This window comes from Lates calcarifer, unplaced genomic scaffold (assembly GCF_001640805.2).
Source record: "Lates calcarifer isolate ASB-BC8 unplaced genomic scaffold, TLL_Latcal_v3 _unitig_5673_quiver_385, whole genome shotgun sequence".
NCBI classification, from domain to species: Eukaryota; Metazoa; Chordata; class Actinopteri; family Centropomidae; genus Lates; species Lates calcarifer.
In genome coordinates this window covers 554,242-698,420 of record NW_026117659.1, presented here as the reverse complement: position 1 = coordinate 698,420, position 144,179 = coordinate 554,242, and the positions used below count along the sequence as shown (strand labels likewise).

General features: G+C 40.6%; 5 protein-coding genes, 1 non-coding gene and 1 pseudogene across 13 annotated transcripts; 5 read left to right on the top strand and 2 right to left on the bottom strand.

Moving 5' to 3' along the window:
* The first annotated feature begins 11,124 nt into the window (after positions 1 to 11,124).
* hspa9 (heat shock protein 9) lies at positions 11,125 to 26,657 on the top strand. Its single transcript, XM_018664489.2, has 16 exons — positions 11,125 to 11,438; positions 12,311 to 12,369; positions 12,861 to 12,948; positions 14,544 to 14,725; positions 15,591 to 15,715; positions 15,822 to 15,895; positions 18,732 to 18,838; positions 18,991 to 19,153; positions 19,266 to 19,358; positions 21,094 to 21,303; positions 22,668 to 22,895; positions 22,978 to 23,200; positions 23,650 to 23,744; positions 23,867 to 23,959; positions 24,199 to 24,339; positions 24,842 to 26,657. Exons 1-16 carry the CDS (start codon positions 11,358 to 11,360, stop codon positions 24,905 to 24,907), a joined length of 2,028 nt encoding a protein of 675 aa, XP_018520005.1. The 5' UTR covers positions 11,125 to 11,357; the 3' UTR covers positions 24,908 to 26,657.
* A 5,858-nt stretch (positions 26,658 to 32,515) lies between these two features.
* mgst2 (microsomal glutathione S-transferase 2) lies at positions 32,516 to 35,226 on the top strand. The gene is given in 4 exon segments (XM_018664495.2): positions 32,516 to 32,773; positions 33,104 to 33,203; positions 34,500 to 34,652; positions 34,768 to 35,226. Coding segments are annotated over 4 exon segments (423 nt in total). The 5' UTR covers positions 32,516 to 32,712; the 3' UTR covers positions 34,877 to 35,226.
* Positions 35,227 to 36,088: 862 nt separating this feature from the next.
* On the top strand, positions 36,089 to 41,388 carry LOC108875507 (short coiled-coil protein B). 8 transcript variants are annotated; one of them, XM_051069011.1, is made up of 6 exons: positions 36,089 to 36,163; positions 36,926 to 36,994; positions 37,086 to 37,166; positions 39,490 to 39,628; positions 40,080 to 40,173; positions 40,666 to 41,388. In XM_051069011.1, the coding sequence occupies exons 2-5, from the start codon at positions 36,979 to 36,981 to the stop codon at positions 40,147 to 40,149; spliced, it is 306 nt and encodes a 101-aa protein (XP_050924968.1). In that variant the 5' UTR covers positions 36,089 to 36,163; positions 36,926 to 36,978; the 3' UTR covers positions 40,150 to 40,173; positions 40,666 to 41,388. The 8 variants fall into 8 exon arrangements, with proteins under 8 accessions (XP_050924968.1, XP_018520012.1, XP_050924970.1 ...); XM_018664496.2 differs by having other exon boundaries at positions 36,100 to 36,243; XM_051069013.1 differs by having other exon boundaries at positions 36,100 to 36,243; positions 40,067 to 40,173.
* Positions 41,389 to 42,592: 1,204 nt separating this feature from the next.
* zgc:154054 (Alpha-1,3-mannosyl-glycoprotein 4-beta-N-acetylglucosaminyltransferase B-like) lies at positions 42,593 to 75,408 on the bottom strand. Its single transcript, XM_051069010.1, has 15 exons — positions 75,236 to 75,408; positions 68,205 to 68,387; positions 67,307 to 67,444; positions 67,068 to 67,201; positions 65,860 to 65,906; positions 63,977 to 64,090; positions 63,785 to 63,860; positions 63,246 to 63,360; positions 60,567 to 60,697; positions 59,938 to 60,045; positions 58,604 to 58,797; positions 56,688 to 56,766; positions 45,454 to 45,529; positions 44,771 to 44,883; positions 42,593 to 43,009 (listed from the first exon to the last, which is right to left on the bottom strand). The coding sequence occupies exons 1-15, from the start codon at positions 75,324 to 75,326 to the stop codon at positions 42,992 to 42,994; spliced, it is 1,617 nt and encodes a 538-aa protein (XP_050924967.1). The 5' UTR covers positions 75,327 to 75,408; the 3' UTR covers positions 42,593 to 42,991.
* A 575-nt stretch (positions 75,409 to 75,983) lies between these two features.
* On the top strand, positions 75,984 to 76,055 carry trnaa-ugc (transfer RNA alanine (anticodon UGC)). The gene has a single exon. It is a non-coding gene; the product is annotated as a tRNA-Ala (tRNA).
* A 14,017-nt stretch (positions 76,056 to 90,072) lies between these two features.
* Positions 90,073 to 103,104, top strand: mmp17b (matrix metallopeptidase 17b). Its single transcript, XM_018664464.2, has 11 exons — positions 90,073 to 90,299; positions 91,213 to 91,345; positions 91,458 to 91,611; positions 91,816 to 91,924; positions 92,098 to 92,275; positions 94,322 to 94,498; positions 98,976 to 99,072; positions 100,052 to 100,125; positions 100,215 to 100,364; positions 100,563 to 100,835; positions 102,021 to 103,104. Exons 1-11 carry the CDS (start codon positions 90,171 to 90,173, stop codon positions 102,419 to 102,421), a joined length of 1,875 nt encoding a protein of 624 aa, XP_018519980.1. The 5' UTR covers positions 90,073 to 90,170; the 3' UTR covers positions 102,422 to 103,104.
* A 21,766-nt stretch (positions 103,105 to 124,870) lies between these two features.
* On the bottom strand, positions 124,871 to 126,459 carry LOC127141589 (putative nuclease HARBI1; annotated as a pseudogene).
* Positions 126,460 to 144,179: the final 17,720 nt, after the last annotated feature.

Sequence of the window (144,179 nt, the reverse complement as noted above, 5' to 3'; positions counted from 1 at the left end):
ACGTCCTCCATCGGAGGACACCCTTCTGGTACCGCTTACGCTCTCCGGCCTACTAGGCGTGCTATCCATTATAGGATGTAGTGCAGTGGGTCCACACCTGAGTCTGCACAGCAATGGTATTCTTGTTCCTCTAGTCGTTCGATCGCTGCTTAGGATAGTGGGTCTTGCACCCTAACCTATCCAGACTCCGGGGACACAGTAGAGATCCGACAGAACACCAGTTGGCAGGGCCACATACTCATTTATACGACCCCAGATCAGGCGAGACTGATCAAGTAGGATTAGCACGGTTTCGGTGCCAGTTAGTGACTTGCCTGGTACCCGGTTGGGATCCGGCAAGCACCGAGATTGATGCGTTGCAAGAGGAAGGAACCAGACAAACAGCCACCGGTCACCGCCAGCACAACCCTGGACCCCATCGGCACCCACCATGCGACCCGACAACGGTGCGCAACTGACCAACCAACGACACATGATAGCATCGCAGGCAAGGGCCACACACCAAGCCTGGATCGCGCTTAAGGCAACGACGCGGGGGGGTCAGCAAGACAACAACCAGCAAGCCCACGCTAGCCCAACCTTACCCACATCAACTCAACTGATACCCTTCGAGACTAGTTACAACATTGAGGTGCCAGCTAGTGACAAGTCGGCCTCCATTAGAAACCCAACAAGCACAGAGATTGGCGAGCTACCAGGGGAAGGAACCAGACGAGCCCCCCCAGACCACCACCAGTACAACCCTGGATCCCAACATCACCACCAACCGACCTGACATCGGCGCACAGCCAACCAACCAGCAACGCACGTAGCGTCGCAAGGGGGGCCATGCGCCAAGCCTGGATCAAGCCAGCGGCGACGAGGCGGAAGGGGCAGCAAGATGGCGGTCAACAGATGCAGGCCAGCCCAACTCCATCCACACCCAACTCAACTGACACCATTCAGAGGCAGATTACAATAGCTGACCTATCATGGCACAGTACCATGAGGTCAACTATCAAGGTAAAGTGTGATGACAACCTAGGCTATGTCATGGCAGCAGGCCAGGACCCCTAGTCAGGACCAGACCAGTACCGTGGTTGGGGCTTCGATGATGGGAATGAAACTCAGGGCCATGGACCACCAATTTCTTAGCAGACAATGCTTCATTGATGGGGGGGTGTTAAGCTACCATCACACCTTCCGGTAAGTGCTTCCTTGGATGTGGTAGCCGTTTCTCAGGCTCCCTCTCCAGAATCGAACCCTGATTCCCTGTTACCCGTGGTCACCATGGTATGCACAGAAAGTACCATCGACAGTTGATAGGGCAGACATTCGAATGAGAATGTCTCTCTGTTTAAGAGGCTGTTTTTGAGAAACACTGTGTTCTCCGGAGACCGCAGCGCAACTTAGCGGGGAGGGGGTTACACCGGCATAACCGACACAGCACCAGGCTCGGTCGTAGGACGGCTGAGGCAGACAGGGCGTCTCGCTACAGATCGTTCAAACCTGGGGGAAGTGCGTGGGGCCGGGGGCCCCCGGGGATGGGGGCATCCCTGTTAACCACTGTCCGCCCGAACACCGGCAATGAGGCTGGCCGGTGGGAGCCATCCAATGGTGAGCCACGGATGCCAATTGGTCAGGCAGAGAACCACAGTTTGGAGGGGACAACCGGGCAACAGAAGGCCGTTCTGAGCTTCATTCGGGGCAGGCAACAATCCCTGGGCATGTCCGGGGATGTTGGAAGTACTTTATACCTTGATAACTTGTAGCACCTACAAGGATGGGATCATGTTTGATTGAAAGCAGGCGGCATGTGGCTCCATTGTCCCCACACCCGGCTCTCTATCACCCATCCCTGGGCTTATTCTCTGTCCACCGCCTGCCCAACCCTAGCCCCTGGCCCTAACCCTCAACCCTAGAAACCCAGCAAGCTCAAAACTTGTAAATCATATGGGAACCATCACAGAGAATACCTGCACCACACAGGAGTATTTATATCTTATAAGATTCTTAAGATATTGATGATTAGCGACGATCGATCGTGGTAATAATCCCCTTACCCTTACCTTAACTCACCACTGCAGATGACTGGGAGTCCTGTCACTGAGTCAAACCTGCTGTCATTCTGCATCATCCAACTGCTGATGACTCACTTCTCAGAGACCCTGGAGGAGTTGGTCCTTTTTGCAGGTGTGAGTTACGTTTTTTGTTTTTTCTCAATACACCACACACATAATGCATTCAGCAAATACTCATCAATTCAAATCAGTCCATGATCAATGTAATATTAAAAGGACCTTTCCTATTTTGAAACAACAGGGCTTGTCTGTCAATCAGTTTCCTGGGCATGGTATCATTTCTAGTGTGACAACAGTGGTGTCAATGCTGAAATGGGTTTTTCTTCATCCAGTCAGCTTTTCTGTCCAGGCTTACTGCTGTCTTTTCTACTACTACACCTTCAGTCTTCACTATCGAGATGACGCTGCATGTTCACTGGAATTAATTCAGAGGTTAGATGTTCACATCTTTCTGTTGGTACTATGCTCACAGCAGCTTTGAAGACCTTGTGTCCTCATCTCACAGGTCACACACAAGCTGCCCAAAATATCTAATCACTGGGGCATGTTAAGAAAGCTTTTCTGACACTATTCAAAATAAACTCTCTCTTCTCATTATGGAGAAAATTATCATTGAATTTATAAACTGTATTGATTGGCAATGTGTAATTCCTAAAAAAAGATTAGAAAATGTAACATCACTTACAGCTAAGGTAGTAAAGAACAATGTTGTTGATAGGAGAAAATATTTGCTATATAAGAGTTGTGTTATTATTATCTCAATTAGTATTTTTTTTCACACCAACTCTTGTTTTTCAGGTGGTTCAATGGGATAAATCCAGAGAGAGGCTCTAAGAATGGACGTGGCAAAGTCACCCAGAAAAAGATCATCAGTCTGGACTTTGAGTGGGACTTTATATGTCAGTGAACACACACTCACACACTCTCTTAGTCTCTTAACTACACTCTAATGCAAGTCTAAATTATTCACTCTGTTTTTCCTGTTTATTTGTCCTACATGTTCTTGAATATTTTTTTTTTTATTTTCACAAGCTCAATAAATAGTGTAATGGTCCAAAAAGATACTTTAAAGCTGTGTTATTTGTCTTAAAAGTTGAAATTTACTCAATATATTAAAACATGGTGTTTTATAGTAGGACTACTAAGGCATATTTTATCAAATTACAAGGTTTAGAAAAAATATCTCTGAAGTCGTTTTTGCTAGCAGTTAATTAATGTATAGAATATTATGTATTACATATGTGCTGCAGTTCACAGTAGAAATCTGTAAATATACATTGCATCTTGTTAAGTGCAAATAACAGTAATTAACTGCTAATCCTTTCATCAGTATTTTACTGTGAAAGGAAAAAATAACAATTTTTACAAAAACAATAGCAAACTGTACATTTTAGCAACAGCAGGATACTGTTAGATTTGCCATCAGGCTACTGTAAATTTAACTGCCAGTGTTGTACTGTTATTTTACGGGAATATTTTTACAGTAATTAACTGTTGTTGTAGATTACAGTAGGGATACTGGATAATAACAGTAGCCTGCTGGCAAATGTAGCTGCCAGTATTTAACTGTTTATTTAATGGGGACATTTGTTACAGTGTACTCTAGGTCAAAGTTTCTATGAGAGACCAGTGTAGTCTTGTCCTCTCTGTTTCACTTCCCCTTTCCAGATCCTGTCAAAAGATATCAAAAGATGAGGCAGGAGGCCTTTATCTTGGATGACATTCATGGTTTAACATGTGAAATCAGCACAGTCCAGTCTTGTTTTGAATTTTGGTGGTGATGCTATCACTAAAGTTTGCATGTGTATTGCAGAGTGTGCCTTATTTATAATTACACAATTGCAATACATGAATATAAAGAAATCATTAACAGTTTGTTTTTATTTATTTCATTTTCACCCAGTTATAAGATAGTAATATTAATGGTATAATTTTTTTTTTTTTTTTGGCTGCAAGGATCTCTTGGGCTCAGCCAGAGTGACCACTACTACTGTGATCTTTATAGCCCTCTATGCAGCAGAAACATTTAGTAGCCTTCTCCATATCTGTGCCTCAAAACAATCCTGTTTGGTTTTTGCATTGATATACTTTGTCAACTGTCAGATCTTATATAGACAGGTGTGTGCCTTTCCAAATCATGTCCAATCAACTGAATTTACCACAGGTGGGCTCCAGTCAAGGTGTAGAAACGGCTCAAAGATGATGAGGACAAATTGGAAGAACCAGAACTAAATTTCAAGTGTCATGGCAAAACGTCTGAAAACTTAGAAGTAATAATACTAAGATGTGATACTTCTGTTTTTCACATTTTTAATAAATTTGCAACATTTTCTAAAATTCTGTTTTGCATTATTATTATGGGGTACTGAGTGTGGATTGGGATTTTTATTTTTATTTTAGCGTAAGGCTGCAACAATACAAAATGTGAAAAAAGCTGTGACGCTGTGATGCTACCTGTACCGTACGTACGCCGTAATACTGTGAGGCCGACACTTAATCGCTGCTCTGCTTGCTCTCTTCACTTTCTGTCCTAAAGTCTTCTGTTACACATTATCTGCTGCTGCTTTGTACCAATCTATCTTATTTTTTGATCGCCACCTTTTTATTGCTATTTTCTCTGACTTTAGCCTGTTTGCTGTTGGTTTAATTTAGCTTAGCCATTTGTAGCCATTTGTAGCAAGCAACTGGTTTGTTTGGCCTGGTCTGCAGTCGCCTCTCCCGACTGCATACTGGTTTTCAACTCATGCTAGCCCCGTTGGTAGTCCTGTTCGCCTGCGTGTCTCCCCCGCTCCCGCTGACAGGGCTAAACAATGCACTCTAGTCATATGGGACTCCATCACTCACAATGTCAGATTAGCTTCACCAGCCAATGTTTACTTCCTACCTGGGGCCAGAGCTTCCGACATTGAGGATAATCTTAGGGTGCTGGCATCACACAGGGAGAAACAGGGGGCTCAGGCACATTCCACACCTAGCTATAGCAACATTGTGATTCATGTCGGCACCAATAACATTAATAGAATAATGAAGCAGTCTGAGGTCACCAAAGCTAGTTTAGCTAGGACGTTTGAGTTTGCTAGAAAGATGTGTCGGCATCGATTAGTTGTCTCTGGTCCTTTACCCATGCGGGGTAATGATGAGGTGTACAGTAGATTAACATCTCTGAACCGCTGGCTGGCTCGTCACTGTAGTGAGCAGGGGTATAGTTTTGTGGATAACTGGCCTTCTTTCTGGGGCAGTCCTTACCTGCTGAAGGCGGATGGCCTGCATCCTACTGGAGCAGGCGCTGCTATTTTATCTAGGAATATAGACAGGTGTTTACGTCGGGTTTGACAGTAGGGCCCTAGTGATCGGCAGGTCGCAGGTGATTAGAGAACCTGCTAGGTCTTTAAGTGGTGCAGTTTTGGAGTCCACTAGCTTAGATGATGAATCTAACCAGGAAAATTTGCAGACTTTAGATGCTCAGACTGATAGCCTGATCTGCTGCATTGAGACTGTCTCCATTCCCCGCCGTACTATTCACAAGCTTCCTAAGTTTCTAAACCACCATGTACAAATCACCACTCCTGCCACTGGTGACAGTGCTAGGTCACATAAAGTACTGAATAAAAGGCCACTAAAATTTCCTAACAGAAACACTAGATGCCTCATTCCTATTAATACTTCGTCTATAGGTACCTTGACACACCAGGGTGCTACCAGCAGCGCCAGGCTCAATATGTTCCTCAAATTTGGCTTCATAAATATTAGATCACTTTCTACTAAGGCATTATTGATAAATGACTTGATTCTTGAACAATTGGTCTATGTGAAACATGGCTTAAACCAGATATGTTCCTGCCTTTAAATGAAGCTTCCCCATCTGAGTATGCCTACGCATATGTTGCTCGGGCTACGAAAAAAGGTGGGGGCGTCGCTTTAATTTATAAATCTTTCCTTGGTCTAACCTCAGCTCTTAATGTCACTTCTAACTCTTTTGAGGCTGTAGTATTGAAACCTTCCCCAGTAGCCTCAGATCCCCATGACCAGGGAAATAGACTCCGACCACGCCACCCTGTGGTACTTTACAGACCACCTGGCCCCTACTCACAGTTTTTAGATGAATTTGGAAAATTTTTATCATGTCTTGTCACATATAGTGATGATATCCTAATTATGGGTGACTTTAACATTCACCTAAATAAGGCCTCTGATTCTTTAAACATAGCTTTTTTGGCACTTATTGATACTTTTGGGTTCACACAGTCTGTACATGAACCTACTCACTGTGGTGGTAACACTCTAGACCTGATTCTTTCCCGTGGGATAGAGGTGTCTAATCTGACTATCTCTCCTGTCACATTGGTTATCTCCGATCATTTTCTTATCAAATTTGATGCAACTTTAGCCTGTCTCCCTAAAATTGTTTCAGATGTATCTTCCACCAGACACATAGGTCCCACAACTTTAACTGTTCTTAGTGAGCAATTACCAGAGGTCCTAGCCCCTTTTACTGCAGCAACAAGTTCTGTTGAAAACTGTACCAGGGATTTAAATACAACCTTATCTAGTCTCCTTGATTCAGTTGCACCTCTCACCACTAAAGTTAAACAGCCAAAGAGGCCTACGCCTTGGTTCACAGATGACACGTGCTCTGAAGCAGGCCTGCTGGAAATTAGAGCGCATATGGCGTAAATCCAAATCAGAAGCTCTGTATCTCCAGTGGCACCAGGGTGTTCTGTTATATAAGCATGCACTGTCTACTGCCAGAGCAGCATATTTTTCAAATTTAATTAATAGCAATAAACATAATCCTAGATTTCTTTTTGACACTGTAGCTAAACTCACTGAAAAGCAGCAGGCTCCTAGCTGCTTGCCCTTTACTGCCTGTGAGTTTCATAATTCTTTCTGGAGTAAAATTGATGAGATTAGATTAAAAATCAGTTCAATTTCTCTGGCATCTGCTGCAGAGCCGGCCGTACCTTTACCAGGTAAACTTTCCAAAGATCTCTGGCCAGTCTTGGGCCCTGTAGTGCTGAATATTGTGAATCTATCGTTGACGACTGGCACTGTTCCTTCTAGCTTCAAAACAGCCGTGCTTAAACCTTTACTTAAGAAACCATACCTTGATCCTGGGTCTTTAGGTAACTATCGGCCTATTTCAAATCTCCAATTCTTTTCTAAAATACTAGAAAAAGTGGTGTCTCAACAGCTTTCAGCTCATTTAGCTGATAATAATCTATTTGAACCCTATCAGTCTGCCTTTAGGGCCTTTCATTCTACTGAAACAGCACTTGCTAAAGTAGTAAATGACCTGCTACTCTCTTTGGATTCAGGTTCCACCTCTCTGCTCCTCCTACTTGATCTTAGTGCAGCCTTTGATACTATAGACCACTGTATACTCATGGACCGACTTGAAAATAGATTTGGAATCTCTGGCCTGGCCCTTACCTGGTTAAAATCTTACTTATCTGACAGAACTCAGTGTGTTTCTTGTAATAACACCATATCAGCCTTTTCTGATGTGAAATACGGAGTACCCCAGGGTTCTGTTCTTGGCCCCCTACTTTTCTCTCTTTATATTTCTCCTCTTGGCCAAATTATTCAGAGTCATGGAATTAATTTTCACTGTTATGCTGATGATACCCAGCTTTATGTGCCTATAAAGGCTGACAATGCCTCTCAAATTAGGGAACTAGAGATCTGCTTGTCTTCTGTTAAAAACTGGATGTCTCAAAACTTCCTGCTTCTTAACTCAGACAAAACTGAAATGCTGGTTATTGGCCCAGAGCAATATAGACACCAGTTCGATCAAGTAACTACAGTATATCTCTTGACAACTGTGTTATCTCTCAAAGTACAACAGCCAAAAATCTTGGTGTCACATTTGATCCTGCTCTTTCCTTCGATCAGCACATTAAAGACATTACAAGGAGCACCTTTTTTCACATACGTAATATAGCTAGGATTCTGTCTTTTCTTTCCATGGCAGATGCTGAAATTCTAGTCCATGTCTTTGTTTCCTCTAGACTGGAATATTGTAATGTTTTGCTTTCAGGACTACCGCGGGCTAGCACTAAAAGTCTGCAAATGGTTCAGAATGCTGCAGCTAGAATGCTAAACAAATCGAGAAGGTTTGACCATATTACCCCAGTTTTAGCCTCCCTTCATTGGCTCCCTATACATGTTAGATCAGACTTTAAATTTCTCTTAGTTACTTATAAAATTCTAAATGGGTTAGCCCCCTCATACCTGTCCGAGCTTCTTAACCCTTATATTCCCTCCCGTGCTCTGCGTTCTCAGAGTGCAGGGCTGCTATCTGTCCCCAGAGTTAAAAAGAAGTCAGCAGGCTGCAGGGCCTTCTCTTATCGGCCCCCCTTCCTCTGCAACAATTATTATTATTATCCTGGTTCATATTTCAGGTTACCATTGTCCCTCGGCGGGTTGGGTCAGTCTCAGTGCATCAGTTAAGCTTAATAGTTAGTAAATGTTGTCCATGATGTCCTGCCGACAAGATTACTATAAACTGTCTTAATATCACTGCATCACTTTAACTGTGTATTTCTTCCCTCAAGCACATTACTGCCCAGGCTGTGCTTCTCTCTCTCTCTCTGCTACTGTCTCTTACTGCAGGGTTCTGCCTCCGGAGCTGGAGAGTTTCCTGCTGCTCCCATGATCCAGCTCAACCAATGATACGACAATAATTAAACATTTCTTAGTGTTAGTGCTATTAATGTTTCACTGTTTGTCATTATTATTCCTTTAGCTGTGATGATAATAATAATAATAATTATTATTGTTGTTATTATTATTATTACTATTACTACTACTACTATTTACATTTTGACCTAGTCTGTGTATCTGCAATGTTGTCTTTCTCTTACCCCATAATCTCTGTCTAAACCCAACCGGTCGAGGCTGCCCACCTTGAGTCCGGTTCTGCTCGAGGTTTCTGCCTCTTAAAAGGAAGTTTTTCCTTGCCACAGTCGCCTAGTGCTTGTTCATGGTGGGATCTGCTGGGTTTCTCTCTGTAAATTTTATAAGATAAAGAGTTTGGTCTAGACCGGCTCTATATGTACAGTGCCTCGAGATAACTTCTGTTGTGAACTGGCGCCATATATATAAAATTTGACTTGACTTGACTTGAAGGGGTCTGAATACTTTCTAAATACACTATATGTTTACATTCACTGAGTGAGTGATAAATATTATTAGTATTACATACTCCTGTTCATAAAGTTGTAACGGTAATATAATCAGCCAATCAGCCAAATAATCAAATTGACATTTCATATGTTTTTTTAAGTTCATTAACTGTCTTAAAAAGACACGAAAACAGCAATTCAGACATTTTATATAGTTTCATCTTACAAGTTTTAAAATACATTTTAGTAATAAAAAAATCATTATTATCAAGTGGGATATAAAGTATGTTTTGCTGTGACACAGACCACATTTAAAAGACACTAGAAAAATGTTATTTTGTGGAGCGTGATCCTCATCAATTTCTAACCCAGCTTTCAGTTGGGATGGGGAACTATGGCTCATAGCTCACTGCAGAGAGAGTTAACAAGAACAACTAACAAGAACATGGTGAAAAAATTTAACTAGAGTGAAAAGCAGAGATGTAAAAGATTAAAATGTTTGGACTTTGAATACAGTACCCAACATCAATGACCGGGCATGACTTCCTGTTTGCCGAACAATCTTAAAATCCACAAGCCTTACGCTCTTGGCTCATTTGGACAACTACTTAATTACTGCTATATGTCCATTTTCATTAACACTTATTTAACCAATCATGGTGACTGTTGATTGTCATTTACCTCCAACTAGAGTTTTTAATGCACTAAGAAGCTGGTAACACATATATACATATCCATAAACTATCCACATTGGTACACAGAATCTACTGTAAAAGTAAACACCTTCACTTCTCTTGCCTTAGTTCCTTCTGAATTTTCTGTCATTAGTTTCTACAGTGAATGTGTCAGTGTTGTTGAATTAAATTAATAATTTCCACAGTTTCTTTGCTGCGCTCTATCATTAACCGTTACAACAGTTCCTTTCCCCCACACATATTAATATGATCAATGGTATTTCATCTTATGCCACTTGTTTGGTTTGTGGTTACTGTACTGGGGAACCAGAGGTGACTAAGTGCTTTTTAAAACTTCTAGCAAAACTCCTGTACAATTAGAAATCACAACTTGAATTAAAAGTGTAGAAATTGCATGTCAGAATCCTTTGAACTGAATACAGTAGATAAAAAGAGCCAAAATAGGCTCTATATATAGTATATGCAAAGAAAACACATCAAAACTTGATCAATATGACCTGCAGACTACTTAGGTGTGAGTGTTTTTTCTAATCTTTAGAATACCTTTACTGTTTTCTGTTCGATGAGGTCGCCTTTACGAAACCTAAAAAAGGGTTGCTTCCAGTTTAAATTCAAGTTGCTCCCCGGTGTTGCAGATTAAGATTTATCAGGTGTGTCGGCATATGAATGTATATTATAGCTTAACTTTCAACTTTGTTATTATCCCGGAGGATATTTGGTTAAAATGCAGGCTTTAACACAAAATGTGCATACGCTATGTGCATTATTATTATAACATCTGACACATATTACTATGTGTACGTACCAATAGAAAGATAGATAGATACTTTATTAATCCGCACGGGAAATTCACAATTGCCGCATTAACAAGTTACTTCATGGTACCCTCGTCAGATACACCTCGGCAGGTATAGTTGTTCAACATCCCTGATGTAACCGTACAATCTCTGGATGTAACACACGTGAAACCTCTACGTACCCCTCGTTACATCATGACCTTCACATGTCCACTGTGTGTGTCTGACCTGCTCTGTGCATAATCACAACAAGGTGTTAAAAATGAGAGAATTATGTTAAGTTTTAATACCAAAAACGGCAATTGTCTTGGTGATATGACATTAGAAACAAAACACATAAGATAAATTCATAAACAGTTCTATAATGTTTTTTAACTGTTAAAATCATTCAGGCACTAAAGAAGGAACACGATTTGGGGTCCTTTAGCGTTGCGTGGTGCAACATGTGTTGGATAATTCCAGAAGCAGGTTCGCAGCCTCTTCGACTTTTGTGCCCAAAGAGTTGCTGTTCAGCTGGACTTTAGCTCAAGAGCTTTCACCCTGGCACGTCGTTTGAAAGTCTGAAGACAACCGGAAATTTTAGCTATTCTTCTCTCTTCAACAGTTCGGAGAGTCTTTTTTGACATTAAACACTGTAGACCTTTTATTAGACGTTGTTATCCTGTTAGCCGAAGTGTCAAAATGTTGAGTGTAGCTAGAAGCGTTTCAAGGACTCTCTCGGCAAGGAAATATACCCGAAATGTGTCATCTTTGATTGAGAAGGTTAGTGTGAAACATACTCGTTTTAACAATCATAATTTCGGACATTATTGTAAGATCAAATCCGGTCTTGTGTCGAAGTCCAGCTAGCTTAGCATGCTAACAGAATTAGCTTGAGGCCAGGTACTTAATCGACAAGCTGCATAACTGTAATCCAACGGACATTATAAACGTGCTAATTGAGTAGTTTTGGAAAAAAAATATTCCCTCATTACTTCATCTGATTATCGTAATAGTTTTTGTTGTTGCAAGTTGACGTTTGAGTGGCTACGTGTGTCAGTTTTCATCTGTGGAACTTATCAGTCACCTATCTGGATAAAATACTTAATTCAGCTTACATGAACACATAATGTAATAAGTGTTCACATAAATACGCAAGTTAGCATGCGTGATGTGAGACAGCGGTTCACCTATTACAAGGCTGTAGCAGACGAGACATCCGTGACCTTCACTAAGGTTTCCCCACCCCCATCATACTGCAACATTTCTCACATGTTCCAAAGTTTAATTAATAAATCCATAATCTGTTGATAGTCAACAGTATTTGCTTTGCAGCTTCCAACATTAATTGACGATAATATCATTTGATTTTATACATTTCTCTTTATATGTCAGCTGACTGTCAGCACTCTATCACCTGTAGATTTCAAAAAGTGTCTACTATTCATGTCTACATTTCATAATCTACTAGGGCACTCCTGTAAAAGTTTTAGAGCAAACTACCTTATGGTAATATCATGTCGAAAATTAGAATTATGTGTGAGGCAATAATAAAAACTATAGAACTAACACAGACACTAACTGTTATTTATATTTTATAAGGTTATCAATAAAGGATAACAACAATTAACTGTGTAACTGTTTTGTATTCATAGACATGCTGGAGTGGCCTCCATCCGTATGCTCCCAGAGCCCTGTCCAGAAGAGACTATGCGTAAGTATCAGCACAAGAAAATACAGTCAGGAAATTGTAATTGGGAGCAGAGTGAAAAGAAGTAGATTAACATTAAATTACACACTGATAAAGAGTGTGGGTTCATCCAAGCCATATCATGCTCAAAATTCACTACTCACAATAAGTTAGAGATATTGTTATTTACATGAGTGCCCCAATATGTAAGGCTCACTGTACACAGTGAGGCCATTACGTGGAAAACACAAAATGAAGTGTGTCTATCACCCCAATACAATTGCCTCCCAATCCCAAAAAGCTCTGAAGTGTATGTATGACATCCACTGAGTCTCTCACAATATCCCTAACTTATTGTGAGTAGTGTAATTTTTTCTTACATAAGTAGTCTGCTAGTAGCGTGCTAAAGGGAGGGATTTAAGTACATTTATATATATATATGAAGGAAGGAACTTTCCTGTAAAACTTACATGATTTGTTTATATCAATGATGGTTTATGTGTTGCATGTTGCAGGTCAGAAGCCATCAAGGGTGCAGTTATTGGCATTGATCTGGGAACTACCAACTCATGTGTTGCAGTCATGGAGGGGAAACAAGCCAAGGTGAGGATGAGCAGGCACTTCCCATGTCACTGTATCAGTGTGTGTATGTGGTCAGTTTTAATTTAAGTGGTCCTTTTTTCTAGCTCAGCTCATCACCTTGAGTTTTTTGTCCTCAACAATTCAGTATGTCAAAATTGAAAGCTAACTGTAGATAGTTACACAATAAGATATCTAAGTTTCTCTCTAACATTAGACTGAATGATTGCAAGGCAGTGGTAAGGGAAACATTGATGCAAAACAATAGCAATATTTATTCATTATCTATATTGGTTATTCTCAAGGGTTGCGAGGTGGCTTGAGCCAATTCCAGCTAACATACAACGAGAGGCGGGGTACACCCTGGACAGATCACCAGTCCATTGCAGGGCCGACATTTCTACACATAGTCAAGTCCATTTTATTTATATAGCGCCAATTCACAACAGAAGTTATCTCGAGCAGAACAAGACTCAGGGTGGGCGGCCGTCTGTATAAGAGAAAGACAACATTGCAAATACACAGTCTAAGTCAAAATGCAAGTTGTAATAATAATAATGATAATGATAATAATTTTAGCTAAAGTAATAATAATGACAGTGAACAGTGAAACATTAATAGCAATAACACTACTACTAAATGTTTAAATGTTATACAGTGTCATACAACCATTCACACTCACATTCATACCTACCTACGAATAATTTAGAGTCACCAATTAACCTGCGTGTCTTTGGACTGTGGGAAGAAGCTGGTGCATCCGGAGAGAACCCACACAGGCACAGGGAAAACATGCAAACTCGACACAAACTAGGGTTTGAACCTGGAACCATCTTGCTGTAAGGTGACAGTGCTAATTGTTGCACTAACATGGCGCCCACAATGTCACTACTGGAGTTTATGAATTTTATGACCCAACAAATACATCTTAACAAAAGAAGTCAGCGTGACTGAACTTGCTTGTTCTGACATGTTGGAGTTGTGCTAAACACTAATATGAAGAGTCAAAACTAGTTACATGACCAAACACTCAATAAATCTCCCATAGTTAAAACAGTGGACATGTTAAAAATGTTAACTCAGTTGTTTTTGAACCTGGGCCTTATTTTCCTATGTTTTGGGTGTAAATGATTGATGTGGCAAACATCTTTGGAATCGATGCAGTATTGAGCAAGAACAGTTGCAGTAATATAGACAAACCGTATACATCTAGTTAAAGTACATCCACTAAAGTGCTTGTTTTTGTTACTGACAGGTACAAATTGTTAGTATAAGCAGTATATTATCATAAGATTATGACAGAGATAGACCTGTTTATTAAAGGGTGATATCGTTAAATAAATGATGCTTTTTATCTCATCTACCACTCCATTGACAAAAATAGTAATTTTACTGAGCAGTCCACTTGAGTTGCTGGAATACCTCTGCCTCGACCTGCCCTGGTCATTCTTATATAGATCTTAACTAGTTTCAGTGTTTGAATCAATTTGAAGTAAAACTGTTCTGGAGATAAAGTATAGCAGTGTGACTGACTACTTTGTGGGCATCACCATTCATCTTCTGCCGCATTTACAGAGTGTTAAGTTTGATTAAACAAAGGATTTCTCTTTGCCTCTCAGGTGTTGGAGAATGCAGAGGGAGCCAGGACAACTCCATCAGTCATTGCCTTTACAGCAGACGGCGAGCGTCTGGTGGGTATGCCTGCTAAACGCCAGGCTGTCACCAATCCTCAGAACACTTTGTATGCCACCAAGAGACTGATTGGACGTCGCTATGATGACGCAGAGGTCCAGAAAGACCTGTGAGTTCAACTTTGGCTTTGTTGTTTAAAATATTCTGCATTATTGCATGCATCAATATCAGAACTAATGTTTGATAATTCCTCTACACTTGTACCTAGGGCTGGGTGATATGGCAAAAATGATGACAGAAACTGAAAGAAACCAGAGTGCTCATTAGTTAAATCATAATTATCTGCCTTAAATAAACACTAAAAATTAACTTGTATGGTAACAGTTACAAAGTATTTAATTACACCTACCGTCCAAATAAACACTAAAAATTAACTTGTATGGTAACAGTTACAAAGTATTTAATTACACCTACCGTCCAGCACTTTAATCAGTTTCCTGAAGTCATCTTTCTGCACTGCGCTCAGGGGCATCATGTCTTAGGTAAGAAATAGGAAGGCATTTGTTATGTCCACACTTCTTTTTGGTTGCTTTTTGCATAGGGCAATGGCTGCAAAAGACGACACAACAGATTTTTGTTTTGGTATAGCCCCACTATCCTTGCTGAACTTGATGTAGACAAACTGCCTGCATTTTCATACTCTTTGTTTGGTAGCTGGGTTGAATAGGGCTAGCCTCGACAAATACGTCATCTAGAGTTTGTCGAGATTATCACGGGTTAGGGTTACAGAAATATATCACCCATCCCTAATTGCAATCCAGATCAAGATTGTTTTAAGGCCCAGCCCTACTAGCTCCTAAAATACCTTACTCTCTGTCAGTTCCTGGAATTAGGTGTTTTTAAATGGCTGATACATTCTGAAGGAAGTGGAAGGAGTTATTCAACAATATGCAAATTCAGAGATTATAGATCCCTTAACAAAAAGATTCCCAGACTTGTCAGACTAAGTGAACGTTGTGTCTTTTCATTAACAGGAAGAATGTGCCCTACAAGATTGTGCGTGCATCTAATGGTGATGCTTGGGTAGAGGCTCATGGAAAAATGTACTCCCCCAGCCAGGCTGGGGCTTTCGTTCTAATCAAGATGAAGGAGACTGCAGGTATGACTACAATTGCATTGCAAAAATATTGAAAATGTTTCTTTGACATTTACGCCATCCACATGTCAGCATTAGTTTTGGTAAATATTTGATATTTGTGTTGCAGAGAACTATCTGGGAACTAAAGTGAAGAATGCTGTCATCACTGTACCAGCCTATTTCAATGATTCTCAGAGACAGGTACACACACGCATGCATACACACACACACACACACACACACTCCCCCACCCTCCCCTTCTCTCAACATTATTTCTGGGTTCGAATGATGTTAGGGCCATTCTCATGCACAAGTGTAGGCGCTCACTGGAGAGCCTGGAGTGATATTTGGTTTTAATAATGTTCATATGGAGAAAGCTGCCTCACAACTATGTGGAGCTGAATGTGATCTAGATGTGCAGGATTACTTTCCACAGACCAGGGAAAGCTTTCTCTGAGACCATTTATAGCCACAAAAGTGGCAGCCTTCTAAATGCTCCTGCATTGTTGGGCAGTGTGCACAGTTTCCCTGCAGGTCTTCTACATTTTTTTGGCTGAAACATGTGGCACCATACACAGTTGACATTCTCCTATGAATTTCAATGGGTTTGCACCCTTCAGCAACCAAAAACTTGATAACTGACCGCTGTTCAATCCTGGAGCATGCTTTTTGGTCGGCCATCTTTGTTAATCGCCAAAACTCTCAAAGTTTTTTTTAATCTGCAAAAGAAATTAAATCCATGTGAAAAAAAAGTAAAACAAAAAAAAAATTTTAAAAGTAAGCTTCTATCTGTATTAAAAGTCCTTATACCGAAAAATTCACCTTATTTATTGAATGACCCTCGTAATATCCATTCACTAATTGTAGACTGTGGATTTGTGTGTAATGATTGTATCCATTTAATGAAGTTCGGGCCAAATTGGAAACGTTTTAAAGTTTGAATTAGGTATTGCCAGGAGATTTCTTTAATTTGGAAATTATTTGACAAATTTCCAGCTCATTAATTGGTTCATCTAATTCTCTTGCCATAGATTCAGGTAGTTATTTTACTTTGATGTCTTTTAAAAATTGTGCCAATTCCTCCTCATTTGTGCAGGTATCTGTATTTTTGTACAGGGTTATGTAAAAATCAGCAAAAGACTATGCTATTCATCAGGTTTGAATTATTCCTCTTTATTTTTATTTTTTATTTTTTTATTAAAAAACTTTTTTTTATAATAACAAACGGAACAAAACAGAGGAGTGCAACATCTCAGACAATCAAAACAACACATAAGGAAAAAGTGGGGTTGTAGGGGGGCAGGTTCACACAAAGCGTATCTGCAGTCAATTGAAATCGGATCTAATTGGTTTTACATACTCAGTCCATTTGGTCCAGAAAGAAAGAAAGAAATTTTTCTTTCTCAACTTTGAGGGAAAAGGATATCTTCTCCATAACATAAATTTCATACACAATTTCAATCCATTCATTAATGGTGGGTGATTATACTTTTAACCATTTCCTTGTGACAACTTTCTTACTGGCTGCCAGTAGTATAGCCGAATTATTCCTCTTTAATTTCTGTACTATATTAGATGACTTAGATGATGCTGTTTCTTGAGTAATCTGCTCGTCCTGTTACCATTTTCGTAGTATTTTTGGTTGGTGAACCTTAAATTGCCCTCTATTTTTTCAGTGATTAGACTATCTAGATCCCTGCATGCCTGTTTAAGTGTGTTTAATATACTGGAGGTTGGAGTTCTTTTATGTTGATGCTCAAGCTGCTTTATTCTGTCTTCTAGTTCTCACTGTTTTTCTTCCCTTTTCCCATTTCCTGGTACTTGCAAATGAAATTATTTGGCCCCTGACATATGCCTTTGCACAGTCCCATAGAGTAAGGAGTGATATTTCGGGCAAAGTATTTGTATCAAAGTAGTTTTTTGATTCAGTTTTTACGAATAAAGAAAATTCTCTATCATTTAGGAGTGATGCATTCAGTCGCCATTGTTTAACTGATGACCTGTCTGTGACCTATGTTCCATGCTAGTACAAGAGGTGCGTGGTCAGACAATGTGATTGGAAAGATCTTTATGTCATCTACTCTATGAAATTCTACTTTGGGAGTAAAAACTAGGTTGATTCTGGAGTAAGAAGTCTGTTAGAAAAAAAGGTAAAATCTGCAGCTCGACCTCGGCTGCTCAGCCACACCCATGATTCGGATATTTCCTCTCCTCATCCTCCCCTCCATGTCTTCACATTTTTTTTTTTAAACTCTTCGACTTGCTTTTTGAGGTCCGTTACTGTAGCTTGTACCAATGCAACTTCACCAGACCACATCAACAGTCCACTCTCGACAATCTTCATGCTAGCTTCCACCTGCTCAACTTCTGTTGATTGTAGCGGTGTCCATGCTTGTACTTACACCAGGTGTAGGTGGGGCAGAGTTGGACTTGTCTAGACTTTTAGCAGATGGAGATTTGAGTCCTTGCGCTGGAACGACCTTCGTATTTGTATTTTTGGAGATTCGATGCCATCAACGTCTGGTTTGCAAGTCGCTGAGTGGTTTTGTATTTACTGCATCCCGTGTTAATTTGAGTCTAGATGTCATTAAAAATAAAATTAATTGAGATCCTGCAGGAGCTCAGAAAGGCGCCATTGCAGCTCACTAACGCCCTCCAAATTCATCATTTTTGACTGGTTTATCTATCATCTCTTTCTGCCACTAAGTCTGCTATGAGTCCAGGTTGCATTTATTAAAATGATTATTCATATATAATTATTGTTACATGTCGCTGTGATATACTAAACAAATTTGTTATATAAATTGTGCTCACTTGAATATTTGGCTGGTGCAACAGATATGAAATTGCATTCTATGTGGTATTGCAAGTTCTGAAAAAGTCTGAAATTTAAACCTCCTGAAACCTGGTCATCACATCTGATCAAACATGTTTGACTTGATAATGCATCTAAATACTTATACTGTGGTATAAACTATTAGATTGCCAACACTTCACAACATTTATCAATTTTAGGATGTATTTCTTTGATTCTTAGGCTACCAAAGATGCTGGTCAGATCGCTGGTCTGAATGTCCTGCGTGTGATCAATGAGCCAACAGCTGCTGCTCTGGCCTATGGCCTGGACAAAACCCAAGATAAGATGTGAGTAGAGAAGAACAAACACTACCGCTGTTTAATATTGCAGTCAGCAGCACCAGTTCTTACTGAAGCATGGAAACAAACAAACAAACAGCTTATTAAATGTTTTATATTGGTGGTTCTGTGTTATAAAATGGACTCATGTCTGTTTCTAGTATTGCTGTATATGATCTTGGTGGAGGTACGTTTGATATCTCAGTCCTGGAGATCCAGAAAGGAGTTTTTGAGGTGAAGTCCACCAATGGTGACACCTTCCTGGGAGGAGAGGACTTTGACCAGCACCTCCTCAAACACATTGTCAAGGAGTTCAAGAGAGAGGTGTGCACTTTAAGTCTCTGTCTTTATATAAACCTCTTGTCTGTAATCAGTCTGCGTTTTTTGTTTTTTCCCCCACAAGTTTTTCATTTGATATTGTGTATCATTATTCTAGTCTGGTGTGGATCTGATGAAGGACAACATGGCTCTTCAGAGAGTCAGAGAGGCTGCTGAGAAGGCTAAGTGTGAGCTTTCCTCTTCACTGCAGGTACATAGATGATTCATGATGCGTCATGCATTTAAATGGACTGTACTTATATAGCGCTTTTCTAGTCTTTTCGACCACTCAAAGCGCTTCACACTACAGATCACATTCACCCATTCACACACACATTCATACAGCACTTGTTCTCTATAATGTGCTTTCTAACACACGCAATTTGGGGTTCAGTATCTTGCCCAAGGATACTTCGGCATGCGGGCTGGAGGAGCCGGAAATCGAACCACCACTGACCTTCTGATTGGTGGGTGACTGGCCTACCTCCTGAGCCACAGGCCGCACATAAGATTCAACAGTTGCTGGGTTGACACACATTTATGACCAATTAAGATTTCATTTTAGATCAGATACAAAATGGAATTTACCTCCAAGCTTGCCCCCCTCAGAAAATACATACAAAAATATTTGACAGTGAATCTGTATTCTTCACTTATCTGAGATAATCTTCAGAGTTAAGTCCAGCTCTCTGTCAGCTGTCCAGGCTGTGTGTGTGTGTCTGCCCTCAGTGTTACAATGCTGGTAGAGGAGCCTTCTGTGTTGTGCTTCACCTATGCATTCCTTGGCCTTATCTTACAATGGTCTTTTTTGTGGTCTCAATTTGTACACTTGAGTCAACTTTACTGCAGGAAAGTTGAAATAAGTTGAAGTTGACTAGAGGGCACTCAAAGACCACAAATGGCTGACACATCACTTTTTCTGGTTGTAAATTTAATATCTTGAGTCTAGTCCAATGTTAGAATGACACAAAATAACGTGTCAACCAAATAAAACAGTGTATGATATACACTTGGAAGATGTCCAAACAGATGGGCTCCATGGAGCCATCACGTGAACCAGTATTGAACATTACAATTTAACATTTGTGGAAGAAAAGGTCTATTTGCTGTAAGAATAAAGATTGGACATTATATATATGAGCTGCAACAATTTCTAAACCTCTTAAAGGCTTTTCTGAACAATAAAGACGAGTGGAATAAAGTATAAAACATGTCATTTCCTGTCGCCAGTAGGTGGCAGTATGACTCTACCTGACATGTAGAAATCTTGAAGTTATGCATGTAAATTACAAAAATTGAGCAAATATTTTGCAGTAAACTTAAAATGAAATGAAATTTTTTGCCTTTTGGATTTAGGGATATATATATATATATATATATATATATATATATATATATATATATATATATATATATATATATATAATATGTGTGTGTGTGTGTGTGTGTGTCTCGGGATGTTACATGTACTTACCAAATTATGCACATAGGTAAAACTTTTGAAAAATTCTTAGGGGCCCCTGTGGCGCCATTTTGCCATATCCATCTGCAAAACCAGCACCTTTATTCCTTCGGAAATGTAATTCATTTTTATGGAGAATAATAAAAGAAAAAGAAACATGCCAATTTCAGCACCATTCAGTGCTCAGACCCTAATAAAGAGTGAAGATAACAATAGTGAGATTGCTTTCGGCAAATATCACATTATAATCTGTTTGAATTTGAGCTCTTTCATAGAAATTCAGTGTAGTATTTATCAGTGCTAAACCTTAATTTGAGTGGCTGAAATGAGTGCGCACATACCTGTAATAGTGCTCAGGATTTGATAATGATCAACCAGAAATAAAATCAAACCATTAAGTAGTTATGGCTGCCACCGGTGACTACATCAAACATTCTATTCCAGTAATTTAAAGCAGTGAAACTATTTTTGTGCTCTATCCCAGACTGACATCAACCTTCCATACCTGACCATGGATGCCTCTGGTCCCAAACATCTCAACATGAAGCTGACTCGTGCACAGTTTGAGGGCATTGTAGCCGACTTGATCCGCCGCACTGTGGCTCCCTGTCAGAAGGCCATGCAGGACGCAGAAGTGTCGAAGGGAGACATTGGAGAGGTGCTGCTGGTCGGAGGCATGACCCGCATGCCCAAGGTACACAACATGTATACACAGTATGAAGCCTAAGCGTACAAGTCTGATCTGATCACAAAAAGATGCAAGTTAGCAGTCCAGAGGCCTGTACTACGAGGGAAGTTTAACCTACTCTGATTTAAATCGGGGTTATCAAGGAAAGTCAGCCTGGCTGCTTTGCGCGTATTAACTCTGTCAGTTTATGTGGAATGTAAAGAGACTCTTGATGACAAAATGTAAAACAAAGCCAGGGAGACTTGTCAAATGTTCCCTGAATTCTTAATTTGTAATATGAGATGTAAGGGCACATAAAATATGTGATAATTTTTCTGATACTTGGATTACAGTCAACACGTGGGTCACATGTCTGAAAATGAGCTGTTACTCACTGTTAATGATGTTCTGCCTGGAACACTCAGGCTGTATATGTATGAATGGAATGCTGTTATGTTCAGTATGAACTTCATGTTAACAGTACTTCAGCCTCAGTGGAGACTGAACCTGGATGAAATACATTCTATACAGTGCTATACATTCATATTTCCCATCATTAATGCTGCATGTTTTGGTCTGTAGTCTACAATTTAAAGGATTATCCAAATTGATTATATGCAACACTATGATGCTCAGTTCTGCCGCTTGACTGTGAGAAAATAAATTACAAATTCAAATAACTGAAAGTGAAAATGGATAAGGCGGAACATAAAAAACACCATCCTTCGGTCTACATCTCTCTTAGACTTAGACTTGATTTTACCATCCACTACATACTTTTTTTTTTTTCTTGGAGACTGACGGTCCTACGGAGTCAGCCTCTCTCAGTCATTGTGCCAGTATTGATCAGTTCTCCCACCTGTGGGGCGGAGCTTAGGTAGAAGTAACACCGGTAACACTGAGTTAACCACGAACATAAACTGCTCGGCTGCAGCGTAAATTACAATGGCAGCAGACCCTGGGTAAAACCTATCCACTTTAGTAGTATGGGTTAATTGGGATGTTACACCTGACATCACCAAGTTACTCCTGAAGTTACCCTGATAAGCCAGTAATCTCTCATAGTACAGGCCTCAGGTTGCACATACCAACCCACAATACCTAAAATGGGATACACGGTTACAGGGTTTTTTAGCAGCAATTAACAGACACAACACATATTAATCTTGCTTGAAGGTCATGTTAATTTGCATTGAGAGTTAACATAGTATAATCCGGTCACTGTTGTGTAGAGTTTAACATCTGCTTGCCAAGTTTGAAAGTAACGTAGATTATATTTTTGTGAAAGGGTCCAGCAATATTGTTTGATATTAAGCAGAACAAGAACAGACATTTGTATTTTGGTAATCAAAATCATTACTGCACAAGAAAAAAACACTGTCTTTCTGTAGGTTCAACAGACCGTTCAGGACCTGTTTGGTCGTGCTCCCAGCAAGTCTGTCAACCCTGATGAAGCCGTTGCCATAGGAGCAGCCATCCAGGGTGGTGTCTTGGCTGGTGATGTCACTGATGTGCTGTTATTGGATGTTACACCACTGTCACTGGGTATTGAGACTCTGGGTGGAGTCTTCACCAAACTCATCAACAGAAATACCACAATCCCCACCAAGAAGAGCCAGGTACTTACACCAACACTGCAGTCCTACTGACACCATTACTAAAAAAAGTACCACTTTGTCATGACTCCTCTGCTCCCTCCAGGTGTTCTCCACAGCAGCAGATGGACAGACTCAGGTAGAAATCAAGGTTTGTCAGGGTGAGAGAGAAATGGCAGCAGACAACAAGGTGCTGGGTCAGTTCACTCTGGTGGGGATCCCCCCCGCCCCTCGTGGAGTTCCTCAGATAGAGGTTACCTTCGACATTGATGCCAATGGTATTGTCCATGTCTCTGCCAAGGACAAGGGTACAGGCCGCGAACAGCAAAGTAAGTGTCAGCTATCCCTCTGTCAAGGTTAAACTAACATGAAGACTCTTGACTCAAAGACTCAAGACTCAAATTTTAAGATTTTGGGAAAGTATTGAGCTCTAACCTAATCAAGGCTGTGCACTGGTGTGGGCATGTTTATTTGCACTTTGGAACATACACACTCTGAAACAATCATAAAATGTTTAATTTTTCTGATTCACTGACCACTCCTCACTCTCTCTTGCCCGTTGAGCTGGGGAGTTGGGGCTTTTTCGCAATTACAAACAGCAACCAACAAATCTTAAATAGTGCACCTTTTAAATTAAAGTTTAGAGTTGCATGTAAAATATTTTACCCAATTCTTTTAACCGTTACCATTCTTTTGCCTCAGTAGCTTTAATTAGCAGATTAGCAACATGTCAGACTGCTGCTTGTTGTGTAAACATCCTCTCATCTCTCTCCTTCAGTTGTGATCCAGTCATCAGGAGGTCTCAGTAAGGACGACATTGAGAACATGATCAAGAATGCTGAAAAGTATGCAGAGGAGGACAGGAGGAGAAAGGTAAAGGTTACAACCACTGAAGCGGATTAAACTGGAAGTGTTGAGTCTTTATGCAGTCATTATTTTTGTAAGTGGTGGTAAGTGCTAAATTTTATATGGTATGCTTGTTTAATGTAACATAGGACCGTGTGGAGGCTGTCAACATGGCTGAAGGAATCATCCATGACACAGAATCCAAGATGGAGGAGTTCAAGGACCAGCTTCCTGCTGATGAGGTAAAACATGAGGGAGAGTCCTACTGCTGTAACTTGGCTATTATGTGATTGACAGCAAACACTGTCTGCAGCACTATGTATTTATACCACAAAGATCCTTTGTCTGCACCAGTGCATACAGCATAAGACACAACAGGATCTTATAAGGGTATGACATAAAAATGAGATGGTACTGCTTATGTCTATACCTGTGACCCAGCTTCATTTATTTGTTTCCTCTTCAATTTGTCCACTTACAGTGCACCAAGCTGAAGGAGGAGGTCTCAAAGGTCAGAAATCTTCTGGCCAACAAGGACTCCGAAACAGGAGAGAATATCAAACAGGCAGCCACCAACCTGCAGCAGGCATCACTCAAACTCTTCGAAATGGCCTACAAGAAGGTAGGAACAACATTCACACTGTCAAAATGTTCACAAAAAGGACGCTATTCAGGAGTCACGGTTAAGATGTTAAATATATTATGGTTACTGTCTGATAAGACATAGAAAAGTAACAAATCCTCACAATTAAGAATCTGTAACAAGAAAAATTACTTGCGTGGTAGATTATTTAAGTAATTGCAGATTATTTTTTGTCAACTGAGAAATTGACTTGAATTGTCTCAGCTCTGTTTATGCTTGCCTGTATACACATTTTTAATTGTTTTCATTCTCATTACTGAATTTTAAACTGTCCTGCTGTGCACCAACCATAAGAGAGTCTGGGTTGCACTAGTAATCATTTGTAATTAATTGGAATGTACAAACTGAACTTACTATCTATCTGTATTGTCTCCCAAATTACACAGATTATCAGAAAATGATTAATAAGTTATGGGGCTGTAAAGGCTGGTAACAGTCCAAGCACATCTCTCACTTTTAACTAACCTCTTCCTTCCTGCAGATGGCAGCAGAGCGGGACAGCAGCTCGAGCTCATCAGAGGGAGAGAAGAAAGAAGGCCAGCAGTAGATCTTTGCACTTGGTTATCACATGGTTTTCCTTAGTTGGATTGTAAGGGGGGGGGGGGGCACAAGCTGAATCTAAGGCTCTCTTCATACCCAGCTTTAACATCTGTCTTGGGTGATCTGATTATAAGCGGACAGCTGTAATAACAGGTGTGAATGAACCTAAGATGCTTTCAAGACGTACTGAGATCTGATCGCTCAGACTACATTAGGTGGTGGTCCGGCCACATTCTGTTAGCACTCTGAATACAAATGTGTCCTGGGCTACGTTAAAGGGCAACCTATTCAACTGATGTGTGAAAACTTTGAAATGGCACAGGAAGTGTCTAGTCTTTTAACCCACCAGTTAAAAACAGCAGTACATTTGATGTTTGCATATAGAGCACACAAGTGGTCTCTTGAGACACATGTGGTCTAATGCCAGGTGTGAATTGAGGCACTCTGAGGAACTGTCCACTTGTAATCAAATCACCCAAGATGATGTAAATGTCATGTAAGAAAAGGGCCTTAGTCATTCTCACCGTGATATATTATTCTGCTGAGCTTTGGCAGTAAAATACTCTAGTGAAAAGATAAATGTCAGTGTATGCTCTTCCATGTCCTAAGATATCCTGTTGTTTTTTTTTTTTTTAATTTAATTGTCTCTAAAACTACTTCTTGACTAAGACATCATGTAAGTTTCATCTTTTGTTCATACTCTGTCATCTGAGACAGGCCAGCTTGTTAATAGCAATTTGTGCTTGTTCTAGTTCAGTCAGATGAAAGCTTCTAGACTCTGGGTTATGGTGCAGTGTACAGTCCACTTCACTGCATCTACATAATAAGATATTGTATGGTGCTCCACATCAGTTATAGCTCTCTTGTTAAAACAGTGCAGTCAGAGAACATTGCAGGTAGGAAGTTGCTGTACAAAAAAATGAAAGGTATATTTGACTTTTTTATGTCAGAAACTTGCCACCTGTCAGGAGTCTGAAGTGCACTTGCAGAATAATTTAATTCTTGAATTTTGTAAAAATGCATACAGAAACCTCAGAGGAAATTTAATCTTTTTTGTTCCATCTCCTCTGTCCTCCCACAACAGGCTTATTTAACCCAGGCAACATCAGGTCATAGTGAATTCTCAAACTAAACAATGAGGACAGAATAAAATTATACTGCATAATTATATATGTTGTGTGTGAGGATAAGATCAAGCATTAGTTAAGGCTTGAGAAATGTTTTTGTTCTTTGCATTCTATCTTGGAGCACACATCTTGAACATAGCATAGTTCAGACTAGATGCATAGATGAAATGTTAATATATGACTGAAGGTATCACTCACTTCAGTTGAACTATAAATGAGTTTGAGGAGGTGAATGTTAAAATTACACAAAGGACGAGTCCTTAGTTTACCCCCCATGCCAGACAAATGACAGGAGGGAAGAATGAGGATCCATGGAAACCAGCAGAGGATTTGAAAAATATAAGCCCAACTTGTCATTCCCCTTCTGAAGGATGTCTTGTTGCTACCATAAAATGCTCTATATAATGTGATTGTTGCTGTATACCTGCCTGATAGTGATCCAGGGAGCTTTACATATGAAAGGAGCAAAACAAGGCAGGAAGCAGTGTATTGACTTGAGTGGGAGAGGTGTTCTGTTTTTTGTTTTTTTTTTGTTTTGTTTTTTTTGGACAATGTCATTCTATTACTGGAGAGAACAATTAAGGGTTGATAACTGTTAATGTTGTTTTCTAATAAAAATCTGAAATGTGATACTGTGATTTGCTGTAGGCACATTACATCAGATCATTCATGTTTCCACTGTATTGACCTTATTACAATCTGGCTCAGGGGGAAACAACACAAGGGCTCATCAACTGAAATAAACCAAAATTTAAGATTATTAAGTAAGTCAATTAAAAAGAACATTATGGAGTGGAGAGGCTGCTGAGGTGGAAGGATGGCCTTTTTGAGTGGCCCTTGTGTAGATTGATCAGATGCCATTTGTTGGATATAGTCATTCATTATCTACACCGTTTATCCATTAAGGGCAGGATACGCCCTGTACGGATCGTCAGTCCATCGCAGAGCCAACATATACAGACAACCAACTACTCAAACTCACATTCACACCTACTGGCAATTTAGTCACCAATTAACCTGCATGTCTTTGGACTGTGGGAGGAAGCCGGAGTACCCAGAGAGAACCCAAGCAGGCACAGGGAGAACATACAAACTCCACTCCCCTGGGTGAACCAGGGCTTCAACTGCTGTGAGGTGACAGTGCTAACCCCTGAACCACTGTGCCACCCTCAGCTGAATTTATTTATAGATAAAGCATGAAGAATGAAGCATGTAGTTCAAATGTAATGGAGTAAAAGTACATATATTTTTATCTCGAATTTAGTTGAGTAAAAGTGTTTGCAAAATAACTACCCTTAGAAGTACAGTTTATTAAAAAATCATTCAAGTACATGTAACAGAGTAAATGCAACATCTTAGTATGTACCACTACTGGAGTCCTGGCCTCAAAATTGTAGTCTTTACTATTTCCCAACTGCTTGCCCCACACATGTTAAGCCTACACAGTAAATACACACAGATTTCCAGGTTTCACTTTCTCCTCTACTATGGAGCACGGTACCCCAATAGCATAGCTGTCTACAACTAAAATGTGTTAGGATGTCAGTGTGTAAAGTGTATGTGTGTTTTGAAAAATTAATGTGTGTGTGAGTGTGTACCTGTGTGTGAGAATATGTAGAGTTCTGGAAGTTCTGGAAGTAGAAATGATTACAATTTCCACCCCATGCCCACCCCAGCCTCTGCTCTTGTGTTAGCCTGGTAAAAAGTTAAATAATAATCATGGAAATGATGCTGTTAAAAGTACATATGTATAAAGAGGATCATGGTTTTGTTCTTTTTTCTAAAATTGTAACTTATCCAATATACAGTATCTAAAACCATTTTAGAGTTATAAGTAAATGGCTAAATGTGTCATACAGTATACTGTACTGCACATATAGAATAATGTGTATAAACATATATGAGATGTCCCAGCAGGGCAGCTATCAGCCATATTATTCACAGAACAATGTGAAGCTCTGTCTATATTTTACTCATCTCAACAGCTCCCTCACAGTTTCTGTCCTTCTTTGTCAGTTTTCTAGAGGTACATCTAGAAAACCACATGGATCAACACAGAGTCATTCAGGGAGTCATTCAGTGTCCCGTGCGGATTAATAAAGTATTGTAGTGTCTGAAAGTTCATATATGTTTTTATTCTATGGGAAAGTCCAGAGTTTCACATGATTTCTATTTATTGGGGTCATGTTTAAGTTAATGGCCATAAACATAAGTATGTAAGTGTTAGGGAGAGGGGCTTTCCTTCCCTCTTCTTTTGTTTCTTGGAATAAGAGGTCATTGAATGAGGTCAGGATGTTTCGCTATATTATAAAACATGTAAACAACTACCCTATATATACTGATGTTTAGAGCTGTTAGTTAGAGAGATCCATATTGGCTCGGATCCTCTCACAGGCTACTGCAGTGCTTGTCTCGATGCCGAACTTCTTTGTAATAAACTTCTATATACAAGAAAGGCTGTGTCAGCGGAGATTTCTTCATCATCCTCACATCAGCGCCATGGAATATACCACAGTACCTATCTAATCTAATCTAATCTAATCTTCATGTCATTTCCTTTAATACAATGTTTGATTGAAGCTTCTCTTTTAACAAGATATGAAAGCACAAGGCCAGCTTAATGTTTGTGACAGGTCACATAAACCAAATACAGTCAACAAACTAACATCTGTGGTTAAGATTCTTATATAGCAGAGTCCTGAACAGCATAATATTTAAAAAATATATATAATATAGCAGGAGTTGAGGCCCAGAGGTCAGGAGATCAAACAAACAAAGCAAACAAAAGAAACTCCAGTCCACTGTCTGTTTAAACATTCATTGTCTCAGACATAACATTACAGGTATCCATCTTCATTTGTAATTATGTTTGTCATACACACACTGAGCTGTTTATTAGGAACACCTGTACACCTGAAACTGCTGATTTCCAGGGAGTCTCAAGAGCTTTTATTCAGAATGGAGCCAAAAAGAAAAAGCATCCAGTGAGTAACAGTTCTGTGGAGGAAAACACCTTGTTGATGAAAGAAAAATATCAGAATGAACAACACCTCCAACCTTGAGGTGGATGGACAACAACAGATCCATGTCAGGTTCCTCTCCTGTCAGCCAAGAACAGAAACCTGCCTTGTGTCTGCCAAAAGTCCAGGCTGCTGGTGATAGTGTAATGGTGTGGAGAATGTTTTCTTGACTAACTTTAGGCCCTTAATACCAATCAATGACACAGTCTGAGTGTTGTTGCTGACCATGTTCATCCCTTTATGGCCACAGTTTACCATCTTCTAATGGCTACTGTAGTGTAAAAAGCCAACAGCTGTGTGATGTGCAAGGAGTAAAATATCTCTAAGAGAGGATCTTGCAGCAAGCAGTATGTATGAGTACGAGTATGAAATAGTAGTATCATTTACTGTATTGAATTGTATGATTCAGTATAGTATTGTATGATTCAAATTGTATGATTCAAAAAGTGATTCAGAGAAAAACATGTGTTACATGTATAGATGTTAGGGTTAACTGAATATAATGCATACCTTGTATGATTCATATTAAAGTGTGAAAAGGTTAGATATTTTTTAAAAATGATGCTAAGGAGAGTTAAGAAATAATGATGTTAAAGTAAGGGATAACTTTGTTTTTAAAAAAATATAATCAGGACAGGCTAAGACATAATGGTGTATGACAGAGAACGAACAGGTCAGATGAGGACAGGGCCAGCTGGTACAGTGAGTGTACAGGTTAGATGAGGACAGGGCCAGCTTAGCCTGATTCAGCAAAATAGTTTAACAAAAGGAAGAATCCATGTACTCTCCACCACCGAAGATGTGGAGCATTTGAACATAAAGGTGTATTTGCAAACAGGGACCAAGGACTGGTTAGATAAAACAGCAGTTTTGAATCAGGCTGAAGAATTCTGATCGTAGCCCAGTGGTTTGGGACTTCTAAACAGCAGTTTTATCTAACAACAGTTAGATAAAAACCAATGTTTTACTGGTGTAAACCAATGAAATGATCTAAGAGTTGTGGAAAGTCACAGCCAAAATTGTATATAAAGAGAGACAGAGCCAGCATATTTTTTGGGCTCTTCTGGTGTGTCATGTATGCACTGTGAATGGTTCCCGGGTATCTTTGTCGACAAATAAACTCTGCTGCCTTGGACACTGCCGTCTCCTGATACTTTTTGGACACCTGAATCAGGCTGAAGAATTCTGATCGTAGCCCAGTGGTTTGGGACTTCTAACCCAAATCCACCTCACTACTTCCAGCAGGATAGTGCTCCATGTCTCAGTGAGTTCTGTGAACTTCAGTGACCTCCCCAGTCTCCAGATCTGAATCCAGATAATAATCCATTATTATTATTATCAAAATTTGTATTAGTATCAGTATTAGTATTATTAGCTGTCTTATGCCTTGGTTCAGATTGTGGTGAACTGTAAAAAACAGTAAAATTAATAGAGCTGCACTGGGTGACAAGCATCTGAGTAGCTAGTAATACGCTAGCTCCTACAAGAATTTTTTATTGGATTTCAACTCTATCAACTCCAGATTTTATAGATAACCAACACATATTCCTGATTTAGCTGTTGGAATGGACTGTTAACCATAGTTTTATTATTGTAACCGTAAAGACAGAGGTCCTCTAACCTTTAAGAAGTACTTATTTTAAGCCAAACCATGACCTTTTGCCACACCTACCCAAACTGTTACCATGGCATTGTAACATAATAAAAAGGTGTCTCATAAAATCTCATAATTAAGACATTTGGAGTACTTTGTTGGCAGGGATGACTTCAACAGTTGTTTACTAAAATATAAAAAGGGTTTATAGGCCTACATACAGTTGTATGTTGCTAGGTGACTGGGATGCATGCATGAACCTAACAGGCCTGAGACTATTATCTGGGCAAACTCTGGATCCAAAAGTAGTGAGCATTTTCAGGAAGCCAGGCTCCCCCTTTAGAAACATGTCCCCAGTGACACCAAAGTCCTCAAATGAAAATGCTAGGGTGTACTGAGGATTTTCTGGCAATTGTTTTCTGACCAGTCTGTACTGTCACAGTGCTGTATGAGGCAACAGGGAGGAGGGCAGACAACGACCAGGCAGGTAGATACAGTTCAGTTACTTTACTGGAGAGATAAAGATGGCAACGACTTGTTGACAGACAGGCAGGTGCAGGTGAAGGTGCAGGCAACAGGTACCAGGAAAGTCCACATCATGAGGGACACACACAAAAATCTGAAATTCAGGGCTCCACTGAACAACATGCCAGGTGGATGTGGAAGCCAGGGAAGCCATGTGACAGGAACTGATGGGAAAGACCTCTGGTGGACAGATGATGAATGATAAGTCCTGAGGAAGAACAAGCAAGATAAATTAGGCTGAAGCAGGAATCATAACACAATCATTCTCAAGCTTATACAGTGCTGACAAAATTTTTACTTTATTATAGCAACAGAAGAAGAAGAACATAGCATAACACAGGTTCCATATCAGATGTAAGATGAGGCCAGTAATACAGCAGTAGTAATGATAGTAATGATAATTAAAGTATTAACTGCTAACATAGCAATAAAACTAATAGCAGTGTAAGTAATTTCTAATTCTAGCAGCAGGTGTTGAGTGGAGTTGTAGGAGCAGCAGGAGACTTGTCATCACAGATCAGACTCTAAAGCTCCAGAGGCAGAAATACCTGCAGAAAGAGACAGAGGAGGGGAGAGAGACGGAAGAGCACAATACTACAGGAAAGGGGACATATTGAGTTAGTAACATGTAACATGGGATATGAATCCATATTGAGTGGAGAGAGGGAGGGAGAGAGAAAGAGAGAGAGAGAGAGAGAGAGAAGGGAGCTCATTGCATCATGGGAGATCTCCCGGCAGTCTAGGCCTATAGCAGCATAACTAAGGGATGGTTCAAGCCTGAGCCAACCCTAACTATAAGCTTTATCAAAGAGGAAAGTTTTAAGCCTACTCTTAAAGGTACAGAGGGTGTCTGCCTCCCTGGACCGAAAACTGGGAGAAGGTTCCACAGTAGAGGAGCCTGATAACTGAAGGCTCTGCCTCCCATTCTACTCTTGGAAAATCTGGGAACCACCAGTAAACCAGAATTTTGGGAGCGCAGAGTCCTGGTGGGATTGTAGGGTACTATGAGATCTTTAAGGTAAGATGGAGCCTGACCATTAAGGGCTTTGTATGTGAGGAGGAGGATTTTGAATTCTACTCTGGATTTGACTGGGAGCCAATGTAGAGAGGCTAACACAGGAGACATGTGATCTCTTTTCCTAGTTCCTGTCAGTAATTGTGCTGCAGCATTTTGAATCAGCTGCAGAGTCTTTAGAGACTTGTTGGGGCAGCCTGATAATAATGAATTACAGTAGTCCAACCTAGAAGTAACAAATGCATGGACTAGTTTTTCTGCATCTTTTTGGGACAGAAAATGTCTAATTTTGGAGATGCTCTGCAGATAGTCAGGCTGGTTCAGATACTAGTTCAGCATTTAACAGGTCCTCCCCTCTCCCTTCTATTCAGTAGCAGGGAAGAGCTTTAATAGTGCAGCGTGATAGGACATGCCATGGGATGTGCTAACAGTTGCTTTCCTCCAGGAAGTACCTGCTTGTTATGTAAAGAGGGTGTTTTTATGTAAAGGCGACTGTGCTAGTGACATAGCTGTGAGATTTTCAACAGAGCAATGGGAACTGACTCCCCTTTCTTGTTGGCTGCGGTGTCTCTTCTGTCTGTCTTGCAAATGGGTGAGTTACACATGTCAGTTACACAGTACTTGTTCAGTAGTGAAAGGCAGGAGAGGTTACTTGTTTGCCAAGTATTATTCTCACACTCTAATAGCACTTTGGGGGTATTTGAGGCATTCCATCCAATCCTCAGGTAGGATGGAAGACAAATATTGTGAACTTTTTCCTCATTTACACCCTAATTCATTGCATCACTGATTTGGCCACTGAGACTCAAGCTTTATAAATGCTAGTTTGAAAACTTGTGCAGCTTGTAACAGACTGAAAACCTGCTTTTGTTTAATTTAAAGAACTCCCATCAATACAACTCCAATCACTGTCTCCCTCCAGGCTACCTGGCCCGGCAGGTTGGATTGTCCAGGATGGTCCATAAGGTCCTACCACCCTCTGTTACTGGTCCTCCAGAGTTTGAGAGGACTTTCCGTGCACAGTAAGAGGACTGAGAAATCTTTTCGTAAGCTAATATCATGCACTTATAGTAAGATGAAGATAACATTTGGAAAGCACCTGTCAGCAGCATGACACACACAGGGTCACACAGAAAACCTGATATATTGATAATGTTCAAGAATGTTCAATTGTGCTAACAACCCTTATAACTATAAAACAAACTGACACTAGAATAGAAAAGAGTTCAGGATGAATTGTAATAGTTTTTGTGATCCTCAGGTTCTTCCATCCAGTTCCATTATCAGGCAAGATTTTGAATTTGTCAAATACTTTGGTTAATGACCAAAGTGGTGTTCAGTGCTACACATTACACCTGCCTACTACTGCCCACTACTCCTGCACAACCTTAAAGATGAACTCATCTTTTCATGGACAGAAACCCCTAAGCACAGCCATGTAAAAGATCCCCACCCCTCCTACACACGAGCAAGACACCCAGATTGAAAAAGAAACCAACTTCTGTCTTGTAAATACTCAGTGCTGTTGGTCTCACACTAGACTGCTGTTGTACATTTATATAGATATTTTTATATATTTAATATTTATCCATACTGCTGCTGCTAAAATCGCCATACACCCGAAAAATCATACTGTATATATCTAATTATTTATGTATATTTATTCATATTCTGCTTACAGAATTTTGCACAAACATTTACACTGCACTGAAACTGTAAAAACTGAGGCCTATGCAAACAAAATTTCGTTCTGTATACACTTGCTGCATACTAAATGACAATAAAAGTCTGTCTAAGTCTAAGTCTAAGTCTAAACCAAATGTCTCATGTTTAATTTGTGTCTCTTGTTGTTTTGCATTTTTTGCTTTCATCTTTCATGTCTTGGTAGTCATCTCAATGTTGTAATTTCTCTATAGTTGTTTAAGTTTCCAACAAGAGATGATAACAGTCACCTCAAACAGAAGCTCTGGACCAGGAGCCCCTTTACCTCATGAGCCCCTGGTCCTGGGCCAAGGCCAATTCAGTCATAGACACCAGTGCTGCTAACCTTTAGACGGGTTGTCAGTGGAAACTTTTACTGTTCCATGATAGTGTGGATGCTAATTCAGAGGCATTTTGGCTAGAATACAGGTTTCAGAAACACAATGAATATTGAACACAGACACAGACTGTCTGCACAAGTGATCAGCTATCTGGCAGATTTGCTCTAAAATTGTAAGTTGCCATATCACATCATTCTATTTCCTGTGTCAGTCAAACTCAGTCAGAGATGGTGTGACATTAAAGTTGACTGTGTGTGTGTGTTGTGTGTTGTGCAGTCAGAACTGTGTGGAGTGTTACCCTCTTTTCCTGGTGACACTGTGGACCTGTGGTATGTTCTTTAGTGAAGTGACTGCAGCTACAGGAGGACTGCTGTACATAATCATCTGACAAATCTATTTTAATGGATATGTCAAGTCTGCCAAGAAAAGGTAATTTATCTGGCTGATACATTTTTTTAAATATGTGTGATATGTTTTCCATAGAATTTGTTATGACTGCAGAGACTCTATTTAAAGTATTTAATGTGCGTTTTCTGGTTTACAGGTTACCTGGTTTCTACCTGACCCTGGCTGTCTTTTTCACTCTGTCTCTACTGGCTTTAATTGGAATACTGCGTGGACTACTTCACAAGTACTTTCATACCCATCTCTGAAGATAGCAGCTCCACCAAATTCTGCAGAACAGCCAATTCACTAATAGGCTTATGACATAAGGGTTCATAAGAGGGTTCATGTGTTAAAAACTGTAGGTAGTGATGTTTTCTATCTGATTCTAACCAAGCCCAGAATCATGTTCTTAATAAATGTATTGTTTTATATAATCCAGCAGATACCTTTAAGTCAAAAATATTTTATGGAATAACTCTGGCCTTTGGCATTTTTACAGTTTTTTACAGTAACAACAATATTAGCCTGTGTTTGTCGTAGTAGAATATTACTCCTTAGTCACTTCATGGGCTTTATTTTGTGCACCTGTTATTTATTTGAACCATTCAGGTGTCTCAAAAATAAAAATCATTTATACATTTTCCTTTTAAAGTTGTTAATGTACATATAATGTAAATACTACACATGTAAATGCATAGTCAAGTCAGTTTAGTTTATATAGTACCAAATCATAACAGAAGTTATCTCAGAGCACTTTTTATATTGAGCAGATCTGTACCAAGAGGGAAGATAATGTAGCAGAATGCAGGTCAGGTGACACATGAATATTGATAATAATAATAATCATCATCATCATCATAATAATAACACGACATGAGCAAGTGGAGGAGAGAGAAGAGAAAACACAAAACTACAGAAGAGAGAAGAAGTGGACTTAGTAATGTGCATTAATGGGACTTGAATACATCCGGATGGGAGGGAGATGAGGAGAGAGGAGCTCATTGCATCATGAAAAGATTCCCTGGCAGTCTAGGCCTATAGCAGCATAAGGGATGGTTAAGGTCTGAGCCAGCTCCAACTATAAGCTAAGAGTTAAATTTGAAGCCTACTCTAAAAGTGCAGAGGGTGTTTCTGCCTCCTGGACCCAAACTGGGAGAAGGTTCCACAGTACAGGAGCCTGATAGCTGAAGGCTCTGACTCCCAGTCTCCTGCTGGAACCACCAGTAAACCTCATGGCCAACTGTCTCATGGTCCGTCCATGCATTTATGTAAGATGACAACTCAGAGGCAGAAGTTGCATGGTTTAAATGGAAAGAAATTCCATATATTCTTGTATTGTGTGTCTCCTCTCTGTTGACGGTGACTTTTAGCCAATCATCTATACATTTAGTGGTGATAAATAAAAATATGAAAATAGCACCAAATAAATGTGATAAATAATCTAAATTTAACACAACTATCAGGTTTACGTTTTTCTGAGTCTTGCGTGGTCCCCTGGCGGCTGTGACGTGTACTGACCTGATGGTGGCGTACTGGACACACTGGACACAGTGGTGGGAATTCACACAAACCCTTCACAATTTCTGTCGATATTCTTCATCACAGCAGCACTTCTTGTTTTTCACGTCGTAAGGTTTGTGCCCTGTGACATCACAGTGTACTGTGTACTCGGTGGTTTTAGCTATATGCAGCAGTTGAAGCTAAACACCGTCCGGCAAGTGTGTGTTAGCATGCTAACAGCTAGGTGGTTAGCAGCAGGCCTGGCCCAGGGCGTTTTAATGCGATTAGCTAACAAGCTAAGGATAGTTGACGGGACTATGAGCTGGCTCAGATGTAATACCTGTATATATGGGGGCTGTTGAGGTTAACCCTTATCTTTGCTACAGGTTAATAAGAGGTTTTAAATTTCTAAACATTTAGATGACGCTCATGCTAACCTCACTCAGCCGCGAAGCATCACTTGAGTGTTGAGATTGTGATGTAGAGCTCCGCCAGATATTGTTTATTTATTTATAGTATAATATAATATATACACCATACCCGGAGAGATGGTTGTTTGCAAATGACGTTGATTTTCATTTTAAGATAAAGTTGGTGTTAAATCACATTTATTAAATTCTACCTTTCTGAATCAGTCTGACATCAGTGTGTATCGCCCATCACTGTATACTCAGGTGGAGGTGGTTTAGAGGAATAAACACTAGCATTTCATTATAGGTAGTCAACATATTGGCTCCCGAGGCGTGAGGACAGATGTTCATTATCTTGTAAACCTACAACACTAAATGTATTAAATGATATTTCTCCTGAATCAGTGTCTCTGAGAGTCGCAGCCCTGCATTCCAAAAAGGAAGACGAGTATTTCACCATGAGCTCAGACGATGGTGAGACAACACACACACACACACACAGTCTATGTTGAGTTTACATGCCGGTCAGTCAGTGTGTGGTGTTTGACTGACTTCATGGCTGCAGGTGACTTGGAGAACCAGGCTGAACTGGAAGAGAAGACGAGGCTCATCAACCAGGTGCTGGAGCTTCAGCACACTTTAGAGGGTATGACACACACACACACACACACACACAGACAGTATAATTTTTGATGTACAAAGTCAGACTGTCCATTTAAGAAACAGAAGCAGTGAGGTGAGCAAGTGTTTCATCTTAATATCCTAGTGAGACGCATTGTTCAGAGTGATTTCCAGTGTGTACAGTTTGGAATCACAGTGTTAAAAACTGCTGAAAACCAAACTAAATCTACAGCTGTACTGAGATTGGATGTTTTGCAGAGAGACATCACATTCAGACATCACGCTCTCCTGTCACTGACATATCTGGTGTGACTTTCATACCACAGCTGGATGTTGCTACAGCAGCAGTGGAAATAGTTTGACAAGGCCTGAACACAAAGACTAGGCACAGGAAGTTCACTGTTTGCCTCTCGTTGGTTAAAACACATTTGTTCTTAGCAAACACAAGTGATGTGAATGTTTATTGGTATACAGCAGGGAGGTGAATCTGATCATAAGTGGTCACTGGAGACACACATGAGATGCTTTCTAATGCCATGAACTGATGTATTTAGAGCTGGCCATTTGTGGTTGGATCACCCAAGACTCAGTCTAACTAGACTTTATCTTAACATGTGGATGTCAGAGCTCTGAGGTTTGTGTCTGTATATACATTTTCTACCACAGGAACTTAATGAATATTATTATACTGACATACAGGTCCTGTGGAGAATGGAGGCAGTGTTAAGGCTGCAGCAGTTCTTACTGCAACAAACAAGCAATACTTATTTCTACAGCTTCTTTTTCCTTTTAGGAGCAACCAGAGGAGCCATGTCAGAGGAAAATCAGTTCTAAATTTGATTGGCAGCCAGTGTAGTGCAGCTGAAAGCAGAGTGATGTGTTCAGATCTCCTCATACCAGTATCAACTCCAGCAGCCACATTCTGCACCAGCTACAGACGACATAGTGAGCTCTGGATGAAACATGAGTGATGGCTGTTAGAGTAATCGAAACAGGAAGGGACAAGGGCATTAACTGGTCTACTGAGGTCACGATAAGATAAAAAAAAGATCTAATTTTAGAAACAGGAGATCTAGTTCTTGAGTTTCCAAGGTGCATAAAGCAGGGCTGAACAACCCTCTTTACGTGAGTATCACAAATGGTTTCACATTAGCTGACAGGAAGCCAGGACTATCAGGTATATGGGAAACTGAGGGGAGAATCTCTAATTTATCTGTGGAATGTATGAAGGGAAGTTAGACTCAAAATGGTCACGTGCAGATGCGAAATAAGATTTACAAATGTGTACAACAATGTGTGTGTATTTTCGGGCACTCATCACTCACCAATATGTGTTCCCGTCCACACACAAGCAATATGAACACATTCATCACTTCATCTTCACAGACCTGATCATTTTTGAAAACTGTTGTGCTTAAACAAATGCCTAAAAACATTTGTGACAGACAGACTTCAACACAGCAGTACTGTTGGCTTTTTATGACCATTCAAAGTCTAATTTCTCTCCATAAATAATTTCTGCAGTGGGCTCTGTGCATCACTTCACTGCAGCTCATATGTTACTGTACAATGTAGTTTTGAATTAACAGTGTTTGACAATGTCCAAAAACTGCCCAAATAGATAAACAGAGCGGTGAGAGCTACAGGTCATCTGTAAAAACTGCAAAGGGATCTTGAATTATTCCACTGCATATTTTTGTCTGTTTAGCAGTCCAACTGTGTCATCCATATAAAGTTCTAACCAACATGAAGTTTAATACTTTCCCATTCATTATAACTGGACTGAGCTCCCTCTGAGCCTGCCCTGTAATTATGATGTTTCCATCAGGGGATGACATTTAAGTAATCCTCTGATGGTTCCTGGGCCAGTGGCTTTTCAAGATCACTGGGAACATTAGTTTAAATTCAGAAATAAAAGTAAAAAATGTACACTCTTCAAGTTTAATGATCTCATACAACATTCATTTATTTAACTCTTTGTTGTTTATTTTGCTGTTTAAATTAATTGAGTTCTTGTTTAATTGATTATTGTACATGTCAGAAAAGATAACAAGCGATTCCTACACTGTCTGAGCATCTTGCTGTGACATTTCATGCAAAACAATGTTGTTGTTTCTATACTTCACCCAGTTGAAGTATAGCTCTCCAGATGAGGCTGGACAATATTTTGCATTATTTACTCTACATAGAGTCAGAAATATGGGACAGTTTCAGGTGATCCGCTCTTATTGTTTCATTAGAATTGATAAGGAGTTCTCATGTTTTCTTAGTAGTGACCTCAGTCAGACATCATACCATGCCAACATCTAGCTCCTGTATAATGTGGCTGTTTGTGTTTGTGTGCTTAGACCTGTCTGCCCGGGTGGACGCTGTCAAAGAGGAGAACCTGAAGCTGAAGTCGGAGAACCAGGTTCTGGGCCAGTACATTGAGAACCTCATGTCTGCCTCCAGTGTCTTCCAGACCACTGACACCAAGAGCAAACGAAAGTAAGGAGAACCTTGAGGGCCTTGACCTGGAACCACCCCCCAACACACACGCACACACACACACACACACACACACACACACACACACACACACACACACACAGAGTCTGTCTTGAACCCAACACCTGATCCCAAACCAGCCTGAATGACAGGACTCTGATATCAACATCTAGACCCTTAAATACTGCTTAAGCCTAAAACGTATTTCTGGGTTTCTGTCATTACTTTAATGTGTACACAGGGTGGCAGTGTTGCATTTATCAAATCAGAACGTACAGGAAACAAAAAACAATCCCCAACTGAAGCTGTTTTTCAGCTCAGGAAAATCATTCTGAAAACAAATAGAGCTCAGCTTATCAGCAGAGAAACATCACAGGTTTTTGAAATGTAGAATCTGAAATACCTGTGTGTATGTATCAGAAAGATGTGTCTTTACAGAAGCATGTTGTAGTCCTCAGTCAAATGAGAGGAAGACCCACGTTAAACTTCATTCAAGTCTGAGGACCCTGACTGACTACTGAGCAGCAGCAGACCCAACTCCACAGGTGTGTTTCCAAAAATCATTCAGCGGTTACAAACATCCAGAGGTGTAGTGAGTGACAGTCGTTTTAACATACCTTCTCCTCCTCAGTACAGGCTCTTGTATTTGAACCATGCTGCGTAAACTCTGGTCATTAAAAATATACTGGTACTTAAAATCAGGGTTAACAAGTACTGTCAGCATGAATAAAGATATATTTATGTCAGTGGATATTATAGTATTAACACTAGTGTTGATCACAGACTGACTGACTGACCATAAAACAGTGGTTTCTTTCCCACCAGTTCCTGTGCTTAACTCTCCACTGATCATACACTGACAGTTCACTCTGCTCTCTGAGCCGACAGGGAGGCTTCCTTCTCGGGAAGCCTCACTTTTTTGTGCAGTTAATGAACTAAAAGAAAAAAAAACAGCAAATCGTGACAGTCATAGGCTTTCAGTTATCCATGTTAGCACAGTGAAATCTGCCTGATCTGATGTGGTGTTTGTTCTACAGTTTGTAGGAAACTTGTTATCAGATGATCGTTGGTCCACAGATTGGTTTGGAACTGGTGATGTTACTGTCCCTTCAACCTCTCCACCCCACCCCCTGAACAGAAGCACTCCACCTCACCACCATGTTCAGACTTTTATAGAGTTGAAATGTTTACGTTGAACTTCCCCTTCCTCAGTCAAACTTTTCAGTGTTTGAGGGTGGAAGCGAGTGAGGGATCATGTCTTTGTCACTGCATATCTACAAAAAATCACTTTTTTCCTTTTGTTTGTTGCTAGTCAGTATTGCTACCATTCCTATAGGTACAGTAAGTTTTAGAGAAAGTTTTTTTGTTACAAATGGTTTTATTGTTACTGCTTACGAGGGTCTTAAGGCCCATCTCGAAACTCCTCAGTCTTTATCATTTCAGCATAGTGTCACTTTTTTGTCGCCATTTTGTTGTTGCTTCTTTTTAGTTGGGAGTAAATGACACTAAACAGTGACTGTCACTGTTACACTTCATAGCCAAGACCATGTGTTGATTTCAATTTGAACTCAAGGAGTCTTGTGTGCTTGTGTGCTCAAATATGCATACTGTATTTCATGCAATGTTGAAGAAATGTTTCCTCTGAAGTCTTGAGACATATGAAACTCTGTTGCATTTGTACATCATTGACATATGATTGTTTTTTGTTACTCCTTTGAAATGATTTTGGTCTAATAAAGTAATGATCCTTTTTGATGAGATGTTGTGATTCAATCGTCTCTCAATCACTAATGGAGCTCCCAAGGGCAAGTGAGCGGCTGCATCTTCACTGTCAGTATATCCTGCAGATACAGGAGGGTGTCAAATCAAAGGAAAATGCTTGAACGAATGAGGAGACATAATGAATTCAGACTGTTGAAATGTCTGGGGAAACTGTAGACTCAGCAGTGGTGTGTTGTTGAGTTTCTGCTAGTAGAACCAGTCAGAAATCCAGCAGTTTTAGCATTAGCACAATAATTTGTACACACTAGTGTGTGTTTAGTGAATAATGCTGTTCAGCCTGGTTTCTCCTATGGTGTGTGTTTTTTCATCGTAGCACAGCGTCTGGTGGAGTAGAGACTAAAGCTGTGGAAGTTAAATCCCGTATGTTAATTTCTTAACTTCTGACTCTGCCCTTACAGCGGGGTTGGGTTTTGTTTAAAATTTTCCAGACTAGATACAACATGATACCTCACTATTGGGATACCAAAGCAATGTAAACCTAGCCTTGAGGATTTTATTTTATATTTTTTCTTCAAACCTACAGGTAAATCTGACAGTTATTCACAGGTCTCTGTACCTGACTCATTTACTTGAGATAGAAATCATTAAAATAAACTCACGTTTGCTGCTCACTGTAGGGTTTTTTTTTTTTTTTTAAATCAAACAGGAGTTTACTTCATCTGTTGGGGACTACTTTCAGTGGCCGATGAATCCACAGTTGGTGCTGTAGAGAGTATTTGTAGCAGCAGGACAGTGTGCGTGGGACCAAGTCAGAACAAACTACAGACTCACTGATGAGTTTTTAGGCATCAGACTTTTGATAAACACATAATACCTTTATTCACTGCTGGTTTGGATCTTTTCATGGGATTTGTTTTACAATACTCAGAAAACAGAACATGACCAGCCTGATGCTTCAGTAACAACCTGTATCAGCTCCATATTTGTAAATCAAACTTCCCAGCTTTGCCCAGTGTTTGGTCCTTGAACTAAAAGAGCTGACCTTCAAACCTGTCTGTTGGGTTGTAATTCAAAGTAATGTGACTTCCTCTATTCATTGTCACAACTGAAACCAAATCTGTACAGTCCACATGAGAAGACAATTATTTGTACTATGTGAAACCTGTTTTACAGTTTTATATTTCATATAAATGCACGTAAATAAAAAACCTCAAGGAGAAATGAAATACTCCAAAGACAAGGTGGTGTTGAGAGATTTTCTTTGTTTCTGACAGAAAAATATAATTATTACATAATTATTCACTCAGCACCTCAGCTGTTTTACCTACCAACTCTTGATAAGTGTCTGTAAACAGCCACACTGGCCAATTCACTCAGTTCACAAGGGAAGTGGAGTCCCTTCCAAATACTCAACATATTTAATATTAATGTTTGAAGTGAAAGTAAGGGACCTCAGTCCAGCTCAAAACAAACACTAAACATAGATCCTCCTTCCCCACAGACCACAGTTGGTTTAGGCACTTGAGGCCTTGTAAAAACAGTTCCTGTAGTGACAGTCTTTGTCCAGCAGGATGACATTAGCTCAGGTGAAGCTCTGGGCTCAATGGCAGCATGTGTGGAGTTTCCTCTTTTCTGTGGTCATCAAACTTTAATGAGTACCTGACAGACAGGAACAAGAGTGAGTGTTAAGTAAACATTATCTGCTGAAAGACCACACACACACAGTCCTGTGTCATGTCATGATGTGTCAGTAAATGAACCTCTGGTTCACCTTTTTACCCATACTGCTTGTGTTACTGCCTCTGTTATCATCACAAAGATAATACGACTTTAACTGCCTTCACCACCTGTCACCATAACAGCCCCACTGTAGTCACACTTCTTTACACATTACTATGGAGGAGAATAATATGAAAAGAAAGTTGCTAAAGAACAAACCAAACTGACTTGTTTTATCTCAAAGATGAGAATAACACAGTTTGTAGATCATCGTATTAAAGCCCATGTGATGCCCTCACACAGGTCAAAGTTGTGTTTAAACTGGTACACACAGCACATGCCAGCTGTGCTGATGCTGTTTAGCAAAAAAACAAAACCATGTGTGATAACCACATAGTAAACAGTGGTGATGAATACACATCCATCATTTCCATGGTTTGGCATGACTGACAACAAAGACATTCCTGCCAACACTTAGAAGCTGTGTGAGGATGAATCAAAGGAATAGTTCAATATTCAGTTTGTCTACAGTCTGTGTAGGTGTCACTCTTCACTGAAGACTGATGTCAACTTCATGTCTGTGTGTTCAACACTGAGCTATAGTTAGCCTGGCTAATCACATGAGCTGTTTTAAAGTGGAAACAGGTAAAGAATGCAGCATGTTAAAGTTGACTAGTTTACTTTTAAAAAACTCCTGCTCGGTGTGAAATGTTACATCAGCTTCAGCCACACTGCCTGCTGTTTCTGATCATCATCTGGTAAAGAGCTAGTATCTGCCTTGTTCACCATCTGCACTCTACCTAAGCATATCCAACGTGTGGCACACTGCCACTCAAAATGACCAATGTGGAACTTGTCTTGGCGGAACATGTGACAATAGCAACAGCAGACTGAGGAAAGGTCTGCACATGCTGATACACTACTGGAATGATGTCTGAAACACATTGAACACCTGTGTAGGTGGACCATGGCTTTGTAGGAGCTTCAGTTAGTTAATTAGTTAGTTAGTGAGTCATTTTATATGATCCAGTATGCAATGAGCAGAGGAACCAGTCTCTCTGGTCCCATGTGCAGACTATACATTCAGACCAACAGATGACAGTGCAAACACTCATACATGTATGAGCATGTGTTTAATCTGACATAGTTTTAATAATAGTTCCTGCTACATTTGTTTTAAATATTCAATTTCATGGGACCTCCAAAACCCTTAGATTAACAAAATCTCATCGATAATGAGTTCTTATTCAGAGTTCTTGTTCAGACTTCTTATTTACTTACTTATATCAGTAACTACATATGAACTTTTTCTGCCTCTGCGCTGGTGACAGCTGTGGACATTATGAGTTTGGGTTGTCCGTCCGTTCTGTTCTCATGGACCTGATATCTCAGTAACACCTCAAGGGAATTTCTTCAAATGTGGCACAAACTCAAAGATGATCTGATTAGATTTTGGTGGTTCACACAAAACATGTTTTTGGCCATAAGTGAAGAATTCACATACTAATAATCTGCAGCTGGACTGGACATACAACTGTGGGGTAGTAATTCTAGTTTATTATGTTTTTAGACCTCTGTATTAGGATTTTGAATACTAAACATCTGGCACAGTGCCACTGTTTAATTATGCAGTGTGTTTAAGTACACGCACACAAACACAGGTGAATGCACACTGAATACACACAAGCTCTCAGGTCAGACCTCACTGAGTAGAGCCCAGACGTCAGCGTCAGAATGAACCACCAGGCGAAGTGCTGAGATCGGCTGCAGCGCCTCCTCAATCTCACCCTCAGCTACTCCATTCTCAAACGCACCTGAAACACAGAAAACACACAAACACAAAGTGTATGTGCATTTGTAAAGGTGAAAGATAAAAAAGCATATATACACACATGGGTGACTAATCAGAATAAAGGAGTGCAGAGATGAGCACTGAATGGTTTGATGAGTATGAAAATGATACAAATCAGATGCTGCAACCTTCACAGGCACCAGATCTCAGCCCACGTGAACACCTATGGAAGATTCTGGACTGATGAGTCAAACAGTGCTCTCCACCACCATCATTAAAAAACCAACGGAAGGAATATCTTTTGGAAGAATGGTGTTCATCCCTTCAGTAGGGGAAGCTCATGGTGGCCCAACAACTCTGGCACCCAGCTGTAAATATCCAGTATACTTGTAGGGCTGTGGTGGGTGTGTTCATGTAATCATGAACATGTGTGGAATGTGATCACATAAACCTCGCCCATGTCTCCTCACAGCAGAATATTGTCAGTACTCTGTAATACTTCCCAGTTTCTCTAATTAGATCACTCAGTGACATAGATAAATGTGACAGAAATGACAGATTTACTTGTTATTATTTTATTTGACATATTTACCGATAATGATGAAGCCCTTATCCGACGCTTTGTGGTGAGAAGACAAACCAGTGACTTGTTTGTCTCGTGTTGATGCCTGAAGAAAAAAACACAACATTTATCAGGAAGGTTTAACATAGAGAAGAATAAGAGAGAAGAATCACCTCAAGCTACAATTCTGTTGTCAAAAGACACCTTGACATCTGTGACTTCACACTGGAAAAAAAACAACTCAGTATGAGTGTTCATCTGCAAGAAGCTGCTAGTAATGTCTTACCAACACACACTGATATGAATCTGTCTCATTACAGGTCAAATGCTGTATGGGTATTCACAAAAACCATACCTCAGACTGGTGATTATTGAGATAAATCATGGGACAATGTGGCTACATCTATGTATATGAGGCTATACACTGATCAGCCACAACATTAAAACCACTTGCATAATATTGCAGAGGTCCCCCTTGTGTCGCTAAAACAGCTCTGACCCGTCAGGGCATGGGACGGGACCTCTGAGGGTGTCCTGTGATGTCTGGCACTGAGATATTGGCAGTGGATCCTTCTGGTCCTGTGGATTGCAGGGTGGGGCTCCAACATCTGGCTTGTTCTGGATCATCCCACATATGTTCAATCAGATTTGGATCTGGGGGATTTGGAGGCCAAGTCAACACCTTGGGCTCTTTGTCGTGTTCCTTGAGCCATTTCTGAGCAGTTTTTGTGGTGTGGTTAGAGCACCGTCCTGCTGGGGGAAGCCCCTGCTGTTGGGGAGTGCGTTTGCCATTGGAGGGTGTACTTGGTCTACAACAATGTTAAATTGGTGGCAAGTGTCAAAGTAATAATAATAATAATAATAATAATGATACATTTTATTTATAAGCGCCTTTCTGAACACTCAAGGACATTGTACAATATACAATAATCAAAAGAACTGTACAACAGACAATAATCAATAAAAATCTACAGTATACAATAATCAATAAAACAACAATGGATAGAATCAACATAAAAGAGTAACATCCAGATGAATGTCAGGCTCGAAGGTTTCCCAGCAGAACTTTGTATTGTAAAGATCTGATTAATGTTATTCACTTCACCTGTCAGTGGTTTTAATGTTGTGCTGTTGTGTACTGTTTTTAGGCTTTGTAACATGTTCCTAACCCTATATCTGCCTGAAGTCATTACCTAATCTTTAATATGGACTGACCTCTGCTGCTTATTTGACAGAAGCTGTAGATGAATGCAAATGGCACCCATGTGCATATCCAATAATGACACTGATGTACAAATTCAAATGTGATATGTCAGCTTAAATTACACAAGTGATGAGTGACTGGAAACCTGGACATCAGTCTGTCATACACAGTGAAGGAAATAAGTATTCAACACACCAGAATTTTTTTCATTAAAAACATTTCCGATGCAGCTACTTAAGTAAAATCAGACCAGATATTGGTATCAACTCAATGAAACTACACAGTTAAAGAAGTCCTAACATTCCAATCCATAAAAAAAGTGTGCAGTAAAATGAAATGACAAAGGAAAAAAAGTATTGAACAAAAAATGCTGCTGTGTTGAATACTTATTTCCTCCACTGTACATCCACAGAGTAATAGTTTTAAATCAAAATTATAATTGTAATTACAGAGAGGCACGGTACATCACACTTTTCAATGTCTAACCAAGAGATGAGAGAGGTATTTGGTCTCTAGTAAATTTAGTCAGGAGCAACTGATTCGTAGGTCCTGGAGTCATTCATTCATTCAGGGTTAGGGTTAGGGTTAGATCATCAAACTCTCAATAAGCAGGTAGAGGGTAATAAGGGAAGTTTTTCTCTGGAGATAGAATCTAGCTGCAGATCATTTACACTGACCAGCTATAGTGGCGCATTACTGTCAGTAAAGTGACCAAGGTGAGAATCTTCTAGTTTAAGCTGCACTTCTGGATTTTTTTTCTTGTTGGTTACTTGGAAGGAACAGATAAAGATAATGTTATCCTCTTATGATTTTTTTTATTTAATCCACAGTGTAACCCTCAGTCTGCAGGCTGCACTGTCATTACACAGTCATTCAATGTTGGGCTGTCAGGACCAGTAAGGCCTTCTCTGTTGGCCTAAACACTGTCACAATCAATTAATTATATGTTTTTCCATCAATACTATATGTATCAAGTGTGCTGCTTCCAGTACAGTCTGTTTATGTTAGAGCTTTTTTCCAATTGGATTTCAGCCCTGTGTTGCCAAGGTAAAAGAAATCTGCCTTGAGGCCCTGTAGGCCCCTGTAATTCAAAATAAATGATCTGTGGATCCTTTAACCAATCAGAATGCAAGTTGGAGAGACCAGGGGTCATGTAGCAGGCATACGATAACATCAACAGTTTCATGTCATTTGATTGGATGGTCAGAGAGCGTACCAGTCAGAGTTAGCAAACCACATCTATAGCTACTAGCGCAAGCTAAAACATGTTAGTATAGATTTAATAACTGTTTTTTCAGTGAGTTCAGTGACTCTTGTAGAGATTATCTGTGTGTCTCAGTTCCAACAGGAAGTCCTTTTCTATCGCTATGGAGGCTAACACTGAAAGTCGAGTCTGCCCAGTCGTATTTCTTCCATAAATTTTAATTCGCTTTAGTACTGAGAATGTCCGCTCCACAGAAGCAGTTTTTTAAAATTTGTCTACAAATAATCAGCAGTTTTAGTGAGTAAAATGCATTTTACCCATATTTTGTAGTTTGTAGTTGTAGGATTTTATCATCATGACTTAATACTGATACTGCTGGAGATGATGTGTGTGGAGCAGCTGTGGCTGCAGTGTTTGGAGACCTATTGAATTGTGTTAATTTATAGCATTACTCCAGTAATGGCATTTATTCTGGCTACATGTCTGTCTGTGATGCAGAGTTCCGTTATACTGCGTTTCTGTATATTGTTGATGGTTTCTATAGCTGTGACATCATAATGATGGTATTAAGAGGTGGGTTAATTCAGGTAGAACATCAGTGAAGGTGTGAAATGCACACCAGTCATTTAATCCATTCAGAGCAGAAAACACTGCTAAATGTAGTAGATTTGATTAGTGTTGGTGTTTGAAGCTCATCACATTAAAAGTTTTGAATCAGGATGAGAAGTAGCTCATTCAGCTGCTCTGTCACTCACACTGTGAGCAGTAACAGTCTAGTTTCTTTGGTGCTGTCCATATGTTCCAGGGCTGCAATAATTAGCTTATTAGTTAATGAACAGAATAATAGACAGCAAATCCTAATAATCAATGAATCACTGAAGTCATTTAAAATGTAAACATGGCCCATGGGCTGTAGGAGGAAGCTGGAGATTTGTTGATCATCAGCAGTGTTAGAACTGACTTAGACTGCTAAAGGAAACAACAGTCTGTTACAGTCAGTATCAAACTTTTCTGAAAAACTGTCCAGTGGTGTTTTTCAGTGGGGTCTAAAATTGAACTACTCTCATGTTTCATTATGCCTACTTTTAACTGTTTAACTGTTTTTATTTGAGTCTTATTTGTGTTTTATTGTACCTACTTATTTCATTATGTTTTATTCATATTCACCCCAGTCACCCTAAATGTATCCCTGAGAATGAATGAATGAATGAATTAAAAAAAAAGGGTCACTATATGATCTATCTAAACACACAGCTCATACTGACACGGTACAACACAGCCATCCATTGAACAGCTGTGTTCTCAATGTCTGAGCACATACAGAACACTATGGTCTCTCCCTGACCTCGTAGCTATCAAGCCTGTAAGGCTGGCCTCAGATAAGAATTCAAATTCCCACACACATCACAGTGCCACGGTTATATGCAATCTTTAACTGTTATCATTAAGCCAAGGTCACTACTAAAGTGCTGAGAATACAGACTGACTCAAGACTTCCTTCTGTGTAGTGTGTATACGAGCAGAATAAAAATGACCAACAGAGTTCAAAGCTGGTTAACGTCCAGCTTCCTGCAGCAGTGGAACTAAATATAGTGGTGCATTCGCAGGTCTCTGTAAAAACTCGGACAGACAGCTGCAGATGATTCAGAACACTGCTGCTCAAATCCTCTCTGAGACCTAGAAAGTAGATCATATGAATCCAGTTCTCAGATCTTTATTGGCTGATCTGCTGCTACATTATGAACCATCCTGACCCCTCAGGTCGTCAGCAACAGGTTTGCTTTATGTCCCCACAGTCAGAACTAAGCTTGGAGAAACAGTGTTCAGTTTTTATCCTCCACACATCAGAGAACTGCAGGTCTGCTACAACTCTCAGTTGCTTTAAATCAAAACTAAAGACCTTTCTGTTCACTGCCGTTAATTAATAATAATAATAATAACTCATTTCTTATACAGCACTCTAACTTTAACTCTTGTAATTCTTATTCTTTTATTTTCCATTTTGCCCTGAATGATTTTTTATATTGTCTTGTTGCTTTTACATTTTGTCTAGATGGCTTTAATCTCTTATGTAGAGCTCCTTGAATGGCCTTGTTGAACTGTACTGTATAAATAAACCTGCTAACTAAATGAAGACTTGAAAGTGAATGCAAGCAGCTCCTACAGGTAAGCCAACCAAACCCTGCATCTGTACAAAGACAGAGTTCCTCCACCCTCTGATGGAGCAGGAAGTGGTCCTGTATCTGACTGAGGCAGTAACAGAGGAAGATAGACTAGTTGGTCTGAGCTTACAGCAAATAATGATCCAGATCAGAGGACCCGAACCAGACAGAGGCTTCACATGATGAAGAGCAGCTCAATCTCAGACTGAAACCTCATGGAAGTGCTTCAGGATAAACTGGACTGAAGGTGAAATAGGTGCAACACATCTGTGGGAACTCACCTTAACAGGTTTCACACGACTAACATGGAAGGTTGGGTGTACCCTCATGGTCCTGGGGAGCTTTAGTCTCACAGCAAGAGGATTAATAACTTTAGACACTGGGAAAGGACCCACAAAGCGAGGAGCCAACTTACGGCACTCAACTCGGAGAGGAAGATCCCTTGTGGAGAGCCAGACCCTTTGCCCAGTTCTGTAAGTGGGAGCAGGAATTCTGCGCCGATCTGCTGCCTTCTTATAGGTCAGGGAACTTTGCAACAAGGCCCGACGAGCTCGAACCCATGCAGCCCGGCAACGGCGGACCAAAGTGTGGGCGGATGGAACAGAGACTTCTTGCTCAAGGGACGGAAAGACAGGAGGCTGGTAACCATACACGCAAAAAAATGGAGACATACCAGTAGAGGAGCAGGGCAAAGAGTTGTGGGCGTACTCCACCCAGGGAAGGAACCGGCACCAGGAAGATGGGCTCTGGGAGGTCACACAACGGAGGACTGTCTCCAACTCCTGGTTTAACCTCTCTGTCTGGCCGTTGGACTCAGGATGGTACCCAGAGGATAGGCTGGCAGAGGCCCCCACCAATTTGCAGAAGTCCCTCCAGAATCGGGCAACGAACTGTGGCCCTCGATCCGACACAATGTCCTTAGGAAAACCGTGGAGACGGACAACATTGTATAGAACGGCCTCGGCTGTCTCCTTAGCTGAGGGAAGCTTGGACATGGGCACAAAATGAACCATCTTTGAGAACCTGTCCACAATGGTTAAGATGGTGGTATTACCTTCAGAGGGGGGCAGGCCTGTGACAAAATCCATGGAGATGTCTGACCAGGGACGCTTGGGCACTGGCAAGGGGTGAAGGAGACCGTGTGGAGGTTGCCGTGAAGTCTTGTTGCTGGAGCAAACAGGGCATGCTGCAACAAACTCCACAATATCGCCCTTCATACCTGGCCACCAAAAGCGTTGGGCGATAAAAAACTGAGTGCGACGAGCCCCAGGGTGGCAGGTGAGAAGCGAAGCATGTCCCCATTGGAGAACGTTGGAGCGTAGGTCTGGAGGAACAAACAGGCGATTGGGTGGCAAACCTCTGGGAGGAGCACCACCCTGGTTGGCTGCCAGCACCTTCCTTTCAATGTCCCAAGTTATGGCTCCCACCACACAGGAACGGGGCAGAACTGGCACCTCCGACTTGGGTTCCAAAGAACAGGGAAAGGCTCTCGAAAGGGCATCAGGCTTAACATTCTTGGAGCCCGGACGATATGAAACAGTGAAGTTGAAACGGGAAAAGAAGAGAGCCCACCTAGCTTGTCGGGAGTTGAGTCTTTTGGCAGCTCGAAGGTACTCCAAGTTCTTATGATCCGTCCAGACGAGGAATGGTTGTTCAGCACCCTCCAACCAGTGCCTCCATTCCTCCAGTGCAGCTTTAATGGCCAGGAGCTCTCTATCACCCACACTGTAGTTGTGTTCAGCTGAAGACAGTTTTCTAGAAAGATAGGCACAGGGATGCAACTTGTTGTCTGTTACTGACCTCTGGGAGAGAATGGCTCCTATACCCACATCGGAGGCATCCACTTCAACCACAAACTGCCGTTGGGTGTCTGGCTGGGTGAGGACTGGAGCAGTGGCAAACCTTTGCTTAAGCATCTGGAAGGCTTGCTCAGCCTGAAGGGACCAGGAGAACTTGTTCTTGGAAGAGGTCAGTTGGTGCAAAGGAGCGGCCAGGGAGCTGAAGTTCCTAATGAATTTCCTGTAGAAATTGGCGAAACCCAGGAATCTTTGAACCTCTCTCCGTGAGGTAGGTGTGACCCCTTCTCAGGATCCATCTGCATCACACCCTCAGAAATAACAAACCCCAAAAATGACACAGTAGGCACATGAAACTCACATTTTCCAGCTTTCACAAAAAGGTTGTTGTCTAGGAGTCTCTGAAGAACCTGCCTAACATGTTGGACATGGGTCTCCTCATCAGGAGAGAAGATGAGGATATCATCCAAGTACACAAACACAAAAACATTTAGCATATCTCGAAGAACATCGTTCACAAGAGCCTGGAACACGGCAGGGGCATTGGTTAAACCAAAAGGCATCACAAGGTATTCATAGTGTCCTGTAGGAGTGTTAAATGCTGTTTTCCACTCATCCCCTTCCCTGATTCTAACCAGGTGATATGCATTACGCAAGTCCAGTTTAGTGAAAACTTTTGAGCCCTGCAGCAACTCAAAAGCAGTGGAAATCAAGGGAAGGGGATACCTGTTCTTAACAGTGATTTCATTCAACCCCCGATAGTCTATGCAAGGCCGAAGAGACTTATCCTTCTTCTCCACAAAGAAGAATCCAGCCCCTGCTGGTGAAGAGGAAGGTTTAATGATTCCGGCTGCCAGTGCGGAATCGATGTACTCTTTCATAGCCTTCATTTCAGGTGTGGAGAGGGAGAAAAGACGTCCTCTAGGTGGCATGGTACCAGGTAGCAGATTAATGGCGCAGTCATAGGGGCGATGTGGTGGTAATGAAGCCGCCTTGGTCTTGCTGAAAACCTCTTGTAGATCCGCGTAACAGGAGGGAACACCAGCCAGGTCCACAGGAAGACTACCAGCTTCCTCAGTAACTGTGACAGGAATGGGCACAGCCTGTTTCTCAGAAAGACAGCAATGTTGACAGGCATCACCCCAGGAGAGGATCTGACCAGAGGACCAGTCAATATGGGGGTTGTGAGTCTTGAGCCAAGGAAGTCCTAAAAGAAGTGGATGGTGGGGTGCATTAACCAGGTGGAAGGAGAGCTTCTCCGAGTGTACATTGCCGAAGGAGAGCGAGATCTCAGGAGTGTGGTGAGTTACTTGGAAAAGATGGCGTCCATCTAGGGCACTTGCCTCGAGGGGTTCATCTAGTGACACAGGAGATATCCTCAGTCTCTTAGCCAGTTCATAGTCCATAAAATTAGCATCAGCCCCAGAATCAATTAATACAGGTTGCAAAAGGGAAACAGAGGCAGCCTGTAGAGTGGCTGTGGGGAACAACCGCATTGTCTTAGTAGAAGTGAGTGTGCTACTCACGTTCCTACTGACGTTCCTCCAAGGAAAGTCGGGTGCGACCCACCTGCATGGGCTCTGCCGGGGGAACAATAGGTGCCTCCGTCGACCCAGGTGGTGTCCTGGAGGACTCAAAGTTCATCTGAGGACAACTAGGAACTTGAGGGAAGTGAGGAAATGAATGGGAAGAGAGGCGAGATCTCTGCCGTTCCCTCAGTCGTTTGTCCATCTTGGAGGCCAAGGCAATGAGAGCCTCGAGTTCTGAGGGTAAATCCAGTGGTGTGAGATAGTCCTTGAGTGTTTCAGACAGTCCATTAAAAAAGGCATCACACAGAGCAGCTTGGTTCCACCCACTGTCAGACGCTAGAGTGCGAAACTCAACGGCATAATCTAAAACTGTGCGCCTCCCTTGCCGTAATGCAGCTAAGGACCTGGCAGCCTCACGGCCCGGAGAAACAGTCTGAAAAACTTGTGTAAGAGTCCGGATGAACAAGGGAAGAGACTCACAGATTGCTGAGCGACGACTCCACTCAGCAGTAGCCCAAGCCTCGGCTCGCCCTGACATGTGGGAGATCATATAGGCAACCTTGGCTCGGTCTGTAGAAAAGGAGGCCGCCTGAAACTCAAAGTGAAGTTCACATTGAGCAAGAAACGAGCGACAATCTCCCGAATCCCCAGAGAATTTCTCCGGGCTGGAGAGATGAACGTGGGGATTCAATCCCAACCCTGGAGGCGGTGAAGATGGCTGGGGTTCTGCATCCTGAGTAGCTGGGGGCGAAGCAGAACCAGGAGAATCAGATGACTGAGGCCCACGCTGAACATGGTCGACCAGGAAATTTAGCTGAGACCCCAAGGCCGAGAGCATCTGCCCCTGGTGCTCTGTCATCTCCCTCATCTCTTGACGGAGAGCATTAAGTTGTTCCTCTTGATGGAGGATCCGCTGCCCCTGGGCTCTGAGGGCAGACCGGAGGTGATCTGAGTCTGCGGAGTCCATAATGTGGCCAGATTGTACTATCAAGCACACGGCAGGGCAGGACTCCAAATGCAGAACTCAAACACAATCAAAGTTCAGGTACTTTATTACAAGCAAAAGTCCAGTACACGAGTAGGCAGTCCGATAAGGCAACAGTGTCCAAAGGGAATAGGCGAAAATCCAAAATCAGGTAAACAGGCAACAGTCAGGAAACAGGAAACAACGCTGGAAAGCTGACACGAGGGACAAGACAATCTGGCAACTGCCAAGAGGAAGAGACGCTGACTAAATACACCTAGACAAGGAGATAACGAGACACAGGTGAAACACATAAGGGCGGGGACAGTAATCAAGACAAGGAAGTAAAGAGAACTGGAGTAACCAAGGGACAGGAAACAGGAAGACAAGACAAAAATACCAAAATAAAACAGGAAACATTCAAACCCTGACAGAGAAGTCACAAGTGAGTTCAGTTGCTGGATGAATCAACAGGAAAAATTGAGGTGTTCTAAACTTTATGAGCCTTTCATATTGGGAAACTCTGGTCTTGACTCCAGCTCAGGCTGTACCTGTATGTGTGTTAATCCTGAAGTGGTTGTGTTAAGAATATTCCATCTACACTCCCCTGTTATCTGGAGAGGCTCTGGACAGGATGCACAGAACTGATACTTACTGATACTGATATAATAGAAGAATATCATGTAGTCACTGAAGCTACAACACAACATTTCATGTTACTATGAGATGTGATCTAAGTCACTGTCTGCATAGAGCGGTTATAGCGGGACAGAAATGAGCAGAGCTGCTCAGCAGGCAGCAGGTAAGACTGTGGCAGCTTCCCAGTGTGAATGTGTATACCTGTGTGAATGTCAGGGCATTCCTGTAAGACAGAGGCTGCCTCTCAGTGAAAATACCATGAATAAGTAAAGACTGGTTATACAGGACAGGACACTTCATCAGATAACAGAAGTTCCTTTTTAAGATGATGGAGCATCAGCAGCTGGAGGGAAGAATCAGTTTCTCTGAAGTGAAATGGAATTCAATACATGTTGCTCATTTTGCATACAGCTGTCACAGGGTCAGCTCCTTGACCTGTCTGTCAGTGTCTGTTTGTCTCTGTGTTGCCTGCCCCTCCCCCTTGCTCTCTGTCTCTCCTGCTGGGTCTGCCACTCCACACCTGCCGTGCCTCTACGATCAAGCTCACCTGTTTCCCATCAGCTCATCACCCAGGATGTACTTAATCCCTGTTCCTGCCTTCATTCCCTGCTGGATCGTCACTCCAGTACATGGTTTGTCTTGAGAGAACTTCAGCTCCTCTTTGCCTTTGCTAGTCAGTTCGTTACTTACCTTGTTGTCTTTGTCTAGTTCCTGCCTGCCTGCCTGCCTGCCATTCCACCTGCCATTCCACTTGCCATTCCACCTGCCATTCCCTCCAGTCCTCCTGCCAACCCTTCTCCACCCCTGGACTCCTTCACTTGCCGCAGCACCCCTCTCTGGACCAGCACCATCCTGACCCCTTTACACCACCTATTCCTAAATAAACGTTGTCTTGCAATCTGTGTTCTGCTTCTGGGGTTCCTAGCTCAGTCGTGACAACAGCCATGAAAATCCAGGCCTTACATAATAAAGCCCTACACCCAGTGTACTGATGACATACTCAAAGGCGTTCTTTCTCTCCTCCATCCTGTAGTGGAGTGGTGTAGAGCTCAGTACTTTTTTAACAATATCTCAATATTTGTTTGGTACATAGTTCTTTATTTTAATCTTGTCCTCAGTTTTATATGTGCAAACTTTGATGGCTGATTATGTCCTAATAACATTTCACATGAGAGGTTGACTCTCTTGCTTTTTAACATTTGCTATTAGTAAGAGGCAACAATGGTCTGATAGCATCTCTCTTTCTCTCCATGTTTCCATCTGTTATGACAGGTGTATAATCTCAGAGGACACTGACCTCACCAGGAACTATTTTTTTTTTTTTTTGTTGTTTTCTTACATTGACTTAAATACTTGACTCTACAAGTACATTCTATGTACTTGATCCAGTTTTGCTGGTCACAGGTGCTTCTCTCTGTGGTCTGTTGATGTTTCACCTGTAACATGAAGCTTCATCTTGTGTGACAAGGTTTCCCTCTTAACTTCTACACTGTGATTCCATGTCTGTCTAACTTTACTCAAAGGTCACCCACAGCATGACCACTTTTCCCCTTCAGTGTGACAGAGGTGTCAACTGACACACACGCACACGCACACACACACACACACACAGAGCCAGAAAGAGGCAGTGCAGTGATAGCAGATAGCTTGTTGCAGTGGGTAATTCCTGTTCCTGAGGCATCAACACCTGAGATGAAATCAAAGACCTGCTGGATGACAGTAACGGAACACACACACACACACACACACCGAGGCAGGTTACTCACATTGCTGGGCAGCACTTCCACTGTGGTGTTGTAGAATTTATCACCAATGGTCTCAATATTTCCACTGCGAAACAAGTACCTACAGCACAGAAGCACAGGAGGTAATGACAGGTGTCAGCCATCAACATACAGTACACAGATGAATCATACTGTATCATATCATTATCAGATGTGTCGTTCAATCTATAAATATCATTTCTAAGGGACTGTTTCCTTTAAAATGTGTTTTAAGTGAGATTAAACTTCAGTCACTCCAGTTTAAATCTTTATTTCTTGATCCTGACATTTTTTACACAGAAAGATCATATGGTAACCTGCAAATTAATTTCAAGATATTTCCAAACAAACTAAAACTGCATCACTTCCTGTGCAACACAAGCAACTGTATAACACCACGTGTTGTGAAATGTAAATAGAGACTAAAGAGCTGATCAGTTACTGACAAATGAGCAAAATGAAAATGTAGTGACATTAACTGTATGAAAAAACATGTAATGCTTCACTCACTGCTCCAAAAAACAAGAACATTTCAGAGTCATCCTCTAACATAATGGGAATTCTCTCATCTCTCACTCTGTGGTTTTCTGTGCAGGTAATTCTTCAGTGGTGATGCCAACCCAAGAACTACAGAAGTGTCAGGAGGGTAGGTATTTCTGTCTGAAATAGTTGAGTATGTTGGTCTAAGGAGGAGTGATTCTACAGAAACCAGGTAAACAGCTGTTTGAATGGCAGTCAAACACTTCAACATGGAAACACAGGCCTCAGAGTCAGGAGGCAGAATGAGCTTAGGCTGGACAAACACTCCTATACAATGATGGAGCTTATGGTATATGTGTGTTCAGTGGGTGTGCGTAAGTGTGTTTTCATTAAGATGCAACGGTAAGAGCACAAAATACAGATGGAGCTGATAGAGACTGAAGATATGTGTCCTCACACACACACAAACACATACACACACGCACCTGTAGCTTTCTCTCATGCTAACAGCATGTCTCTGTGGATGGTCCAGACTGAAATACCTCAACAAATACTGAATCACCAGAGGATGAATCCTAATGACTGTGATGATCCCCTGACCTTTCCTTTGGTATAACCATATGATTGACAAATATATCAGTTCAAATGTCATAATTTCAGCAATATTGGCCAGAACATTGCAATTAGATATTTTCTTCAGATCATTTGCTCAAAGCCAAGCTAAACTTAATAATGCCGGTGGAAACTTTAATATTGTTTGTGTAAAAATGACAGACTAGGTGGTTGTGTTTGATATTTTAGGTAACCAACACCAACTAAGAACATGCATGTCAGCAGTCTTGTCAGCTGTGGGCTTTGTGGTGAAAGGTTTTTAGAAGAAAATGCAAATAGTTTGATGTAGATGTAGAAGTTCGTCTTTATTTGCCTGGTCACCTTGTTTCTTTTTTAAAAAACATACATCTGCTGGTTTGCATATATACAAATCAAATACTAACAGAATTGTCATATATGGATTTGCAATGGTATTGTACTGTGTGTGTAGACAATATCATAAACACATGACATTGTCTCTATGAAAATAACGATGGTGACACAGCTGCAGATGATTGTATAAAGAGCCAGCTTCCATCACAATAAAAAGAACAGATCCAAAACAGAAAGTCATGAAATGCAGCAGCAGAACATCTCATCTCAGTGACACAAAGAAAAGTATGAAACACACTGAAGCTGTGCAGGGACATAAACCAGAATCTGAAAATCTATAAAACTTTGTCTGCGTCATCATCCCTTATCAGCAAAATCCACTGAAGATCATGAACCTCCAATGGAAATACATGGTGTGACTTACACCATCTACTTTACCAGCTGTGATTAAAAATGTGTGAACAGTCTTAGGAAATTATTCCTGTTATCAACTTAAAAACAATGCTCAAACTGACCCAGATATGTGGACTGGCTGGGGGAAGCTGAGGAGGATGTAGTCACCCCGGACAGGTGTTAATGCCCAGAAAAAGTCCTCTCCTTTGTAGGCCCTCTCCAGACTGTGCTGCTGGTAGTGTTTGAGGCTGCTGCTCAGCTCTGCAGCTGGGTTATTATGGCCATGATACAAAGTCTGTTTCCCAAAGTCCTTGTCCTGGAGGGCGGGAAAGACAATCAGACACACACACTGAACACACACACTATCATCATGACATCTATGAAAACATTTAACCCAATTTTCATGTGTTGGATGTTCAGATGGTTTTCTCAGAAATAAAATATTTCTGTACCTTTAAAATAATTCAACATTCAGCCTATAAAATATACCTTTTATTACCATCCACTGCCTGCATGGCTTTAATTACCTAAATAAAGAATTAGAAATGTATGATTTGCCAAACATCCCTGTCACGTGTTCATGTGTATATCTTGTAACATCATGTGTTAATAGCAGTTTAATCACAGAGACTATTATCCATTTGGGCTATAATTCAGAGGGTGACACCCTGTTGATTCACATCATCTCTAAACTTAAACATTTGTCTTTGACCCACAGAGAGAGAAAGTCAGCTGCTCCTGTTTGTTGCTGTCTTTCAGCTCCTGAAGCCTCTAGACCTGGACTGACTTGTGTGACAAGGTTTTCCTCCATACCTCTATGCAGTGAATCTGTATCTGACTTTACTCAGAGTTCGCCCACAGCATGACCACTCAATGTGTTGTTTTTACAAATTAATCTCTGACCTCATAAAATCTATTCTCTCTTCATTTAAACTATATTCAGTCTAAATGATAACTTGTGGCTGCAAGGAAAAATGATTCATCCTGTTGGTCTCATCTTCTCCAAGTGATGGGTTCAAACTTAAGAGTGGAATTCAAACATAGCTGGGAGTGCAAATGCAAATGCAACCTTAATCTGCATATGACTGAGACAACTGTATTTAGTGTCATAAACACTGAAGAAAGTCTAGTTGTTCCAGCTGCAGTGAACACATAAGCCAATCATATGGTTTTCAGGAGCCCTGCACTGTGCTCTAGTGGAAGACTGTTAACTGTTCATTTGGAGGGAGGTCACATGTCTCCAACATGTTGGGGAAGCTTCTTTAAAATTGTAACTCATGAAGTCAGATGCTACTGTTAACTACTGAAAGTAGTTTAATAACAGCAACACTAAACTTTTACTGAAAGTAATACTGCAGGTTCCTCAGAAAAAGAAGCTAAACATAAAGAAGTAATTTCTCATCAGCTGTACAATGACTCTCTTCTGTCTCCTCTGCTGAGTTTGAGGGTCTCTCACCTTCAGATGCTGTAGTTTCCCAGGTAGAGAAGAATGGAGGCCCACATGCTGGAAGAGGGAGGGCTTGTACCTCTGCTTGAGTAATGCTTTCTGTTCATTACAGTGTTTCTGCATCAGACAACACACAGACATTTAGATCACTACACTGCACACGGAGTTTATGAGGGCATTGCAGTAACATGAACTTGACTCTATAATCAGCTGTCTACAATCTTCACAGTTCTAGTTCTGTGAGGAACAACCTTCAGAAAACATCAGTAATAATTAAGCAGCATCATGTGAAACTGACAGAAACTGAAACTGTTTCTTAGTATATCTGTCATATTAGTTAATTTCCCCAACAAATGATGTGTGGGATGGTTAAATAAATCTGTTTTGTTTCATGATGGTGACATCAGAGTGATGTAAATTAAATGACATGTAAATCATTCTCAACATTTTCTCTTCTTCTTTACACATATAAGTTGTATTTTGCACATTTGTAATGTTTAGCACAACATTTTCTTGGTTTTGTTCCTGACTGGATTTTCCTCTCATTGTCATCCTGAATCTCAGTCTGCTTGTCAATTCACCATCCAAAACACACAGGTCATTAGTGTTTTGTTATGTTTTGTTCACCTCTGACTCACCGCATCTTTCTCTGGGTTGCAAACTTTCACCCACAGGATGTGATCTAACAGCCAGTCGATGGGTTTGTCTCGATGGAACATCAGGAAAAACTCAGCAATCATTGGGAGGTCACGAGTCCGAAACATCTTGCCTGACACACACACACACACACACACACACACACACACAATAATGTCAGCATAAAGTTGTTTGCAAACATTTGTTCATTTTCCCCTCAATGATGGTGAGCTGTTCAGACCCAGATGCAGCAAAGACCCAGATCATGATGTTCCCTCCACCCTGCTCCACCTCTGTGATGGTGTTTTCATGCTGGTTTGCAGAGTCTTTTTACACCAGACGTAGAGCTGCGTGTTCTCCACCAGCTCAACCTTAGCTTCATCAGTTACAGAACATTTAACATTTCTCAGTAGTGTCGTGGAGAGTCAGCTACAGGGTTGCAAAGGGGCGGAACATTTCCAGTAAATTTCCAGAAACTTTCCATGGGAGGTTTATTCATTCATTCATTATCTATACCACTTATCTGTTAAGGGTTGCAAGGGGCTGGAGCCTATCCCAGCTGACATTGGGCGAGAGGTGGAGTACACCCTGGACAGACTGCTAGTCCATCGCAGGCCTCCATGGGAAGAAGAGCTGGGGAATTTCGGGAATAAATCCAAGTTAGAAACTTGTAAAATATTTTATGATGATGATGGATGAATGAACAGAAACAGGCTAGATAAAGAGAAGCTGTTAAATCAAACTCTAACCCACAGTCTGTGATTGGCAGAAGGCAGAAGAAACAATATCACAGCTGAGCTAGCACCATGATAGCATTTAGCATCTCTGATTTACCAGTTAGGTAAGACATTTGACTTATTTTTTGTTGATACCACAGATCAAAAATATTGAGTCCAGTAATCTGATCGAAACTGACTTGACTGGATGCAGTCTGTGGGCTCAGATGCAGTAGTCCTGCTGTAATGAGCAGGATTCTAGAAACGATCTGTGCATGTGATGGAGGAATGCACAGTACAGGGGAGAAATTCAGCTGAATTTGCATTAAATCTGATTTTTTAACCAACATTATGCTGCAAGATGGAAAGATTCCCATGGAATGCTCCCAACTTTTAAAATTTCCAGAATTTTGCAACCCTAGCTGCTCTTTGATGAATCTCTAAACTCTCACGTTACTCATGTTACAGGGGGGTTTTTGCAATCGTTTTAACACTTGTCTCAGTACTATGTCCACTTTTTCTAAACTCTTCACACAGTGTGCTTTCAAATACACACCTGAGCACATCAGTTAATGTTTGGTGCAAAACGCACTACAGCCACCAAAACACTTCATCATTCAAACATCATTCACCCAAAAATGACTCATGCTGCCATAACTAGGACAGATTCTGTCACCCAGTAATACTGAGGCACTCAGTGTTCAGTAAGCCACACTAACAACTTTAAGCACTGCAAATAGATTATATAAAGGATGCCTGTATTGTCCATTTTGGCACAAATTTCTTTCATGTTGCATTGCAAAAAGGAAAGGGCCAGACCATGCCAAATCACTGAGGTCCCCTATATGCTACATACGTCATACTATAACTAACCTAAGTAACACTTATCCATGGTGTCCTCTGTATTCTGCTAGTCACATTAGTGTACATTCTACTGAGTGTAAATTTACTGTAATTGCATTTATACAGCTCTGGAAAAAATTAAGAGACCACTGCAAAATTATCAGTTTTTCTGATTTTACTATTTATAGGTATGTGTTTGAGTAAAACAAACATTTTTGTTTCATTCTTTAAACTACTGACAACATTTCTCCCAAATTCCAAATAAAAATATTGTCAATCATAGCATTTATTTGAAGAAAATGACAAATGGTCAAAATAACAAAAATACTAATGTTTTAACTTAGCAAGAGTTTGGAAATCAATATTTGGTGGAATAACCCTGATTTTTAATCACAGCTTTCATGCATCTTGGCATACTCTCCACCAGTCTTTCACATTGCTGTGACCTTATACCATTCCTGACGCAAAAATTCAAACAGCACAGCTTTGTTTGATGGCTTGTGACCATCCATCTTCCTCTTGATCACATTCCAGAGGTTTTCAATTTGGTTCAGATCTGGAGATTGGGCTGGCCATGACAGGGTCTTGATCTGGTGGTCCTTCATCCACACCTTAACTGACCTAGCTGTGTGGCATGGAGCATTGTCCTGCTGGAAAAACCAGTCCTCAGAGTTGGGGAACATTCTCAGAGCAGAAGGAAGCAAGTTTCAAAACTTTTCTTTACTTTTGAGTGGTCTCTTAATTTTTTCCAGAGCTGTATTTATTTCAAAGTAAACATCACCTCATTTGTATAAAAAGATGTTAAACTTTCTGTTAAAATCATAATTATTTCTTTCATTAATCTATCAACATTTTGAGTGTCTAAATGAGCTGTAGTATAGAATTTTGCTGTTGGTGTACACTGACAGAGAGAGGTATTTTGGAGGAAGTGGTGATTGAATGCATTTTGTGTCAAAGCAATGCAAAAGTACACACAGTTAATCTCATGTAGTCTACTGATACAGTTACCTGTTTCTGGCTGATCAGTGCATACATAAATGCTGATAGTATCATGTGGTTCATTTACTTTTTCATTCCACTGTATATATACACACACACACACACACACACACACACACACACCTATAAATCCAAGCTGGGAGAACTCCAGGTAGAGCCATGGCTTTGAAGATTCCTGGGTGGCAAAGGTCTTCATGTCATTGTAGTAGCCTGCCTTTGCTACAACATCATCCTCTAACTGGAAAACACACAACACACAGACTCATTTTCAAAACTTATTTCAGTGAGTTCACACTATTTGGTTTGAGTAAATGACTACTCTGCTAAAGAAAATTCCTTAACAACATTTAAAACTTGCAGCAGGACTCTGTCCAGACTAACTGGTCTGGCTTACAGGACAAATAAATTACACACTCTCACTTCATAGAGTAACGCCACACATTTCTGTTTTGTTATCTCAGTCTTTGTCTTTTTGGTTTCACTCTGTCACAGAGTGTGGGTGGTGTGGTGACGTTGTCTTCTGATGAAGTATGAGGTATTATCTGTAACCACCCAGCTGAGTCACTGTTTGTTTCCAACAGGTTGCTGTTGTATGTACGTATGTATGTGTACAATGGGAGACCACTAATATCAACAGGTAGAATCTGACCTTTGACCCTTACCTGAACATAGTAGGTTCCTTTGTCCTGAGCATACAGCATGAGGAAGCTGAAATCCAGATTCTGCTTAGTTCGCCATCTGAGAACGGACAAGGTGTTCATGTTTTTCACTTTACTACATGAGTTCATGAATGAGTTAACACACCCAACAATTCTAGCATTTCAAAGAAATAGGAACAGAAATGGAAAATGTACTTGACTCTGTCCTTGGAGTCTCCAAAAGTCTCTCTGAGGCTGGTGAAGTCAGGGTAGTAATACTGTGAAGGAGAGATGACCTCTAGTAACCCTGACTGCACCTCCTTGGGAAAACTACAAAAACAAAGCTGGTTAACTATAGAACAACAGACTTCACATGGGGTACACAAACATATATTATGGAGTAGATGATTCTTTGCTGAAAATATCTTTCAATACAGTTTGCAGTTAATACTGTATGACACAGTGTATTATGTCATCACACAGTGTATTATGTTTCTTATGTTTTGTAGGTTTTATATATACCTGACCACTGTCAGGTATATATAAAACAGGTAAAAAAAACTTTTTTTGATCACTGTTCTAAAATCCAGCTGCATACATATTGCATTTGTAATGTGTGAACAATAAAACCCATACAGTATTTAGTTTACAGTATATATAAGTTGTATTAACATGTCATGGCAGAAAACAGACAACTGTTCATCCTTGCTGCTTCAGATGAGCTATAACATGTTAAAACTTCAAGTCACTGTTTTGTGCTCTCAGGTTAATTAGTGCATGAGAGCTGCATGAACAACACTCAACTAGAATTTTATGGCTAATGTCTTGCATGTTACTCTATGCAATAAATGGCTTTGACTTAGTTAAAGAAGCACTAATGACATTCTGCATGACACAGGGCACACCATAGCATCTTTTTGATTTTGGCTGTCACACAAGGTGAGTTGACTTGTGCAGCACCAACAGATTTCATTCACTCTGACAAGCTGAAGCACGCCAATGGGCTTGTCTGTCCATACTTTAAACTAAATGCGCACTGTCTTAAAATAACAGACAAATGTTTTTTGTCATAATTCAGTAAGTGCAGCCCCTCAGAATCTCTGACAGGATTTTTGTCTGTAAATCTATATGTGAATACTGACAATATAACCAATATAACAATATCACCAGTTTGTTTTGTGGTGGAAAGTTAGCAGTCTTACTCCTCTGGTGTTTGTCTAGAAAGCAACTTTTCTGTCTTCTCAAGTCTTCTGTACAATAACTGGTTAGATTCAAATTTAGATCAACATGAGCTCATATTCAGCCATAAATAATCACTCAGAAATCCCTGCAAGCTAACATTTGGACATACTGAGTCCCACCCTGATGATAAAGATTACTCTTATAGTGAAACCCTCCCTTTACACCTGCTGTGAACATGTAAGGAAAGATAAGGAAGACACATAGTTGTTAATGCAGGGTGTAAATGCTTACAGAATGTATGGCAACTGGAGTGTAGACCAGTCAGACCACATCTGAAGGTGATCTGGTGTGTGTGATCTGGTTTGTATTGTCATCATATCTCAGGGGAGGCGTAAATGAGGTCTGTACAGGTTGGCCACATTCCTATGCTGACAGTGTCATTACAATCTCCCTGGTTGTAGTCACCAGAAACCATTGTTCTATGTAATGCTCCATCTCTTTCCTATTGTTTCCTGTTACATCTTTACTGTCACTATCTGATAAAAAAAACGTCCTCAAACACTGTATTTGAAACATGACGAAAGGCCACCTGACTGCCCACACAAACATACAGAGGAGCCTGCCCAGAGCAATTAGAGCAGCATCATCTCCCATGACCTGAAATGCAACATGTTTGTTGACAAGCTAAATGACTCATGTAGTGACGACACTTCTGGAGCATCACCACCTCTGACTACAGATGAAACCCAGGAAAGGGTGAGCAGGGGAGACAGGCTGATGGGAGGCCCCTCTCACCTGCAGCTCTGTTTTACAGGCTGATAGAAGGACTGGTATATACTTTTAGAGGACATGAAACCAAAGTGAACAATGATATAATAGTAACACTGCCACATGGGAAGAAATCTAGAGACACTCACTTCTTTCTGACGGTCTGTGCTATACTGCCCACATAGTCTGAGTCCACCTGACATGACAGAGAAGGAAAACAGAGAAAGTCAGTGATATAAAGGGAGAGACTGAACAGATTAATGAGGTTCTATGTGGTGAGACTGCCTCATTGTGCTTGTCCTTATCTGTTCTATTTCACCTCATCCGGTAATTTCCCCATACCAGCTAATGATAGCCTCACACACACACACTCACACACACACACACACACGCACAAACTGGGTATTTAATTTGTGCCAAAAAAACTAGTTGGACAGGTCTTAAAGGGTACATGTGTTTACTCTTCCCTTCTTACAGACTGAGTTGCTTTGGACTGCATTCAGTGGTTTTAGAATATCTACATATATAGATTACTTGACATTAACTACAGTGTATGTAGTTGGTGTGTAGTCGCTTTAGTGAACCAGACTGACATGAGGTGTGTTCAAATCCAACTTAGAAAAGACATATAAACCCTGTTACCTGACCTGTCCAACAGCTTTGTGCCAGTCTTTGCTGTGTATGTGCGTATGTCAGTGTGTTTAAGAGAGGGTGCAAAGGTTATTTTACTGGAACTTTAAGTGCCAACTTATTGCTGGCTTCTTCCTTTGATCATGATTTATTAGATGCAATCAACAGATAATGTTATGGACATGTTGAGAAGTGTTCTCTTTAAACCTCAGGAGGAGTTTCTAACACCTGCAGCTGTGCTATTTGTATTACAACAGAAATAATGTTAAAATTCAGCTTTTCATTTCTAATTACTTCTATAGTATTTTTGCAGATATTAAAGAAATTGGGTCAGTGCAGTATTGGGTCTGCTTACACTTCCTGTTTATGTTTCTCTTTAAAAGAAGAGCTTGACATTTTGGGAGATACACTTAATCACTTTTTAGAAAAGCGTAAGATGAAAAGATCAATATCACTTTGACATCTGTATGCTTAATATGAGGCTAAACAGGGGGTTAGCCATATTAAGCATAACGCCTGGAAGCAGGGGAAACTGCTAGCCTGCCTCATAGCTCCATGTTTAGCAAACAGTCATGTATTGTTATTTTATGATTATCCTTGTGGTAAACTTTCAACACTTCCAGCATTCATGCTTATGCAGCATTAAATATTAAATGGCCAAAATGACTTCATAAGAGGTGTGAGACAAGAGACCAACGGTGTGTGTGTGTGTGTGTGTATGTATAACCTCAGCAACAAAGACAATGATGAGGAGATCTTGGCGTTGTGAGGAAGTCAGGCTGTAGAGCAGAGAGCTGAGTGTGCCAACCAGGTAGTTCTGCTTATCACGTTTTACTGTAGGAATACCCAGCACCATGGACACTGAGGGAAGACACACACACAGTTAATGAGAGAAAGTGATGGTGGTCAACTTGGTTTTGAAAGAAAACAACATTAAATGTGTGGGTTTGTGTGAATGCTCTGTACCTCCATGGCGTCCCTGTCCAATGACTACATTGGGTATGAGGCTGTCTGGATGTTGCCTGAGGTGGGGCATGTAGAGGTAAATGTTGGGCTGGAGGAACACACGTTGGCCTGGATCACCTGCCAGCTGCCTAATTGTTTCTGTCCACAGGAGGAGGAGAGGGGAGAAGGGTTTATTCAGTAATCAGCATTCTAATTGTCAGAAACTACTGAAATGAGCAAAACACAAAAGCAGCAAATGGCAGGTGTGAACATGGCTGGAATAAAAGGAACCTAATTAGAACACTGTTCAGTGTGTCATTTTTCTCTATGCAGATGAGTTTACTAGTTTTCAATTATACTCAACTCAACATCTTTGTGGTTGTTCTTGTCAGAATAAAAGCAACATGAATATGTTTACATGGGCTTCTGGGAATAATGATAATTTTTTTACTGTTTTCTGACATTATATTCACTAAACAATCAGTCCATTACTAACAAACAAACAAACAAAAACCTTTTGGTGTATGTATTAATGAAAACAATCATGCAGCCTTACAGTTCTATGAGGGAATAATTCTACTTGCCTGAGGTTTTCTGTGTGCTAATTACTTGACAGGCAGAAAAATGAAAGCAATTTGATAAAACACAACTTTAGAAAAAATGAGCAACAAATAAATATATAATTAACAATGTGAACTAAAACTGTATTTTGACACAGAGCTCCTCTACAAGAGCAGAACCACAGGATGAGGGATGGAGGACCAGGCAGTGATATTCAGTGGTGCAAACTTCTAAAAACTATGAATCAGATTATATACAAGTGACATGTGGTCAACATGGGGCTTTTGGAACCTCTGGGGTCTGGGGCCCCTGAACAGTTATCTGCTTCTCCTGGTTGATAATCCAGCTTTGCACCTACCAGTGGAGATGGTGGTGCTGCTGTTATTGGTAGGGTAAGTGATGTTGGCAGATTTGGACATGTTCCTCAGTTGCTCCAGTATGTTACTGAGATCCCTGCTGACCTGTCCCCCCAACTCCTCTGCCACCAACAGACGATCATACAGGACCTGCAGGTCCGACAGCCTTGTTGAGCCTGCAGACACTGAGAAGAAAAAAACACAGAGAAATTCTTGAAATTCTCACTGTACTTTTCAGCCTAATTTGACTTTAACAAACTACATTTGGCTTTCATCAGTGGTAGAGGTAATATGGCTGTACTGCTGCATGACATCTTCAAATAGCTGGTTTTGACCATCTAACAATCCTGCTGGTTTTCCACACTTTAAATTCTTTAACAGACATTTCACCTGCTGTCACTGTTTACACCTGACACCACCAACACAAATTAAATTTCAACATCTTTCATGTCTCACACTTCAACAGTCTCAGTGCTCACATGTCAGCTGATACCTCTATCACTTTCATGGCTTAGACATTGACTGACATTCCAGCTGCTGTTGCCTCTTCCTTATTAGCTGACATTTCAACAGCTTTCAGTTCTTCAACTCTTCACCCATTAGTTCAGCTATGTGCATTATTTAACTGCCAACAAGGTTTAAACCAGAAACTGAAATTTCAAATGCTCACAGTTGTTACACTTCAGATGACACCTAAACCCATTTAGTGTTCAGCTCCTTGACTTCATCTTTAGCTTTTCACAGAATATTTCACAATAAAAGAATTCACATTTCAAGACATTTGAATCTGTTCAGTCTTTGCACACACAATTTTAAGTGTCATACAGCAAACAGAAAATGTGCCAGACTCCTTTTAAAAGCATATTTTGCCAGTCAAGTAGAAAAGCATACAATCATTACTTACGGGAGTAAGTCTCTCACAATACGTGTCAGAATGAGCAAACGGGAACAATGAGAGGTGGTGGGAAAGAGGAGGTTCTAACATCCACCCAGCTTTAATAAAGTGTAATTTGACTTTGCTTATTCAATTTTTAGAAGTGTCATGCTAATATCCCATGTTGCTCTGATACTAATCATGCAAAACCTAAGGCCTTGTCCAGCACTCATGTATCAACACTTCAAATCTGAGCAGTTTTGTTGTGAAGTTTTCATCTTTTCTGCATAGAGAAATATGATCTACCTGCTGCCAATGTGCTGTAAGTATCACATGCTTAGTATAACTCGTATATCATACTGTGACCCCTCCTGACTGGCATAAACCACACAGAGTGTCTGGGAGTTCGCAGACACGTTTACAGTGTCTGTTTCTTTCCTTTGTACAGTCACACTATCTCCTCTTTTCTTCAAAACCTGGCAACTGATGCTGACAATGAAGCTTTGATGGGGGAGTACAATAGTATCTGTGAGTCAATATCACTATAAAGTGCCTTTGGTGTCCTCATCAGAATCACTCAGTCATCATGACAATGTAGCAGAATAATTAAACTCTGAGGTCTTATTATAAGTGACCAAAGATTTGCACACATATCAGTACAATAATATGTTTCTTAAAATGTGTTTCCTTCATTTTATACCATTTTTTTTCTTTGGATGTACGTGATTTTGGCATGTCCCACACACTGTTCTGCTAACTTCAGTGTGTGTATTAAGTGGTTAAATGATACTAAATCAATTTTTTTTTTTACATGGTTTTATTGTCACAACAAGTTATTTGATAAAACAAGTGATTTTGATCATGTATATTCTATTTTCATAATAGTATTGAACATTTTGCATGTGTCCTTGAAATTGCTGTCCACCCTGTCATTTTGGGCTAACTGCCCCTTTAAGAAACCCGCTAATGTTTTCAGTGACATCACAACCAGCATTTTGTCTTTCTTCAATGGAGACTGAAACAGTGGCTAGTTGCAGAGTAAGTATTTACACTTATGTTTTGTAATTTTCATTTTATTAGGTGTGTAGTTAGATGTTGTCAAGCTTAACATGTCCACTCTGTCATAGTGAATTATCAATTAATATAAAAACCTTTCAGAAATTCGAAATATATGTGTTAAACAGTACACAGTCCGCTTGCTAACTGAATCATGTTGCTAAGTGAAGGTCCACCATGTGCTCATTAAATGCTAACATTAGCCAAAAATGTCCACCCTGTCATTGTCCACCCTGTCAGCAAGCCTTCCATGACAGGGTGGACATGGTTCATGACAGGAAGGACATTTGCATAGTTTAGGCCACATGCTGATAATGTTACACATATTACAACAGCTATTACCAGACATTTTATAACAGTACATGCTATACATAGTATAGTATAGCATAGTATGCTCTACACCACCGGTGAACAAGCGCCACACACATTCTGCTCCATATCACCCTCCAGAAGACACGACCCTGTGACCATCTGGGCCCACCTCGATCCAGTTCTGAAGGTAGTGAGAGAACGACACCCACAAGTCAGCATACTTCATTTTTTCAGCGACGGGCCTGCAACGCAGTATCGACAAAAGGGAAATTTCTTCTACCTCTCAACAGAACCCTACAAGTATGGCTTCAAAGAAATAACGTGGAATTTCTTTGAGGCTAGTCACGGCAAGGGGGCACCAGATGGTGTGGGTGGGGCCCTCAAGAGGTCAGCAGACCAGATTGTAGCCCATGGAGGAGACATTCCTGATGCCCAGAGCTTGTATGACAAGCTGAAAAGCCTGGACACATCTATCGAGCTGTTCTACGTCCCAGAGAGGGATATTGAATCCGAGACTGAGGCACCTGCAATAGCTGCCATAAAAGGCACTATGAGAATCCACCAAGCTATCAGTCTGAAACCTGGCCAAATGAAATACAGAGACATTTCATGTCTGTGTAAAAGGGAGGAAGGTGTTTTGGACTGTCCCTGCTTTAACCTTCAAGGGGTCACTCTAGCTAATGTTCCTGTTTCATCCGACGAGTCCCCAGCATGTGGAAAGACACCAGATAATCCTAGGAGACCAGAAATGATTGTGGTAAAGCACATTGGAGAGTGGTGCGTCATTAATTACGACAATGAAGCATACCCACTTGTCATCAGAGATGCTGAAGGGCACAGTGTGAAAGTTAAGTGTATGCACCACCATGGCATAAACAAGTTCCACTGGCCAAGTCTCCGGGATGACATCTGTTTGTACCTTGACTGGCAGGTACTTTGCCTAATACCAGAACCACAGGCTCTGAACAAGCGCTCTGTACGGATTGAAGCATCTGTATGGAAGTATGTGGAACAGCAAATGCAGAATTGAGCCATGCCTCTGCAGAAAGGGAGACTGTTTGGAGATGTGTCTCAGTGATGTTCAGTGACATTCTGTTTTTTCAAATCAATCGTTCTCCACTTAAAACAACATTTTTCTTCTCGTTCTACAGTTGAATGTTTGACTTTCACTGTGCAAAATGACAGAGTTTAACTCTAGAATGCCACATTAATGGCTCATTTTTGGTGTTTTGCTGCGTGCAAGTAGAGTGGATCAAAACCAGTCTGTTCACCTGGTAATTTCCCCCTACATGGGAAAAGGACCTCTGGCATTTTTTTTTCCAAAATTTCTTTTTGATTTATTGCAAAATGAGGCCATTCAATGACCTTTCACAATGTGTCCACCCTGTTATGCCCAAGGTCCACCCTGTCATGTTACTGTCCACCCTGTTATTTTCATGTTCTAAGAAAATAAACAATTTATTTTCACAAGTTAGCAAACTCTTTGTGTGATTCCTTTATAAACAAGTGAGGGCCAAATAGTATTGTTTGAAAGTTTGACCATATATATTTGTTGTTAGATTTTATTTAGAAAAGAAAGTGCAATTCTCGCTGATTTTATAGAGAAACAAATAATTTGCCCTAATTTCATTACTATCCAAATACTTTTCCCATTAACTAAAACACAGTGTTGAGAAAGGGACTAAATAGCTTTCTGAAAATATACATTTTATAATCACTATGTAATTACAATGTATTCTGCCTTGAAATTGTCCAAGACAGGGTTGACATATTTTGCTGTTTGCGTGTAGATTGTCTGCTTGCAGTTTATTTATAAAAAGTGTGGGAGTTTGACCAACATGCATTTCTAACAGCATAACATCTACTTAATACAATAAATGTGAAGTTAAATGGAAAATCTCAGCTTTTTGGGGGAGAAATTGGGAAGTCTCAAAAGCACCTTATGGTGATATTAACTCCTGTACAGAGGGAGTGAGGAAATACCATAAGTAGATGGAGTGAAAAGCAGTAATGTAGCCTTTAAGGCCTTACAGCTCATTTGCAAGTGCCTTCCATATTTCAACAGTGAAATAGATCTGTGTAGTCTAACAAGCAAATGAAATGTTTAAGATTCCTTGTAAGACAAAAAGAAAAACAACCTTTGACCAGAACAATAAGATGGCTGCTGATAGCGGTCTTTGTTAAGCTCCACACATGTTCTTTCATTTCAGTCCTTGCCCCAACTTTTATTTCTTCTTTTGGTTGGACTGGTCTACATTATTCAAAGACTTTATTCTGGTGTAAAAGAAATCTACAATCAACTGAAGAGTACCCTGAGAATTCAAGGTCCAAACCACAGCACCAGAGACAAAGCATGTGACTGCACGCAGCTTCTCCTGCTAATCCTGGCTAGTTTGGTCTATGCCTTTAAAATACTATATTCCAGTTCAGAGGAAAGAACTACACATGTCCACACATGGCTGCTTTGTTTGGACGATACCTGACACTGACTGACGGTGAAACACCAAATATACCTGTCCATGTTTCACTCAGGACTATCATACCAAGGACATGTTTTAAAAGTACACCAGTTTTTCCCTCTGTTGAGTGGTGATATACCACTGACCCCAGGCGCCTTGACAGACAATTAGTCTTAGACTGGCCCCGCAGCAAAGAATGAGAATACAGACACTGCTAGAATAGCAGAGTCTGAACATATAGTGACAGAAAACTTGTGTCTGTATCACAACAAGAAACCACACAGAACGCTTCCAGCAACAAGATCTCAAACTGGTCTATTGTCTGGTCTATGTTCTGTGATTGAACTGGCCACTTCAGGGTTAGAATATTTAATTAATTACATTTAATTTAATTAATTTAATTTGAAAATAATTTTAAATAGGGGGCTTTCAAAAATGAACTTTAACATTTGGTCCTGTGTGACCCACCCTCTCTCTCACAATACATTTTTAAAAGCATGATTTAGATAAATTGTTCAAAATAATAAATTGTTGCACTGAAAAAAAAATCAATTTGAGATTTTAACATAAACTGGCTGGATAATACTAAGAACCAAAACCTGAGTATAATATCAAAATAGAAACTGAAACAAATGATAAAAACATCAAGAATCACCTGAAATAACAAAACACTTATTGATCTAATTTTTACAAATAACCCAGAGAGTCACCAAGACAGGCCTGTTTTATCATAACATGAAGCTGACTAACAAAATAACATTTACAGAGCTGCCTTCATGGACCTAGAGACAAAATACCTCCGCTTGAAAATTAGTTGAAGAGTAGAAATTGAGAAAATGTGCATACTGATGATTTAAATGAGTGCTGGAATATTTTGATGGGCATGCCTGTAATTATAATCCAGGAGTTCACAAGCACCTTTAAAAGTAAACAGAGAAAAGAAAAATCTTTGCCGTGGATAAACAGTGATATTCATCAGCTGATAAAAAGAGGGACCTGCCACTGAAAAAAATATACTTATCTTTAAAGGACTGAGAAATAAAGTGGTTAATGAACTCAGAAAAGTAAGGACAGCTTACTAAGTGTTTGCTGATACATGTGATAGTTTGTCTGATTAACCTATCACAAGCCCAGTTAGAGTGAAGGTAAAACAAAACTATATCAATGGAAAGATCAGTACTGATACTATGGAAAGGGCTAATGAATTTAAAACCTAACACTACTGTTAAATTAGTGGAAAAACTTTTCAAATTTTCCATCTGTACAACTTTCATATGATTTACTGACATATACTCTGTCATCTGTTCTATTACACGGACTGGTTAAAATTCTTAATCAATTTAAATATTCAGGCCAAAGATATATTTGAGTTTGATTTTTCTCTTATTAAAACCAGTGCAATACTAATAAGGACAACAGCACCTTTGGTAAATGTATCTGATAAAAGTGTTAAGTAATAACGCAGCTGTAATAACCCAGGTCTGATGAGGCATGTAACTATATAATTATTTCACTTACACCAGTAATCTCAAAGGTTCCTGAAAAATAAGTGGCTGAACACTTTGTAAATTATTTTGAATTATTTATAAAAAAAAAAAAAAACAACAACCTCTAAACCTCAAACAATCTGGATATGAATCGAAGTATTCAACAGAAATGGCTGTGATATGTCATTTTACAGAAACCATAAAAATGGTTTGGATGAAGGTAAAGTGATTGGAGCAATATTTTTAGCACTAAACTGAATTTCTCAAGCTTTAAACTGGTGTATATCACATGTAGAATTTAGTCAGCATTGATTAGAGTCAACAGTATAGTCTTATTGGATGTAGTTGATCTGCTGCTGTGCCTCAGTTTCATGCCCCACAGACAGAGACAGGTATTACTGCATTGGCTGCATTGTTCATATGAATCACGCTTTGACAGTAATCAGACTTAAAACAATAGCCATCAAATGGTTTGACACAAATTATGTGTCCGGGCCCAACCTGCTCAACCTGAACGCTCTGCTTGTTGGTATGAGTGAGACCACCTGCTGTTCAGATTGCATTTCAGAGCCAGGGATCCTGTTTAACAGCTGGAATTCCCCAAATGTTTTTCAGAAGTAGTTTAACCTGTAAAGAACGTCAGGTGTGGAGCTGACTACGACAGGTGCATGATTTGGTGTATTCATTGTTTTTATCCGAGTTACACCATCGACTGGTACAAACCTCAGAAATATTCTAGTGTCTGACTGTTTTCACCAAAGCATAAAGTCTAACTAACATTAAAGTTGTGTTCCAGAATAAGAAATTTGCCTCTCTTCGACCCGGCAGACTGACTGACAGCTTACCTCCATCACGGGGAATCGATTTAATCCAGGTAACAGACACTAAACACGCGAAAACCAGCAGACATCCAAATCTCACGGAGTAAAACCTCATCTCATTTCTCACTGACAGTCTGTCCGTTTCTATCCGCCGCCGGTTCCCGCCGTCAGCAGGTGGATGCACAGGTGAACTGCAGGTAATGTTAGAGGGGCGTGACCAAACAAAACAAAACATGTCTGCCTTTACCTTCTCCGCCTACAAGGACCGCAGGTGTCACATAATGACATAAAGACATTTAAGTTGAATTGTCTGCGGGACAAACTGCAACGTGCAACATTCTTCTGCGGCCAACAGCGACACCTGCTGGTGGACTGAGAGGACGACTGAGCTGCGATCACCGACACATGTTGGTCAAATTCATTTCAAGACCAAATTCGTTTTACTTTTGAAAACACATGAAATTTCAAAATCAACATATATCTTATTAAAAATTCTGTAACTTTATAATTAATACATACTGTAGAACTGATCATATAGTGATAAAAACAATGACACGAGGCAGCGTTGCTGTGCAGCATGATTCAACACAAGATGTATTCTTCTTCTTCTTCTTCTTCTTCTTCTTATTCTTATTATTATTATTATTATTATTATTATTATTATTATTATTATTATTATTATTATTATTACAAACATATGGACTACCTCGAGTATTCACCCATTTAGTATTTAGTTATATATATCTACGGTTCCTCTCGGTGTGTTATGTTAGGGGATGTAGCTCAGTGGTAGAGCGCATGCTTTGCATGTATGAGGCCCCGGGTTCAATCCCCGGCATCTCCACACTTTAGCCTAATCGTTCTGTGCTTTCCCACCTCATTTATTTTTTAGTATCAGCTATTTACCATCGACCAAACGATCTTACTTAAATTTCTGATCCTTGTCCGTTTGTTTAGCTGCATTGGCTATCACAGGAGCCAATTCCTCATCCAGACTGTGAAATTAACTGTCAGAGAAGGAACACACACAGTTAGTTAAAAACTGTCCCAGAGACTGGTTAAGATAAGTAGGCAAAATAAATAAACAATAAAAGTACAATAAAAATGAACTGACTCACGTTAAGTCAGTAATGTCTATGAATGATACTTAGTCAAAAGCCAGGCTGAATAGGAAGGCTTTGTGATCAAGTCCAGTGCAAAGTCCAGTCCAAACAGAACGACATATTTAAGGTGCATGTTGTACAGTGTGTGTGTATGTAGTGTGTAGTCTGTCAGAGCAGATGACATCAATATTTTCCCCCCTCGTGGAATTAAAGAGCTGCATGGTGTGGGGGAGGAACGATCTCCTCCATCTGTCCGTGGAGCAGGACAGTGACAGCAGCCTGTCACTGAAGCTGCTCCTCTGTCTGGAGATGATGCTGTGCAGTGGATGTAGTGGGTTGTCCATGATCAATAGGAGCCTGCTCAGCATCCATCACTCTGCCACAGATGTCAGGCTGTCAAGCTCCGTGCCCACAACAGAGCCTGCCTTCCTTGCCAGTTTGTCCAGACGTGAGGCATCCCTCCTCTTGATGCTTCCCCCCCAGCACACCAGTGCGGAGAGGAGGGCGCTTGTCACAACAGTCTGACAGAACATCTGCAGCACCTTCTTGCAGATGTTGAAGGACGCCAGTCTTCTGAGGAAGTACAGTTGGTTTTGTCCTCTCCTGCACACAGCATCCGTGTTTGCAGTCCAGTTTATCATCCAGCAGCACTCCTAGGTATTTGTACATCTGTGCAAACTCCACACAGTCACCTTTAATGTACACAGGTTCCGGGTGAGGCCTGGTCTCCTGAAGTTCACCACCATCTTCCTGGTCTTGGTGGTGTTGTGGTGCAGGTGGTTGGAGTCGCACCATGTGATGAAGTCCCGGATCAGTTTCCTGTACTCGTCCTCCTGTCCACCCCTGATACAGCCCACGATAGCAGTGTCATCTGTAAACTTTTGCACGTGGCATAACTCCGAGTTGTACTTGAACACCTTCAGCTCCTCTCAGCTCCTCAGGCAGACTATTCCAGCTGCCTCAGCAACAGTTTTGTCACACACGTAGGAACAACTAACAGATTTGACCTTAGGGGGAGTATTGGTTCATATATTTTAAGCATGTGAAACAAGCCGGTACAAGACCATGAAGTTCTTTAAAGACGAGTAAAAGAAGCTTAAAATCAATATGGAAACTGACAAGTAATTAGTGGAATGACTTTAAAACAGATTTAATGTGTTCTCCTGGTCAGCAGTCAGACTGCAGAGATCAGAATCTACACTGTAATGGACAAATGTCTAGATTAACGTGCTGGTGGGGCTCAGGGCAAAAATTTGCTGTCTCCTATTAGTCTAGTAGAGCTGGACCCCTCTCCACAGTCCTGTGTCAGGACTTCAGAAAGGTCAGAGCCTCAGGATCACCGCTACCAGACTCTTAACAGCTTCTTCCCTCAAGCTGTGAGGATGTTCAACAGCTTGCACACCCTTGTACCAGTACCCAGGTATGATTCTCTACTGGAAATCCCTGCATGGGCTCAGGACAACTTCCAGAAATTACTGTCTGTGAACACAGTTCGCCGTGCAATTCACAAATACAGCTTATGGCTACATAATGCAAAGAAGCAGCCATATGTGAACACGATCCAGAAAAGCCGCCATCTTCTATGGGCCAAAGCTCATTTAAAATGGTCTTAGGCAAAATGGAAAACTGCTCTGTGGTCAGATGAATCAAGATTTTAAATTCCATCCAGAGGGACCATCCAGCTTGTTACCAGCGCTTAGTTGTGTAAAAAGCCTGCATCTCTGATGGTATGGGGTTGCATTAGTGCCTATGGCGTGGGCAGCTTATGCATCTGGAGAGGCACCATCAATGCTGAAAAGTACATAGAGGTTTTAGAGCAACATATGCTCCCATCCAGAAAACATCTCTTTCAGGGAAGGCCTTGCATATTTCAGCAAGACAATGCTAAACCACATACTGCATCCATCACAACAGCATGGCTTCACAGGAGAAGAGTCCAGGTGCTGAACTGGCCTGCCTGCAGTCCAGACCTTTCACCAATAGAAAACATTTGGTGCACCATGAAATGAAAAATCTGGCAACAAAGGTCCAGGACTGTTGAGCAGCTACAATCCTGCATCAGACAAGAATGGGACAACATTCCTCTTCTAAAACTTTGGCAACTGGTCTCCTCACTTCCCAGACATTTACAGACAGTTGTTAAAAGAAGATGGGGTGCTACACAATGGTAAACATCGCCCTGTTCCAACTTTTTTGAGATGTATTGCTACCATCAAATTCAAAAGCTAATATTTTCCATGAAATGGCAAAATGTCTCAGTTTCAACATCTGATATGTTGTTTATGTTCTGTTGGGAATAAAATATGAGTTTATGAGATTTGCAAATCATTGCATTCTGTTTTTATTAACATTTTACACAGCGTCCCAGCTTTTTTGGAATTGAGATTGTATATACAGTAAACCTGTAATGCTTGTAAGAGGGGAAAAGTGAAACTTTTCTAAAATTGTTTGGTATGACCACTTTCCAGATATGTCATCTAAGAGATACCGTCCTATGTGTATCCCCATGCAACAAGATGTGAACAAAGGTTCTGGTGTAATAGCACAGACACAAAATACAAAAAGAGCAAAAGGAAGGGAGCCACCAGAGCACTGAGTGCTAGAAGCAAGAAATGGCAGTTTGTATGGGCACCAGCGTCCTGTAAATACCACTTCTGCCCCCAGATTTCGATGTTGCTGCTGACCAGCAAAAGTTATAAAAGGTTTCAATCACTGATAAAGATAGGATTTGATCATAAAGGCTTTTGTTTAAGTTCCATCTCTGGTTATCCTTATTTATAAATGAGACCACAGCTCTATGCACAACATCACTGTTGTCTCGGCTCTGACATCCACATTAGTAATCAGTTTTACACTGATCTCTTTGTGGACCTAGAGCAGTGACCTCTCTTCTCCTCAAACCAGAGCTCCTCTCCCGGTTTACCACCATCTGATCACTACTTACCACGGTTCAGCTTCATCACAACAACATCAGTGATAGAAGTTAGAAAGATTTATTGTCACTGTTTTTTCAAAACAATCGAACACCAATTAGCAACTCTTATAATGACAGCACAGATAAATATTAAATGTCAGAGGAAAAGAAAAGAATAAAATTAAGTTAAATATGAATAATATAAAAATAGAAATGAGATAAAAAGTAAAGTACAACAGACACTAACACAGCACAATGAGGTAGAGTGTATATAGTGGTCTAGTGCAAAATGGCAGGATGTAAAGTGCAGAGTGAACCTTGAAAGAGTGGAGTCTGAAGTTGAAAATAATGGATACTGAAACAAAATATTGTGTATCAACAGTTCCAACCTACAAATATCTGAGTGTTGTTCTTTATGTGTGCAGAGGAATCCCATATGTGCAGCCCTTCAGAGAGGCTCATTCAGAAGAATTAACAGAGACACCATGCAGTCCAAAAAGAGTATTTTTGTTGCTATGGATGACAGCAAGATGAGCCCCACAGTCCAAGACACAGCTTAATTCACATAAATACCACAGCAGCCACCCACCCAGCATCCATTACCCATTACCCCCGGGTAACCTTTGACCTGTCCCAGCAGCTGCATTCAAGAGGAAGTAGCCTGTTGTCACAGTAACAGTGGAAACATTTCATCTCCATTTAACCCACAAAAAACTTAAACTTGAATTTTTAAAAATCATTTTGAGTGAAAGAAGAGTAAATATTCACAAAGTGAACTAAATGTCATACAGAGCTTGACTGTTTTATAGGTTACAGTTAGCCATTTATGAGGAAAAATATTTACTTTACATGTAGTGTTTGTTTTGTTATTTTGGCAATCAGTCACATATCTGCTGAACACATCCAGTAGACACAGAGTAACATTATCATTCATTTGGAGTCATGTTTCAGTCCAGAACTCTCCCCTCAGCTTGTTTGGTCCTCTAGTCTCTACAGATATGTTTAATATCTATAAATATGTGACTCTTTATCTGTTAAATGTTGTTTGTTTGCTGTTTGGTACTGGACAGGTAGTGTACAGTGGGTTTATGTAACACACACACAATAAATTACAGTAAATAGATACATAGAAAAATAATGATTCAAAACTAAAAATAATAATCTCAAATAATAATTCTGAAAACACATTAAAATCACTCTGTGTTGGTTGTATGTGATTGTAGTGTGGTAGAAAAAAAAAATCATAACTCCTTTTATAAACTTGTGAACTCACCCCCCTTTTTTAAATGCCATTCCACCTTCTGAATCAACTGTAACAGTTTGGTTTACTGAAAGACTGCTTTGCTGTGGCTGCTAAAGAACCAAGGATTTCTCCTTATCTTCAGAGTCAATTTAATTGAATTGCGCTACAAAACTGAACTGAAATGAAAGGATATCCTGCTGGAGTTCAAAAACAAAATGGTTTAAAATTGACAGTTGAGCCTATAGGACCTCGTAACTATTCCTAACAATAGTCAGCACTCCCTTGATTTCTTGAGAGATTATTGGCCACAAAACCTCTGCAACCCACTTTCAGTGTTGGTACTCAGGGCCCCTAGCCTTTGAGACATAAGCCACAAGACCAGGTCTGGTCTGAAATTTGTTGTCATGATCTCTTGTGGAAAGATGAGCTAAATCCATCCCGGAAGCTTTGATAGTTTTCCTGCTGGTATGAAGGCAAAGGTGCCAATTGTTTGGGGAGATGGGGCGTTGGCAACAGTTGGCAGGAGACATGCTGATTGTGTCTCCAGGTATAGGGGCCTTGGGAAAAGCAGGTTTCAGTAAGGATATGGCCCAGAGCCAGTTATTGCATAGCAGACATGACGGATCTCTTCCAGTCCACTGGTACAAGTTCTTGGGAGTGGGAAGAACGTCATAGGTGGTTCTGATGATGAAGCAAATTTTTTCCCCCTTCCATCCATGGATCCTTCCAGTTTAGTTTGTGGTGCTCCAGGTTTTCCATTGTTGTCCATTGGCCCTGTTTGTCCTGTGAGATCACCCATGCACTTCATATTGCCTCCTCATGTTGGTGGACCTTAGCAATTACCAGCTCTTGCCACTGTGCTGATGATGCATTGTGCCAAGTGGGATGACTTGTCATGAGACCAAAACCGCCTCTCCCATGTTGCCTTTGACCAACAGTGTGTCCATGCCTGAAAGCAGTTTTTGCTTGCTCTACAGAATCAGATGGATCCACTTTCTCCAGGTTGCTCATATCCCATCATCTCATCTTGGTGTACTTGTATTCTTCAGTGAGGCTAGAGACAGGAAGTTCCAGTGCACCATTCCCATACAAGCCAATATTGCTGAGGCAATGTGGAAGTCAAGACCTGTGATGGTTTCTTCCTTAATTTTAACACTGTGCCTTTAAGACTTGTATTGTACCACTGCTCCAAGCTCAACAGACAATTATACAATTATACACCATCGAATGGGTGTGTAGATTATGTGGAATCTCTGGTCTGTAAGTTTACCTTTAACAATGGAAATGCTTCTGGATTTGCTGGGTGTAAACCTCATTTGTGCACACTTTATGTTTGACTGGAGCTTCTCCAGCAGTTGTTTTGTTCATCTGACAGTTGATGTTGGGGCAACAAACGTTGAACCAGCTAGGTGTGGCGCAGAGCAGTATAATGTCAGAGAATACTGAAATTATTGAGACAAACAGTATTTAAATGCATAACAGGGCTAAATAAGCAGGTTATTGTACAGAATGCTTTTGGCACAAATGCTCAGTCACCCTCACAACACAAAAGTTTTCAGCTAATGCTCAGAAAGTTAATACATTAAAGCATGAGCTAGTGTATACAAACAGCTACACAGATTTAAAGGACACAGCAAAATAGACTGGCAAAGACTTTGCAGCTTCCTCCATAAGTAAAGATTTTGACCACGAAAACTCAAAGGACCAGTGCAAAGTCCAGTCCAAACAGAAACTACTTTTGCAATTAATACTTAAATTATCACTAGTATCATTACTACTGCTGTATTATTGGTATCATGAGAACATGAGCAGTTTGCACAAAGTGGGTCAAACTGCCAGATCAGAAGTGGAGAAGTCTCATTAGGAACAGAAAGGGTCTGCAGTGATTGCCTCGCTATTCCATTACTCTACTCCAAGCACCCAGTTTAACCATCTACTTGGTTAAGCATTGTATCTCAAATGAATGCATTGCAGTGAGCAAACCCACTGATCACAGATTCCACTCAAATGAATCATACATGCTAAAATGTTTGGGCTATAAAGTAAAAAAAAATAGTAACGTCAAAATGTACAAAGAACTAATACAAAAATAGTAACTTCAAAATGTACAAAGAACTAATACATTTCTACCAATCTATTCAGGGAGTGATGAGATTTGTTCAGTTTGAAGAGAGATAATACAGATCATGTGCCAAGTTAAACATTTCACAATAAAGTAAATTTACACTGAAGAAAAACAATGCCTACAGATGCGACCGGCTCAGAGTAGGTTTTGTGAGGACCATCCGTCAGTCACTGGATCTGCCTGTTCTGCTACGGGAGCAGATCAGAGGACTCGGGTTTCCTGCAAAAACATCACATCAGTCCTAAATGTGCTTTTACTATCAGCTATTGCCCCTCAGGAGACAAAGAGCAGATTAGATGGAATTTAATGATCCCATTGGGACACTGCAGTGGCTAATAGGAACAGGACTCAACAAAGAAAGAAATGATATTAGTATTGACATGAATCGGCCTGTAGCATTATGTAAAATATAAACTAGTACAACATACACTTATATTATACTCCTGTGAAGCTTTCCAACAGCTGATTCCAGTTTATGTTCTCTGCTTTTTAACTTTTATTGGGCATTTATTGGGCTGAATGTCTTTTGTTATCGAGAGAGTTTAATAGAAGGATATTTATGTTGGCCATCTCGACCCCAACAGTTGGTTCAGTGGCTTAAAAAAAGAGAAAAAAAAAGAAAGAATTCAACAAAAAAGGAAACACAGAGACAAATCTGTCCATCTTCATTTTAGTTTTTTTTAATCCTCGTGTTAAGAGGATTGATGCCAACAGAGAAGATACACATGAACATGTAGACGTTACACACATGCAAAGAGCAAAGACGCATGCACACACAGAATTTAAACCCTTACCCACTAATCCTCCCTGGGTCAAACACAGGATTTCAGCCTCAGAAAATACAGTGTCAGGACTAATTATTTTAATTTTAGAACAGAAGAATCCTATAAAATAAAAGCATTTATTTTCAGATATGTTTAATACGTGCTGTGGATGTGGAGCTACTAGATGGAAAAAGAGTGACACAAAGTGAGAAACTGAGGTAGAAGCTATTTCTGCAAACATGGCCTACATTTGTCATGGCATTGTGGCAGTGGGTGGGGTAGAGGGTGGGGGCTGGGGTTAAGAGCTGGGCTTTAAGGCAAGAAGCGCGAGAAGAGAAAGGACCCATCTGTTTCTATAGTGTCAGATAAAAAGAGAAAGAGAGGGAGAACGGCCACAAAGGAAGAGGAGGAAGGTGAGCATGAAAACTCCTAATTTTAAATATTTAACTCACTTGCTCTACTTGTTTAATGCCAAGTTTGTATCGGTTCTGCATTTTAGGTCCCAAGTTCATCTGATATATGTGTGTAGTAGTAAAAGGTGTGATGTTTAAGACCTGTGCCAGAGTGACAATGTTGCATGTGTCAGGGCCAGTATAATCAAAATGCCTGCACAGCTGCAAACAGTGGTGCAGTGGCTGGGCTACTGTAAAGCTATTTAGTCACAAGGTAAAAAGGGAAAGTAAAAGTGTTACAATCTGTGCAGGGTCAAAGTCAGGATTTTATCAATACTGAGCTCATGAGTTTGGTCATGAAGATTTTGACCAAACACCAGAAACAAAATCTAGTAAATTAAATTATTCTGCAGACTGTTCAGTTATGTTGCCTGTATTTCGCATGACATGAAGATCATTAGATTTATTTTCAAAGCTTCATCTACACTGACAAGCTTTAAGATCCAGTGGGGAAATTCTGATTCCTTTTATTTATTTGTCTTTTCCTCAAATTTCCCTCAGGAGTTGGCAAAGACCAAAATAGTTAAAAGGATATTGGCCTTACATTTGGACAGAAACTTGACCAAATGTTGCATGGTTATAGGTTTTTCTGCCCCTAAGTGGTCAAAAATAAGTGATCTATATCTATATCAAGTAATCTCATTACTTTGATACTACCCTCATCCTCCAACCCCCTAATCCCTTTAACTGAAATGGTATACACTCTAACTTAATTAAATGAAGCATCTTCTTACTGACACTCACACACTTACATCCAGCAGTGTCCCGTGCAGCAGTCAGTGGTGACCTCCCATAGTATTTTATGGTAATTCTGCCCATCCTCTGATTACATTGAGGAGATTGTTTCCCCTGTGGGAATACAGTATGGATGTTTCACTGACTGCTTTAGCACATTCATGCTGCTGTGGCATTGGGTGTAATGTTTTTTTTTAATGTTGAAAATGAAGAGCTGCTCAGTCATCTGATCATATTAGATTTATTAGTGCTTTCTTTACGGTGGCCCTGAAGGTCAATGCACAACAAGTCACAAAACACTACAACATTTCACAAAACATAACATTTCACAAAACACTACAACATTTCATAAAACACAACAACATTTCACAAAACAGAAAGGGCAGGCACAATAGCTCTTCTTTGTGACTGGACAGAATCCCTGTCAATTCAGTTTATCCAGTGATGTGTTCACGGCCAGTGGGTGATAGAATTGAGCATAAGGATCGACAGAATGATCATAGAGAGAGATAATTAGTGTATAGGCTATACAATGAGGGTACATTTTATGACATTCCTATGTTTTGATTAATTTGTGCGCACGAGATAAGTTCATAGTCTATACAGAGAGCGATTACAACAGACTGGCTTTCTCACACTTTATCTGTCTCTATACCTCGCTAAACTGCTGCAGCTGGAGAGAGAGAGAGAGAGAGAGAGAGAGAGAGAGAGGGTGTGTGCACGGGAAACTGGCCTTCATATTATGTCCTGTTAACCCATTGACATAATATAAATAGAACCTAAATATAACAGTCGGTGTCCCCCAAAGGCCAGTTTTTTCACGTGCGTCTCTCTCTTTCTCTCTCCCTGTGTACCAGTTGCAGCCGTTTAGTTAGATATAGCCGCACAAGTACAGTGATGTTGCCCAGTTTCCAGCCTGATTTACACTATCATTATAATGACTAATAAATGGCTATATAATTAATGTAGTTACTGCAACTTGTGCTGCTTTGTTAGCTAATAATCAACTTAACATTGATATTATAAGCAGCCTGGGTGCTGCGCACTACATGCTTCAGAGAGAAAGCTGCCCTTACGCTCAATTCTATCACCCACCGACCGTGAACACATCACTGGATAAACTCTGAATTGACAGGGATTCTGTCCAATCACAAAGAAGAGCTATTGTTCCTACCCTTTTCTGTTTTGTGAAATGTTGTTGTGTTTTGTGAAATGTCGTGTTTTGTGAAATATGGTGTTTTGTGAAATGATGTAGTGTTTTGAATGTAGTGTTTGTGAAATGTCGTTGTGTTCTGTGAAATGTTGTAGTGTTTTGTGAAATGTCGTCGTGTTTTGTGAAGTGTCATTGTGCTTTCTGACTTGTCGTTGTGCGCTGACCTTCAGGGCCACCGTATTTCTCTAATGTTAGTGTAGACACTGGGGAGAAGAACCTCCTGAAAAACACATTTTCTGTCTCTTTGTGAATGAAAGGTAGGTGATCTTGGCAAATAACATAAGCCTAGAAAGAGGGTGAGAATATGGGTAAAAGGGATTATCCTGCAGCAGGGTCTAACAATGACAAGACTAGCTGCTTAGTGTGTTGGCTTGCAGTAATGAAGCGTTCTGATCCTTCACTGAAATAAAAGTAGAGGTACCACATTCTAAAAATACCTCATTATAAGTAAAAGTGCTGCATTCAAAGGACACTATTTCTCTGTGAAATATAGAGGAGTAGAGGCATACTTTTGCATGAAATGAAAACATAACGTGTACTGTATGTACATATATTGATGGTGAATGAATTATAATGTTCGTTTTTTTCTCCTTAGACCAAATTTCAGTACACCAGATAGGTCCACCGGTCATGATCTGTGTTTTTATTCTTCTTTAGGCATGAAAAAACTGTGGACATGTGGACTACATGTGTTTGAGTTTTCAAATGAAGAGCTATGTATTTAACAAACCAATCAATAGAAAAGTATATTATGTTAAAAATATAAAATAATATGAATTTCTAATAATGTTAAACTAATGTGTTCTCATATTTTAATACTGTTCAGTGCAATCTAAAAACACTGAACCTTGCTCCTGACTCCTTAGATTCTCAGCATCCTCAGCTCCTCTGTCACTACTGCTAGCATTTGTCAATACTTCTTGTTCTGGCAGCCATTCATCATCACTGCCATTAGCATCATCCTCATTTGACTCAGGTGGTATTTGCTCCACTATCCTGTAGGCCTTTCTATCATGTGCTGTACTTGAGCTCTACAAAATATAAAAGACACTAACTGTTGCTTTCATAATGGAACTAATCTGCATATAATTTTGTTTTTGTTACAAAAACTGCATTCTACATTCTAATAACATGAAGCAGTTGATTCAGAGCCAAAACAGATACTGCAGATGAAAGATTTTCAAGAACAACTAACTGCACTTTAATCCACTGATGAAACAGCTGCTTATCAGTCACTCACTCTGTGCAATATCAGTATACATTTCAATCTGTTTCTATGTATATAGTCCTGTGTGTATTGTTCTTTTGTTTATAATTTTATTACATTGTCCTGTGTATGCTGTTTTCTTGCTTATATTTTTTTTTATAATATTGTCTTGTTTATATCTTGCTTGGCATTTACTTATATTTCTGCCCTATTCTACTTTTTACAATCACTGCTCCTGCTGTAACAATGTAAATTTCCCTGCTCTGGGACTAATAGGGGATTATCTTATTTTAAATTGTCACAGTAATAGTATGAAATGTAACTGAAATATAGTCAGCAATGCATGATGTCCAATCTAGTGGCTGGATGATTAATCATAATTTAACTAACTGTTATTACAACAGCCACAAGAGGTTGCTCAACAAGAAAATCTAACTACTGGATGTAATACATTGTTGCAAAGATGAACTATGATGAACTATTGATCGCCATCTGCTAATTAAAGACCATGAGCTATAGCTGAAAGCTTTGGACAAAGTTATCAACCTCGAACCTCTTGTTTTGTATGGAAAAGAGGTCCAGGATGCTAACTTTAATGCTAAAAATCACAGCAGTAATGATGCGGTAATTTAATATTTTTCTGTTTTAACAGAGTAAACTGAAATTGTTTGTTACATTTCATGATAAGATAAGATAAGATAAGATAATCCTTTATTAGTCCCACAGTGGGGAAATTGACATTGTTGCAGCAGGATAAGTGATTGAAAAGATGAAAAAAACATAAATACGAGTAAAAGCAAGATAAAAAACAAGATAAGTCTATAAAAAATCTGCACAACAGTATAAACATGAGAATGTAATAGAAAAAATATTAACAGAAGAGCAATAATCACAGGACTTTATATAGAGACAGAAAATGAACTAAATACAGATATTGCACATTTGAAAATGGCATTGCACACAATGCTACGACTGATAGCAGCTGTTTTGGGTTAGGATGGATTAATTAAAGTGCAGAAAAACCTAGTGAAAATGGTCCATGTGAGTATGTGGTGAACTAAGAGCAGTGCTGGTTGTAGAGTCTGACAGCAGCAGGAAGGAAAGACCTGCAATACCTCTCCTTCACACACTTTGGGTGAAGTAGCCTATTGCTGAAGGAGCTGCTCAGTGCTGTCAGACTGTCCTGCATGGGGTGGAGCTCATTGTCTATCAGGGATGATAGCTTTGCTTTCACCCTCCTCTCACCCACCACCTCCATGGGGTTAAGGGGGCACCCCAGGACAGAGCTGGCTTTCTTGATCAGCTTGTCCAGTCTCTTCCTGTCCACTGTTGAGATGCTGCTGCCCCAGCAGACCACTCCATAGAAAATGGCTGATGCCATGACAGTGTCATAAAAAGTCCTGAGGAGTGCCCCCTGCACTCCAAAGGACCTGAGTCTCCTCAGCAGATAGAGTCTACTCTGACCCTTCTATAAAGTGCAGTGGTGTTGTCTGTCCAGTCCAGTCTATTGTTCAGCTGAGCACCCAGGTACTTATAAGATGTCACCATCTCAATGTCTCTTCCCTGGATGTTCACTGGTGTTGGGGGGGAGTGTCTGCTCCTGCGGAAATCCACCACCAGTTCTTTGGTCTTCCCAGCATTGATCTGGAGGCAGTTCTGCAGGCACCAGTCCACAAAGTCCTGCATCAGTTCTCTGTACTCCTTGTCATCCTCATTTGTGATGAGGCCGATGACTGCTGAGTCGTCAGGGAACTTTTGCAGGTGGCAGTGAGGTGAGTTGTACTGGAAGTCTGCAGTGTAGAGGGTGAAGAGGAATGGAGCCAGGACTGTTCCCTGCGGGGCCCCGTGCTGCAGACCACCATGTCAGATACACATACTGCGGTCGGTTGGTGAGGTAATCCAGTATCCAGAATGCGAGATGCTGGTCCACCCCCATGAGTTCCAGCTTGTTCCTCAAGAGCATGGGCTGTATGGTGTTAAAAGCACTGGAGAAATCAATGAACATGATTCTCACAGTGCTCCCAGGTTTGTCCAGATGAGAGAGAGCTCTGTGGAGAAGGTAGATGACTGCATCATCCACCCCAATACCAGGTTGGTAGGCAAACTGCAGCGGGTCCATTGACTGTCTCACCAAGGGCCGGAGATGGGCGAGAATCTTCAGGGTCTTCATTAGGTGGGATGTCAGTGCCACTGGCCTGTAGCTGTTGAAGTCCTTGGGGTGCTGCGTCTTCGGCACCGGTACCACACAGGATGTCTTCCACAGCTGTGGGACTCTCCAGGGGTGTGGGAGGAGCAAACGAGGGGAGTTGCAGCAGGGATGACTAAGCAGGGGGAGGGGCAGGTGACTGATCAAATCTATTGAAAAACAGATTCAGGTCATTCACCCACTCCTGAGTCCCCACAGTCTTGTGGTCTGGTTCCCTGTGTCCTGAGATGGTTTTCAGGCCTCTCCATACTCCACTGATGTCATTCTGCTGCAGCTGGTCCTCCATCTTCCTCCTGTAGCTGTTCTTCCCCTCCCTGATCTTCCTCCTCAGCTCCTTCTGCACAGCCTGCAGCTCCTCCTTATTTCCTGACCTAAAGGCCCTCTTTTTCTCCTTGAGGAGAGCCTTTATGTCAGGATTAATCCAGGGTTTGTTGTTTGAGAAACACCGTACAGTCCTGGTGGGTACAGGACACAGAAGTTAATGTAGTCCGTTATGCAGTCTGTTAGACTGTCAATGTCCTCCCATGAGAGTCACTGAGCTCGGTCCACACAGTTGTCTCAGAACAGTCCTTCACAGCCTCTTCAGTCTCGGTGGACCAGCTTTTCACTGTGTGGGTGACAGCTGGTTGCCTGTGTACAAGGGTCCTGTACACAGGCAGGAGATGAACCAGATTGTGGTCAGATCTTCCCAGGGGAGGGAGGGGTGATGAGTTATATGCCTCCTTGATGTTGGCATAAAACAGATCCAAGGTTGTATTGTCTCTGGTGTGGCATGTGACATACTGTGTGAAAGTGGGCAGAGTGGAGGACGGAGAGGCATGATTGAAATCACCAGATATAAGAAGGAGGGCCTGACGTTTTTAATGTTTAATGTTTTTAAATTGTTTTGTTGCAGGGCAGGGATGAAAAGTCATCTCAGACTCCAGTGGACTTACCTGAACTGAGGGCACTGAAGATTTCTGTTAAGAGTTATTTCACACAAAAACATGTAGCCAAGATGAGGATGTGGATTATTTTCGTCTGCCTGAGTAATGGATGGATGCTGACACCCTCTAATGCTGGTGTAACCCCGACACCCACGTCTGCACAAGTGGTACCCACTGAAGATGAGAGCAGCCAACTGGTGGTAAAATCAAAACATCAGCTTCTAAGACATACAAAGTATGAAATGCATTAGTAACAGTAATATTTGAATTACCCTCTCTCCACCAGAGACTGGTGCTGGATCAGTTAATTAGAAAGAATTCCATCCATGTACAGGTCAAAACACAACCCATCTCTAGGCTTAACACTTCCTTAGGGCTGTTGGAGATGTTACAGGTCCTGAGAGACATCAAACAGGGCTTATTGTACATAATTACATCTGATGGCAAACCTCTTTGACAGCAGCAGCAATGGAATCAAATCTGTGACCCTGTGATTAGTGGATGACCTGGTCTACCTCCCCAGCAGCCATTTGGGCTTCAGGTTGCAGAAATGTTTAAAAAATGTTGTGGTTGCAACAGTGAAGACTTACTCTACTGTCAGTTTCGAAATATTCAGATAAAATCCCTCCTATTATCATTTCCTATAAAAAAGTCAGTCCCAGTTTAAAAAAAAGAAAAGAAAAAAAAAAGTAAATTTCTCTGTCTTTCCTCTGTGTGGTGCAGTGGAAAGTGGCTGTCAATACAAACCACCTCATTATGATACTGTAATTGATAAATGTTTTCTTATATCTTAAATCTTAAAGCACCTCAGTCAAACGTCTTGACCACAGGCTTCAGGCTCAAACTGGTGTCACTGCTTCCACTTTAGGAACTATATCCAATAAAAAGTGACAAACAGAAAATCGAAACTGATTTTATTGTTAATATCCAGTTTGAATTGCCGGTTTGAGGGAAGGAAACTTTGAATTATTTTAAAGTCATATTTAAGTATTTGATTTAGTTGCTTGTTGCAATTTATTGACCTCTTACATCGCTGAGTCTACATCAACTCAACTACGTGACTGAAAGAAACAAAGAACACCCTATTAAGATGATTATCTGTCCCTCTCATAGGATTGGTTGATGAAGTATGGCTACCTTCCACCCTCAGACCCCTCCACTGGGCAGCTACAGGCCTGGACAGCTGTAACTAATGCTGTCAGAGCCATGCAGAGATTTGCGGGCCTCAGAGACACAGGAGTTGTAGGTGAGGATTACAGACAACGACTGATGTTTAGGCTACTTCATGTTGAATCTAGTGTTGTATATGACTCACTGAGCCTCCTCTGACTCGTCTGTGCTGTGATGTGATAATTCAGATGAGGACACGATAGCGTTGATGAACAGTCCACGCTGCTCCCTGCCTGACCAGGAGGAACCATACAAACCACTGTCCAACCAAGAAAGAAGAAGCATGAGAAGGAGGAGGAAAAGGGCTATATCCATGTGGACACGCAGGAACATCAACTGGAGGTGGGGCAAGATTACTCTCTGATTATCTAGACCAGATTATGGTCTGCTAAACTGGAGCAAACATAAGTATTTACCATTTTTAGTAACTGTGAGATATTAAATATCATGGCTTACAGATGTATCTTTGCTTCGTGCCATCTGGAATAGGTTAACATCTCTCCCACTGTCTCTCTTGTACACAAACACACACTCTTACATTCTCAGGTTGCATTCATATCCATCCTCATCCCATCTGTCCCGGGAAACAATTCGCTCACTGGTCTTCTATGCTTTAAGAGTGTGGGCGGAACCAACGCCCCTGGAATTCCATGAGGTTAGTGTATTTGACTAATGTTGCATTAATGATGTAAAGGACAGATGGTTGATCAGATTCCTCCAGGGTTTAAGGCTAGAGAGTGTCCACACTTTCTGTCCTCTGCTATATATTTGGCCAAATTTGCCATTAAAATCACCAAGTCACTCTCTTCTGTTGCCCTCTGTCCCCAGGTGAGCAATACTGAGGCAGCTGACCTGCAGGTGGATTTCCTCCACGGTTACCACGGCGATGGCTATCCCTTTGATGGGGCAGGCGGTGCAGTTGGCCATGCTTTCTTCCCATCAGACCCTGCTCGGGCAGGAGGAGTTCACTTGGATGCAGAGGAGGAGTGGGCCTTCAGACAGCCAGGTGAACCTCTGACCCCCCTGAAATTATTACAACTTCAGGTTCACATGCATCCCTGAAAAGCTCTTTTTGGATTTCCAGTCTTGCTTGTAACATGTAAATTGAGAGATGTAGTACAATATCCTGAAAAGCATTGTGCCAACCTGGAAATTAATATTTGCATCTTTTTTGGTTAGGGTTAGGGTTAGGGTTAGGTTTGGTTAGATTGGAGGTGGCAGCTGAAGGATCTGTTCAGGCACCAGATAAAGTTACAATATAGAGAAAATATGGGCTCACTATTGGTTTTGAAATGCTCTAAATACTCTACAAAGTTGTGGGCTTTGCATCCTGAATCATGTCAGTGTGGAGAAGACAGCACATGCTTCCTGAAAAAAGGAGAAAAAAAAGTTGGATAGAATCACAAGACAAAGAAAAAATGTAAGGTCCCTCAAATGCAAACATTAGTGACTGCTGACTAACAACAAACTTTTAAACAGGTCTAATATATAGGACAAAGAATGCACAAACTTTGCTTATCTATGGTTCTTAAGTGCAGAAGATGAATACCAGCAGAAATGATGTGATAAATCATGTCATCGTGGAGGAGAATCTCAGAGGAAAGTTTCCAACATCTGGAGGAATCCACAGCAAAGAGAGGACCTAACCAGTGTTAGTGTGGGATTCCTAATAAAGTGCTCATTGAGTGCAGTCTGGCTCACTTTAGGTTATCTGGCTTCATTAGCACAAGGCACTGTATGAATTAGAGTCAACTAGAATCACCACCTGGTCATACAACCCGGTGGTTGTATGACTTTGCCAACCAATAAAGTTTCAGGAAGTGTGGTCAGTCCCTCTGTTCCTCAGTTATAGCATTGAATAGAAAACCAGAAAAGTGTAGTTGTCATCCATTCATTCATTATCTATATTGCTTATCTGTAAGGATCATGGGGGGGCTGGAGCCTATTCTAGCTGGCATTCACACCTACAGGAAATTTATGGTCATCAATTAACCTGCATTCCTTTGGAAATGTTGTCACATCATCTTTTTACCCTTACAGACATTTGTGTTACATTTTGTCATAATTAGTGTATGTGTAAAATGTGTTTTATGAGCTCACAGTAACCTTGGCCTTTGACCTTTGACCACCAAAACCTATTTGGTTCATCCTTCAGTCTGAGTGAATGTTTGTGCTGAATTTGAAGAAATTCCCTCAAGGCATTCCTGAGATATCGTGTTCATGAGCTCCTGTGCCGTACAATGTCTACACACAGTAACCTAGGTCTCTGTCAGGACAGACAGACAGTCCTCACATGTCCTATGTTATTTCACTACAACAGTTAACAGCAGCCCTCCTGTATGTCCCACACTGTTGGGGAGCAACGATAACTCCCACATAGACACAGACACAGCTTGTGCGAGTATGTATGTGTGAACTGTTGTGGACAGTGCACTTACACAAGTGGGCCAGAAGTAACAACCCAAAAATATAATTCCTCTGGCCATGGCTGTCACTGCTGAGGAGGCTGCAGAACTTGGCTAATAATCAGTTTCTAACGATATAATTTTGCCTAACAACCACAATCACAAAAAATGGTCATATGACAGTGGTTATCAACTCGGTAAATCAACCCAGGTTTTCCCAAACTATCCATGAGCGCTTTCACATAAAAGGGACAGAGTTGGCTGAAAACATGCACATGTCAATGAGCAGCAGAGTGTAGTATTTTACAAAGACCAAAGACATTTTCTGAGTATGTTCATGCTCCTGGTGGAAAGAACCTACACCAACATCTTCTGTGATGGCACTTTTGAAGTCAAGCATTATTTAGTCCCCCTTAGCTACAAGATTTAGTAGTAGTAACAGTTGTATATTGTTTGCTCCATTGTCAGCTCCATCTTGTGATGTGTAATGGACATTACCACCTGTAGCTGCTTACAGGGCTCTCACCCCCTGTCAAAAGTAAAAGATAAGAATAATCACCACCACACATTTCGATGTTCCTCCAACGACCCCCACCCCCCACCCCCCTCCAGCTGATTCTTTCTCCTCCTCTCTCCCCTCTTCCCAGCCTCTGAGGGTACTGACCTGTTCACAGTACTGGTCCATGAGTTTGGACATGCTCTAGGGCTAGCTCACTCATCATCCCGTCACTCAGTGATGAGACCATACTACCAGGGTCCTGCTGGAGACCCCCTCGACTACCGCCTGGGAGCCCATGATCTGGAGCACATCACCCAGCTATATGGTAAAACCTTTCTCACACCTATGTTTGAGAAGCCAGAATGTCCACTGGGAGAATTTAGTGTGCACCTCCTTTTTTCATTACATGAAAGAGAAATACATATACTGCAAAAACCAGACCCCAGATTGACAGCATGATCACAGACTTCATTTTGATCGCGCTAGCTATTATGAAGACAGCTGTGAACCAATGACCTGGAGTGACCTCTGGTGTGATACTGAGGAAGTACAGTCACAGTCAGTCTCATCCTGCAAATTATGCTCAGATGCTCATGTGAAAGCCTGGCATTGTAAAGATTCAAAGGATTCAGATTTCATTAGAGGTGGTATTAACTCACAAGCAGATCATTTATTTATGTAGAGCCTAATAAATACTTAGCAAGACTGCTTTGTGGCCATCATGGTCAGACTATTTTGTCTGTAGAAGATTCAAATGACACCACTTGTATAAAGACATAAATACAAAGGGACCAGTGTTGGCCAAACGACATGACAACCTTCTAAAACCTCCAAAATAAAGCCAGGTTTGCTATAACCTGGCTCAAACAACCATGATAATAATGATAATGATCAACAAATCACATTTAATTAGACCAAATTATATGTTTACAACATGGAGTGTAGTAATTAGTAAAGACAGTGGCATGTGCTGTGTAGAGGTGAAGGATGTGAAGAGCAAGTGAAGAACCAGGAACACCAGACATCCAGGCCTAGAGCAGCAAAATAGACTACAGCCAGAGAAGAAGCTGAAAAATATGTGAGTGATGAATGCAAAAGACAATGGTCACCTCTAACGGGTAGTGTCTCGATAGAAAAAAAATCCAGATCACAGATTTGCTAACCTCAGTATTTAACACTGGCATCCAAACAGATGAACACAGCTCCTTTTACTATGGAGTTATATCCCTCATTTATAAGAACGGAAATATTCATGACATAGACAGCTGGAGACACATTACACTGATGGATGATGATTATAAAATTTTCACTAAAATAGTAATGAATCAATTAAATGATGCCCTTGAAAACATAATAGAAAAAAGAGCAAACGGCTGATGTGGGATAACTTAGGAGTACAAAGAGATAAAAAAAAAAAAACAGTGACTGTGCAGATGAATTCTTCATCATAGGACTGGACCAAAAGAAAACTTTTCATTTTATTTCAAGGGAATATCTGTGGGACGTTTTAAAAGCTTATGGGTTTAAACAGGATTTTATTAATGTTATTAAGTTGTTATACGCACATTCACAAGTTCAGATAAATGTGAATCTTGTGAAATGTGAAATGTGAGTCTTAACCAAATCATTTCAAATCAAAAGAGGAGTCAAACAAGGCTGCCCTTTATCTGCTGCTTTGTATGTTTTAGCAATTAATCCATAATTGAAAAGAATTAAACATGATCACAGGCTGAGTGGCATTAAATCCAGTAGTGGGAAGATGGTGGTAGTTCTGGCATATGCAGATGATGTCACTGCTATAATTAAAAACCAGAATGAACAAAATATAATAAATGAACATCTTCAGTTATATGAAGAAGTATCTGGAGCAAAACTTAACCATAACAAAATAGGAGTTTGGATTGGAAGAGACGACACATGCGATCAGCATACAGGAGAGAGAGAATATGAAGATCCTCAGTGTACAAATAACTCATAAAAACTGTTATAAGAAAAACTGGGATAGCAAGGAAAGTGAACTTAAAGAAGAACTACAGAAATGGGGGAATAAATCACTTAGTTATAAAAGCAGAATTTTAATAATAAAGACTTTTATTCTGTTGAAATGATTGTTTTTAGCAACCATTCCCCCCCAAAAGACACAACAATGAAGAGAATAAATAAACTAGCTGTGAACTTTGTATGGGGAACTACAAGAGAAGTCACACAAAGATCACTACTTTACAAAAACAGGAAAGATGGAGGCAAAAAGCAGTGTGGAGCTCTGTGCCTTACTATAAACTCTTGTACAGTGACTTCATTACTAAAGCTGCACGCTTTAACTTGATTGGGTCAAAATGTCCAGCAAAAACATCTACTCCAGAATTAGCCAGAACTAGTATGGTGGTATTTTCCCCTTCAAAATCCTAGATCCCTCCAACTCCCAGGTGTGTATCAAGTAAAGTCTTAGTAAAAACCTCACCGAAAGTATGCAAGACGTTGTGTAGTTGGTTTCTGTCGACAGACTGGCAGTCCGAGCAGTCGTCAAATGGAGCTGCTTTGTAACAACTAAAAAGGGCCCTGTTGATGACTGTGATGAGGACGAAACCATTGAACACCTGCTTTTTAACTGTCAGAGATCTAAGGAAGTGTAGGACAAAATGATTAATGTTGGTTTTAAAATCACTGTAAATCACAATGCAGTTATGTATGGTGTTTTTGTTGAAAAACTGCCCTAGCTGCATCTTGAGTTTTGTTGGATAGTTGTTTCAACAGATGTCACAAAACTACGGAAAATGAGGTATGCAGGAGTCCTCCAACAAACCAATATATCAAGTGATGTCATATTCAAACAAATAAAAACTGAACTGAAATGACAAAGAACTCTGGACATAAGACAGAAGAAATGCACACCTTGGCACTTACTCACTTTGTAATCTCTTCTACACTGTATACATAAGAAACTGAGGTCGTTGTTAATGTGATTATTATTTTAGATTGTATTTTCCTTTGTGTGTGTGTGTGTGTGTGCGTGTATTGGGATGTAGACTTTATTGTGTGTCTTTTCTATTGTAGTAGTCTTTTATGTGCACTTAAACTATATGTTAGACCTGTTTAAAAGTTTGTTGTTAGTCAGCAGTCACTCCTTCAGATCACACTGATCAGTTACCTGCAGAGAGGTACAAATGAACCCCAGGAGGACCCCGGGGGTCATCACAGACTTAGACTTAGACTTAGACGGACTTTATTGATCCCTTTGGGATGACTCCCTCGGGGAAATTACATTTCCAGCAGCAAATACAGACAGAAAACAACACATCACACAGGGCAGTACAACAACAGTTTGTGAACGAAAGACAGGGCAGCATGCAGGACAGTTAGCAAACGACACAGAATATAAATAGAATAGCAAAAGAATATAAATAGAATAGAATTAAGGGTGAACAGACTCTGTATGGCATTGTCATAAATAAATATAAATATGCTGAATAGAGTTAATAACCGAAAAGTTATTTCAAGTTCAAGTTCTCGGGTACTTCTGCTCTTCTGATTCAATTTGTGGTCGACTATGTTTGCAAAATAGAAGAGATATACTCACATTAACAAAATGTAATCAAGAAAAATAACATGTGGCAAGAGAAAGAACAAAAGACATGAGGACATCTGTCCATAACCATGACACATTCAAACCTCAAACAAACAGAATATGAACTAATGCTGTTATTGGTGACAGGAAAGGATCCATGCAGACATAAATTTCATCTCATTTCCTCACAAATCTTCACTGGCATTAACAACAGGTCAGTAAAGACTCAGTAAAGATCAAGAACATAAAAACAAAGATCCTCTGTCTCTGTTTCCTGTCTTGTGGTAGGTTCATTGTGGGAGGTCAGGAAGAGCAAGCCTTTTGATCCATAAACCTGAATGTCCTTTTGTGACCTCCTTTACCAGTTTGCTTCTCATGCCAAGCATATGTCTGTTACACATGGACAAAACAGTGATTTATGTATGTTTATTGAAATTAGTAAAATTGAAAATTCTGTTTTTAAAATGCTAAAAGGCAACGCCTGGGCCAGAAACTTAGTGTTATCATTAAACTCATATATATATCTTTTATCTTTCTTTTGACTCTGGATTCTCCAAATGTCTTTGTACCTCACTTGGTTAATATGATCGACAATTTTGGTGCATTCTTTGGGTATAAAATTAATTTCTCCAAATTAGAACATGCAAACTCCACACAGGAAAGCTTGGTTGATTGAAGTCTCCTGAAATGACCATGTATTTGATTTGATTTTGTAATCCAGCAGTGACAAAATTGATGACAGCAGCTGATTGTGGGATATGGATGCAGACTCACAGCTGTTCTTCACAAGCACTGCAGTTTAACAGTAGCTAATCATTCATAAAGCCTCTATAAATCAATGAAAGGTAAAGTCCCTCCACATCTCTTTAATATTAATAGGCACCAGTAGTGTATCTGTGGTTGTATAGTGACCAAACAACATAATCTGACACCTTTTAATCCACTGATCACTGAGAGACAGGTCAGGATATTTGGAGAGATCACAAAATAATCATTTCACTGAGAAGTTTGACTGACAAGTGTTTATGGTAGTGTCTGTATATTCCTTTGAGCCACCAACTGTATGGGTTTGAGCCTTAATTATTCTTATGAGATGAGTGTGCGGTCACAACCACAAACTGTTTCTGCTTTAGCTTCTCTGCCTGTGTAATGATTGTTTAATCATGACAAAACATCTACTGTCAAGATGAGGTGCTTTATTGTTATCAGGTTAAAAAAGATTTTGTTTTTGATTCAGGTAAAAGGAGCCAGCTGCTGGCTACTGATGCTGTCCGCCTTGGCCCAGAGCCTCAACTGCACCACAGAGCCCACCACCACCTTCATCACAGATATGGGTATGAATTCAAATCACAGATATTTTCAGCTTAGAGCCATTCTGTATACATTTGTCTCACTAGTAAACATGCCATTCATTTGAGTGCTTTCCCCATACCTTTTAACAAATGTTACACGTTATTACAGGATTGTTTACAGCTTGAAAATACAATGAGATTTAAAGGACAGGTTCAAAATTTTTCAAGTCCAATTGAAATCTCATTTAGTCATCCCAACATGTCTGAAAGTCTAAACAGTCTAAAGTAACATCAGTGTATTGTCAGTAAGTCCAGGCCACACCACTTAGCTCACCTGTTTATGACAGTTACTTAATGTTAACAGAGCAACCACACTGCCTGTGTGAGACACGTGTCTGTGGCATGGCTCAAGCCTTGCTGCAGCAGCACCTTATCCTTAGAGTTTTGGTGTCATGCCTATTTTTCATGTGATGTGCACAGTTTCCTGAACAACACTAATACGTGCTGTTGTTCAGTGTCTAATTCATGCAAAACTAGGGGGCACCATCATAAAACTGAAAAACAAATGAATAGTTTTTGCTTACTGTGATTGCTTCTCCTGTCCATGCTGTACAATGCAAATAAATGCACATAATGCACTTTCAGTGGAAGGGATGGCTGCAAAACTTTGCCTCCAAACTTTATGTGAAGTCACCATTAGGCTTCAGTCCACCCAGCAAAGGGAAACTGGAACACAATGTTCAGGGAAACACAAAGAGGAGAACTGACTAACTCAAGCTGTGGAAGTCTCATATTTAACTTCAGGGAAAGTCTGAATTTTTGGATTTTGTTCCTCACCACTTATATTAATTCAATGTCCAGAATGATCAGAGGGAATTATCACAGCAAGCACAACCTGATTCAGAATTCATATGAGCACTTGACTTTTGCTTTTAGACAGACTCGAAAAATTCCTAAGGTTTTGTATTTCAATGTTAATCTTTGATTTTATCCTTTCTCTCTGGGTGTTTTCTCCCTTCAGCTCCTTCATAGATCGCTGTAACACCAGTTTTGATGTTGTGGCAAGGATAAGAGGAGAGATTTTCTTTTTCAAAGGTCTGAATACACATAAAACTGACTCATGAGGCTTTACTAAACCATTCCTTTGCTTCTCTTTGATTATGTCCCCTTTCTCGTCCCTCCAGGTCTGACAATGTGGCGAGTCAATGGTGCAGGGTTGGTGTCCAGTCGTGGGGCTTCAGTGAGGAGGCTGTGGAGGGGTCTACCTCCTGACTTGACTCATCTTCATGCTGTGCTGGAGAGAAAGTCAGATAATGCCATCATCTTTATCAGTGGTATAGTCCAATAATACAGTATGTCACTTTATTTTAACATCATATCCTATACAGGTATTTACATGATTTGGAAGATAATAAATGAATGAATAATGAATAATAATAAAATAATAAAAGTTTATGGACTCAGTGTTGGATAAATTTGGAGTGAATTAACAAACTGACCCACTGACCTTTCCAACTCATGTCTTGCTGCAGGTTCCCGTTTCTGGCTGTTCAGGGACCTGTCCCTACAGGATGGCTACCCTCAGCCCCTCTCTGCTCTTGGGATGGCGGTGAGCTTGGCTGTAGCAGATGTTGATGATGATGATCACGAGGAGGAGGCAGCAGCAGGGAGGTGGGGCCTGGTCTGGGACCCAGAGGAAGGTCCTGTGTGGGGGAACATGAGAGACGCAGAGGAAGACAAACAAGAGGACACGTGGACTCAGCTGCTGAGAGAGGGAGTCAGTGGCATCACCACAGACAGCAATGGTGGGTACAGAACCTGTGTGTGATGTTTTCATACTGTAAAAGAAAAAAAGAGACACAAAGACACTGGGGTCAGCTTTAGGATCGTTGAAGCTGCAATTAAAGGTCTACCACTTGATTTATTGATCATATAAATTTAACCTTGTGTCTACACAGGAGGCACAGTGTGAGCCGTATGTTAGCAGAGCTGCAGCTTCAGTGCCACTGACTCACACAGAATGGAATAAATGGACATATAATACTAATAAATGATGCAGCCTGTGTAGACAGGTAAATTCATTACAACAGGAATGTATCTGTTGTGTGTGAGAGGGACGACTGAGAAATACAGCTGAACATTAACTGAGTAGAAAAACTGCGTAAAAGGGCTTGTGTGTTTACGTTCTTATTTGGGATACTTTAGTTTTAGTTTAGTTTAGTTTAAAGCAGCTATAATCAATATTTTTAGAATTACATATCAAATGATAATGTTGTAGTCTGACAGGTGTCTCTAAGAGTGATCAACTACTGAAATTACCAGCTGTAGCTCTCACTTTATGGAGCTTTATAGTGAGTTTCAGCTCATTGTTTACCTGTCTACACCACAACTTTACTGTTCTGGTTCACTCTCACCACTCTGATAGTGTTGTTTTCAGCTGCAGCAACCCCACTGTCCAATAACTGCTGAGCAGCAAACAGCTGACAGACTCAGTCAGAAAGCAGCTGGTCAACATAGGGAGCATTTAGCAGCTAAAGAGTCAGAGACTTCCTGCAGCTGGTGGTGGAGACCAAATACAGAGCTGAAAGAGAGGAAATTCTGGACTTAGATTCATGAGGTAAAGAAAAACACTGCTGTAAATGAGTTAAGCAGAGATGAGAGTAGTGGTGGTTATCGATAGAATATGAATCTAGCAAAGCTGTGTGCATTAATAAACCAGTCTATTGTTATTATTATTATCTACTTGAAGAATTGAGCAGCTAGTGGATGGTATGGAGATGACAGCCCCATTTCTATTTCTAATAAGACAGGTTCATTGCACAGTGAAAATGTAGTTTATGATTTAGATGTAAGTGTTTTTGAAAATTAACAGATCACAGCAAAGCAGACTGAGCGGGACATTATCAATAAAATAAGGATTTTTAATCTGTCACAATCAAATGCAAAACATTGAGAAATATGTCAGATGTTGGTCCTTCTCTTCTCTCCAGGCTCCATCTATCTCTTCAAAGGAGACTCCTACTGGAAGTTCATGTTTCCAGGCTCCTTACCGCAGAACGGATACCCACGATCCTCGGCTGCAGACTGGCTGGACTGCCCTGACTCCACCTCATCCTTACCTGAAGTGGATGACCTCCTCTTGACTCTGTCTCCATCTGCAGGAAGACAGGAGCTCAGGGAGAGATGGAGGGGGGTGAAGGAGGAGGAGGAAGCAGGAGGGAGGAGGAAGGAGCATGGGAGGGGCAGACATGGAAATACATTTAAAGACAGACAAGACAGTGGTTCACACATCTGGACACAATGCACTTGCCAAAATGGAGCACTGTGTGAGGGGACAACATCTCTTATTGCTGCCTTGCTATTGGGCACATGGATACTTTTGGCTGTTTAAAGCTACACAAGTCAATAATTCAGCTGCCTTCTCAGGAGGAGAGCATCCTATCCACATACATTCACCAAGTGCAGTCATTATACTAGCCCTTTAAAGACATAGCTCAACTCCAAGGGTGGGATGAGAAGACTGATAATAATTATCATATCTGTGTGTTGAGTACAGAGCTGGAGTCAGGGCCTGGCATAAAGAAAGGAAGCGGAGGGAAACAGCTAACATGCTATTTTTTTTTTTAAAGTTAAATGGGAGTTACATGAAAAACTGTTTACCCCACAGGTATAGTTTAGTCACTATGCAATCACAATGGTACAAAACCTGGCAACCTCACTGTGATAAGAGTCCAAATGCAGTAATTCCTCCTGAAACCACCAATAGTAGTATTTATATTTCAGAGTAAACAAATGAGATACAATGTGGTAATTAGACAGCTGACTAAAGAGATATTAATGAATGTGTCCTGACTCCAGCTCTGAACTGTAAGAAATTCAAGGTAGATGGTTAAGAAGTTGCTCTGCAGCATATATATGGATATGAAAATATGTGCTACTTAATCTTTGTAAAATTTTGTCCAGTGGCAGCTTATATCACATATCTTTATTCATTATGTGCTTGCTTGTTTTATATCAGTGATTTCTTTTTGTCTAACTGTAAAATGTCAGTCCATAATAAAGTAGTAACATCAAGTTTGGGATAGTAATATTATGAACATATGAATACACAAACCATGCATGCTGTTGATGCTCTATATTTCCAAGTATTCCAGGAGCCATGTGTGTGGCAATGAGTTATAGGCTTTCTTGTAGTCAGTCCAGGCAGTGCATAGGTGACTGCTCTATCGACCAGTAGCTAGTGCATGGATCTCTGCTTAATCTGAGAGAAGCACAGGTTCAAAAACCTTACCAACCACTATGGTCAAAGACATGTTGCAAGACAATGTTTTACACTACCTTGATTCTCTTCACATTTGCCTCTGGCAGAGGGAAGTGGCAAGTCTGCGTAGCCTCAGTCACACTCCTCCTTATGGGCCACACTTCCCCATTCATACTGTTGTGTGGCCATCTCAAATGGACAACTCCATGTTTACAGATCACTGGCAGAATGCCTTCAGCTAGTCACAACTGTTTAGGAGTCTGTGAGGCTGATTGTTCATAACAGTACCAAGAGGTACTATCCTCATGAGCAAATACCCATTACATCTGCGATGACTCGATGTTGTTAAAAGACATTTAGTAAAAGCAACATTCTCATGACAGGCACATTAAAGATCCACAGCGAAAGACAAAACATGACATCATCTCTAATCGGGATTGGGGCTAAAGCTTAATTGGAATATCCCCAGTTTTAACCCAAACCATGCAACCCTAACCCTTACTGTATCACAATTGTGACCTAAACAAACCTCACCACAGCACTGTCATGTCATGAAACACTTGTGTGTCATTCTTGAGGGCAGTTACAAGGTAATTTGTCATTGAATTTGGTACCAGTTGCATATATAGTGACTAGAGTGATGAGGAATATGTAACAGCTGGGGAGAGATCAGGTGGATGCAGGACCAATTGGGGAGGTAGGAACAGATGTCTGGATGGGTGGAGAAGACAGAAGAAGGTCAGGGGAGATGAGGGGAGGAAAAAGGCCAGTGAAAAGAGGCCAAGGGAAACACAGGATCTGATCATGACATTAGCTGGTAATGTCTCACTGTTCATACGACTCTACTGACAAATATATGGTTAAAAAAAAAAAAAAAAAAAAAAAAAAAATCAATCATTACACAAAATGAACACCAGAAAGGATCTTATCTCAGATTTTCCTTCAGAAACTGTTATGAATAAAGACAATACACCCACATGAAGACACACAAGTTTTCAAATTTAAAAAGGATTGCTGGGCAAACTGTTCTAAACATATTAGGGCATAATTGCTTACTTGCAAAGAAAGTGATAACCCACATTGTTTCCAGGTGGAATCTGAGATTCATAGTGGGTCATCTCACTTGTCTGGACTGTCTGGCACAGTGATATCACAGCAGAAAGATCACTCTGTTATTACTAATACTAATACATTGTGTGACTAGTTATGACAGGGCCCCATTCTCATTTTGAGACAAACCTGTTGATACAGTCTGTGAGAACTCTTAAGATTTGCAACTGCCCCATGCTTGGCTAACCATGACTTAAAGGTCAGGTAAGGTCTGCTCATGTTTGTGAAGATCATGAAAATAAGTGTGATGTGACTGTATTGTGTTTCTCATTTACCAGTCTAATGTTCTGCATTTCTCTGGTAAAAAAATATAAAAGCCTGTCCTGCCACTATCAGCCTCTGATTATCTGTACCAGTAAATCTGTGCCTTAGTAAGAACAATTTTACCACTGAAGAATTAGGGCCAGGGAACTGACGGGGATTTTTTTGGACAAAGTCTTGTCCTTGTTACCTTCTAGCAACAAGTCTGTTTTAGAGCACCTCACCAGTTAGTGGATGGATACCACATACTAGTTAATGAACCCTCACTTTTAGTGTATAATAAATTCAGCTTCATTATTCAGCTTCATTCAACTTTGTTGCAGAGAACAGGGGATTTCCTTAATAACACTGTTACACAAGTGAGGCAAGTAACAGCATCAAGATGCTTTCTTTGAACTTTGTCACTTTTTGCTTTTATCCACATACTTTTTCCACTGCAGCCAGTTGTAGGTTTCTATGTGCAAATTAACAATGCACATGAAAACAGCTGGTTGGAAACACTGGCAATTTAAGTCTCTTTTTAGGGGTGCTCAAGCATACCCATATTTGATCTCAGCACCCCTAAAAATAACATTAAAGTCCACATAAAGCTGTAATGCTAATGGCCTTCTGAGTAAGTCACACCATAGAAAGATGTGCTATTAACCACTCAGCTAAATTTGAATGGTAAAAATCATGAAAAAATAAGAAGGTCTCTCTGCTCTGAAATGATGGGGGTGTGTCTGCTGCAGGCCCTGAAACCACGCCCATTTGGTGCAGCATAGTGACAGTTAGCATCCTGTTAGCACCCTATTAGCTCCCAATTCCATACGTTTGAGCCACTAGAGCTCTTTCCTCTAATGGCCTGTCCTCAAGGACTCAAGAAACAAGTCATATTGTTTATGTAGTCATATTACTGAAAGTAATAAAAACAAAGTATAAAGATGTCCTGTTGTCTACGATGAAAGTTAGTAAATTAGTAAAAGTGAAACAGTTACTGCAGAGATGGGTGTTGGTAGTGTTCCTCAGCTCTCCATCATTGTGACTCTTCACTAAATTAATCCACCTCCTCTTGATGCCTTTGAAAATTTAAATAAGCTGTTCTGCAAACTCTGGCATCCAGGGAAGATGTATTTGCAGGACGACGGCATAGTCAGTGAGTGGTGGCTCCAGTGTGTCATCGAGGCAACTCCATAATGCAGTAATAAAAAGTTTACAGTTTTTACATATTTTCAGGAACTATTTTCTAATATAAATAATGTGTTTAGAGACAAATCAGTGAATTTGCTTTACACAGCAAATTGCTGGTGATGTGCTTGGTCTAAAACAATGTTTAGGTAGGTGGTATGTATCAAAGTAACATCCAGATGAATGAAGGATTCACGGTTTTCCAGTATTGGAACATTGGATTGTGAGCAGATGATCAATGTTCGTCACTTCACCTGTCAGTGGTTTAATGTTGGAGCTGGTCAGTTTACGTTGAGATGGATCAATTTATTCTTAGATTATTAATTCTCTGTTTGGTAGTAACATTTGCTTTTCTGACAGTGCAGAGGAGGACAGAGAGGGAGAGAGGGAACGATAGCAGGATGAGTTGGCAGAGAGAGAGAGGAAGTGGAGAGAGAGGGGGAGTGCAAGAAAAATGTGAGAGAGTGGACAGATAGTTATAACACCAAGAAAGCTTCTGTGAAAACCCAACTAATTAGGTTGCTTTTGAAGGTAATGTTGTGAACCTAATTTAACTGAGGCTTTCCAAAGTGAGAGGGATTGAAAATGTTTGCAAACAACATATTCAGTTTTTCATTTCCCTAAAAATGTTTTGTGGAGTAAAACTCATGTTACTTACCAGTATTTCATTAAAAGTCTTATTGTTGTCAATTTTAAATATCATACATAGAAAAATGTGTATTAATTGTTATTCAGTGCAGCATATGCATGTCACATCATTCATGTCATTCCCATCTGGAAATAAATCAGGGGTATAGGGGTTGGAGGGTGGGAAGGGGAAGGTATCTAGGGATCAGAGCATGGGAATGAAGGATAGAAATAGGGAGGCTGATAAATTATATACTGAATTGTATAAACTGAATTGTATTCAGTCAGTATTCCCTGTAATAAAAGAAATTACAATCGTTTTGGTCAGCAGTTTGTCTTAATACTTTGACCTCCCCTCACTGGAACTTCCCCAGCTGGATTACTGCAGCACTGAAAAGGGGAATCCTCAGATTCCACATCGTCTACGTGATTTACTGCAAGCACAGCAGAGAGATTGCTGTGGTTGCCCCATTACACTCATAGCATGAGCAGTAGTAAGATAAGCTGTATTCCCTCACACTCATCACAACTTCAGCAGTAACCCTAACCCTAACCCTGAACATGGAACATATCATACCTCACAGTCACCCTACTAAAATCAAAGTTCTTAATTTAAAATATTTACTCAATACTCCCTGAAATTTCACTGTTTCTTTCACTTATAAAATGATTCACTATTCAAGTAGACAAAACAATAAGAACAGCCAAGATCTGAACACATTAAATCTCTCCACTTTCTGAGCCGTTCTCATGAAGAGAAGAATTGAGTGAACTGTGGAAGTTCAGAGGAACACTGTGAATTTTCCCTTTCATACACAGTCAGTCAGTCAGGTGGAAAACCATGTGCTGCTGCGTTCAGACCTGTTTGTCACAGCAGAGAGATAAGACTAACCAGCTGCCTCTTTTTCCCTATCTCAGCCATCATATTGTTGTAGGCCACATAAATCCCTTTGCACCTTTGAATTAGTCAGCTTTTCAGAGTTGAGAAATAGACTTTTTTTCAATTTCCAGATTGACTGACGGTTTTTTGAAGATGAGTTTGATATAGGTTATGGGGTTCCAGCACTGGAACAACCCATGGACCAAGTCACACCTCAAGAGGTAAAGAAAAAAAATCAGTCATTTAGTTATGCAACCAAGAAGACAGATAACTTGGATAAATATGAGTAAAATGGTGTATTAAGAAATGTATTTCAAACAGCCTTAACACTTTGATTTCATTTCACATAAATTAAAAAAAACATAATTTATAGGACCTATGTCCTGATTCCACACCATACTGTTTACTAGCACTATATATCACAAAGAAGTCAAACTTAGAAATGAATGTAGTGTACATTTTTTAAACAGATGATTATTACTAAGAATGTTCACTTTTGAATCTACTGCTGAGGTAAAATGTGGAGACATAACTGTAAGAAAACAAAGTGCATTTCAAATGTTTCATTACATGAGGTTTGTAATTCCTGCTTACATATTAAATACAAGGAGGGTCTTCTGAAGGGAATGAAACTTCATCACATGACCTGAGTACTGAATGACAACTGGTCATATACAAGTGAGAGACTTGAAAAGACTGGAGCATGCCTCAAACTAACAAACAAACAAACTGACAGAGGTGTTCAAAAGTTTCTTTGCTCAACAGCAGTCACAGTGTTGCACTCATTTGTATGTAAGAAAAGTGACAAAAGTAGATGAGTGAAAAAAGAAATAGAGCTTCAAACCCTGCTTAACCCTTACTTCTGGACCAGACCCCAGACTCTGTTCAAAGATGAGCTCTTGCCTTCTCAGTTTTTCTTCAGCCATCCATAGACTCATTTTATTTTGCCACTAACAGGCCTCTTAAATGTCACCAAAGGTTCTAACTATGACTTTGAAAACTTTTTTTAACTTTTTATTATGTAATGTGAACATAATGAACTGTCAAACAAATGGGGGTCTGAAGACTATTTTTGTAACCTGTAATTCTGACAGATTGTGTCTGAGATCATTAACACTGCAAACTGTACTTTCTACTGTCCAGCCAGTATTCAGTTGTGCAAATTGTCATTACCAGGATTGTTTCATGTTGTCTATGAGTGACTGAATTTTTATTAAAGGACTGTCATCAAAATATAAGATTTTATGGGTATAGTGCTCATTTAGTTGCTGACTAATATCAGTGACTTGATAGTTCTCAGTTGTTAAGGTCATTTTGGATTTATTACGGTGGTGTTTTTGCAAACTAAAGCAGCAAATGATGGTGCAAAGTATAACTGCAGTATTTTGTTGAGATAAATTGCGTCCTCATCAAACCCTCCTGGAACTGTCCTCTGTGTCTATGTTTACTGTGACTGTTGGCTATTACAATCTGCTGAGCTGCCACAAACAGACTGTTCCTCTCTGACACTCTCTGTGCACCTTCTAAGAGCTCTGGGGGTTTAAGTCAAGGACCCTCAGATGACCAGCTGAGACAGAGAGAACAATGCAGGCTGCTAAAACCTGATGTGGAAAAGCTCCTTGAATGATAAATAGACCAAGTTTGGAAAAGTGACACGTAATCATCCTGAATAGGTCTCCACCCTGTTGGCCAGACAGACTTAGGTTAACTTAATTCACTGTAAAGTTCAGCTGAATTTCTTAGATCTGCTTCACATGTGAGTTTACAGACATTGACCAATGAGCAAGTTCAAAAGAGTGGATGAGTGTTACGCTCAGGAGCACTTCAGTATTAGTTGGTAGATACTAGCACTAGAGTAGATAGTACTCCTTCACTTTCCCCACCCACATTTTCCAGGTGGTCCAAAGATGAACAGGACAGATACACTGGATGGGTTTGACTCTATTTATAACTCCAGCAGAGGAGGAAACCCAATCTCTGGACTGAAGGCAGGCAAAGAGAAGCGTGGTTCAGACAGCTCAGTCGGGATGGTCATTTCAAACCAGATGAGCAAATTCATCCAGACAATGTGGATGGGAGTGTCTCTGCTGGCCACCGCTCTAAGGACTCTGAAAAGATTTACAAAATGATTTCTGATCTCCTGAGAAGTTCACTTTTATTCACAGAGTCTTTGACTGTGATCCAGTCTTCAAGAGGATTCCTGGAAATGTATATTTCTCTTTTTTTCCATCTGGCTTACCTTTAACAATCTTTGAGAAACAAGGATTCTGTGGCATCACCAGGAAAAGAAAAGTTTGGATTGTCAAAGTTTGTCAGTCTTTTGGTCTGACCAGCCTGAAAAAGTGAAGTGAAAGGAGACTCTGCCACTGACCTGCAAAGCAAGCATGGGATATATCTTATGGTCCTGCTTATAGATAGCCTCATTTCATTCTTATAGACTACACAACAGTTGACTTACAAACCACAGCTACCTGAGAGAACTGTGAAGAGGATCTGATTTCACAATTAGACATTCAGTCAGTTCTAGACACCAAAGACAGCACTGACCATGGGTCTTTGCACAAGCAAGTCCACTGTCACCCTGGATCCCAGCGCTCATACCACAGACCGGACTAGCCAGGCAGCAGGGGAGGGAGTCAGCCCTGAAGGGACCCCCATTTTGGATGAGGGCATCCTGATGGTCCAGCCGGTCAAAAGTAAAGCTGAAGGTGGAGGAGGAGGAGGAGGAGGAGGAGGAACAAAGAGTGTTGGGTTGGTCAACCAAACTGCCAAGGGCTACCTGGAGCTGGGGGGAAAGGGAGGAGAGGGGGAGGCACAGACATCACGAGAGGCTGAGGAGGAAGATGATGATGAGGATGGTGATGAGGTTGAGGAGCTGATCAACTTCTCAGACAGCGAGGGGAGTCTGAGGAGTGAGTTTCTGGAGTAGAGAGGAAGAAAAGGATGAGAAATTATGAAAGACGTCATAAACAGCCAAGTTGTTTTTATGTTATATTGTAATTACTGAATATATATGAAATAATATTAAATAAATTTCATTTTCTGCTTTGGAGCTTTAGGTGGCTGACTTATTTTGTGTTTCATAATGTATATTTAGATTAACTACATTTTATTCTCTATGAAGTTACATTTTGAATATACAGTTTTTTCTTACGCTGTAATATTTCTTTGTGAATCACATGCAAATGTAACCCTGCTGTACTTAGTGACAAACAAGATACCTGAGATCGAATTCATCTGTGTGTCCAGAGAAGTAATAGGTCTGGGACATGTTTAGCCTAGCCTAACAAAAAGACTGAAAACATGGTAAAACTGCTAGGTACTGCATAGTTCTGCTATGTCAGTGATGAAATGATGAACAAATACAACTTAAAACCAACAAGCTAAAGCAGTCTTAGAAAGGGGGCTGTAGTAGACATTGTAGTTTTAGGTGCAGCTTTTTACATAAATAATCTCCAACTGTGGCGGGTTTATCCAGGTATCCTTAATAACTAGTCATCTCCCTTTTTTAAACTGTAAAGTTAAGATTCATGTTGAGCAGTTTAGTTGAGGAATGTGATCAATTATATTTACATTACTAATGACTCAAAAGCAGATTATTAGTTAATATACTTGTTACATAACTTTCTGTTGCCAAACCCACCACACCCACATGTCTGTACCTATCTCCTAACATTTACATCTATATTCTACCAAAAGCCTGTGTTCACTGTCAGCATTATTTCCAGTTCATGAAGCCACAAAGGCAGTGTTGCTTTTTTTGTCTTTGCTGCTCTAAATTAGTTTGTATATAAATGTTAAGGCTTAATGAATTACACCTTTCCTGTATCTGTGTAGAAGACATTATTGAATGTGGGTGCACCACTGGCTAGCTAACCAACCAGCTTAGAAGACAAAGCACATCTGCGATGGTCCACCTGGCATATTACAACATCCACAAAATTTGACACATACAGTCTGCAGGGACTGCGTCCAAGTCAGCATGAAAAAGAAATGTGACTGTGAAACAGTACATCTTTAAGGAAATGCTAGGGAGAAAATGTGATCACTTTTGCCTAGTCTGACTGTATGGATAGTTTTTGTAACTATTCTAAAGAAATGCAGAGTGAAGGCAGCCATTTATACTTCTTAGTTGCTGGTATGTTAGAGGCAATGAAATCTGAGTGACACTTTAACTCACTGCTAGTTTAAAATATACTCTCATGAAATCATTATCATAAATTAGGTATCTTGAACACTATATATATAATCTTTATACTTGATACATTTTGATCTTGTCCAGTGCAGCTTTAATTTAGTGTCACAAGTACAACTTTACATAATACATTAAGTTTTGTTTGATAACAGTAAGATGTAAAATGCAGCAGTAATCACTGTAATCAGTAATCCCCCCACTCTGATCTTACAATAATTTTATCTTCTGACTCTGGGCAAGAAGTCAGAAAAGTGTTTGTCCCCAAATGTCAGAGCAGAGAATATTAATTACCTCATTACTCATTCCACATTCTGTTATTTATTTAGTAACAACATATACATGTTTGCTGGAGGCAGAGGTTAACCTCAGTGAGCTGATAAATGTTATGTGTCAGTTCTTGTCATTAAAAAAATAGATAAAATCCTCATCATGATGAATAATTTTAAACCAAACAAGGTATCTGAAAAATCCTGAACCCTGATGTTTTTAGTAACCCACCAACACACGGACAAAAATTTCCACTTACATGCAAGAAATTTCAGTCTGACTGTCAAACTGCCCTAATGTTTACTGAGCATATTCAAGAGAAACATCTTTGGCTTTGCCTCCACCCCCTCTCACGACACTACATTATTTCTTCATTGGCATGATCAACTTAGTATGGAGGAGCAGTACATTGCTCTGATTGGCATGAAGGAAAAATATGTGTACACATACAAACTCACATGCAAAGAGATTTTCTTTTTAATTTGAGGCAGGTACAGGTGATCCCACAAAGTTTGATTTCATTGTGATTGTTAAAACTGCCTATTGTGCAGGAGAATCCATGTGCCATGATTTAGGAAGTAAATGCTTCATAAACTGATTAGACTGACATGCACATTAACAGACAAGACCCTTTTCAGTAAATAAACTGTTTATGACGTGAATTTTGTAAACTTAGGAGGTAACTGCTGCATATGGTTACAAGAGCAGAACAGTGCTCTTGTAATTTAATGTGAGATTAATCCAGTTTTCTGGTGTTATTTGTATGGAAGTTAGCATTTATCAGTATCTGTATCAGCACCTGTGGTATTATAATCTGATCCTACCATCTGCTGTGTCAGTAGAAATCTAGATCCATCAGACCAGGCTATGTGTTTCCAGTCTTCAAATGTCCATTTTTGGTGAGCTTGTGTCCACTGCAGCCTCAGATTTCTGTTCTTGGCTGATAGGAGAGGAACCTGACGTGGACTTGCTGTTGTAGTCCATCCACCTCAAGGTTGGAGGTGTTGTTCATTCTGATGTTTTTTCTGTTTCCCCACAGTTGTAATGAGTGGTTATCTGAATTACTGTAGCCTTTTTGTCCGCTCCAACCAGTCTGACCATGACCTCTGACCTCTCTCATCAACAAGGTCTCATCAGAACTGCTACTCACCGGATGCTTTTTGCTTTTGGCTCCATTCTGAGTAAAAACTGTAGAGACTGTTGTGTGTGAAAATCCCAGAAGATAAGCAGTCTCAGAGACACTCTAACCAGCCTGTCTGAGGGCATCATACTGAGATCACATTTTTCCATGGAGGCCATACTGTTTTTGTGTACAGGGGATTTAATGCCAACTCTGAAAATCCACAAAGTTGGAGACCTTTTTTACTTTAGAGACAATCTTGTTCGGACAGTGTACATTTTGAAGTGTAAGTTACAGTTCATCTAGATATATCCCCTTTCTCATTAGTGCCTTTGTCCACACACTCTTGAATTGAAAATGAACCTTTTGTTGCCCTATTGTCCACCGACTGTGCAGCAAGTCTCAGATGTGGCAGGGTGGTTTTACTTTCTAAGAAAACCACAGCAGTTATTCATCTGTTGCATCACTGTCGTTTTCTGAGCCTCCCACTGACTGCAGTGATCACAACTGGTTCCTGTTACCTGTTCACAAAATGTGGGGAAAACTTTATTTATACTGTTTGATGAGGAAATTAGTAAGATTTGCTGTTTTGGTCAACAATATTATCTGCTTGAGAAACAAAGTGACCTTTAGAGTGTTGGTCTTGTTATTTCTTTCACATAGCAAATGGCACAACTTGAAGGGAAAATTAGTTTCTGTACTTCCATTATTCTTCTTATCTGAATGAACAAAGGTTACAGTGGAAAAGTTGCATTTTATTCATGTCATTTATCAGTGGAACTCTGTCTGAAGAATGAACCCACACTGTCACCCACAGTTTGAATTAGTTGGTAGTTCCTGGAGAATGTAATGGAATTATCTAACAGCATGGTGTCATACGTGCTAATTAAAGTGAAACGTTACTGAGCATTACCAAGATATCCCATTTGGGTTCCAGTTTTGCCCATGTGGACTTCACTTTTAGTCTGACTTGGCTTATGTCACATGAAGAGAAATAGGCAAATGTGGGATCTGAAAATGACTGCTCACCTGAACACCACCTGTAACCCACATTGTTCCCATTATCTACATACACAAGCCAGGACACACTGGGCCTAAAAAGGGCTGATGAACTCCTGTATGTCCTTCACAGTTTTAGTTTTAGTGTGAGGACAGGATGTTAGCCATTAGTTTGCCAGCTATAGTAGTTCATCCAGTTGCCCTGCAAGTTCTCCTTACATCACCTGGCACTACCTGGCATCTAGGTGATGAGGGGCAGCTGTGTCTCAGGAGGTAGAACGGGTTGTCCATTAATCTGAAGGTCAGTGATTTGATCCTCTGCTCCTCCAGTCTGCATGCTGAGTATCCTTGGGCAAGATACTGAATCCCAACTGTCCCCAAAGTATCATCAGAGTGTGAATGGGTGTGTGTTAGAGTGCCTTCCAAATTAATGTGTGTGTGAATGGATGTAAAGAGTCTTGAATGGTCAATATGACTGGAAAGGCGCTATATAAACACAATGCAGGATCTGCGCCTCTTTCTGATGTTATATGTATTGTATATTGTTTGTTTACTCTTTCCTTAGCTAAACCTTCACATCAACACATTGTCTTCAGTTCAGTTGTACCATCAGTTTGACAAAAAATGCCCTAAATGACCATGTCTAGTATCATAGATGCATTTTGAATGCATCTATGATGCATTGATGAATGACCGCAGTCAGTACTAATTGCATTCCCAAACATACTGTGTTTCTCAGTAAAAGCCAAACTGTGTTTTGCCAGTTGCATAGTGTGGCTGATATCAATGAGATAAAATTGTGCTGGATCACATGCATATATTGTCCTACTTGTGTGTGAAGGCAATTTGAATCCAGCAAAAGAATGGAATGAATATCCTGAGGACTATAACTTTGTTTATAGACTCAATACACTCTCAGTTCTCACAGCTGAGTTCCTGCTGCTCAGATTCTTTATGAACTCAGTCAAAAAGCAAATCTAACTGTATAACTACTGGCTATAAAGCATGGATGGTTTACTGAACAAGTCCATTAGTCTCTGTTTGTGGTGATTATTCTTTATTTCATCTCCATTCTTCTCCATATCTCATTGGAAAGTCAATCAAACAATCACAGAAGCAAAAATGACCAAAATGGCAAAATGGCCACAAAGAGGCAGAGCAACTACAAGGAGATGAAAAATGATTACACTATAAGAGATACATATGACATACAATGACAAAAAGAGATGCAAAATCTTTTGCATGTCTGTGCCCAGGGGCCTCTTCTCTCATGATCATCCATGGCTACATGTGGTCAGTTCCTCATTGTAAATGAAATGTTTGAAGTCTCAGGTTGTTGCTATACCCTACTACTTTTAAGTAGTGAGAGGCCTGTTTCACTTTGGCCAGAAGAAACCTATACAGCTCCAGAAAAAAACTGGGACCAAAATAGTGACACACAATAGACTAGTGATAAACTTGACATATGCTACTTAAGATGAGGGTCTCACATACTGTACCCAGTGTTCTAGCACTTCTAGAGCACACACAAATTACTCTTTGTACAGTACTCATTCACACTTGAGGCTTTTGAGGATACCCAGCCCTGGACATACTGACAGATGGATGTGCTGAAAACACAACTTCAGTTCAATCCACAGCCTTTGAACAGCAAAAGAAATATCTGACTTGTTTTCCTTTGTGCTGTGACGGCCAGGGCTTCACAGAGGTGAGGAAATGCCGCGACAGTCATAAGCATTCAGATCTCACTGATATGTGGCTAACATGAGCACACACATGCTGTATCACTCTTGCCACCATGTCAAGGTCCTGTTGAGTAAGGGCGTCCTGTGTGGGAGCATTTGACATATAATCAAACCATGGACAAAAAAATACAGGGATTCCCCAGTGTGCTCCCCACTGTGTTAAAAGGTGCAAACCTGTCACTTATCCATTGACAAAGCATCAGGAGAAGGCTCAGGCGTGTACAACAGACAGCAAGACCTTCAACAAGATTTAGACAGCTACTGCAGGTGAAGGCACAAAGAATTGTCTGGACCTAGGAAAATCAGCCCAGACCGAACTGAAATTAAAGTATACAGAATAAATAAAAAAAATCTAGAATCTTAATTCACATTGTGAATTAGGACTTCTATAGTAATATACATACATACATAGCCTATCTATTAGCCATGACTGGGTTCTCCAGGTCCTACTCTTCATGGATGCTGCCTCTACTCCTGCTGCCTCTTTTCATCACCTTTCATCAGTCATGTCCAGTCACACCCTTATCTGGTATGAGTGAGTTCAAGGTGAATTTGGAAGACTTTAAAGAAGTTGTGAAGGTAAGGTTCATACTTCTCATCACATATTGTATATTACATATTATTGTTATATTACAGACAATATGTGGCAGGCAGGAAATAGTACTGCAAGACATTAAATGTGGTGGTACTTTCACATTTACATTTTACTGCAAGAAAAAAACAAATGTTTCAGCAACTGATTTTTTGATTTCTAGGTTCATATTACTGTGACCCTCAGCTGACAAAGTAATGAGCTGTTAATAACTGGTGAATTAGAAAATGAGCAGTCAGTCTTTTTCAGTCTTTGTCTTTTACTTGTTGGTGGCATAAAAAGAAATATTCATATATTTACTACTGTTCCTGTTGTTTATTTGATAATGATAATAAGCAGTGTTTAAATAGGTGCAGGGTAAAGCTTGGTCTGGTGTGCATCCAAGATCATAGGTGAATCTAGACTAAAACAATCAAAAGCAAAGTAATAATAGTGAAATAGCCCTTTGTAATATCATGGACAAACCCTGAAGACTGTTCCCAGACATTTTAGATGCACTGTCATTGTTATCATGTAAGCAAACAAAGAAACCTGACAAAGCTGTGTGGGTGACAGATAAGTGATGTGTGCAAGCAGCCTAGCTGTCAATGCTGGGACTCTATCTGATGCTGATGCTATGAGTGCAATCAACTTTGTTTCTTATTTGGATTGACAGAACTGTCCTGAGAACTGCAACTCAGCTCACATCACTGTAAGTCTACCATGATGTTCCTTATTTTTCCATTTGACATCCTCTGTTGCTGATAACTCCTCTTTATCCCTGCACTCTGTCACTCTCTCTACTCTCTGTCATTGTCACTCACTAGATTTGGCTTTTTCAACTCAAACTTAACTCTACAACTAACTAAATTGTTTCCTGGATTAAAAACAGTGATTTAAATGACACCTGGTTATCAAATCAGTGGACTCTCATACTGGATCCATGGGACAATATCATTACTTGAATGCATATTGTCACTCAAAAAAAGACTCTTGTCAGACTTTGAGCAGAAGCTGCTCACTTCAAATTTTTACTGCTTACTGTTGGGATTAAAATAGGACATAAAGGTGAAATAACACCAATAATCAAAGGATATTTTCCTGGTGTGGACATTCACTTATCATCTGAGAAAATATTTACAGAGGTCTTTGTTCCTGTAATGGTCACAGTTCACAATGAATTAATTCATAAGTAGTTGGACATGGACATGTTGGACATGTCTTCACTCAGTGATATTGTTGATGTTGTAGTTTATATATAATGGAAAAGGAGGATGGAAGCAACAAACCACCCCCCCACTCCCAAAAAAAACAATTCTGTAAAACCACATGAAAAGTGTATGTTGGTTTTTACATAGAGAGTCTTCAGTCTGTTATGAAGACTGAAGAAATGTTATTTTCACTGTGACTGAAAAAGGCGGAGACAATATGCACTCTGTATGGTGTTGCTCTCTCTGCAGTGTGCACACACAGCTTCAGCACCATGACATTCTCACCACTTCCTCTCTGCTTTGCTGTTATCTTATCTGAACAAATTTCAGTTATTCATGCATAGCTTGGTTAACTGGTAGATGCATCTTATCTTGTTTTAATTTTTCCTTATGTTTGTGTGAAGAGCAATATGTGATTCTCTTTCATTTTCATCCACCAACTCCCTTATAAAATAATGCTATTAAGTCAAGACGAGTTGGAGGTTTTTAAAAGTTTCTTTAAAATAATGTTCTGAAAGTTACACTGTCAAGTGTAGAATGGACTGATTTCAACTAACAAGACACCTCAGGCATAGCGGCTAGTTCAATTAGCACAGCTTAATGTTGGATAACATTTTCATGTCATTTCTTCATGTTATCTCCTCAGGATGAAAAGTGCAGGTGTTTAAACTTCAGCAAGTGGGTAAGTGGTGTACATTTTTGTGTGTAAGTAGTAATGCTAGAAAGATGATTATCATTAATAACGTAATGGGACATCTGTTATTTAGATGGGAAAATATCCTGATGGTGTGCAAATATTCCACCACACAGTGCATTTACATGAATGTTAGTCAGAGAGTTTATTTTTCCTCATGTGTTGACTATTTTTACTGTCAGGCGACAAGATGAATTATTTTCAGCATATGGTACAGAGTAGAGATAGACTGATATGTTTTTTTCAGGGCTGATACTGATACCAATTATTAGTAGTCAAGGAGGCCGATAACTGATATTTGGAGCCGTTATTCATTTGCAGTAAAAGTGAAAATATTGGTGTCAAAATTTTGAATAATACAAACTCCAACACTTAACTTCATTTAAATGCCTTTAAACATATGTTTATTTAACAGCTTTCAGATTTGCAACATGTTAAAGGTTTTTCTTTGTTTTTCTTTGTTTTAAAATTCCAACAAAAAGTGTAGGGAGCTCCCGGGCTCAGCAGCATGTCTTATAAAGTTAAATGAAAACTTAAACAAATAAATAGCTCCCTAAAGTTTTCCAGAATTTCAATATAACTGAGATGTTATTTTATCTTTCACTTATCTTTGTTTTAAGTTCAAACAACAACAAAAAGTGCAGGGAGTTCCCAGGCTCAGCAGCATCTGTTATAAAGTTAACTGAAATTTTAAATAAATAAATAAATAGCTTCCTGAAGTTTTATAAAGTAAATAAAACAAAGTTAAATAAAATTTGCACAGAAATGTGAGTCTCAAATCAATTAGTAGTCCCAATTGAGCAGCACCAGATTGTGGTGCAAAAAGTAGAGTTGTTCAGTGTGTGTGAGCACTGTGCATGCACAGCTTTCACTGCTGATTGGCTGTTGCTGTGGCTCTGTGTGTAACCAATCAGATGGTGCTGTGGGCGGGACAATGCTGGAGACAGCATAGTGACTGCAGATAGAGAGGCGCAGCTGCCTCGGAACCAAAATAACCCAGTTTTAAATTAATCTCTTATCAGCCATCAGATTTAAAAAAAAAAAAAAAAAAAAAAAAAAAAAAAAAAAGCTGATGCTGATATGCGTCAAAATGCAGAATATCAGCGCTGATAATGGGCCCGGCCGATAATCGGTCTATCCCTAGTACAGAGATGTAGAAATAGGTCACTGGACATACCCATATATATATATATATATATATATATATGTGTGTGTGTGTGTGTGTGTGTGTGTGTGTGTGTGTGTGTGTAATGGAACTGCAGGTGTGAGGATCAGCATTCTGAGCACTATTCATCAGAATATATTAGCAAGCTAACGTTTCATCTTCTTGTTTTAATTTTTCCTTATGTTTGTGTGAAGAGCAAAATGTGATTCTCTTTCATTTTCATTCACCAACTCCCTTATAAAATAATGCTATTTTGACATGAATTTAAGTCAAGACAAGTTGGAGGTTTTTAAAAGTTTCTTTAATATAATGTTCTGAAAGTTACACTGTCAAGTGTAGAATGGATTGATTTCAACTAACAAGACACCTCAGGCATAGAGGCTGGTTCAATTAGCTCAGCTTAATGTTGGATAACATTTTCATGTCATCTCTTCATTTTTTCTCCTCAGGATGAAAAGTGCAGGTGTTTAAATTTCAGCAAGGGGGTAAGTGGTGTACGTTTTTGTGTGTGAGTAGTAATGCTAGAAAGATGATTATCATTAATAACGTAATGGGACATCTGTTATTTGGACGGGAAAATATCCTGATACTAGGTGTGCAAATATTCCACCACACAGGACATTTACATGAACGTTAGTCAGTTTTTTTTTTCCCTCATGTGTTGACTATTTTTACTGTCAGGTGACAAGATGAATTATTTTCAGCATATGGTACAGAGATGCAGAAATAGGTCACTGGACATACCTATATGTGTGTGTGTGTGTGTGTATACACACACACACCTACACAATGGATATATAAATGTAATGGAACTGCAGGTGTGGGGATCAGTATTCTGAGCACTATTCATCAGTATATATTAGCAAGCTAACATTTCATCTTTTCTTGTTTTAATTTTTCCTTATGTTTGTGTGAAGAGCAAAATGTGATTCTCTTTCATTTTCATTCACCAACTCCCTTATAAAATAATGCTATTTTGACATGAATTTAAGTCAAGACAAGTTGAAGGTTTTTAAAAGTTTCTTTAATATAATGTTCCGAAAGTTACACTGTCAAGTGTAGAATGGATTGATTTCAACTAACAAGACACCTCAGGCAAAGCAGCTGGTTCAATTAGCTCAGCTTAATGTTGGATAACATTTTCATGTCATCTCTTCATTTTTTCTCCTCAGGATGAAAAGTGCAGGTGTTTAAACTTCAGCAAGGGGGTAAGTGGTGTACGTTTTTGTGTGTGAGTAGTAATGCTAGAAATCATTAATAATTATCATTAATAATGTAATGGGACATCTGTTATTTGGACGGGAAAATATCCTGATACTTGGTGTGCAAATATTCCACCACATGGGACTTTTACATGAATGTTAGTCAGAGACTTTTTTTTCCCTCATGTGTTGACTATTTTTACTGTCAGGCGACAAGATGAATTATTTTCAGCATATGGAACAGAAATGCAGAAATAGGTTGCTGGACACACACACACACACACACACACACACATATATATATATATATATATATATATATATATATATATAATGGAACTGTAGGTGTGAGGATCAACTTTATGAGCACTACTCATCAATATATATAAGCAAGCTAACGTTTTGTAATTTTGTTAGCTATGCAACAGTTCCACCTGGCAATTATTCAGTAAGTCACTAAGTTGAGGCCCTCACCTCACACCTATATAGAACATTTGATAATGTTTTACTGTGTATTTATATGTTGCGTTCTGTCCTCTGGAAAGGGATGTGGCTTTCGTGATTATTTAATTGAAGGCCTGGAATTCCTGCACCAAAATATTTCGGTGCAGATACACTCCCACCATCTGATCAGTTTCCTGAAGGAAAGAAATGAATCATGCCTGGTAAGTAAGATCATGGTTAATGACTGGTGTGTCTGTATAAATACAATAACACAGATATACAACTATGTTGTTAGCATTGAACTGCAGTTCCCATGAGTTTCTTCGGCTCATTAACTATATATTAGAGCCAAGAAAAGAAAAGTTATTAATTGGCAAAAGGCAGTTTTAGAAATATTAAGATATTATTAAAAGTCAGTATAAACAAAAGTATAGCAGTTGGCTGACAATGCCACAGTAAGGTTCAGTGCCCTACTTATCCCAGCAGATGTCAGGATTCCCAGAGATTTGGGGGTTGATGTTTTTTCTTAATTCATTCTTAATTCCAATTGATGCCTCAAGTCAATTTTCTCTGCCTTCAAATGGTTCTGTTGCCTCTTTTTTTAAAGAGAGAAAAAACAGCTACAAATCAACTTAATCAATATCCACACATCTGAACATGAGACACCATGTCTTTAGAGCCCTCTAGCCCTGACAGCCTTGACTGTGGTCTTATAAAGTTGTAATGGTGTAAACCAACTTCTGTGGCTTCATCAATGCAAGTGATCCATCTGACATCATACATACACACTGAATTCACTTTGAATAGAAAAAATACTGATAAGCACAGTTTTATTTATTTGACATTCATGCCTATGTGTTTCTTTTGGCAGAGAAACACCAACTACTGTTTGCCTGTGACAACTAACACTGTCATGTCACCAAAATGCCTCCATAAGAACCTGGAGCGCCTGATGGAACTCATCAACTCAAATGCAGTTCAAAATGATTTATTAAAATTTGATTGTTGACCTGTTTCTTCAGTAATCTAATGGTACTGTGCACACTCTTAATCTCAACAACTGATATCAACAATGACCCAGTGAATCAATGACAGAATTTTGGCAGTCATCAGTGTTACAACTGCATGCTTTAAAGTACATTTGTCTGGTTTTTTTTTTTTTTTTTGTTTTTTTTTTTTTTTTTTTTTTTGTTTATTTGTTTGTTTGTTTTTTCAGTATTTTAAAAATTTAGCTCATAGAATCACCATTTGGAAAAATGTTCTCACTTTAGTAGTAGCTACACCTCAAAAGAATCAGAAACTCAGTAAATGAAATGAATAAGTGAGTTATCCACAGAAATAGGTGCTCAAGGAATAACTCAATACCTGATCACAATTAATTAATCTTATTTCAAGGTGAATGTGCCTCATATAGTTTATCAGTAAACACTGGTAGATGCATGGTATTTTCAATAATCAAGCTGTCAGATCAATCAGGACTTACTGAAGAATGAAAAATGAAGGTTAAATCAAACACTATCTCTTAATATGCTGCATGACTGATATTTTCATGAGAGGCAGCAGTATTTTTTTATTTTTTATTTTTTGGATTTTAAACAATTTGTTAATGGTAATATTGATGCTGAACATGAAATATGATGTAGGCCTATGTTTGCAAATGTATTAATTTTGACCTATTATTTATTTTATTTATTATTAACTTATAATTGTGTCAGTGATACATGTCAACTGTATCTAGTCATTGTTATTTGCTTCCATATGGGATGGGTGTGAAACACTTGAAACATTTGAACTTAGAAAACATACAGTGTGCCTTTGAGAAAATGATAATAATTGTATTGTATAAATATTGAGCAGTAATGCACACAGATTGACCTGGAATATTATCATATTCTGCAAGACTGGGTATTCAGATATTACCCAAGCTGCATGATGTTTTTGTTCATTCCTCTGGACTCATCAGTAACCTTATTTGTTTTTTGTGAATTACAAAATAAAGTGATTACTTTCAGTAATCCCGTATGTTGGTTTGTTGGTATAATTACCATATATTACAGAGGAAGACTGGCATATGAGAAAACAACAGTGAGCCTCTTTGAGGCTGGATAATGCTAGCATGCTGATGTTTAGTGGGTAAAATGTTTATTGTACTAGCTAAGGTGAGCATATTAGCATTTGCCAGTCAATAATAAACAAGTAATTTTGCAGGTATTTTGACATGATGGTGCTTTTAAAATTATCTCAGGAACATGAATGTCTCTGGCAGTCCATAGTTAACATAAACATTTCACTTCATCAAAATGTCAACACCATGGTGACACTAGAGGGAAGATCAGGGGACCATGAATATCTGAATTAAATGTCATGGCAATTAATCCAAATGTTCAGTCTGGACCATCGTGGTGGACTGACAGACAGACCAACATTCCCATCTCAAGAGCCCTCCTGCTAGCTTGGCAAAAAAATGTTGGCATTCAGAATTAAAGGTCCAGTGTGTAAAATTTACAGGGATCTATCTGCAAAAATGGTATATAATATACATAAGATTTTTTTTTACGAGTGTCTAATCATACAAAAGTTAATAAATGTTATGTTTTTGTTCACTTAGATTTATATCTACAGATGAGCAGGGCCACCATGTTTCCACAGTAGCTCAAAACAATGTAGTATAATTTGTCAACAGGTATGCAAAGAGTGAAGTACCTTTAAAAGAAAGAGTGCTGCGATAAACTGATTTTAAAGAAATATTATGTGGAAATGGTATTATCAGTATTTACTGTTCAAAGAAAACGTGATGTATGTGTGTTAAAAGCCACCATGTGTGAGTAGATGTTAGTGTTCACTGCACGTATACTTTGTGTGAAAAAAGACATATAATTTTTAAAAGATGAAACAAGGAAGAGTTAAGAAATAATGGTGTAAATATAAAATGGTAAATGGACTGTACTTATATAGGGTTTTTCTAGTCTTTTCGACCACTCAAAGCGCTTCACACATTCACCCCATTCACACAGCACCTCTATACAATAGTGCTTTCTAACACAGACATACACATTCGCACACCGATGACAAACATCGGAGGCAACTCAGTATCTTGCCCAAGGATACTTTGGCATACTTTGGCCAGGAATCGAACCACCGACCTTCCGATTGGTGGGCGACTGCTCTACCTCCTGAGCCACAGCTGAGAGAGAGAGAAAAGGCCAAAAGAGGACAGGGCATGCCCTGGCATGACCCTGTAAGCTGGAGTGCAGCCAGTAGAAAAGCCCAGGGCCCGGTTTTTCAAAAGTAATCCGTTCGGATTTTGGAACGGATTGCATCAAATCTTGAAAATGGGTTTTTCAAAAGAAAAAACGGATTACGTAATCGGATTAGATCATGTAATCCAATCTTGGTTTTGATCCAGATTAAACCTTTAGTTTGGGTTTTTTAGAACTTTTTAGTAGGATTGGGATCATGTTGATCCAAAAACTCTGGATTATACTGATCCCATCAGAAGGGTGGATTCAGCGTGGATTTCAGGCCCAAAATTAATGACACTTTAGAATGGTATCTAATAATACTATATTTGGATCATGCAGTATAGCCTACAAGATATCCTATTTATTCAAATTTTTAAATTTGATTTGTTCAGCCATCAGGCTACAGTGATTAGGTAGGCTATAACGCATTCAGCCTTTCAGTATAGGCCTACAGGAAAGTAGAAAGAGTTTGGCCTCATAAAATAAGCTGCAATAGCAGCAGCTGTCAATATTGACCACAAATAATATATTTAATTCTGTCATTAATTAATGTGTATTCATCACAATCAAAGATATTTTTGTTTTGTTTTTAGAATATTTTTTAGTGATGCATGCAATGATAAAACAGAATAACACAGCAATGGCATCACTGGTTTTTGAAATCCAAAACAAATCCAAATCAGAAATAGTGTCTAACTATTGTGTCCCTTGTTGCACGTCCTGTTTGCTCGTTCTGGCAGAATGCAGGAGGTTGGTCAGGGTCTCCAAGGGGCTCAGGTGCATCATTGTCAGCACAGAGAGGGACACTGCACTTGGTAGCGATGTTGTGCAGGACAATACAGGCAAGGGTTATGTTGCAGGCTTTCTGTGGTTCCGCTCTCAGGTAGTTAAGGCATGCAAATCGCCTCTTAAGAACTCCATTTAAACACTCAATTACACATCTTACTATGCAATGAGCAGTGTTGAAGTGTGCCTGTGTCGGTGTATTTGCTGTCAGAAAAGGGGTCATCAGCCATGGTAGGAGTGGGTAGGCACCGTCTCCTAATATTATTCATCTGGTCGGTTGGTTTTGAGGTCTTTATATAGAGCGCTCTCCCTCAGGATGCGTGGTGCTTGTGCTTGTATATGCCCGTGTGCAGTCGATTGCTCCAATAATATTGGGCATATTTCCCAAAAGAAAAAAGCTGCGCTTGGCAATCTGGTTGGAAAGAAACAAATTCATTGACCAGGCTGGCCAGTGCGATTGACACATCTTTCACCACATCACACACAGCTGATTTCGCCACTCCCATATAGTCACCAATAACTTGGTATAAAGAGCAACATGCATAAAATCGTAGAGCAATGAAGATCTGGTCTTTCACAGACAGACCGTGACTCCTTTGGGTTCTGTGTTGTAGTTTTGGCCAGAGAAGGTTCACAAGGTACTCGATATCAGCCTTCCCAAAGCGAAACCGGGCATACAGCTCCTCAGTGGTGTATTGCTCCAGTGGTTTGGTAGGCTCAACATACACCCTTTGACGGTATCCTCTCCTCACAAAGTGGTGGTGGACAACACCTACCATTTCACTGTCTCTCTGTGAATCCTCTGAGAAAGGCTAATTTAAATGGCTGTGTAATTGGTCTTTTCAAACACACCCATTATCACTGATTAGTTTTGGCTTGTGTTCAATTGAGGCAATCGGACCCAAGGCCTATAAATGATGAACAATGTTCACTATAGTAAAGCAATGGAACCATGGACTCAAGAAGCTGTAATTTCACTGCTGCCAAAACCAACACACTACTAGAGGGTGTTAGGTGCCATTATGACACAATAGTGTAAACACTGTATCACTGGTGAAGAGGGCACAGCAGCGGATGTACTTCCTACGGAGGATGAGAAGAGCCTACCTGCCCCCACCCATCCTCACCACATTCTACAGAAGCACCATAGAGAGCATCTTGACAAACTGTATCTCTGTGTGGTGTGGAGGCTGTAGCGCCTCTGACTGGAAGGATGTGAGGAGAGTGGTGAGGACAGCAGTGAGAATCATCGGGACTTCTCTCTCCTCCATCCAGGACATTGCACAGAACTGCTGTGTGTCTCGGGCCAGGAAGATCTGCAGTGACTCCTCTCACCCCCATCATGGACTGTTTACCCTGCTGGCCTCTGGAAAGAGGTTCCGCAGTATTTGGTGCAGGACCACCAGGTTCTACAACAGCTTTGACCCCCAAGCCATCAGACTTTTAAACACCTAAAAATTCACTTCCGTCTGTATATACTCAGTGTTGCTTGACTCATATTTAAATATTTAATATTTAATCTATACTGCTGCAAATCCTGTTGTACATATTTAAGATTTAAGTATATTTATTTCCATTCTGCTTGCAGAATTTTTTGCACACACATTTGCACTATGCTGGAAACTGTAAAAACTGAGGCCTATGCAAACGAAATTTCGTTCTGTATACACTTGCTGCATACTGAATGACAATAAAAGTCCGTCTAAGTCTAAGTCTAGTGGGAAGTTTTAATTCTGCTAAGGGTGGAGATACCAACAAAAAGAAAAATGATGTTTGGATTTTAATCACTGAAGATGTGAATGCCGTAGGGTCTGGCCAGAGGAGGACCACAGACCAAATAAAGTTTCGATGGAAGAATCTTAAGGCCAGGGCAACAAAGGACCATGCTAAAGCCAAAAACCCGCAAAGAGGCAACAAGCCCTTTAAGAGGGGAGATTACACAGATGTGGTCCTCGACATCATTGGAGGTGGAGGGAGTCATCCCAAAGGGATCAATAAAGTCTGTCTAAGTCTACGTCTAAGTCTAAGGTGAGAAGTCGCAAGCTCTGCAAAGTATTCAAGGTGTTGTAGGGGATGGCGAGTCTGGGATTGAGGAAGAGAGTCCAGTTCCTCCTGAGGCTGATCCAGAGAGCACATTTATTCTGAATCGCAGCTCTGTTACTGAGGAAGAAGCTGGATCCTCACTAGTAGAGCCAGCAGTAGTTGCCACAGGAACTCAGAGGAAAGGCTTGAAGCATCCTTCATCAAACAAAGATGATGATAACAAGGAACTTCTGCGAAAGAGACTGAAAGGCAGAAGTACAGATTCCTCTGGCAGAGGAACAACTGACTCTCACCAAACTACAGCAAACCAAGGCCAGACTTAAGATCTGCCTCCTAAAGGCCAAGCTCAGACAAGCTGGTCTCTCCACATCAGATGAATGAATGTTTTATTTATTTGTTGTAGGTCTCAGATGAGAGGACTGCTGGAAGAGGGTGTTTTTTGTGTGTGTGTGTTTTCGTTTCAAATAAAAATAAACTTGTATCGACCCCACACTGGCTATTCTACTTGTTGCTCTTTACATATCTATAGTTCTACATTGTGATTTCCTATCCTATTTGAGCGCTGGTTATCCAGATTTGGTGATCCTGAAAAGTTTCTATCTGGATCAGATTGATCCAATCCGATGTTGCTTTGAAAAACCGACTCAAAAGTAAAATGGATTACATTATCATGGATAGCAAAAAAAAAAAAGGATTACCAAATCCACATTAATTTTATCCAGATTAAACCTTTTGAAAAACCGGGCCCAGGTGCTTTCCAGGAGACAGTGACCTTGGAGATAAGATAATAGTGTATTTTAATGAGGAGCCCAAAGATAGACATCTAAATAAACCAGTGTTTTAATGGTGTAAATTTGACAGACCAATAAAATACTCAGAGAGGCGGAAAGTCACAGCCAAAACTGTATAACAAGAGGAACAAAAGTCAGTACAGTTTGGAGCTCTTCTGGTGTATCTTGTATGCACTGTGAACTGTTCTCGGGGTTTTTTGTCAGCAAATAAACTCTGCTGCCTTGGACATGATTTTTGAACACCTGAATCTGGCTGAAGATTTCTGATTGCGGCCCAGTGGTTTGGGACTTTAAACCCAATCCACATCAACAGTCATAATGAATCAAATGACAGCTCTTTTGCGTTTTTACTGTGACATCACAAGTTGTATATGGAAGACGAGGAAGTTGAGAGGAAGAAAGGAGCGAATGGTCGCTCTCTGTAGTGATAAATTTGAGAATAACATCTTGACAAATGGAGGAACACACTTAATATGTAGCACAAGAGAAAGCAGCAGAATATGAACCCTTGTTGTTGAAGAAGTGAAAACAGTAGGAAGCCAACGGCAGAAAATAGGGATCAACACTGATGTCATCTTCTCAGATGGAGGATGCTGGTGAGTTAGAAATATTTTTTAGAGCCGAAGTCGCCTGCTTTCTGCTGGACAGGTAATTTAGCTTTTTAACCTAATTGCAATTTGTCGTTTGATAGCTTTAGCTAATGTGACAACATGGTCATGGGCACAACACTAGTTACTAACACAAGTTTCCTTCTCCCTGTGTGTATTCTGATTATATAGGCTAATTAACTTCATGTTTATAATTTTATATTTATACGCTGTGTGGAGCATGTGTGCTTGGTGTAGATGTGATGGTTGGTGAGATTCTCTTGATTTAGTTTGGTAATGTATGGCCAGACGAACCAATTCCCCCAGCACCATAAGATGTTTTAGAATATATAACAGGTCAGAGTTTGCATATGCCAGCTTCTGGTCTGTATCATGCGTTGTTGTCTGGTGGAAAATCTGCCAAATAAGTGGTCGGTTGTGTGGTATATAAAACTTGTTGACAACTGAAAGGACAACTCTGGTATTTTGGAACCTAATGTGAATGACTGATTGGAATCGGTGCTGTATTGATGTATGTATTCAAGAACAGTGTACAGTGTACCCATCAGAACACAGGAGCTGCTGGAATACCACTGCTTCCATTGCCTAGTTAGTTTGTGTTATTGTGTGACTTTCAGTTGTGGAAGACGTATTCAGATTATTACTATGAGTAAAAGTACCACATGGTAACTAACAGACAGACAGATAGAGGCAGCGGTATTATAGCAGCTCCTTTGTCCTGCTCAGTTAAATTATTATTTTTGTTAGTGGTCTGGTTTAGAAAAAAACAGTGTCTCTCATTACTAATAAGGTCTGTCTCTGTAGGAAACCTATACATAATGTAGTCATGTAGAGTAATAATTTGTCAACAGTATGCAAAGAGTGATGTGCCTTTAAAAGAAAGAGTACTGCATTAAGCTGATTTTAAAGGAGTATTATGTGGAAATGGTGTTCTCAGTATTTACTATTCAAAGAAAACATGTATGTATGTTAAAGGCCACTATGTGTGAGTAGATGTTAGTGTTCACTGCATGTTTACTCTGTGTGAAAAAGACTTGTACTTTGTGTGAAAAAGACATATAATTTTAAAAATAGAAACAAGGAAGAGTTAAGAAATAATGTTGTAAAAATAAAAGGTGACTTAGTTTTTAAAAAATACAATCAGAACAGGCCAGAACATAATGGTGTAAAGCAGAGAGAGAAAAGGCCAAAAGAGGACAGGGCCTGTCCTGGAATGACCCTGTAAACTGCAGCTAGAAGAAAAGAACAGGGGCTTTCCAGAAGACAGTGACCTTGAAGAGAAGATAAGAGTCTATTTTTAGAAGAGCCCAGGTGCTTCTCAAAAGACAGTGACCCTGAAGATAAGAGCGTAACTTTTTTTTTGAGGAGCCCCAAGATAGACATCTAAACGAACCAATGTTTTAATGGTGTAAATTGGACAGACCAGTAAAATGACCTGAGAGGCATGGAAAGCCACAGCCAAAACTGTATAAAAAGAGGGACAAAGCCAGTACAGTTTGGGGCATTTCTGGTGTATCTTGTATGCACTGTGAACTGTTCTCGGGTTTCTTTGTCAACAAATAAACTCTGCTGCCTTGGACACTGCCGACTCCTGATAATTTTTGGGCGCCTGAATCAGGCTGAAGAATTCTAATAGTAGCCCAGTGGTTTGGGACTTTAAACCCAAATCCACATCAGTCACATAATTAAAATAACACTGAAGCCTGTCAGTGATAAATAATATAGTAATACATTACATCAGCTATTCATAGTGTTGCATGTAGCCCATTCACGATCAGTACTGCACCAATTCCAAAGACTTTCCTGCAGTTATCTACACAGAAAAACATGAACCGGGTTAAAAAATAAAATAGTTGTTCCTTTTACATATATAGTATGCAAACGTTTGGATTTACCTCGGCTGTTTCATTCTCTTGAGTGTTTATTCATGTGGCTCGACTGGTCATATGACTGTGATGTAGTATTTATATATTACTTTATGGTCCTTTTTATTTTTCACAGACACTATGGACTGGCATCCTTCACAGTGTTTGTGGCATTCACATCTTGACTATGGAGAGCAGCCAACATCACAACAACACCTTGAAGGGAATGGCTGCAAAGAGACTGCTACAAAGCTCTAATGGACATCGTTCTCAATGAGCGTTGGCAGAGGAATGCACATAAATATCTATGCAGTACACAGATGTACTACTTGTGATTATTTTTAACATTATATACATATATTTATTGATAAATCAGATCAGCTGCAGACCTAGAGGCCCTCCAGAATCATATTCTGATGAATGCCAGCAAGTGCTATGCTTTCAGTCCCTCAGTTTATAAGGCAAGAGTTCTGCTTGCTGCTCTGGACTACAACTTCTACCAGAACCCACCAACAGTGAAAAAAGCAGAGGGCAAGGACATGTGAGTTTAAATACTTGAAATATTCCCCTTTAGAGTACAGGCAGACTGTTTTTACAGTCAGTGTTTTGTATACCAGTGATTTCTGTGTGCTCTCAATGCTGTCAGTTGTTAATAATGAAAAACTGATGCTGAAATTTGTGTGTTACAGTTTGAAAAGGCAGTACGAGAAAAACAAAATTCTGAAAACGCTTTGGATACATCCCTTGTCAGGGTGTCAGTTCTGAGCCAGGGCTTTTGTTTTGTAGTTCTGTTGTGTTTGTTTTATTTCCTGTTTTATTTTGTTATCACTGACCTCCCTCTTGTTTCAGGTGTCTTGTCTTCCCCTTCCTTCTGTGCTCCCTCCTCCTGGTGATTACCTACCCTGCCCTAATGTGGTTCACCTGTGTCTCATTGTCTGCCCTGCCCCTGTGTATTTAGTGTCTGTGTCTCCCTGCACTCCCTGCCAGTTCGTCTTGTGCCTCTGCCAGACCTACCAGCCTTTACTAAGAAGACTTTTCTCTCGCAGCCATAGTTTTTTGACCCTTGCCTGTATTTTTGACCTTGCCTCAGCTTAGCCCTCTTGTACCGTTGCTTTCTCTTTCTGCCTACCCGTGTACCGACCCCGCTTGAATAAAGGACCTTGTTTTTTGTATACTCTGCTTCTGCCTCGTGTCTGCGCCTGTGTCCACACTGCTACCCCTTGACATCCCTGAGTTGCAAGGAGGAATGGTGAGGAGAAGAATCTCAAGTGGAGTTGGGATGCCTTGAAGGGGGCCCGCCTTTGACTGGATGACCCCAGAGGGCTCAGTTTGGTACCCCCGTACCTGCATCATCTACATCAGAATTGGTGCAGACACAAGTCAAGAGAGGTCAAGTATTATTGTAGCATATTAATTTACCCTGTAAGTCATTCTCTTGATGAAAGAGCATTGTTTTTGACCAAACTGTGTAAAATAATAAAAATAATATACCAACTAAATGTGTAATGACACTGTTTTCACCAGGACTCGTTTTCAAAGCAGCTGCTGATTCAGAATGAGCCAGACAGGAGTCACCAGCCCAAAGATGAACCACTGACTTCTCAGGGATGACCACAGAATGAAAGAGCTGGAGCATGACGATACACTCACAGCTTTTAGTGTTCAAACACTCAAATGTGTCCATTGCTTATTATTATGTGTATATGTCTATAATCACAATAAATAGAACATATATATCTGATTATTATCCTTTTTTTTTTAATGAATTGCTCTCAGAATTAAAACAGCAATGAAATATGGAAGTAATATTCTGGAGTTGTGAGGTGGGTTCCCTGTACTCCTTCAGAGTCATGTCTTGAAGAAGTCTCATGAATAAAAATAGAAGAAATATACAGATAAGGCTTTAAAAATTGTATAACATAATGAGTTTATTTGGGTTTTCCCCTGAATACGCACCTGTATATAGTATATATACAACCATTCAGCAGCATCTCTGATGTTTGACAGGTAACGATGACTTACCTAACATAAAGATTACAAAAACTACAGTGACACTGCTAGATGTAAAGCACAAAACTGGATAAGTGTATTGAAAAAATAGTATTCATATTACGCAGATCGGGGAGAAGTAAAACAAAATACAAACCTTGGTTTCCTGTGTCCGGATTTCTTGGGAGAGGTCCCTTTCACTCCTCTTTGTTAGCTAGCGAATAATCCACACGGGAAATTCAGGTGAAATGGTTTGTAAGTAAAATGAAATTACCCTGGAAGAAGACGGTGAGGCTTATTATCAACGGCGTGCCTGCCGTGTGTGCTGAGGGAACTGGCTTGGTTTGACTGGTGAAAGAGGAAATGCAAAAAAGCAACTGCCACACACCCTTGATAACTTACTTATTAATTATTATTAAAACTAATTGACTGCAGAAGCAATCATGTAATATGTAGATATATTTAGTAGATATGTAGTAGATATATTTATAAAGTCTTACAGTTAAAACTGGCCCTTTAAAATCAACCACAATTCTGATGAGGAGTTTGACGCCCCTGCTGTACACTCTCCGATGCGCTTGGAATTCAGGGATGGGGGGATAGTTATTTGGTTGGTTGTTATTTGCATTCTCACCACTAGATGCCACTAATTCCCCAAACTGCTCCTTTAATGTCACAATTTGCAGCAATAGTGAAAAAAACAAACAAAAAACTAAACAATGACAAACAAACAAAACTGGATTGTTTTAGATTAGGTAGAATATTCAAAAATGCGTAAAGGTACTAGCTAGTTCATAGAACAACAGCCGCAAGAAGCAGAAAATGGATTGCTCCTTCCTGTCGAGTGGTACACCGAAACTTTGGCACATTTCTCTTTACATACTCTAAAGATTAAATTCAGTTCAATTCAATTTTATTTATATAGCCCCATATCACAACAAAAGTCATCTCAAGGCACTTTTCATATAGAGCAGGTCTAGACCATACTCTTTAAAATAGGGATTTACAGAGAGAGACCCAACAAATCCCACCACGAGCAAGCACTAGGCGACAGTAGCAAGGAAAAACTTCCTTTTAAGAGGCAGAAACCTCGAGCAGAACCAGACTCAGGGTGGACGGCCATCTGCCTCGACCGGTTGGGTTAAGAAGGAGAGAGAGAGGGGGAGAGGGGGTAGAGAATAGCAAGAGAAGAACATAGCCTAACACAGGTTCCATATAAAACTTAAGGTGATGCCAATAATACAGCAGTAGTAATGATAGTAATGGTAATGGAGACTTGTCATCACAGATCAGACTCTACAGCTCCAGAGGCAGAAATACCTGCAGAAAGAGACAGAAGAGGAGAGAGAGACAGAAGAGCACACTACTACAGGAAAGGGAAGATATTGAGTTAGTAACATGTATTTATGGGATCAAATGAATCCATACTGTGGGGAGAGAGAGAGAGAGAGAAGCTCAGTGCATCATGGGAGATTTCCCGGCAGTCTAGGCCTATAGCATTGACAGATAAAGCTGTGTATCATCTGCATAACAATGGAAATTTATGGAGTATTTCTTGATAATATTGCCCAGGGGAAGCATATACAAAGTGAAGAGGATTGGTCCAAGCACTGACCCTTGTGGAACTCCATGTCTAGCTTTTGTGTACTGTTTTATTTTGAAATCACTGACCTCCCTCTTGTTTCAGGGTTTCAGGTGTCTTGTCTTCCCCTTCCGTCTGTGCTCCCTCCTCCTGGTGATTACCTACCCCGCCCTAATGTGATTCACCTGTGTCTCATTGTCTGCCCTGCTCCTGTGTATTTAGTGTCTGTGTCTCCCTGCACTCCCTGCCAGTTCGTCTTGTGCCTTTGCCAGACCTACCAACCTTCGCGTGGCAATCTATTCTCCAGTAGCCATAGTTTTTGACCCTTGCCTGTGTTTTTGACCTTGCCTCAGCTCTAGTCCTTTTGTACCTCAGCCTTTATCCTTTCGTGTATGACCTCAGCCTGTTTGACCGTGCCTTAGCTCTAGCCTTTTGTACCGTTGCCTTATCTGACTGCCTACCTGTGTACTGACCCTGCTGGAATAAAGAACCTTGTTTTTGTTAAACTCTGTCTCTGCCTCCTGTCTGCCCCTGTGTCCACACTGCAACCCCTGACACAAACTAAAGCCTATCAGATAGATAGGACTTAAAACAGTTTAGTGCAGTTCCTTTAATACCAATAAAGTGCTCCAGTCTCTGTAAAAGGATGTGATGGTCAGTCATATCAAAAGCAGCACTGAGATCTAACAAGACGGAAGTACAGAAACAAGTCCATTGTCTGATGCGATCAGGAGGTTGTTCGGTTGTTCAGGACCAATTATAATGATTTCAGTTTTATCTGAGTTTAGTAGTAAGAAGTTGCTTGTCATCCAGATTTTAATGTCCCTAAGACAAGCTTGGAGTTTGGCTAGATGATTGGTTTCATCAGGTTCCATTGACAGATAAAGCTGTGTATCATCTGCATAACAATGGAAATTTATGGAGTGTTTTCTGATAATATTGCCCAAGGGAAGCATATACAGAGTGAAGAGGATTGGTCCAAGCACTGACCCTTGTGGAACTCCATGTCTAACTTTTGTGTGTATGGAGGAGTAGTTGTTAACATGTACAAACTGAAGCCTATCAGATAGATAGGACTTAAACCAGTTTAGTGCCGTTCCTTTAATGCCAATAAAGTGCTCCAGTCTCTGTAAAAGGATGTGATGGATGTGATGGTCAATCGTATCGGGCGGCTGTGGCTTAGGAGGTAGAGCAGTCGTCCACCAATCAGAAGGTCGGTGGTTCGATTCCCGGCTCCTCCAGTCTGCATGCCGAAGTATCCTTGGGCAAGATACTGAACCCCAAATTGCCTCCGATGTGTGTGTTTCACATCGGTGTGTGAATGTGTGTGAATGTGTTTAGAAAAGCACATAAAAATATATAGAATATGTGTATGAATGTGTGTGAATGGGGTGAATGTGATCTGTAGTGTAAAGCGCTTTGAGTGGTCGAAAAGACTAGAAAAGCGCTATATAAGTACAGTCCATTTACCATTTACCAAAGCAGCACTGAGATCTAACAAGACAAGTACAGAAACAAGTCAGTTGTCTGATGCTATCAGGAGGTCGTTCGTAACTTTTACAAGTGCTGTCTCTGTGCTGTGATACAGCCTAAATCCTGACTGAAAAACCTTAACTATTATCCTGTAGAAAGTCGCACAACTGTTTTGCAACTGCTTTCTCCAGGATCTTAGAAAGAAAGGGGAGGTTAGATATAGGTCTGTAATTGGTTAATACATCTGGATCTAGAGTGGGCTTTTTTAGAAGAGGTTTGATTACAGCTGTTTTATATGACTGCGGAACATAACCTGTTAACAAGGACAGATTTAACATATCTAATACAGGACTGCAAATTAAGGGCAGAGCTTCCTTAAGCAGCCTAGTTGGGATGGGGTCTAAGAGACAGGTTGAAGGTTGAAGTGGGGAGGGTTTTTGTGTAAACTTGATCACAGGGGGCGGCTAACCCTTTTTCTTGAACTGTAAGGTGCTTTTTTTTCATAGTAATGGCAAAACGGTATCGTCAGGACCAGGCCATAATCATAGTATTAATACATTAATAGGAATTTAGACCTAGATCTTGGAATGTTAGAGGCTTAAGGAAATTAGTTAAAGTTAAGCAAGTTATGAATAGGATCAAGCAATATCATCCCAAAATAGTTTTCTTACAAGAAACACATTTGCTTTCTAATGAAACAGGTCGCTTAAAGAGAAGATGGCCAGGTCAAGTAGTCACATGCTCCTTTTCATCTTATGCCAGGGGTATTGCAGTGCTTATCCATAAGTCGGTTCCACTTCATATTCAAAAGACAGTTTTGGATCCAGCGGGCAGATACATTATTATACAAGCTTCATTAATAAAGCAAGATTTGATTCTTGTGAATTTATATGGTCCTAATAATGACGATCCAAACTTTTATAATAATGTATTTTTACAAATTTCATCTCTGCAGGGGGTCATAACAATTGGGGGTGACCCAAAACTTAACCGCTCTTCAGGCATAGACCTAGCCGGAAGGAACTTAACCTAATTGATATTTGGAGAATAAAAAACCCTACAAAGAAAGAGTACTCGTGTCATTCAGCCACATGTGATACGTACAGTTGCATAGACTACTTTCTCGTGTCCAAATCGCTTGCTCCAGATTTCAACGATTGTATAAGAGTATTCTCATTTCCGATCATGCTTTGCTTCAGCTTAACTACTCAGCTACAACTGCTGTCAAAGGAAAAAGACTCTGGTGCCTAAGGCCACAGTGGTTACATAATCCCAAATTCCTTGACTATGTTGGGCAAAATATTGCTGATTATTTCGAGTTAAATACAACAGAAACATCTGCCTCAGTAAGATGGGAGGCTTTCAAAGTTTTTATTAGGGGTCAAAAGATGGGATACACAAGAAATAAATTGAATAAACAATATCTAGAGATATTGGAGCTGGAAAGAGATATAAAGGAACTTGAATTGGAAGTAACTGATGACAATAGAAAAAGAACAGAAATTAACAATCCTAAAAGTGAAGTACAATAGGTTATCCACCAATAATGCCCTGGCAGGATTGATTAGACTGAGGCAGGCCTATTATGATCAGGGAGAGAAGGCAGGGAAATTACTTGCCTGGCACTTAAAAACTGAACAAAATGCAAGAACTATCACAGAGATTGCTCTGTTAAAGACAGTGTCACTGCTAATGGAGATAATACATCAAACCCTCAAATAATTAATACACTTTTTGAATCATCACAGCAATACTCGTCGGAGTTTTCAGTTACTAATGAATTATTTCAAGATTTTTTTGATCAGTTAATGCTCCCCTCAGTGAGGAAGCTAAAGCTCATTTAGATTCCCCTATTACATCAGCTGAAATATCTGAAGCAATTGACAAAATGAAAGGGGGAAAGGCTCCTGGCCCAGATGGGATACCTATTGACATCTATAAAACCTTTAAGAACAAGCTGCTATCTCCACTGTTAGATGTGTTTGTAGAAAGCTTCTGTGGTATATTTGATGATGATGTAAAGATGATGAAGAGAAGATCTCCACTGACACTGTCTTGCTTGCATATAGAAGTGTATTGCAAATAAGTTCAGCATCAAAACAAGCACTGCAGTAGCTTGTGAGAGAATCTGAGCCAATATGGATCTCTCCCCTAACAGCTCTTAACATCAATATATATATGTTAGTCGTCTTTACAATTTATAGCAAGACATCGGGCTCTCACTCAATGACCTCACTTTTCCAAGAAATGGAGAGAAGGGAGGAAAGGCCCTCTCCCTGTCCCTTATATGTATATGTTCATGGCTACTAACCTAAACATGAGCCCAAAGAAATAGAAAGACATACATGGAGCTTCAGGCATTCCAAAAGAGTAAAAACCATATATGGAACGTCAGACACTACACTTCAATTCTGGTAAACTACTAGACACTACATATTTCCACCCTTCGAGGCTAGAATAGTCTCGAAAAATAAAAGAATGAAACATACATATTTGCAATAATAGTATACATTCCTCCTACACATGCTTCCTAGAGCATAATTACAACTTTATGGAGTGTGAGAGCGAAAAACCTGTCAAGCAGCTATCTTTCCTGAAATATCCAAACAATTTAGACAGGAAAATTCTCTCACGGCCCCTCTGCCTCAGGCAACCACTTATAGTATTCCAGACCAATTAAAAGGAAAAAATTAATCATTAATGTAAAGCTATAACTTCAAGCAAATACATATGGAACCCTCAGAAAATAAAATCCAAACAATGTCCACTTTCAGGCTGGTTGACCCATCGCACCTTCCAGTGGACCTTTCCCTGCCTAGCCCCAATTTCCCTAGGCATCAAGAAAAAAAAGAAAACGTCTGAGGTCCCAGTGTATTTACCCAATAACAGAAAACATAATTCCTCAAAAAATTAAGACTAAGGAAATGTTATAAATTTATGTATTACTCCTTCAATAAAGAAAGCTAAAAAACTAAATCAAACTTTGTCACGGGTAGCAGTGTGGACACAGGCGCAGACACGAGGCAGAGGCAGAGTATACAAAAAACAAGGTCCTTTATTCAAGCGGGGTCGGTACACAGGTAGGCAGAAAGAGAAGGCAACAGTGCAAGAGGGCTAAGCTGAGGCAAGGTCAAAAAAAACTATGGCTGTGAGAGAAAAGTTTTCTTACTAAAGGCTGGTAGGTCTGGCAGAGGCACAAGACGAACTGGCAGGGAGTGCAGGGAGACACAGACACTCCAAAGAAAGGTTTAATCGAAAGCAACTGGACTTAGTTATAGTTGCTTTCGATTAAACCTTTCTTTGGATAACTATGACCTGGATGAATGAGAATATTCACAGAATAGACACAGACACTAAATACACAGGAGCAGGGCAGACAATGAGACACAGGTGAATTACATTAGGGTAGGGTAGGTAATCACCAGGAGGAGGGAGCACAGAAGGAAGGGGAAGATAAGACACCTGAAACGAGAGGGAGGTCAGTGATTTCAAAATAAAACAGGAAATAATACAAACAACAGAACTACAAAATAAATAAATAAAAAACCCTGGCTCAGAGCTGACACCCTGACAGTACCCCCTCCTCAATGTGCGCCTCCTGGCGCACCTCCTGGCTTATCCGGGTGACGTCGGTGGAAGTCCCAGATGAGAGTGTCGTCCAGGATCCGGGACGTGGGTACCCAAGACCTCTCCTCAGGACCATATCCTAGCCAGTCAACAAAATACTGGTAGCCCCTGCCCTGTCGTCTGACATCCAGGAGTCTGTGGATGGTGTAGGCTGGCTGACCGTCGATGAGCCGTGGAGGTGGCACCGAGGGAGTCTGCAGGGGGCTGGTGACATGTGGCTTAAGCTGGGAGACGTGGAAGACTGGGTGGATTCTCATGGATCTGGGGAGCTGGAGCTTGACAGCTACTGGGTTGATTACTTTTAAGATCTCAAAGGGCCCGATGAATCTAGGGGACAGTTTCTTGGACTCTGTGCGGAGCTTGATGTTAGTGGTGGAGAGCCATACAGACTGACCCTCGGTGTAGGTGGGTGCCACAGAGCGGTGCTGGTCAGCCAGCCTCTTGTTGGTAGCAGACGAACGGAGCAGGGCAGCCCGGGCCTCCCTCCAGATGCGCCTGCACCGCCAGTAGCGGTGTTGCACCGACGGCACGGCTACCTCAGCCTCCTCTTCCAGGAACAAAAGGTGGTTGGTACCCTAGGGAACACTCAAATGGAGACATACCAGAGGCTGAGGAAGTGAGTGAATTGTGTGCATACTCCACCCAGGGTAGGTCAGTGCTCCAGGAGGATTGGCGGCGGGCGCAGACACAGCGGAGGGCGGCCTCCAGGTCCTGGTTGGTCCTCTTGGACTGGCCATTTGTCTGGGGGTGGAACCCTGAGGAGAGGCTGGCAGTGGTCCCAAACACTGAGCAGAAGGCCCGCCAGACCTGGGAGACGAACTGTGGTCCACAATCCAAAACAATGTCCTTTGGCAGTTCATGCAACCGGAACACGTTTGGTCATCAGTTGGGCTGTTTCAAAGGCTGAAGGAAGTTTAGTAAGCGCAATGAAGTGCGCAGCTTTGGAAAAGCGATCTACCACAATTAAAATTGCAGTCTTTCCCTTAGAGGGAGGCAAACCTGTAACAAAGTCCAGGGCGGTGTGGGACCATGGCCGACCTGGCACAGGGAGTAGCTGTAATTCTCCGGCCGGCAGCCTGCCCGCCACAAACTCCTTGGTGTCCTTGGCCATGCCAGGCCACCAGAAACGACGGCGAAGAAAAGATTCAGTCTGGCGGGCTCCAGGGTGGCAGGTAAGGTGAGTGGCATGGGCCCATTGAAGAACCTTTGTGCAGGTGGACCAGTTTGTCAGGGGGGCCCCCGCCTGGATCAGGCTCTTGAGCCTGGGCGTTCCAGATCTCCTCCGCAAGTTGCCAGGTGAGTGCACCGAGCACACAGGAGGGGAGTACAATGGTCTCAGCACCTGGCTGAGACTCTGCTGGCTCGAACTGTCTAGACAAGGCATCAGGCTTGATGTTCTTAGAGCCAGGGCGGTAGGAAATGGTAAACAGAAAATGACCAAAAAACAAGGCCCATCGCGCCTGCCTTGAGTTCAGCCGCTTTGCATTCTGGATGTAGGCCAGATTCTTGTGGTCTGTCCAGACTACAAAGGGCTGTGCAGCCCCCTCCAACCAGTGTCTCCACTCCTCGAGGGCTAACTTGATAGCCAGGAGTTCCTTATTGCCAACATCGTAATTTTGTTCCGCCGGTGTTAGCCGGCGAGAGAAAAATGCACAAGGGTGCAGCTTATTGTGGACCTCTGGGAAAGGATGGCCCCAACTCCAGAATCTGAGGCATCCACCTCAACAATGAACTGGTTGGAGGGGTCCGGCTGAACCAAAACAGGCACGGAGGTAAACAAAAGCTTCAGCCGGCGAAAAGCGGTTTCTGCTTCGGCTGACCAAACAAAAGGGACAGAGGGGGGATGTGTGACCTATCAGCGGGGCTGCCACAACACTATAATTGCGGATGAAGCACCGCAGGAAATTGGCAAAGCCTAAGAATTGCTGGAGCTGTTTGCAGTTAACTGGGGTGGGCCAATCTAAGACAGCTCTCACCTTGGCTGGGTCAGGTCTCAACTCTCCCTCCGCCACAACAAAACCTAGAAGAGAAACAGAAGGGGAGTGAAAATCACATTTTTCAGCCTTGACAAAAAACCTGTTCTCCAGCAGCCGTTGGAGCACCAACCAAACATGCCGCCGATGCTCAGCGATGCTCCGGGAAAACACCAAGATATCGTCCAAGTATACAAATGTCAGGACTGAGCAGGTAGGACCCAAATGCACGACCACAGACACGGAACGTGAGATAGACCAGATGTTTATTGGCACCAGAGGAGAATCCAGGCAGAGGTACAAAAACAACAGGCAAAGGGCAGGTCAAACAACAAAAGATAAAGTCCAAAAAACCGGGAAGCACAAACAACAAGAGAATGCTAGGACGCTGGTACATGACACAAGGCAAACTGGCACCGGAGGTAGGAAAGGGGGGAGCTTAAATAGGGGACAGGTACCACCCCAAAAGGCGGGGCTGTTAATAAGGCCAGCAGCAGACAGGGGATGAGACAGGCTGTGACAACAAACACAAATCAGTGCAAAAAGTCACGTAATACATCATTAATCAGCCTCTGAAACACTGCAGGGGCGTTAGTTAGGCCAAAGGGCATGACCAAGTATTCAAAATGCCCCAGAGGAGTGTTAAAAGCTGTCTTCCATTCGTCCCCAGCACGAATGCGGACTAAATGGTAAGCATTTCTGAGGTCTAGTTTGGTAAAGACCCGGGCCCCCTGCAGTGCTTCAAAAGCCAAATTCATGAGTGGCAGCGGATATTTGTCCTTGACAGTAATGTCATTTACCCCATGATAGTCTATGCAGGGACGGAGGGTACCGTCCTTCTTGCCAACAAAAAAAAAAAAAAAAAAAAACCCACAGGTGAGGATGAGGGCCGAATTATGCCGGAGCTCAGGGAGTCAGAGATGTACTGCTCCATCGCCTCCCGTTAAGGGCCTGGCCTTGGGCAAAGTGGCCTCAGGCAGGAGGTCGATGGCGCAGTCATAGGGTTGATGGGGTGGCAAAGAAAGAGCTCCAGTCTTACTGAAAACTGCAGCTAGGTCGTGATATTCTGAGGGAACCTTGGATAGGTCGGGTGAGGGCGGCACCTCCGCAGAGCCAGAAGAGTCACCTGAGGGGACCTGAGCTGAGCGCAGGCAGGCGGCGTGACAGAGATCACTCCAGCCGGTGATCCAACTGGAGGGTCAATTGATGACGGGGTTATGCTGAGTTAACCAAGGATGACCGAGAACTACAGGATTGTGGGGCAAAGAAAACATGAAAAACCGGGAGTGCTCGTGATGGTTTCCCAAGGTAATAAGGTGTATGGGCTCAGAACGAAACGAGGCGACCATTAAGGGATGTGACCGGAATGGGCTGGGGAAGTGACTCGAGCTGGATACCTGCCTGCCTGGCCAGCTCAGCATCTAGTAAATTTTGCTCGGCCCCTGAATCTACCAGAGCCAACACCGGGAAAGATTCCACCTTAGAACAAACTACTGCCTCAAGGGTGAGGCAGGGACGAGAAGGAGTGGGCACCGGTTCCCTGCTCATCAAATTGCCCACGGTTATTGACGAGCGGGAGCATTTGGGTGCAACGGACACTCCCTTACCAGGTGACCCTTCTGACCACAGTAGAGATACTCACCCGACTGTATCCGCCGCTCCCGCTCAGCAGGTGTGAACCAGCTCCGACCTAGCGGCCTCAGCTCCTCGCCCCGGGTGGAGAAGTGCCTGTGGGAGAGGGAGAGGATAGATGAGTGGCAGAAGGGTCCCTGGGTTTAGTCCTCTGCCGAGGGACTGCGGGAGTGGCTCTGAGCCGCTCCATTTCTCTGTCAGAGTCTATTACCAATCTTAATAGTAAGAGTTATAAGCTCCTCGAGGGTTGGGGGTAGCTCCAAGGGAGCAAGCTGGTCCTTTAGTTGCTCCAAAAGACCATGAATAAAGGCATCGAATAAAGCAGCTGGATTCCACTCACTATTTGTGGCCAGTATTCTAAACTCTATGGCGTTGTCCGCCGCCCTACACCCTCCCTGTCTTAGTTCCATCAGGGACCGGGCTGCTTCCCTCCCCGGCCGGGTCTGCTGGAAGATCTGGACCAATGTGTCAGAGAAGGGCTGGAGTGAGTCGCAGATGGTGGAGTGGCGCGCCCACTCTGCCGTGGCCCAGGCCTCAGCCCGGCCGGAGAGTTGGGAGATGATGTAGGCCACCTTGGCCCGGTCCGTGGGGAAGCAGGCTGGCTGGAGCTCGAAATGTAACCCTCTGCTGTGTCCATGTTTGGCCAGTTCGTAATGTCACGGGTAGCAGTGTGGACACAGGCGCAGACACGAGGCAGAAGCAGAGTATACAAAAAACAAGGTCCTTTATTCAAGCGGGGTCGGTACACAGGTAGGCAGAAAGAGAAGGCAACGGTACAAGAGGGCTAAGCTGAGGCAAGGTCAAAAATACAGGCAAGGGTCAAAAAACTATGGCTGCGAGAGAAAAGTTTCCTTACTAAAGGCTGGTAGGTCTGGCAGAGGCACAAGACGAACTGGCAGGGAGTGCAGCGAGACACAGACACTAAATACGCAGGAGCAGGGCAGACAATGAGACACAGGTGAATTACATTAGGGCGGTGTAGGTAATCACCAGGAGGAGGAAGCACAGAAGGAAGGGGAAGACAAGACACCTGAAACAAGAGGGAGGTCAGTGATTTCAAAATAAAACAGGAAATACAAACACAACAGAAGTACAAAATAAAAAAAAAACCCTGGCTCAGAGCTGACACCCTGACAAACTTATTATGTCTTACTAAGATTATCACCATCATATAAACATCCTCTATCAATATCACAGATTACAATTTAATAAAACAAAATCCAATACTATGTGAATATATATATATAAAAGAAAACATAAGAAAATGTCACACAACAGCTCCTCAGCGGCGTCAACTGTTGTATCAGTGATGTCTTGACTCTGGATATTGTATCACATCAGTATCCTTGATTTAGAGTCCTCCAATCCATTCTTACTGTCCATGTTTGAGTATCTGAATCCCCTCATAGTGGTTTTTTCCCCCAATATTGTTCTGGAAGAAAAGAAAACACCAACCAGTATCTTTTGCAAAACAACAGATGTACATTGAAATATCAAATACAGATAACCCTAAAAATAAATGTGAAATTCACAATATCATATCATTCCAAATTATAAATCACATTTTCTATTTCCCTCCTTTGACATATCGCTCTATAGTGAAAGACTAAAACAATATC

What these genes read in the sequence shown, in the direction of transcription:
- LOC108875507 (XM_051069011.1), top strand. An exon ending in GCTTCAGCACACTTTAGAGG is followed by an intron (nt 37,167 to 39,489) that starts GTATGACACACA and finishes TTGTGTGCTTAG; the next exon opens with ACCTGTCTGCCCGGGTGGAC. An exon ending in GACACCAAGAGCAAACGAAA is followed by an intron (nt 39,629 to 40,079) that starts GTAAGGAGAACC and finishes AGCATGTTGTAG; the next exon opens with TCCTCAGTCAAATGAGAGGA.
- mmp17b (XM_018664464.2), top strand. Translation starts at nt 90,171, where the DNA reads ATGAGGATGTGGATTATTTTCGTCTGCCTGAGTAATGGATGGATGCTG. An exon ending in ATGAGAGCAGCCAACTGGTG is followed by an intron (nt 90,300 to 91,212) that starts GTAAAATCAAAA and finishes TCCCTCTCATAG; the next exon opens with GATTGGTTGATGAAGTATGG. An exon ending in AGAGATTTTCTTTTTCAAAG is followed by an intron (nt 100,126 to 100,214) that starts GTCTGAATACAC and finishes TCGTCCCTCCAG; the next exon opens with GTCTGACAATGTGGCGAGTC.
- hspa9 (XM_018664489.2), top strand. Translation starts at nt 11,358, where the DNA reads ATGTTGAGTGTAGCTAGAAGCGTTTCAAGGACTCTCTCGGCAAGGAAA. An exon ending in CTGTCCAGAAGAGACTATGC is followed by an intron (nt 12,370 to 12,860) that starts GTAAGTATCAGC and finishes TGCATGTTGCAG; the next exon opens with GTCAGAAGCCATCAAGGGTG. An exon ending in TACAGGCCGCGAACAGCAAA is followed by an intron (nt 23,201 to 23,649) that starts GTAAGTGTCAGC and finishes TCTCTCCTTCAG; the next exon opens with TTGTGATCCAGTCATCAGGA.
- zgc:154054 (XM_051069010.1), bottom strand. Translation starts at nt 75,326, where the DNA reads ATGAGGTTTTACTCCGTGAGATTTGGATGTCTGCTGGTTTTCGCGTGT. An exon ending in GGAAACTACAGCATCTGAAG is followed by an intron (nt 58,798 to 59,937) that starts GTGAGAGACCCT and finishes CCCGCCCTCCAG; the next exon opens with GACAAGGACTTTGGGAAACA. An exon ending in TAAGGGCTTCATCATTATCG is followed by an intron (nt 44,884 to 45,453) that starts GTAAATATGTCA and finishes TCTGTGTTTCAG; the next exon opens with GTGCGTTTGAGAATGGAGTA.